Source organism: Thamnophis elegans, chromosome 1, assembly GCF_009769535.1.
Source record: "Thamnophis elegans isolate rThaEle1 chromosome 1, rThaEle1.pri, whole genome shotgun sequence".
In the NCBI taxonomy this organism is placed as follows: Eukaryota; Metazoa; Chordata; class Lepidosauria; order Squamata; family Colubridae; genus Thamnophis; species Thamnophis elegans.
This window is the reverse complement of record NC_045541.1, coordinates 133,984,956-134,129,134: the sequence shown is the minus strand read 5'-3', so window position 1 is coordinate 134,129,134 and position 144,179 is coordinate 133,984,956. Positions and strand designations below refer to the sequence as shown.

Sequence of the window (144,179 nt, the reverse complement as noted above, 5' to 3'; positions counted from 1 at the left end):
TTGTCCTGTTTTTCTTTTCAGTGTTTGTTCAACTATTCAATAGCTATGTATACAAATACATTGGTCTACAGTATATGATTCAAAGATGGTTGAAGAATGTCACCTTTACTCTTGTTCATTTGAAAGCAGGCTACTTACAAATATCCCCTTTATCCTTATAAATGATTTGTCTTCCTCAGCATGTAGTTCTGTAGACAATATCAACCTTTCCTGCATTGATCTCTTAGCTCTTGAATGATAAATTCAAAATCCAAAGCTATTGACAAGGCAGCATTCAAATTCTCATAACTAATCTCTTTGATTATTTTCAGTCATGATAATTAATCTGGCACCTTCAGTCTTTACATTAAAATGTCATCTCCTATGATATGAGACCTAAAAACAAACACTTATAAATGGCTTTTCCATGATGTATCTATAGCCACATGAGTATTATGTATAGTATTGTTTCTTTTAAACAATCCACTAATTAATTAATCAAGATATTTTAAATGGGAATAACTGCTGTGAGGTTTTATCCTCATAATCTTCCTCTTTCTTTCTCTTCTCTCCCCTTTCCTCCCCTCTCCTTCTCTTCATCTATCTGGCCATCCATCCACCCATACTTACCAAACAGCTAAGCTTGGAAATACTTTTCCTCATGTCTTTGTCAAAACTGAATAAAAACCTAACATAATTTAAAAGTTCACAGCAATCTGTGTACTTGTATCAGCAATCCACTGTTGCAAGTTGGATTTCCAATAATATTTTAACCATTACTTTGGTCATGCATGAGAGAGACATAATTATTGATGTTTTGATTTATTCCCAATGCTGGGGATATAATCTGAAGTCATATTAAATAAATCACCCAGCTAGTTAACATGCCTATGGAAAAAATAGAATCTGTTCCCTCCATTCCTACTCCACTACTGTAACAATTATAGCATGCTGGTTCTCTAGAATGATCTTCCAGTGATTCATAAAAATATTCAAATTATTATTTCAAAGATCACATAAGTGTACATTAACATTAAGTGCAATAGAACACTATTTTCACCATTCTCTGAATATAAAGTATGCTGAGTGATTCATTTACCATGAATATTACTTGGGATTCTTATTCACTGAATCAGGTACATTGTTGTAGTACATACTTCCACATATGTAATTGACCATGGTTTTCCATTTGTTCCCTGTTCATGCCACTCTGCCACTTCACAGGAAACTTCAATGTGTACGTCCCAAGGAATTTGTAAACAATATGAGTTAAACCAACATTCCCCAACCCAAGGATGCTCCAATATGTAAAATTTATAGATCTCTTTATTCAGCATGAGAAAATTTGTATTTTACATACCTGGAAGTCACCCAAGTCAGAGAAGTCTACTCTAAACCATCTCTACATCAGAAGTACAGGTATGGGTGTCTATAATCATACAGAGAGATGATGTTACACAATTTGCTCCAAAGTGTTCTTATTGGAAACCTATTTTTCATTGCCAGCTTCTTTCATGGTAAAATATCATTTCAAATTTTACTTCCTGTCACTGGAAATCCCAGATGAGAAGCTGTATAGTTTTCATGTTATAATTTCCATATATTTATATTCCCTCTCTGTGACTATCAAATTGTGTTTCATGCTGGAACTATTTTGGATCAGCTTGACCAACCTGATGTCTCTAAGATAGGTTGGCTTTCTAAACTAATAACATCAAATCAGCACAGCAATTATTCATGCTAGTTAGCAATTATAGAGACTTAAATCCAACATGTCTCAAGGCACTATGTCAGGGAATACTATTATTCATTCTATACTATAGACCAGTGATGGTTCACCTTTTTTGGTGCTGAGTGCCCAGATAGTGCGTGTGTAGGTGTGAATGCACGAGTGCCCAAAGTGTGTTTGTGTGCGTAACCCCAAAATGCAATGTGAGTGCTCTCTGCACATGCACCCCCTTCAGCACATACACCCCATCCTCTGTGCATGTGCCTTACCCCCTCTCACCCATTTTTCGCTTTCAGGTTAGTGAAGTAGGCCTTCCAGGCCGAAAACAGGGTGTGGGGGATACGCACATGCACAAACTCCCAAAATGCAATCTGAGCGCCCACACACACATATGTCCCACCCCTATGCATGCACAGCAGAGACCAGCTGGCCAGCGGGGGGCACATGGGATGATGTGCCCGCAGAGAGGGCTCTGTGTACCACCTGTGGCAGGCGTGCCATAGGTTCACCATCATAGCTATAGACCAAAAAAGATCCTGTGTCATGAACTGTGTATACACACTATTTCTTTCCCACCATTCCTGCTCAATGACCACATTGATTGTGCATAGAGGCTACCAATTTTGAAAAGACTGCAGAGGAAGATGAAGTAAAGATTTAGCAGCCAACAACTCTTTGCGGCATTTCTACCCAGAGGGAGCAAAGAAGAAAAAATGACTCTTTGGGGATGGTTAGTAGGCCTTTATAGGCCTTTTAAACTGATAATGGATGAGCAGTATATCTAGAAGACTTAATTGTTGTACCATCCTGTTACTAATTTCTTGTTTTGAAAACGTGTTTAGTAGAAAGTACATTTCATTCCTGATAATTTGTGAAAATACAGTTTTTACAACCTGCACTTGATTTTGTGCTGTTAATGATAATTTGCAATTTGAACTGAAACAGTTTTCTTAGTTCCTTCTGTCCTAATTGTTTTGAAGAGGAAAAGGTCATATTCAGGTTTCTTATATGGCTAGATTGGTAATCAAAATACACTATGGAGTCATGCCAAACTGTTTGTCTCTGGTTCACACTTATTGTTATCACATCAAAATCAGTCTCTTTAGAATAAACATTGGCTCTCCTTTCTGATGATTTACATAAATTCTTTACATATCAATATCTACTTTTATTTTTAATTTGTGTTTTTATCCATTATTATGAGCCATCCGGTCACCATATGAGGGAGGCTCATATGCACACACAGGCAACACAAATGGACATCACTCATAAACTTTTGTGTATGTTTTGTTTCTTTCTTTGTTTTATTAGTTATTTATTTTTCTTTTATTACTAACTGTTTGGTGAAAAATTATGGTGATCTCAATAGACTATCATTATTCTTTTCTATTAGCAACTCACATAGAATCAATTACTGTGCAAACTTATTTGCAAACAGAAGCCAAAATCAACCAACCAAAAATGAGCAGTAATATTTCAGGTTTTTTTTAAATCTTCTCATCAAAACTTCTTGATTCAAATTTAGATGGATTATCATCATATGTTACTTAAAGACAATAAGGGAAAAGCAGCAGTGTAATAAAAAAACATGTACAAATAAATGTCATATGGATGATCCAAATATTGTTAATATAACTTGATAGAGACCAGACTGTTCCCTCACAGTGAAAAATGTTCTTTTTTCTGCTAGATTGTTAGTTATCTGCACCGAAGTATGGATGATTTGGGTCTGTGGCAGTAAGTATTTGAATGACCTCTGTTTAAAATACAAGGCATTACAAAGTAGCACATTTTTAAATCTTTAATTTTAGGCTTGGTAATGGGACTTATTTTGAATCCCGGCTTGTCTCCAAAATCTGTTCCCATTTCTAGTATCCAAATGCTTTGTTGAATAACCATAATCAGCTGCCAAATATCTGTGAGTTAGAGATATGGCTTAAGTGATTTTCAATTAAGCATGGCACATGAGGAATACCATCTATGGTTGCCAACTTGGTTTCTAGCAAGATTCCTCTCCCTATAATAATCTAGATTATATTAGGTGATTCACTATAATTAACAGTGATGGACTGGGAGGGTCCCAATTCTAGCCCACCCTGTACAATAAAGATCACTGGGTGAGTTTGGGTCAGTCATACTCTCTCAGCCCAACCATAACTGTTGTATGAATAAAAGAGGGAGAGAGTACTACATACCATAGAAGAGAATATATGTAGCTCTGGATTGCACTGTGGAATTCTTGGTGTTACTGTATACAAAGAGAGAGCAAATAACACTCCCTTGTAGCATTGAAGCTGTTACCTAGTCAGATAATAAAATATCTGCAAGCAAATAACCAAACTCAGAGAACACCAAGGACTCCACTATATACTTTACTTTGAGCTCCTGAATATAAGATATAATATAATAAACAAAGAAATCTAATAGTTAGACATGTAAAATCAGTCATTTTCCCAAAACCTCATCTGAGAAAAGAGTTAGTATTTTTACCAATTAGATAGCTTTGAATTATAAATCATTCCATATATGTACTAATTTTATTAACAATTAATAATTTATTAATTCGTGTTAATTTTAAAACATAAATTAATGTTTTAATTTAGCTTTTCCTGGATAGTATTTAAGCCTTACTTTTTGAAGTAAAGTAAATACTGTCAAATATATGTAATTTGTGGAATTCCTGACATTTTGCATTACATTCTCTGCCATTCTAAAGTAAACAAGGAATAAAAAGCAAAAAGCTGTTGCAAATGTATAAGAAATTAAATCTTAAAAGGAAGTCATGATAACATAGATGATGATAGTGGCACAAACAAGCTAAAACTGAAAAGATATAGTGAATTTCCCCCCTGATAAATGCAAAAAATAGAGCATCTAAAAATTTCTAATAAAATATACAGAAGATAGATTGGAAATAATTTATGATTGCAAAAATAGCAACATGACTACCACACTGGATGATTTTGCTGAAATGAAAACAATCAAACAGAAATAAAACAGATTTTGTGTGAAAGGATATTAATTATTTCCAATCAGTTCTGATACTCAAATCAGGTTATGTTCTAATCAGTTCTAATGTTACTATCTTTTCAACATTCTCAATTTTTTAGTTCTAGTAAATATACACATAAACACACACACACACACACACACACACAAAATATCTCATATAAGTTGCCAAAAAAGCAGTGCATCTACAATACTGCAGAGACATTAATATAATGATTTCCCTGTTCTGGAATTTGTTATGTAGCTATTTTTTTAAAGATGGTAATAGGATCTTCAAATTAGGAAGGAGAGATTACCGTAAAGAATGTCCTTATCTAAGAGTGAACTTATCTGTGCTACTTCTACTTCACATAAACCGAACAGAAAGTAAAACAGATTTAGAGTTGAACCAAATTGTTTTGCGTTATATTCAGGGATGAATTGCCAAGGTGCCGCACAATTGCATTTAGATCTCTGTTTTTACAAAACAAAATAAATATCAAAGAAGATATAATGAAATGCCATAAAAAAGAAATTATTATATTTTATCAACCCACAGTTTAATGTTAACAATTGGGCTGCACTATGTTTTGGATTTAATTACAAAAAAGTGTGATTGTTTTAATGACTTGTTAATATGTGATACATTTGTTCCTGCAGACTTTGAAAAAAGGGTATTTTAAAAAACAGAATCCAAAGCATTGCAATTAATATATTGCACCAAATAAAGCAGTTCAGATTGTTCATTGAATAGGTCTTCAAAGCAATTCTTGAAATATCAAACTCATCAAGCAGTTAAAATCCTCTTAATATCTAGGTATCTATTTCCAACCTGTTACCTATTGGTGTATTCAAAGAACAATGCTTCTAGACTAGTAAAAGCCCCCAAAACATGCCTTAAAATTGTTAAATGAGAATGTCTATTTGGTAACAATTATATCCTAGCAGTTATTAAAGTATTTAAAGCCAAAGTTCTGGTTTTGATGCTATATAGCATTTAGGTATATATTTGTAAAATATCTCCTAGTTTAAAAGTAATTGAATCAATTTTTGAAGGGAAAAAAAACAATCTTATTACAAGTTCCTAATTCAACTTCTAATGCTCTAAAATGATTGGAATTAGGCTGCTTTTCCCTTAGGGCTACATTAAGATTTTGCCATAGATTTTGTCTGAATCAACTCTATTGGAAAGCTTTCTTAATCCATCTCACCATGCTAGATAGGTTATCTTCAGTACTATGAAGACCAATTTGGCATACTATGGTCTTACTTACAGCAGATGTTTATTGTCATAGATAGATAGCAAACATGGCTCTGCAGTCATAATTTTATATAGTACTATAACTGAAGAAAATCACAACTCCAGCCACTAATACAGTGACGCAGGAAAATCATAAGCTTTCTGGTAAATTGCTGCTAGACTATTGATGTGCTTGGCAACTACTGCATTGTATGATTGATTAGGGTTGTCAGATGTACAATAGTCCTATTAAGGCCTGTGCAGAAAATGCCCATTGCCAGGGAAGGAAGGATGCCTGGGAGAGCCATGCCAAGCCTTGGCAGTTGATCAAATTATGTGGCAAGTGGTAGTAAGACAGTCCTTCATGAAAGGAGAAATAAAAGAAAAGCAAAATTATCAGATCTCTTGGGATGAGATGAAGCCAGAGACGTTTAATTATGGCTTCCTTCCTTCCTTCCTTCCTTCCTTCCTTCCTTCCTTCCTTCCTTCCTTCCTTCCTTCCTGCCTGCCTGCCTGCCTGCCTGCCTGCCTGCCTGCCTGCCTTCCTTCCTTCCCACAAAAGTCCCACTTTTAAAAAGAATCCTCATTAGTTTTTTTATGAATAATGGCATATTTATTTGAAAGTACTATTTGCACAGACTAATTAAAGAGAAAATTTTAGTAAGAAAGAACGATGCAGGAATTTGGACTATTTTATTGCAGCAATTAACCAGGGGTTAACAAAAATTCATTACTATGCTCTTTATTTTTAGCTCAGCATTGGTACTCCTTTGTGTCCAAGTCGTATGGAAATGCCTCTATTTAAGTGGGAAATTTTGCATTAGTAAGGTAATATGTCTACAATATGCACTATAGGTTTTTTTAAAAAACAATTTTCTTTAGTAAATGAAACTGTAATAGGAACTACTTATTAACTTCTGAGCTTCTATGGGAAAGTTGGCAGATATTTAATGATTCCCCGTCTATTTATTCACTACAGAAAAGCAGACATTTTACTTCAGGCAGCAAGAATATATCTATATAAAACTGCTTTCTATTAAATCTATTTAGTCATTCAATCATTCAATCAGTCAATCAGGATTCTAGATTTATATAAGAAAAGTTTGAATTACATTCATTAACATTTCCCTATCCATAAGTGTCTGTATGTCCAAAGTGGTATCTTAATGGTGTCAACAAACATGGATATAGGTTACATAAGACTATTATACAACTGTCATCTTACTTGAATGCAGAATTTGCTACAGTTAAGACAAAGGTTTGCAAGACTGAACCTGAGCACAACTATTCACAAGAAGCTATTTACCTCTACTTTATTTTATTAATGCTATTGATTCCAAAGGAGCAGAGGTTCTCTTGTCGTACTCAGCAGTTCTCTTTTAACTGAGATTGAAACCGTAATGCCCCCCCCCACCGCCAAAAGGATTTTATCTATAAAAGGGTTTTATAATCTATGTCACCTTCAAGATAGCTAAATTAAAATAGATCTATGAAGATATATTCTCAGGAGAGTTCTTCTTAAGGGTTTCCTTCCTCCTATAAGAAGAATTAGGTATGGTAGATTACGAAGCACCCTAGAAGGGGAGCCAGAAAGCAGAGTTAAAAGATAGAACATTAATACAATAACATCACAAAGTAAAATTGTGGGACAGAAGTTTGGGCTCTGCTCCATAAAATGAGCATGAGGCTTCAAGTTGGACAGGTATGTTTATCACACTTTGAAATCAATGAAGTCATACATTTTGGCATCCCTTTTCATGTGTTGCATAATGTTTCATTGGAGCATAATTAAATAGGGATGGGGCTTTTTAGGTGACAAGGATAGGAAACACAGAAGAGAAATAGTTTATTGGAACCAAAAGAAATCTGAATTTATAAAAGCCACTCCCCTTATGCTGTAGAAAACAGCCCTAGCATGCTAGGAAAGAACAACCATTAATCAGTCTCTAATACAACAGTGATACAGATGCTTACTAGTCAGCCCTAATCATAGAAACCATTTCAATTCTGGTTAGTTTAGGTCAAAAATCTAAAATTGCAGTAAATTATCACAGTAAAATTGGCTAATCTACATTTTAATGACCTGAGATTAAAACCAAATAATACAAACAAGCAAAACAACAACAACAACAACAACAACAACAACCCCACCTGGACAGCATTTGCATGAGAATTAGCTATTAAATATTCATTGTGAGCTCTTTTTTTATAGACTTATTCCCTCTTAGAGCTGTTCATTCTTTCGTCTCTACTGCGATAGAAGCATAAGATGAAAAAACGTTTACACTCCATGCCATTACAATTATCATTACAGCAATTAATTGCATTATGGCTCTGTATAATGAGCATGTTAAGTCCACAAATTGCAGTACATCTATTCAGTACAGCTACCATCTAGGATCTTGGGGAAGAAGCCTACAACCCTGCTTAGCAAAACCAAAGCAATAAGGCTGAATCCATGTATCTTGAAGTAAGAATATTACTATCTAAAGAAATAATATTGCCACTATCCAAAAATACAGAATTTAATAGTGTTTAATTTCACCATTGTACAATACAGCAAAACTAAGAACAAGTATTTTGTAATTTTGGCTCACGGTCCTTTTGATAGATGGGTGACTATATAAATTTGTTTAATAAGAACAATAACAACATTTCCTTTATATCCTATATGATTACCCGAATAGAAGGAAAACAAGACAGCTTCTTATTTTCTTTTGACCCACCGAAATAAGCATTTGGCCTTATTTTCGGAGAGGTCTTATTATCCTCATGGCTGCTGCTGTGTTGCAATATTTTAGGGGAGGACTTATTTTCGGGAAAGGATTTATTTTAGCACATGCGCTCAAAAGCCCAATTGGGCTTATTAACTGGAGAGGTCTTATTTTGGGGAAAACAAGGTAAGTACAATAGTGTTTACGTCCAGGTAAGTGCATACAGGATTTCAGCCTAGCACCACAGATTAGGGTAAAAATCAATAGGGACAACAGGATTTAAAAAAAAACAACAGGTTTCCATCAAATCACAATCAATTTAACACCATTTTTCCAAATCAGAAAAAAATGCATCTTGTGCTGTAGCTATCAGTCCACTTTTTGAAGTAGCAATGATATCACGGCTACAGACCCTCTCACATATTCTACAACTAATGGCCTGTCAGAAAGCCAAAAATAAGAAAGGTAATTTCAAAATTAATCTTACAATGTTCTATTCGCAGGGTATTTTCAACATTTGTAACTTGATTAAGAATGTAACAAATGATGATAATATTTAGAAGCTTATTATCTTTACTCCCAGTGAGTCAAAAGATGGAGTGGGGAACCAAATGTTTCCAGATAAAAGTACAGCATGTAAATCATCAAGCCGTCTACTTCACTTCTGATTCATTCTGGTTTCGGTTTGACATTTACACTTCCTTGAAACGGGTGTATTTATAGAAAAATCCTATCAAACACCAATTGGAGAGGGCATTATGTTTACAACAAACACCCGTGTGCTTTCATACAATTCTCATTCAGTCTCAGGCATACAGTTTTCACACATAAGGCCTTTCCAGGGGTTTGTGTCCCAGATTTCTCATGAGAAGAAAAAACTGTTTCATGCAAGCCTTTCAAATGCTGATAATTGGCTACGGTGCATTAACATGACTGATGCTATACCATCTTGTTTGGTTTTCTGGTGCATTTTATATAATGTAGCTTTATGGTCTATGTGCCACTCAGACAGTGTGTTTTTTGCTTTGTTTTTAAGTTTTATTTTATAAGCCTGGACTGAGCAAATTTGGAGCTATAAAGCATAATTGACAGACACTGAGTCTCTGTGGCAACATTACACAAAAGTCTCATTCTACCCATCAAAATATCAAGAAAAAATAAATTTATTTTGTTGTATTCTTTAAACTTCTCATGGCCTACAAACAGATCTCCAAATTTTATCTACAAGAATATTATATACCCTAAAAAGAAACAGGGATATTTTCTCTAATTTTATTAATGACAAAATGCTGCCAAATGCAGGATCATTTTAAGGATGAACATTGTGTAAATAGTGATTGCTTCCCAGATGAGTTCATCCTGAACATAGTTAGAGCTATACACACCATGCCAGATAAACAAATAAAAAGATGTTTATGAAGACAATAAAAAGCAGAAATAAAAGCTGAAATTCACAGCCTGCATAAATCTTCTTAGTTTGCATCATAAACTTCAATTTTGGTATTTGGGAATGTATCCCACTTAGATCAACTGTCAGCATTTGTGCAGTGTTTCCAGAGTTCAAAGTGTACATAATTTATTATCAAATTTTAATTATCATAACTTGAATTATTATCCTATATAATATATTCTCCACAATGCAGATAATCATCTATGGGACTGATCATGACAAAGTGCTCTCTTGGTGCTCTCTAAGCTTGGTTGTTGGCTTGCAGACATTTCATTACCCAACTAGGTAATATCATCAGATATATGTCTTAGTACTTTCTGATTTATAGGCAGCCTCTTTCCAATTATGCTTTATTTCAGAATCATGAAGAGACATTTATTGCAGCTTCATTTTTAAATACATATTTGTAACTTTTTTTAAAAAAATAAAAGAGCACTAGGAGTCTCAAGTACATGAATTCTAGATCTAGTAATCTATTGAACGTGTTTCTCTCATTAGCAGAATAAGGAACCAAGTAATCATTTAAATAATCAAATATTCTACTACTGTGCCAGTAAGAACCTGATTTTGCAAAGCATTTTTTTCATGTTTCATCAAAATTGAATGAATATGAAGTGTGAATCTCATTTATCACTCTTTTTCTTCCCCCCACCCCCTTTTAATTTAGCCTAATCCCAAATTACCGATTGTTAAAGCTCCAAATTACAAAACTTTTCAAGACTTTCAATAATAATAAAATGATGACAGCCGAGGTGGCGCAGTGGTTAAATGCAGCACTGCAGGCTACTGCTAGATCAGCAGTTCAGCGGTTCAAATCTCACCGGCTCAGGGTTGACTCAGCCTTCCATCCTTCCGAGGTGGGTAAAATGAGGACCCGGATTGTTGGGGGCAATATGCTGACTCTCTGTAAACCGCTTAGAGAGGGCTGAAAGCCCTATGAAGCGGTATATAAGTCTACTGCTATTGCTATTGCTATTTTTCAATTTTAATAAAATATAATTCAACAGTAGAGAAATTGATTTCATCACAACATCTAAGCTACAACCAGGTATTCTATGGTCCTCAAAAGTTCATTTGAAAATTTATATTTCACTGTGCTCAACTATTTAATTTATTATTATTCTCCTAAATTGGAAATGCCCAGTTATTATCAATCTCTTCCCTCTACCCACTTTGTTCCTGATGGGTTTCCAAACATCTTCCAGCTTTCCTTTGATTACTGCCTTGCCAAACTACATAGGTTAATCTCTTTCTTTGTCTCTTCAGGCTTCCAAAAATCTTTTTTTTTTCAAATTACATCTCCATAGAATTCCGTGTCTAATATCGGAGGCTTAGCTTTTCCTTCTTCTCTGTATTATTGGTTCACTGATGTGGAAGTTAAACTTAAATTAATTAAGCATTAATGCTTCAAAAAGTCAATGTCTCAATTTCTTATTATATCATTATGACACTCATTGAATTATTAAGATCAACAATTTCAAGAATCTATTGCTTGGCATATAGCAGCAATTTTAAAGCACTTATCCATCCTTCACCTTAGAAGGTATTATTGTGCCATTCAACAATGTCCAGTATGCACAAGTAGGCAGGCAGACAAGTAAAGAGGCTACTTGAGAGAAAATGTATTTTGTTCCCATTTTAAAGTAAATTATAAAAGCCCAGTTTCAAATGCAAAGTTACTTCAATTTTTCTTTCCAATTTTGTACTTGAACAACAAAATATTTACGGGAGAGAAATCTCTACTTTTCTACATTAAGTGAAGCTGTCTGCAGTTCAAATTAATGGGCACCAAAACACATCTTCAGTAACAGAAACTGTTTATGGAAATGCATATACAATATTACAAGAAAAGAGCACACAGCACAACAATAGTGCAATAGTAAGAGAAATTATTCAGAAAAAAATGTGTATCTTAGTATTACATGCAAAATGTATATTATTAGGGAAAGCTATTTTAATATAGTGCAGTTTTTTTTAAAAAAAATGCAAAATAAAAAAAAGAATTAGAAATATGTAAAATTGGAAACTGAATTTGATGGATGAGTTGGTTACTAAACACACATCAATTGCTACTGAGATTTATTGGGCTTTCAACATAGATGACAAAAATTGGGGGGGGAAGGATGCAGGGAAGCTTTTGATGCCACAAGGACATCACTACACAAACAACACATGTTCATGGACATCTGTAAGCAGAGGGACAAATTAAAAATTGTGTGTGTTACCTGTGTGATTATGTCATTTTGGTGTCTCTTAATAAATGGAATCTCCCGTCTCCCATTCAACCACAATAGAGTTAACTGGGAATTGTACATCATGGGCGTTACCTTTCTATGGAAAAGTCATCTTTCAATGTCAATGTCTCCCTCTCTCATGTTCTTTTTGGAAATAGATAAAAAAACAAGTTTTTTAGAAGGTTTTTGAAAACTGACTTTGAAAACTGACATTTTGTATTGTTTGAAATCATTGTTTTAACAACAACTGAAAACCATTTAGATCATCTTGGACTGTGGTGGTAAATAAATCACACACACAAAAAAATTAGCAAATAAATGCAGCTTAATTAGAGCAATTTTTAAATCTGCAGTTATCATTTTTACACCGTATGCAAACACTACCTTTTAAAAATCTGGATTTAAGTATAGGCATTTAGAAAATGTTCTTGTTCAGGAAATTTTGCCATTCAAATAACTTCTGACTGAACAAAACCTCACTGAAGAAAAAATGTAAATTTATTTAAAGAATTTCTAGCCCAGCTAATAGTAAAATTTCTTAGGCACTTATAATATAAACAAAAGTAATATAAAATTTATTATGATAAAAGAATAAGAAGTGTAGACAAATAATTAATCATGATGGAGGAAACACTTAAGTATTAAGACAGTGATTCTCTAACGTTGTGGTGCCATGTTCCCTTAAAACATATATTTGCATTATTTTCTTTGGTATTCCCACAGAAATAAATCTCAGTCACCCTGACAGATAATTTTCCTGGTCTACTGGACAAGTTGGCTGTTTACCTCCTCCTCAGACCAAGACTACAAGGCAGCAGCAGTCTGTATGTGCTAGCTGAGGCCAACTCCACGCAAGATAATCTTATCTAGCTTCATGTTCCCTCTCTTCCAAGGGTAGCTTTTTCTAGGCAAATGCCTTGAGGCTTCACTCTGGATCCTGCAGGCCCACTATAGGCAGCCAACTGTGCTGCCCTTATGATAGCAGGAATACCATGGAAAAAGAAGAGCTGTTATACTGGGTCAAGGGTATCAAATTTGATTTCATTGAGGGCCGCATCAGGGTTGTGTTTTACCTTGAAGGAGAGGGGGGTGTTGTCAGTATGTGTGTGGCCAGGGTGTTTTCAGGGTGTGCATGGTCAGCTCAACATCACTCATGTTGGGGAGCACCTGTGGTGGCCCGGGCACTCTGCGAACAAAAATAGGCTCCCGAGCTCCGTTTTTGGCTGCGACAGCCTCCTATAACGCTCTGCTAGTGAAAACAGAACTTTGGATGTCTGGGCCTCCTGAGCTCCATTTTTCACTGGCAGAGGCACCGCTGGTCAGTCCTTCACTGTTTTCAGGGTTGCTCCATGGACCAGATTAAAGTACCCTAAGGGCCAATTCCAATCCGCGGGTCTTAAGTTTGACACCCCTGCACTAGGAAAACAGGAACTCAGTACCAAGTCCCTGTGTGATGCTCTACATGAAGCAGCACATCTGGACAGAGAGGGTTCACTATCCTCTCAAAGTGTAGTATTGTTTGAACCCTCCTCTCTTAAAATACAGAAACAGGAGATAAACTGTCCCACACTAAAATAATTAGAAACAAAACACTTGTAGGACTCAAAGAGTTTAACTCTGCTCTTGCGGTTGGGTATACAATAGAAGGGAAAGGAAGGACACATAATCAAAAATTAATTGATCTTTCTTCACTTTTTAATTCAGTAGCAGGCTTTTTTGTATTATTTGGCTTTTATTCTTCTTTTGTATTTCAGTATTTCCTTTTTTCTACTTGTTTGCAATCCAGGTTTTTCTACTTTTTTTCATTTCAATATTTTTTGCATTACAATTTTTCTTTTTTTTTGCATTTCAGTATTTTAACAATAGATGTATAGGTTTTTTTTAAAAAAAAGTAATAAACAATACTAAATAAATATTACCTAGCTAAGCAATGTTAGAAGCCCAACAGTCCAACAGTTTGGGAAAAAGTGTATGTGAAGTAAAGTAAGAGAGTTATGACCCTAGTCTCTTCCTGTCACTCACCATGCTCCACTTAGTAGAAGAATGATCACAGAAGGTAGTAATGAAAATTCATTTGATAGTGTGTGGTGAGATTTTTTTAATACCAGACCACATGATGTTGTCTCGGAAAGAAAATGTTACTTTTTGACCAATCCTATTCTCCCCACTCCATCCCAACTTCTCTCGTGATAATAGATTTGCATAACTTTCAATAGATAATGTTAAAAAGACACAATTCGTTTATATCCAACTTTTCAACACTGCTTTTCCTTTAAATAATAGGAACGTACTTGACATAATAAATAAAATCTTTATAAATATAAATAAGCTATGCAATTAAACAGCAAGAACTTTGACTTGTCTAGCAGATTCGCAGCATTGTGGCCATAAACCTTTTTTTTTTTGCCCACAGAAAATGAATTCTTAATACCATATTGAGTTTTATGTGCACTAAATTTCACCGGAGGAGAATAAACAATTTGTCTGCTCTCCATCTTTTCATTCCAGTTTTATGCCTCTAGGTCTTTGTTTGTTAGACTCTAGGGAATGGAAAAATATTCTGTACCGTTTTACCTGGATAAACATGCTATAAATTTACAAATGCTATTTACTGACCTCACAGGAATGATACACTTGAAGTACCAGAAAAAATAACTTTTAGGCAGACCAACAGATACAGTTAATAAATAGATTATCTAACAATACGTATCCATATCTATGCACTGTGGCCTCTTCTTAGTTCTCTTTTCCAAACACGACTTTAATTAACTTGTCTGCCATTTGAAATTTTTCTGGGATACAATGCAGGCGGGATCATTAAACCCAATCATATTTTCTGTCTTGCCTGATATTTCACCGGCGCTATTCAAATCAATTTACCCAACAGAGACATTTGTCCCTGGCCTGTCACCATGGCCCATACAGAGCGTCCTACACTTCTTTATCTTTTGGCAAGGCCATCATAAGCAAGTGACAGAAAGGGTGATGCATGGGATCTCAAATAAGTTATAAATCCTCCATCCCTTCATCATCTGTCAAACACAGAGAATTTACTCCAACTGGCCTTGGCAAAAACTGCCTCGCTGTGCTTAGAAAAAGTCAGTTTTAAGAAGACACACACTTGGAGGTAAAGAAGCTCTCTGCATTTCAAATCCAAATGGATGATTTTGGAAAGAAGAAAAGCAGCTTACTCCAGAGCATATGAAATGACACTTGTCTCTCTGGACTCTTGGGCAGGATAAACGAGATGGTACAAATATCAAGGCAAAAAGGGTATTCAAACAATCCTTTTGCTTCATCAGCTTATACCTATTTAACAATACAATGCAACTTTATCAAAAAAATGTCTGATCTCTCAACCCACTGCAGCACAACAAACACCATCTATAAACAGGATAACACTACCATACATCTAAAACATCTCAGAAACAGCTAACAGACCAATAAAGCCACACAGTATCACCAGAGCACACAGACTAAAGCCTCCTAAACATTTTAAATTTTTTTAAAAAAAACAACAGTAGCCCAAGAAGAAGAAAAAACTGGAATTATCAATAATATACAGTATATACATGGTTATACCACTATGTAGGACAGACAAGCAGAAGATACTGTACTATGAAAATTGTTTACAGCAGGTGAACAGAGTTTTAACCCGATCCATGGTTTTAACTGGGAAATTATAAGCATCCTAAACCAAGCTCAATCCAAAAGCACTAAGGAATTCCTAGAAGCTTGGAACTTAGACAAATCAGTCATCAACAGACAGATAGAAATAAACAACATTCACCCACTATTCAAAAGAGAGAATAGAAAGGTTAAAAAGAAAACAAAAAGACAGAACACCTCCTCACCAGCAATCAACTCCCAGACAAGCAGAAATTAACATAAAGATTAACACTAGACAAATTATCAAGCCGTAAACAATACCCTAATCAAGAAATCACCAACTCAGACAAACAATCCAGCAATAAACAACAGCCTAAACGAAGAATTATCAACAAGAAAACAACATTCATACCAAAAGTGATAGGACAAATTAGTATATAAACAGACAGGATAGATGGATAGATGGATAGATGGATGGATGGATGGATGGATGGATGGATGGATGGATGGATGGATAGATAGATAGATAGATAGATAGATAGATAGATAGATAGAACTGTAGTAGTCTTAAGATAGCCATTAAGCACTGTAGTTCATTCTGCTTGCATACATCAACACGTTACACCAAAACTACTTCAAGAATTCAGTTTATAAATTCCGTCTTGGTTATTTCCTAAAAATATACACTATGCAATGTCTAGTCTAAGGTGTCAACTCTCTTTGTACATGCTATCAAACCCTGATCTAGTAAGAAGCATTCCATTCAATAAAGTATTAGATTGTGTAATACAAAAGAGACAGTAATGTCCCTGACAAATAAAGGGACTAGAATTCAGATAAGAAAGACCTGACACTCCACCTTGAACATCATGGGAGAAGGGATATAAAGATATACTTTAAGTCAAACTTAAAAGTTCTGCATTTTAAGAGTATATGTGATAGTCTTATAATAACTAATACAATGCTATTAATATACACCAGTCACTGTTATATATCGAAAGATAAATGCTTTTGACAATACATAGCTCATTTAATTATTTACAACAATAGTTGCTCAGCAGTAGAATCACTATTTTATTCCGAAAGACAATTTGCCTTGTCATTTTTCATGGATTAAAAATTGAGTGATTTTTCTTCTATAAACCACTTCTTGGTTTTTGTATCCCATTCCTTTTAAAACAGGCCTGTAGCCCTTTCAGAAGATATAAAATAAAAGCTTTAGCAAATTATCACTGTAATCTAACAATGCTTATGTATTCTTGCATCACATCATTTGGAACCGTTGGTGGCCCTCAAAAGTGCCTAAAGACTCTGTAAAGTCACAAGGGATTATGAAGCTATATGTCATTTTACCAACCAGAAAAGAAATTGTTGCAATCTTATATTCCTCCCTGATTTTAGCCCCCCTCCCTCCTACAGATGCATTCCAAAGCTTTCTGCAGGCTAAGAGAGGTTTGTGGAGGAATATGGTAGGGAGGGGAAGTCCTGCTTTTTTCCCCCTGGTCTCATAGCTGAAATAAAGTATTTTCTCTCTCTGGGAAAGCCTGCAGAAGTTTTGTTTTTTTTTAAATGAAAAATGTGTGATCATTATCAAACTGATGATAATATATTTTAGAAAGCAATCAGACTCTGAAAAATCTGAAGAGCTTTCTTCCTCATACTGAAAATTACTAATATCTCCATGCAGAAATAATCATTTTTGTTTGGGGAGCACTGGTGCTCATTTTCCATTGTTTTTGCAAGGACCATGATTTAGCAGTTTGGTCCTACACCTAAAATTTCTTAAGAACAAAAAAACAACAATAACAACCTCATCCTTGAAGGAAAGGCAACTTTGCAATCAATATTAAAAGTATATCTTTGTTAAGATATTGCTTTCATAATAACTGCTAAATGGATAATAGAAAACAAAACAAAACACACACACACACACACACACACACACACACCCATTCTAGTGCACAGGGAATTATGTTCATATATCAAATTCAGCTTTAATAGCTGGGTTCACACATCATGCCGAGATGGATTTTTTTTTGGTGAAAAAAAACTGTAGTGGTTTAATTCAACCTAAATTACATTAAAAAGTAAAGGCATATGGGAGTTGTATAAGAACATACTGAAACAGTTACTTTGACAAAAACCAAATTATTTGGCTTTCTTTCAGGATTTCTTTACTGACAATCATGGATTTTACACAGAAGATCTAATTACTAAGCATGGTTACTCCATTTAGACCAGGGGTGTCAAACTCGTATCTTCACGGTATCATCACATGACATATTGCTTCTTCCCCCCACCCTTTCACTAAACCAGGTATGGGCATGGCCAGCGTGTGATGCATCCAGACGATAGGCCATGAGCTTGACAGCCCTGATTTAGACTATCATCAACAAGGAACTGCCTCCAACCTGGATGGATCACTCATGGCTTTTTCCAATCCACTTTCCATATAATTGTACTACCAATGAGGAAAACTTCCCCTGCCTCTAGTAGAAGTATAACAAGACGATCATGGATGGATGGAAAGAAGGAAAGAAGGAAAGAAGGAAGGAAGGAAGGAAGGAAGGAAGGAAGGAAGGAAGGAAGAAGGAGCTATAGCTTCGGTCCTTTCGCTATCTTATATTTAAATAGAACCGTTTCAATTAGCAATAAGATCATGACAACCATTCAGTTAAACACTATTTACATGCATTTTTTTAAAAAAAATATTGTTTTGTAATTATTATCTTTATCATTCTTAAAACTTCTTGAGCAGTTTCTTTATGTGAGCTTAATTTAAGCAGAACAAGGAGAAGGGATTTAACTGAGGCTATCCATTTCTCCTTCCGAGTAGCACTTTACTTCAGGGAAAATCATTGGAATTCAAGCATGTTCCACTCCTCCTGGTCCACCTACTCATCCGTTGCTCACCACCCCCTCCCCATAGTGTTGCTTTTCCTCATCTGTCATTACCTAATACCAGCCATTTATAGTCCAGCAAACAGTACATTAGTTCCCAGACAGTTCTCAATCCGTCATTCCTTTTATTAGGATCCACTCTATCTATTCAATAAATGAGGACACTGAAAGTGCCTCCCCTTCTCCTAATGAAGTTGCAGTTATATTATCTTCTGTTTGCCAAACCTTTGGAATGGCACAGAAACACACAAGATTCGCCTCATTCAGCTTCCTGTCTGCTTCAGCTCTCTGCCTCTCCAGATCAACCTCCTTTAATGTCCAGGCAAGTTAGAACTGATGTTCCTGGAGAATGACATGCTCCAACAGCACGAATTTACCAATTGTTCTGCCAATGAAATGTACTTCTCTTTAGTATGTGGCCCAAACAAATAACTGATTTCTCTGATTTACTGTAGAATTATGGTCAAAAAAAGAGGATTAATTGTAAACAAAATAAGATTATAATCCCAAATGGTGTTGGATGAAAACAAATACATGGACATTTCTGTGTTTACAGGGACTCTCTGACATATGACTGTTCCTTTAACAACAATCTAAAGTAATGATAACATGGGAAAAAGTGACTTACAACCCATTTCTGAAGTTACAACTGTACATCACTCATATTTATGGGAGGCTTGGCAACTGACTCACATTTATGATGATTGCCGCATCTTGCTCATGATTTGCAACCTCCCAAGCTGATTTCCAACAAGCAAAGTCATTGGGAAGCTTAATGATCACGAGTCGCTTAATGTCTGTGATTTGCTTAATGATTATGGTGAAAATTATCATAAAATTGTTTAATGACCCTATGGCTTAGTGACTAAATTTCTGGTCCCAATTATGATCATAAGTTGAAGACTACTTGCAGTTTCCTTTGATGAAGAAACATGAGCATTCCTTTGATGAAAAAAAAAATATACAAGCAAATGAAAGAAATGTGTATTCCTTCAAGTCTGATTCAAAAATACACAAGGAAGGAATTTCGGGATTGACTTCCTTCATGTCAGATTCAAAAATAAACAAGCAAATGAAAGAAAATGTGTAATCTTCCAAGTCAGATTCTTAGACCACCCTCAAATTTTAGTTAAAACCAGCTATAGTCAAAACTGCTGGTTTTTAGTTCACACACACACACACACACACACAGCTGGGAGAGTGAATTCTTTTTGCAAGATACATGGCAATACCACGGTAAGTCCCAACTGTCAACACTATAATGGTTGAAAGTTTCCTTCTGAAACACCAGCTCATTATTTGATTGCTCTCCAAATTGACTAACAAATTAGTTTCATGTGTCCTTAAAAGCACAGTGTTAAGTGACAAAAGGAAAGGCAACAGTGCTAAAGAGACACGGAGACGCAGATCATTTTTAATGCGGTCAATCCCTAACTTCCTTGATGAATCCAAAGGATGACTTTCCATTGGGTGCTATCTAATTGGCCTCCCTCTACTAATGAAATGTTATTTAGGGGTGACTAGATTCCTCACATTTCATATTTTTCTAAGGACCACCAAGCAGTTTGACTGGAGGGAGGAGACTAGACCAAACAGTGTTTGTGTCTGTGTGTGTGAAAAAGGAATAGGAGTTGGATAAACTCTTTTGTAACTGAGCATGTATAGTCATGGGTCCTGGATTCTGATGCATTCTGTAACTTAGCCCATTTGAGGTACGTTGATTCAAAATTGTTGGCCTACAATGCCAACAAAAGTTACAAATAATCAAACAGATATGAGGGTCTTAGCGGAATATAGATAATTGAAGTCCTTCTACTACTCTTTTGGAATGTGCACTTTTTCGATGGCCATTTTTTTCATTTTCTATATTTGAACAGACATGAAAGAGAATAAAAATTAAACTAAAGAGGAGAATAGTGTAAGAAAAGTAACTTATCCTAATAGTCACAATCCCCCACTCTTAAACATAAAATTGCATTTGATGAGCATTCACTTTATTTTTAGCCTCTTACATTATGCAGGAGAAGAGCCATTGTGAAATCTTGGGATTAACTTCTAGAACACCTCTTTGTTGCTAATCAAAGTAATCAAAAGCCTGTTAATTCTCACACCTTAGTCACTTTTCCAACATCACTGCACCTAATTGTTCCTGAGAACAAGCTCCTTGATCACTCTTCCTGTGTCCTTTTTTTCTTTTTGAACTAAGGGAAATTTATTTGCAGATTAGTACTTCTTTTTCTTTACTGGCAAGACTTCATATGTCAGTGTTGTGCATGTGCACATATGTATATTTGCATATATAGATGTTGAATACAAACACATAATGCACACATGCACGCACATACACACATTTATCCCATGGTAATATTTGTGTTTTGTGTGTGAGTGTGTATGTATGTTTACAGTGTCTACAGACATAGGCACAGGAATAGGCACATATTCTCTCTCTCTCTCTCTCTCTCTCTCTCTCTCTCTCTCTCTCTCTCTCTCTCCTTCCCTCCCGCCCCGCCCTCCCCCCCTCTCTCTTAGTTTATTTTAGTCTTCCGCTGGACAAAGCCGAGGGTGCTACCAGTGACAATTCTTTTCGTGCTGGCCTTTTCTTTGATTATCTGAAATCATTTTGTTCTTCACGAAACAGTCACTAAACATAAGTTAAAAGCATAGAGGAACAGCTTTATTAGGTTTGTTGGCATCTATGCTTCCATTCTACACCCATTGCTACCAATAAACTTCCTGGGAAAAAGGTCCACATAGACTTCTATGTACTGAAGAATCATCAGTTTTTCAAAGAATAAAATAGAATATCAGAGTTGGAAGGGACTTGGAGGTCTTCTAGTCCAAACCCTGCTTAGGCAGGAAGCCCTACACCACTTCAGACAAATGATTATCCAATCTCTTCTTTAAAACTCCCAGTGTTGGAGCATTTACAACTTCTGGAAGCAAGTTGTTCCACTGATTAATTGCTCTAACTGTCAGGAAATTTCTCCTTACTTCTAAGTCGTTTCTTTCCATGATTAGTTTCCACCCATTGCTTCTTGTTCTACCCTCAGGTGCCTTGGAGAATAGTTTGACTCCCTCTTCTTTGTGGCAACCCCTGAGATATTGGAACACTGCTATCATGTCTCCCCTAGTGCTTCTTTTCATTAAACTAGACATATCCAGTTCCTGCAACCATTCTTCATATGTTTTAGTCTCCAGTCCCCTAATCATCTTTGTTGCTCTTCTCTGCACTCTTTCTAGAGTCTCCACATCTTTTCTACATCATGGCGACCAAAACTGAATGCAGTATTCCAAGTGTGGCCTTACCAAGGCATTATAAAGTAGTATTAACACTTCACATGATCTTGATTCTATCCCTCTGTTTATGCAGCCTAGAACTGTGTTGGCTTTTTTGGCAGATGCTGCACACTGCTGGCTCATATTTAAGTGGTTGTCCGCTAGGACTCCAAAATCCCTCTCACAGTTACTACTATTGAGCAAGGTATCACCTATACTGTACCTGTGCATTTTGTTTTTCTTGCCTAAATGTAGAACCTTATTTTTTTTCACCATTGAAATTCATTTTGTTAGATAATGACCAATGTTCAAGTCTGTCAAGATCCTTCTGCATCTTAAATCTATCTTCCGGAGTGTTGGATATTCCTGCTAGCTTGATGTCATCTGCAAATTTGATGAGTTCCCCATCTATCCCCTAGTCCAAATCATTGATGAATATGTTGAAGAGTACTGGGCCTAAAACTGAGCTCTGGCTACCCCACTGCATACCACCTTCCATGTAGATGCAGTTCCATTGAGGATTACATGTTGAGTGTGGTGGTCAGCCTGTAACCCACATTTTTCTATTTTATCAAGTAATAGATTATGGTCTACTTTGCCTTACTGAAGACCAAGTAAATTATATTGACACCATTCCCCTGGTCCACTAGTCCCCTAAGAGGATTCAAGAGAGCTTTTGAATCCTCCAATACAGAGGTTTTTAACTTTTTTATTGTATACAGAATCAACAAACTATCTCTAAACCCTCTATTTTCTCCATGTCTATGTATTCTGGGGAAAACAAGATATTTTCCATTGTACATCTGACAACTCGGTTTCACTTTTTCTTTTCAAAAATAGTGTAAACCCATGCACAAAGCCATGATAGTTCTGAGGTAGAAACTATACATCAGTTATAATAAAGAGAATTCCTGTAACTCATAGTTTAACTGTTGAGTTCTTGGTGATCTCCATACGTGGTTGTTTGTTTGCAGATGTTTCCTAACCCAAGTAGGCTTGCATTTGATGATGTTACCTAGTTTTACCTAATTAGGTAATGAAACACCTGGAAGCAAACAGCCAAGGTCAGAGTTATAGTCACAGTGGCAAGATGTGTTGCAAATTGAATAGGGCCATATCACGCACATAGACAGAATCAGGACAGAGGGGCATCAGGTTGTGAAAAATAGCTATTAAGTTTCTGACTTAGTCAAGGACAGAATCTGAGAGCACCTAGCATTTATACTGCTTCCATTTCTTCCCAGACTGAATAAGTGGCTGACCCCAAAACAGATAAAAACATGTCTGAGGCTTAAATCTGTTCAAACTGTCCCTTTCCAAATGCTATGAAGAAAAAGATTTTCAAAAATCTGTGAGCAGGTATTATTTTACTTCAGCACTGCATAAAATGTGTTATCTATCAGGGCTCCAGTTCTCAGATTGAAAGATGAGGAAAATTACCTTTGTCACCCAAACCATAGATCTATAGAACAAGATTTCCCCACCTGATGTCCTACTCTACAGGTTAATACTGTAACTCCCATAATGCTCAGTCAGTATAACTTTTGGGAATTCAAGATGTTGCAGTTGCAAGATAGTTAGACAGTTGTAGATTGGATAAGGCTGTTATACATTATATATGGCCCATGCATAAGCCATATGTAGGTGTTTAAGGACTCATTGTCCTAGCCACTACCATTCCTGAATCATGGAATGATGCCCACTTGTCTCCATCAAATTGTACTGTGTATGAGCAGAACAATTATTAGATTGGAAATAGTTTGGTCACAATATTTATGGAATAAAAAGATGAATAATGCTGCAGCAATCTGGATAGTATTGTATTACACTGCACACCCAATTAAAGACCACTTGAGCTCAGAATGGTTTGGCCAATAGTATTATATTACCAAGACCTGGGTATACCTTGCTCTTGATCAAAACAGCCCCTCCCCTTCCTCATCATTCCCAACATCATCATTATTAATGACCTGTTACTCATTCTGAGGTAATGCAAGCTCAGATCAGGGCTAACAAAGACACAGAGGTGAAATCTTGCTTGTAGTGTACAATCCCATTAGAGAAGATTAATCACCTTTTAACTTGAAATTCTGTATTTGGCTTGAACATCAAGAAGGCATGGAGTGAAACATCCATCACCTTAAGCAAACAACATAGGAACTCGTTTTCAGTCGATAAAATATATGACCTGGGTACCAATTGAAAACTTTGTTTTTGAGGGGGGGGGCGAATCTAAAACCAAAATAATATCAGTAGGACTTTATGTTAGGTTACATTAAAGGCATTCTAGAAGCAATATATTCCTTCTACATGGATTATGCACATGTAGTTATCAGACAGTATCATCTGCAGGGTGGTTATTCACATGGGATTACAATTTTGCTATTGGCTTCTTTTGAGGACTGTTTGGCATTTAAAAATGTGGAAGACTTTGGGATTGTAAGAAAGAATGGAAACAATGTTTGTTAGGTGAAACAGCATATGGTCACTTTGTACTTCATAGCTATGTTCTGTCAATGTACTTTTTAATCTGAATCTCAACACCAGTTAAAGATGGCAACCTTCCTTGCTGAAGGTCAGACTCTTTGGTCCCTCTAGCCTGCCTATCCTTCCTTAAACTAATTATTTCCAGAATCCCAAGCAAGTGTGTCACCATCTCTGCCACTTGATCTTTTAACTGGCAAGGCTAAGAACTAGACATCCCACTGCTTGGTCTGCTGCTCAACTGTGATCATTCTTCTATTCTGCTATTTACTGCTACTTATTATTACATCAAAATCAGTCATTACCTACTGGAAGGTCCAAATTGTGCCTGACAGACTTTGTTCCCATGATCAGAAGAGATCTATGAGCTAGGTGATTAACTGAGTAACAACAGGTATCATCTCCTCCTACCCTGCCCCATCCTCCCCACCTGTAATTGGATTTTAATTATTAGTTTTAATGTATTTGAGGAGTGAGTAAGGGATATGATAGATAGATAGATAGATATTTTTTTACGATTGTAAACCGCCCAGAGTTACCTTGTAGTAAAATGGGCAACTCCTACATATATACATACATACCCTGTTTTCCCCAAAATAAGACCTCTCTGGATAATAAGTCCAATGAAGCTTTTGAGTGCATGCGCTAAAATAAGCTTTCCCCCCAAAATAAGCCCTCCCTTAAAATATTTAACCGCATGTGCAACCGGCCCCATCATTTTCAGGGGGAAGGGGGGAACATGCCCCACATACCCCATATGCACCTGCCATTCACGTGGAATGGTCTCATGGAGGCCACTCTCACAAACCCTAGCTACTATACCCTTTCTCTTAGTGGCGGCTGCAAAACTAGTGTCAAGCCCAGTGATGCTACAGCTGGCAAGAATGTGCCACAAACAGTGACAGAACTTCCAGCCCTCTCTGGATCATCTGATCTGCAGGCTGTGTTTAAGGGGCCTCCTGCACCTCAAAAATAATAAAACCTCCCCAAAAATAAGGCCAAGTGCTTATTTTGAAAAGAAAAAAGAAAATAAGACTGTGTCTCATTTTGGGGGAAACACAGTATATACATATATACATATATCTCAATTGTCAGCTCTTCCAATTGATTTACAATTGGAAATAATGGGTATCTCTTGTTTTATGATCTAACGTAAATAGGCCCTGAAAATGGCTCTTCCCAAGGACTTTGGACTACAATGTGTGCTGGGCAATAACTGTGGGAAAGACCTTGGGAGATAGGATGAAGAGATGCTGCCTATGAAATGATCAGTTAGGAGGCACTTATAGCCTGCAGCTGGATAGTGGGCAAGACTTCTCCAACTGTAAAAGTGACAGCAGGAGAATTATACTTTCAGACTTGCAAGTTTCTGTTCATGTAGCTTTATCATAAAGTACAATTAGCTTAACTGCTCATGTTATCTGTCTGATCACCTGTTAAGGCTGACAAGGGCCTTTCATGGGAATGTTGTGCATGTAGGTTTGTGTATTTATTGTGCTTTCTGGGCACTTATTACTGTTTACTATTTGCTATATTGTTCTGGAGTGTTTTAACTTTGTATGTCACTCAGTATCATTGAAAACCCAAGGGGCCTTGGACATGTGATAAAAAAAAGACCACAGGACCTTCTCGTGTTTTATCATTTAGTGCAATATTTTAGAGTGTTTAATCTTAGTTCTGCCTTCTTACACTCCTGTCAAGTGTATTTGTCATTTTTATTAGTCCTTTACACTGATGTTGTAACTCTCTATTGCTAGGGAACAGTTTTCACATCAGTTTCTCCAGAAAAGAACACCTGAATGAACATAGAAGTATAAAGTGTTCAATCTCATTTACTTTCCCATCTCAACACTTTTCCATTTATTCTACCCCATGTCTATGTACATGGCAATTATTTCTAAAAATCACATAAAAGTTATCACAGACTTTCATACACAGTTTATTCTAAAATACACCTTTGGGTATGCAGTGTTCCTAACGTGCATATTTATTTCCAGTAATTTTCCTAATATACTTGATATTTTCATATGCACTTGTTTTCATCAATTTTTGTTTCAAATATTGAATTTAGAAACTCTGAGAGAAAATCAGATATGAGAGGATGCTTTAGTTCTCAGAGGAAGTGTGAATAAAGCAACCTTTGTTAAAATATGAATGAAAAACAATCCTTTATCCCTACATGGAATTACTTAGTATTGTACAGTATTTAACAACATTCAGGCAGGTTTCAGTAATCCTATGAAAGTACCCAATATTCTATTGAGGTGCCAGACACCAAAGGAAGATTGGCAAACATGACCAAGCAGTCACTGGGGAAAGCTTTACACTCATAATCAATCAAAGGGGAACCCAATATTTATTTATGTATGCCCTTATTTAATAATATTTACTAGCCACACCAATACATTTAGACGTTGGACAGCAAACAGTAGTTCAAAATACAGTACAGCATTTTTACAGCACTTAACGATACAGCTATGATGATCACCTAAAGCGTCAGACCAAAGGGTGAGTGGAGCAGAAGTTGGCCAATAATTTTAGTATTCCTAGAGAACACAAGTATCCTTGTAAAGTAGAGATGCACAGATTAGTGGCCAAAGATCAGTGGTGGGTTACGACCGGTGCGCCCCTGTATGGGCGTACCGGTGCCTGTTGGGAGCGCCAGGTACTGTTCTGGTACAGTGCTCTGGAGGGCCCGCCCGTCCGCCCTCCTTACCTATATTTTACCCAACCAGGCCATTTGCGCATGCACACGGAGCATACAGTTCCTGCGCAATGCTCCGCTGAGCAGCTGGAGTGTTGCAAGTGGTGGGTGCACATGCACACACAGTGAGTGTGCATGTGGTAGACACCTGACCCCATCACAGTGCACCGGTTGCGACAGGATCCGGAAATGATCACTGCCAAAGATGTGTTGTGTAAAAGATCTGGAGGACACCATATTGCTACTGCTGCCATAAAAATAGCCTCTTTCCTTGCATTACTTGCTTCACTCCCTACTTGTCTTTTTTTCTTTAAAGGGTTTGAGAAATACTCTCTATTTGCTATTCCTGGTGTTGCAGTGGGAAAACCAATATTCTATCAGTATTCCATCAAGTTTTGACATCAATTCTATGAGGGTTTTCTCCATGCACATTCAGAGCAGTTCAACTTCATGCTAACAGATCTTCCAACATTATTTTCTATATTTTCCAGATGAGAAAAAATACTTGCACATGCACATTGCATACATCAGTACTACTACCTCCTCTACTAAAATGTTGCATGGTGAGACAGTGACAGCTCTGGTACTGAGTGACGGCAGACTAATGCCAAGTAATTGCTTCAAACTGACATTGTGAATTACAGTATAATTTCACTGCCTTTGTACAGAGTTGAACACCAGAAGGAACTAGTCTATTGAAGTTCTTTTTTAAAAAAAATAAAAGAAGTTCCAAACTTATAAGGTTTATTTTACAGACATTGCCATTATTTTTGATAGCAGATGATCCTTTTACTCTCTTTAGTGAAGAAAAATCCTTACATGTTTCCAAAAAGTTTTAGAATTTTTTTTTTTCTGAATGAGACATAAGATCTACTGCATCAATGGGACCTTGGTGCAAATAACAGAAATCAAAATTATAAGACTGAGGAATATATTCTAAATCCTAGATATCATAGTCTTTCTGTATAACAAATCTGGTTATCTAAAAAGGATGGTTGGTTTGTATCTTTTCAGCAGTGTAATTTAGAATTGAGGGTTTCATTTTTGCTCTTAACCATTAAACAAATGTGACTCAGTAATTCTTGTTCATCTACGGCATTGAGTGATCAAAATATAGATTCTAGGTAGCTTCTGCCCATTCGTGGTTGGCATCAGGATCAGGTAGTCTGCAGTTTATGGCTAGATGTAGCCTGTAATCTCAAAGGTCCTCAAGGTCATACATTCAAAATTGGGTGGCAAAAAATGGTAAATGCAATTTTTAGCTTAAAATGTGGGAATAAGTATAGGCGTAAGAATAGAAGATTTCTGGGTGATTCAACATTCCAACTTCTGTTAAACTCTTTCATAGTCCCCAAATAAGAGAAATAAGAGAAGAGAATTTTATCATATCATTGAAAAAGTTAAACTTGAGGATGGAATATGACAAAAATGTTTGAAAATGCTGGGATTTACAGAGGTGATCTGATAAAGATAAGTAAATACATGGAAAAAGTGAATGCATAAAAAATTTCTACCTCTCCTGGGAGGTAGAAGACTAGAAATTGGACTGAATTTGTTAAATTCACCCCAATTTTCATGAAAGGTACCTAGGTGACTTTGGACACTGACTCTCCCTGAGATCAACCCAGTTTACAGGTTGTGTTTTGGAGAAAATAGGAGGAGGAAGGTATGTTGGAGATGTTTGCTGACTTGAATTGTAAAAATAATAAAGGCGGAAATACAAATAAATAAATCTGTAATAGATTCAGTATGGGAAAATAAATATTTTTCATGATGCCTATTTATTTGTGGAATTCATTTCTCAACTATAGAATAGAATAAAATAGAATAGAATAGAATAGAATAGAATAAAATAACAGAATTGGAAGGGACCTTGGAGGTCTTCTAGTCCAACCCCTGCCTAGGCAGTTAACCCTACACCACTTCAGACAAATGGTTATCTAACATCTTCTTAAAAACTTCAAGTTTTGGAGCATTCACAACTTCTGAGGGCAAGTTGTTCCACTGATTAATTGTTCTAACTGTTAGGAAATTTTTCCTGTTCTAAGTTGCTTCTCTCCTTGATTAGTTTTCACCCATTGCTTCTTGTTCTGCCCTCAGGTGCTTTGGAGAATAGTTTGACTCCTTCTTCTTTGTGGCAGCCCCTGAGCTATTGGAATGCTGCCATCATGTCTCCCCTAGTCCTTCTTTTCATTAAACTAGCCATACCCAGTTCCAGAAACCATTCTTTATATGTTTTAGACTCCAGTCTCTTAATCATCTTTGTTGCTCTTCTCTGCACTCTTTCTAGAGTCTTCACATCTTTTTTTACATCATGGCAACCAAAACTGAATGCAGTATTCCAAGTGTGGCCTTACCAATTCCGTTGCATTTAAGTACAATGACAATAAAGATTATACTTACTGTATACCAAGGTATTGTAAAGTGGTATCAACACTTCATGTGATCTTGATTCTATCCCTCTGTGTATGCAGCCTAGAACTGTGTTGGCTTTTTTGGCAGCTGCTGCACACTGCTGGCTCATATTTAAATGGCTGTCCACTAGGATTTCACTATTGAATTTCATTTTGTTAAATAGTGCCCAATATTCAAGTTTGTCAAGATCCTTCTGCATCTTAAGCCTGTCTTCTGGAGTGTTGGCTATTCCTGCCAGCTTGGTGTCAACTGCAAATTTGATGAGTTCCCTATATGGCTATGGCTATATCAGAAATAATCTTAAAACATACATGACTGAGCATGTCTTGGTTAAAATTGATACAAAAACAATTCCTACAGAGAAAATCATGAAAAGAGTCCCATCTTTGTGCCTTTAAAAAGCCTTCTGGTATCTCTGTAAAATAGAAGTTTTGGGTTAGATAAACTCCCCTAGTGTAATTCAGCAGGGACCTTCCTACACTATTATGAAGAAAAATGAAAATAATTCACCGAACAACCAGTCATTTCTAGAAACAAAACTAAACAGAAAATGGGTCTAACAAAAGCATTTGTTAGAGCATTTTCTCCAGCCTGAAGTCTTCCAGAGGTTTTGGGTTGCAATTTGTAATGTCATTCTTAGTCACCATGACTTTCCAATGACCAATCTTTCCAAAGGGAGCTAAGACCAAATAAACAAGACCTCTTGTCTTATTCAGAGATGCATGTGACAATAAAATTGTTTTGTTTTAAATAATAGCCCCACACTGTTTGTCATCTTCTTCAACAAAGGACATAGACATTCTGATCAACCGACTCAGGGATGTCTCATAGATTCATTGGGCAAAGCAACCACACAAGTTGTGGAAAAGAAAAATATGGGACCTTTTCCTAGGGCAGTTCACAATATGAAAATCAAAGGGAGGAAGGGATTGGTTGCTTCTACCACTACTTCTTCTAAGTAGGAAGTCTTGGTTTGGTCTAATTCTCAGAATTTTGGGGCATGTTAAGGTAGCAAAAGAGTTTTGGGTTAGGGAACCCTTCCCTGGAAAATCCAATATCCAACAAAAGAGTCTTAATAATTGGAAGCAACCAATGCTGCAGTGAAAATTCTTACTTGTTTCTTCTGCTTTCATTGGGTGAATTGTGGTTTCCACTAGTGGAAAGGCATATTTTACAACAGTATCCCAAAGGCGCTTTTTCAGGTTTTTCTCTGAAGATATTTCACTTCTTGTCAAAGAAGCTTCTTCAGCTCTGACTGGATGGTGGGAATAGAAAGATTTATAGCTGGTCATTTGCATTCTTCTAGTGAGTCATTAAGGCCACCTAGAAGTTTACCTGTATCATCAGAGTTACCTGAATGGTGTAAATGGGTGTAGAGCCTTCTTGGAATTGTTGAAAGCACTGTGTTGTAGACTAGAGGTAGATGATATTGTGTCTCCTCTGTTGAGAGAGGGCTGTTTAATTTTAAGAAGGATAGCCTCTTTGACCCCTCCTTCAAACCTGTGGTCCTCTCTGTCCAAAAGGTGGACTTCAAAAAGTGGCCTTTGTCTTTTAAATTTAGATGGACTGCTGAACCTTGCCCTGATGGGATTGTTCTCCTATGCTGTGCAATGCATTTATGAAGTGGTTGTTTTATAACATCCTTCCATTTCCCATCATCCAGTCAGAGCTGAAGAAACCTCTTGGATGAGAAGCGAAACGTCTTCAAAGAAAAACCAGAAAGTCCAGTTGCCTCTTGAAAAAGCACCTTTGGGACAACCATGACCTGGATGACTGAGAATCTCCAGAGACATTTTACAGTAGTGTTTCAGAAAACATAAGGGTTATGTTTCCTTAATCATCTTAGTTGACAATATTATACAGAGAGAATACATCCATTCTGATACAATTCTCCATGGTATGCTTTTCAGTGAAACTTTTTTTTTCCAAAATTCATTGCATGGGGTAATTTTTAGAATGTCAGAGAGAGAAAAACAACCTGCCTATTCTGAGTAGAAAACTGGTGCTTTATAACATTGGTCCATGAACTTTTGAAGTTTGCTGAGAAAAGCCGATAAAGCTAAAGAAGAGTTTACTTTTATGTTCCCTTGTCAGACAATTAGTGTTGACTTCAAATAATTCACTAGTGTGACTCCGTGATGGAAAGCTCTCTTCCTGCCCTCGTGAAGATACATTACATGGCATTTACTGGAGTTATTTACTGCAAAGACTATTGTCTTAATGGCTGCCTAGTAGAAAAGTGCAGATTCAGGACTTTAGGTCCGAATGAGCCCTAAGCTAAGTGGGTAACCTTTTGCAACATCTATGAACAGCAAACTATTATTTAAAGCAGTGATGCCAATTTAGTTCAAGCTCTGAAATTTCTGGAACAGCCTATAAAGAAGTAACTTCTTAAACAAATACAAGTTTGCTTAATTGGTCCTGAATATCTCTTTTCTTAGCAGATCAAGATGTAAGCTTGCAAAAATATAGTAATAAGAAATGTACAGAAGGGTGTCTGGAGTAACAGTTACCAGCTTCAAAATGATGGCCAACATTGCTTGTTTTCAATCAGCCTGCAGTACACGTAATACATATGAACAAAGGTTGGGTCATCGATTGCATGGTTGCATCTATTGTTTTGAGCACAGTGGCCATCACTAAGGGTGACTACATTACAAATGTACATTACAAACAGGCAAAACGGACCTTGCCATAGAAAGACTGCATGTTAAATCAAAGAACATACAAGTGGTATAGGGTTGACTGGGAACATGTCAAGGTTTTATTCTAGTTCCATGTCAAGGTTTTATTCTAGTTACTCAAATAACTATACCACTCCTTAGCATGAAAGGTTTTTCCATGCATCAGAGCCTATGGCAAGGATTGAAGGATCAGGTTGGAAAGTCAAAATAATCTACCACATAGGAAGACCCTTACCTACCACCAAATATCCAGTTTATTTCTTCCTTATTGTAGTTTTGTCAACCACGAATGGAAGTCTTGAATCTCCAGAGTGGAACTTCGTTGGACAGCAAAATTTATTTAGGTTTTCTTAAGTAATTCAGCATATGATAGTGATTGCCTTTTTGATGCCCGTTATCACTATCAGGTTACAAAGCACTGTGGTTCTGAAATCGGGCAAATTCACACAGATTCAAAGTTACCTCTGTAGTAGGCCACAGAATTAGCAGGGTTTTTTACTAGGCCACACAACGAATGCTTTACCCGTGTAAAGTATGTTTTAGTGAGGTGATTTTATTCTTAGCAGATGTACAATGCTTGTTATTGTTTGGTTTTGTGAAATATTTGTTCAGTATACCTCTGTCCCCAACGTTTTTGGCCAGTTCAGTTCTGCCCTCAGCAGAATACATTTAACTAGACAAAAATTGGCTGTGTCAAATTCTATTTGCTTGAGGGAATATTTCCCATAAAATATATTAGATTGTAAACAATATTTTCCATTTTTAAACAATAATTATGTAATATATTAGAATGGTACTTCTGTAATTTACACTTATTTTCCTCAAATTATAGTGGTTTAGAAGGAAGCAACTGCTTATAGGTCATTTAGGTAAATTGGAAATGAAACACTGTAGTATCTTAGATTGGTAACTTCTTGGTGTGATTTTAAAAAAAAGGCATTATAAAATCTCAGTCTGTAAAGATGTGCCTCTTTTGCCAAGTTTATGTTTCCTGATTCATTATTAGATCATATTTTAAGTTTTTTTTCCCCTCCAAGTTATAGTGAATGTTAATTTCTCAAAACACTCCTTTTAATAGAATGGCAGGCTGTAAATGAAATAAATAAATAAAAATAAATATTCAGCCCAGCTTGTTAGTTTTAATGTTGTTGAGGAAGGATGCAACTATTTAATGAGTCCATTCCCCAAATGTACTTTCTTACACAGCCTATAGATGTTTTTAAAATAGTCCCAAGTGGTAGCAAATCTACAAGGTTTTGTAAAGGAGGAGGGACTGAAATCTGCCAAGGGCCAAAATAGAGGTAGTGATCATGGAAAATCTTTTTTTTTTTGGGGGGGGGGATTAATTCGGAAAGGAATTGGGAGAACGGATAGAAGCAGTGAGAATAAAACGGTTTTTTTCTAAATTTGTTTGTGGTTTCCCATTTGCAGCCACCGATCTGTTGGGTTGGTCTGATTGACTTGCAGAACCACATTGCCATCTAGTGGTAAGCAAAAGAGATAACAGGTGCTTTATTTTCCCATTTGAAATAGTGAGGCTCTTTAGACAGCTCCAGGTTTTCAAAGTGTTAAAAGAAATAACTCAATTACATCAACTGTTCTTATATCCTTCATCTATTTAAAAAAAAGTATTCATTTTAGTTCTTCCATAGTAGAGACAACAAACAATTCTTTATTTATAACTGCCTAAGCACTGTTAACTTAAACATTCTCTATTCAGAAATAGAGAAGAGTAGGCAGGGAACCATCTGCCCAGTATGTTGCCTGCCAACAATGCATTCTGGCTGCAGTAATTTCAATTAGGAAATCTTGTGTACATAAAGTGAGCTATAAATCACACCTGAAAATGAAGTGATTTAGCAAAGGTTGAAAAGAATAGGCACGGTCGCAATTGACTATGGTATCTACCTCCAATTGTATTTCTCATTATTTCGTAAGAATATTAGGATACAATAGGTATGTAAGCTTAGGAAGAATACTGACTGTTATCACTGAATACCAGTAACCAAGATAAAGCTTTAAAGGTAATTGTTGCTTGGTAATAAGAAAATGTTAGAAAGTAATTTCATAGTAACTCCCACAGATTTACATATATTAAATACATAGTTAATTATAATTGGTAAAGTCTCTCTCACATTTAAATCCACTTGCCTCAGAGGTGGGTCCCTACCTATTTGGTCTGGTTCAGCTGAATAGGTAGTAACTCCACTGGACAGGTTCTATCCTCCATCTTGGTTTTCTGTTCTACATATGCACAGAACAATCTTCATTGCTATCCTTAGGCTCAGGCTCAGGCTAAGCTAATCAATAGTGAAGCTCTAAGAATGCCAGATGATAAAGGGGCATGTTCTCAGTTTCAAAATGTCTGGCTTTTACTACAGAACCAGTAGTAAAATGTTTTGAAATCCACCACTGCCTTGCCTATGCATGTAGAAATAGTGAAAGGAACTGATTTAACTTCAAGATTTCACTACGTTTGTAGATCTCAGATTCAAATATTGTGATGGAAGCATAAAGCAAGGGCAGGACATACCTGTGCATAGAGGAGGTCTCCATACCTGGACTAAAAGGATCATGTAGAAGATGTTATAAAAACTTCTGTGAGGGTCCAAGCTAAGAGTCCACCTCATCCAATATTCTAGATCTTAGGAGATTTAAGTTGAAGTTGCTGTCCAAACTTAGGAAAGGTAGTGCAACTAGGCAGAAGTGCTTCCCACGCCATTTCATTCATTCATTCATTCATTCATTCATTCATTCATTCATTCTCTCACAGTTTGGTTCCAGATACTTATAATAACTGAGCCGCAGCCTGGCATTTTTAAGGATGTGCAGATGTCCACAGATAGCCTGACCCCACCCAGGCTCATAACTTACAAAAGCAAAAGCTAAGACAGAAAAGAGAGGGGTGTAAGAGCAAAGAAGAGACTGAATGGCATGCATATGAGGAAGTGGAAGCAATGCCTAGAGACTGGTAGTTGTTTCTGGCAAGCAAGTTAAGTGCCAGGACCACAGGCTACAGTGAACAGCATCTCCTGGTGGGAGCTCTACTTGGAACTTTGCTAAGAACTCAGTGGGAATTAGCAATAGCTAATTCCACTTCATAACCCTTTCTGAGTGGCTTACATGGTCAGCATATTGACTCCAACAATCTGGGCCTCATTTTACCAACTTCGGAAGGATAAAAGGTTGAGTCAACCTTGAGCCGCTCAGAATCGAACTTTTGGAGTGATCAGGAAGTTAGCCCTGCAGTACTGCATTCTAACTACTATGGCTCTTAAAACTAGAGAACGAAGAACCACAATGAAACAGCACCTCATCCTAACAAGCATAAGAACCTGTCAGAAGAAGGTGAAACCTGTATGCTTCTTATCGACTAATAGTCTTTTGCTTGAGCTAAGTCTTAAATGGCTGAGTATTACAGATAGAATTATGTGATAGAATCACCTTGAAAGTCCTAGAAGGGTGAAAAGCAAAATCTGTTGTTGGGGTAGGGATAAATAAAGCATTCTGTACAATAATGGAGCAATAAAGCATTTGTTCAGATTTGGTGCGTTCAGTCCCTGGAAAGCAAAGAACTCTCAAACCAAAGCCAACCAAATATGCTCTAAAAGCTGATAATCAGAAACTGGACAGTGACAAATGCTTTCACTGTTGCTCCCTGCAGTCAGAATTCATGTTATGTTGTTTGTGGTTTGGTTATAACTGCCAAAACTAGTAGATCCTGATAGATAAATCCCTCATGACTTTGTTCAGTTTCTTTTAAAGCCATATAATTTGGTGTCCACATCTGAAGATAGTAACATTTTTTCAGACACACGCAGTGACAAGATTGTGACCACTACTCTAAGGTAAAGGTACATACGTGCTAGTTGTTCCTGATTCTAGGGGGGGGGGTGTTGTTCATCTCCATTTCAAGCCGAAGAGCCAGCGCTGTCCAAAGACATATCCATGGTCATGTGGCCGGCATGACTAAATGCCGAAGGCACACAGAACAGCTACCACTTCTCTACATTCTCTTATTTTGATTGTATAAAACTAAGTAATCCATTAATTAACAATTCAAAACTGAAAAAAGGAGGAGAGACCAACTATCTAGAAATAAAAATCTTGGACTGTTTTTCAGCTTGAACTCCTGAAACCAGTTTTCCAGCAAAGAAAGGTCATCCTGCAAATGCAAGCAGATGAAAAAGGCTATTAAGGATGGGGAACCCATAGCTTGTTTATTTTGACTGGGAAGGAAGAAGATTCTCTGATCTGTTCAGCTATTTGCATTCTGTTTTGTTTTTTAACATTGGCTCCAGGCCCTCTGTAGTATTTGCAGTTCATTTAAGGAAAGATCTGTGTCAGATGAACTATAAAGGACACAGCTGCTTCCTAAAATCTTCTCAGCTATATGACTGATGGTCAGGGATGTTTACCATTCATCTTCATCACGCACCAAAGATCAGCAGGAGAAAGATGTAGCAGTTCGAAGGTCATTTAACACAATTTGGAGGCAAAAAGGAGCCATTATGACAAATAGTTATAAGAAATCAACAAACTTGACAGAACCTTGGGGCCAAGAGAGACAATTAAGTCAGAAAGTAGAAGCATCTAAAAGAATGAATAGGCCCCTGATCATATTGTTAAGGTGATAATGGCTCCGTCTTCATTTCAAAGGGACACTTAGTATTTGGCAGGTGCATTATTGATGCCAGTATGAAGCAACTTATTTTTGTTGTTGAACTGGTTCAGCACTTTGGAGAGCTCACCATATTTTTAAGCTTGATGCTTATTACTGTAGAGGTATTATTATTCAGATACATTCTGCCTTTTTTTTTATTGTCTTCTGCTTCAAATGGGAGACAGCCATTGCCGTGAACTAACATTCTGCATCCATAGTCCAAATATGTTGCTGCACCTGGAATTTGGAATGGTATCCTTTAAGAGAAGGAATGCCACACAGAGCAATCACATACTATATTTTCAAATCCCCTTCATAAAATTCACAGTTTAAAGTTTGTTTCAGAGGTTTCTAAATAATTTGCTGCACTGTCTTTCTTTTGGGGATAATAATCTAGATAGCTGAAATTAAAACTTGTGTCAAAATCCTCAATGTTTCACAGCTATTATATTAGCCCCTGGATACTAAACTTGAAATGTTGAGATATGTCTCCATGCACAGCTAAATTGCACTATAAATTATGTAGTAGTCATCTACTGAAAACCAATAATCAGCAGATTTTACGGATTGCATAACAAACAAATTGCTTCCAGATTTACCATATTTTACTTCATTTTGTTTGTTTTATAAGGCAACCCAGATCAAACAATGTGGCCAGGTGGTGTACAGTATGAAATAATAAAAAGAAAAGAAATTAGAAACTCCAACCCAAACCATATGTTAAAACACATACAATATTTAAAATATAAAATTTAAAACATGAAATATCTATTTCTGTTATAATTTCTTTTTCCTGTCCAAAAGCTTTCCTTTAAGGAAAACCTCTAGAGCAGGGGTGTCAAACTCACGACAATATGTTATTGTCATGTGACATATCACAACTTTTCCCCTGGTCACTAAACCAGGGGTGGGCATGGCCAGCATATGATGCATCCAGCCCAATGGCCATGAATTTGACACCTTACTCTAGAGCAGTGTTTCTCAACCTTGGTGACTTTAAGTCCTGTGGACTTCAACTCCCAGAATTCCCCAGCCAGCTATGCTGGGGGATTCTGGGAGTTGAAGTCCACAGGACTTAAAGTCACCAAGGTTGAGAAACACTGCTCTAGAGGGTTGACATAACATTGTTATGAAATCCAGGGTTCATATTGTCAATTTCCTGGATTTTAGAAAGTACTATGTCCTTATTTATAAGTTGCTACAATGATTTCCTCAAAGAAATAACATATTCAGAAGAATTTTCATTCAGTTTATTTCCTTCTATTCATATTTATGGCAGTAGGAGTCCACTAGAAGTCAGGCATGATATTGACATAAATAGAAGCTCCAACAAAGAACTACAGTCCTTATGACAAGGTCTATCAAATGTCTTAGTTTTGCTGACATGATTCTAATTAATCTACTTCCCTATTGCCAAGGTAACTAATGGGAAAGAAAGAGAGAAATAAAGCTACTGTATTGTTCCAAAAGAGATTCGGAAAGTCATGCGATGTAACAATTTTTACATGACTTTTGTTTTTCAGCCACATAGACTCTGATAAATAGGAAAATCTTGGAAAGAATAGTAGTTCGTTTTTTAAAATGTCTAATCACTTTACATTCCAATAAAGAACATGGCTCAGATATTGTCACTTAGATACTACTATAATGAGACATCTATGAAAGAACAGCAGGGACCCTTCAACTCGTTGGCTAAATTAATTCCCAATCAAATTTTATCCTTAACTTGGAGAATGACAACAGCTCCTCCCTTCTCTTCTGCCTATGAGTCTGCCTCCTCACTGTACATATATTAATTGTGCAAGAACCATAAAACTCAAATGCCAATGGAAGTCCAGGTGTTATTTATTCCCTTATGATAAACCTCAGACAGATAAACCTTTAACTAGAAAACTGCATGCCAGAATTTATCATGCAGAGAGGAAGAAATTAAGAGGAGCTTTAAGGACAACAGCCATTCTACTGAAGGAGAGGCCAATTTATTCCATTGCACATCCTTGTGCAAAAAATTCAGGCCTTGCAATTCTATAAATTTTCCAGATTATACACTATTAGGATAGCCACTATTCCTTTTGCTGCACTACAGGTAGCCCTTGAACTACAACCACAGTTGAGAACAGAATATCAGTCACTGAGCAAAGTGGTTATGAAGCAAGACATCACGTGACAGCTTCACCTAATGATTGCAACCCTGGCACTCCTGGTTGCAGTTATTAAATGATCTCATGGTCATTAAATGGACAGAATCTCAGGATGGCCCTGGGAGGCCCTGAGAAAACTGTGCATAAGTTGAAGAGGTTGCTGCAGTGCAACACAAAAGCACAGCCTGGCCCACCTGGCCCACCAGCACAAGTAAAGCAATTTGGAGAAAGAGGTTTCTGAAGCACTGCAAGAGCAGGCTGCGTTCTTCTTCTTCTGGTGCTTCAGAAGCAGCCTTCTCCAAATTGCATGATTTGGAGAAGGAGACTTCCAAAGTATCACAAGAATGGAGCCAACTTGGAGAATGGTGCATGGTAACCTCAGTAAGAAGGTTGTGCCTCACATAGCCAGCATCTGGAGAAAAACTGTATAGATTAATGGGGTGCTTTGTTTGTACTGGTGGCATGGATGAATAGTGAATTGTCCCGGACCTGAGCAGCTTCCCATGCACTGGTGGACCAGGTGAGTGGCTGAGATAGAGGGAAATAAGTGGGTACAAGCAGTTGCAGCATTCCAGGAGCTGTTATATTTTTTATCATGTGACCACAAAGGAGTTACAACAGCCATGACTTTGAGTACAGGTCTTAAGTCCTTTTGTTCTGCACCATCATAATTTTTAATGGTGGATAAATGTGTGGTCATAGATCGAGGATTACCTGTAAACATAGCAGGGGACTAGGTCAACCAAATTGTTGGGAAGGGCTGTTGGGACCCTATGGTGAAAGAGACCTAATAAACCTTGGAAATAAGCTATATTCTGATGTAATTTTTCATTCTTTTGAAAAGGCTGGTTTGTAATTTCTGCAGAATTAGCAACACAAGTGGACTTGCATCAGAACTGGTTGCTTCCAATCCACATTCTTTGCAGCTGTTGACAGTTACTACTATGTTTAGCCAGAGAGAAAGAAGGGCTATTTCTTGAGCTTCATTGATCTTATTATCAAAGTAAGGTTACCTCATCCTCCCCTCTAAAATAGTAGTAAAAATAATGAAAACCATCATGCTAGGATCCAAGGCTATCAAGAAAATTTAGGATGTAAGTTGAGACAATTTTATAGTGTGGTACTGGTACTGGTAAAAAGCTATTGTGCATTGAAAGTAGAAGGCATTTACATTACTTTTATACAGCGTTGATCCACATTTCATTCAAACTGAATTCCTGACTACCATTCTGATCTTGAAACAGCTTGCTGAGTAAATTCTAAATGGATAGGAATATACACTGTCTAGAATCTGAAGCAATGTCAATAATTCTGTACTAGACTGAATGCCTTCAGAAATATACATTAATTGCCATTTGTGCATTATATATTACAAGAGTTGTAAAGGAAATCATATTAAAAAGGGTCATCCGTCCTCAGTGTGAATGTCACAGGTCTGGAATGTCCATTTTGTTTAAGTCAATAAAAATGATAACTATACAAACAAAAAAAACCTCCTGAAACCATTCTATGAAGTTTTACTGAAAATAAATCATCCAGAAAGCAAGTTTAAAATGGCAACCTTGGACATAAGGAACACGACTGCCTTTGATTTAATGCAATCCTCTATCTCTCATGTACCCACATACACATACAACAAAACGATGGATGTTCTCTGAGTGTTTCTATTGTTTCAATGTTTCTTCATTTTTAGAAGTAATATAAAGTTCTTGAAAAATAATCAGACATATAATAGGCTTCCAAGTTATTCCGGTCTTGTACTAAAGTTTGGGTGTACATTTCACATTACTCTTATATGATTTGAAGAAAGCAACGCTGATAATAGAAAACAGAAATGAGAATGGCCCTTCTAACTTTGGGGCCTCTAAATACTGTATAGTTAAACTATGACTCCCAGCTAAAGCTATCCTACCCAGGAATTCTACAAATTATAACTCTATTTCATACAGAGAATGTTAGGTTAGAGATGGATGATGTAGGGTACAGATTTTTAACATACAATACAGGAATTCCTTAAATAACTTTGAGTAGAAATAGAAAAGTCTTCCAGATATGAATTCAATCAAAAATAAAAAAGTGAGCTTTTATATGTGAGAGAAGCGCATTATGCTTTTTATGGATGAATTAAAACTTGTTTTATAAAGACCAGTCAATACTGTGTTAACATCTACAATTTAAAGATTAATATGAATAGCAGTAATATAGAAATAAAATTAATGACCACCCATTTGCTATTCCATAACAACTATGTTGAAAAAAAGTTTTCACTCTATACTTGAGAGTCTCCAACAGCAACTGATCTATTGCAAGGAAAAAGCTCCTGAAGTTTTTACTTTAAATACTCCATTTTACTATAACACTTAACTAGCAGCAAGAGTAATTGCAGATAACACCGTGATTTAAGTTCAATTTCCAAGTAATTTTATTTAAATATATGTATATAATGTATTTGCATTCCTGAGGAAGATAGAATAAGTACTGCATCAACTATGCAATTTAATAAAATCATTCTTAAAATAAATATACACTTCAGTCCTTATCTAGGAAGCTACAAATCACTGTTTTGTATTGTTTTTCACTCTTAATTACTTATTAGGAAAAAAAGGCAGACTACATTAAAGCTATCTCATAATAATAATAAAGCATAAATAATAATAAAGCATAAATAATATATTATTTGGCTAATTTCTTAGGGATAATTTATATCCTGTTTTTTAGAAATTAGTTTTTTATTTATCATCTCACAAATGTTTATTTAAAGGAAGAGAAAGGTATACATCATAGTTACTTGTAGAATATTGGGAAAACTGGAGAAGGAGCCAAAATGTCTCATAGAAATGAATATTCTTTCTCTACAATCATTTGTCTATATTTCTACACAGAATGACATATATTAAAACTCCATAAAGTTGTACATGAAGTCTAATTTCAAATATACCTAGATCATATTATACAAATCCCTCTAAAGTCTGATAGCTCCAAATTGTTCAATAATCTTTATTACTGCATAGTCCATTATGGATACATAGAGACCTTAACAACACATAGTAACCTGGGTTGTAAATTAATATTTATGGGGTTATTTTCCTCATTCTTAGAAAGGGATCAGTATGGACATTCTTCTGAGCTCCAAGAATAGTTTGCGTAGTTCTCTTAGCCTTTGGGTCATAGTAGCCTCTGAACATTAATGGATGAATTTTATTTGTTCTCCAGAATATAATACAAAATGGAAAGGAATAAAATTTGCTCTTGCATACCCAACACATTATAAATATAAGTAACAGCACATACCTTTTTTTGATCTCAGCTGGATAGGTTCAGAGCAATCAGCTTGAACTTACCTGTTCTGATCCATGAGGAGGCAGTATCTCACAATAAACATTTCTGAATCAAAAGTATGAAGATCATAGCTGCACAACTAATGGCAGTTCACAGTTGCTTATAAACAACAAAAATGAGCAAGCCTTTCTTTAGATCCATCCACTTTCACAAAATCATCATAAGAAGAGGAAGGCTTTCGGAAGTTTCTCTTTCTAAACTTTATCTGTGTTTTCTTTCCCTTTAACTTATTTGCAAATCAATTTTCCTACATGTTTCTTGCATACACAGCACATGTTATTACAGATATTTTAAACAATATAAAGCGTCCTTTTAATTGGCTTTTAAATTTCAATTTACTCTCTGGATGTCATTTCTAGCCATTTATTCCTGAACTTTAAGGAAAATCTCACACTAGGCTCAGAGGCTGGCTTGCTGAAAACTTGAGGTTAATTTGATTTATAAGTGGCCACCTAAAATGGGCGAACTATTTTATTAACTGCAGGAAGAACGTAAAATATTTTATGTTGTTAAAAGCTCTCCAATGCAGATGACTTAAATGCAGCTTTATAAGTGTAGCTTTGTATTACGTATTTATACACTGGTTGTCTTATCATGTCTTTTAGAAAAAAATCATTAATAGACTATTATCACATAAAATAAATCATATATTAAGTGGGCTCTATTATATTAAAGAATTCTAAGGGGATATGATAGTGACAGGCAGAAAATGCATTAACTTAGTTAATAAATACCTACAGGCCAGATTCCCATTTTTACATTTATTTCTAACAGCAAAGTTACTTTTCCACCAACTTTTTCCACCTAGCTTTATCTAAAAGCTAAAATTTTCTTTGGCATTTTACAACATGAACATCTATATTCATATATAATAATTTTCATACTGAAACATTATGGAAATGTTTCCTTATTGTGATATTTAGATATACTTTAAGCTACTAATTTGAGTTATTGTAAAAACAGAAAATGTTTGTTTACTTTCCTTTAACACAAACCCTATCTTGCAAGCAGAACACACATGAAATGCTTGACCTTTTTCACACACATTTCTTTCTTCAGAGGAAAACAGGAAGGTAGAAAGGGATATTTAACCTTTCCCAAGTCCAATACATTTTACTTAGTAAACATCATCCTTGACAGTAACTTTTAAACCTCCAATGGATAATGGATGGATTATCTGAGAAACCAGTTCTTTATTGCAAATTTATATAGTCCTTAGTATCTATAGAAAATGTGCAGAAGCCAGTATTTATATCCAGGACCCAAGCCGTCTGTTGTGTGGTTCCTACTGCCTTTGCATTTAGAAAAATCTCAAAAAAATGTATCCTTTTCATATTATCCTTCTGATAATTATCCTTCTGATAATTATTTTTAATGTATGATTTTAAACTTCTTCAATTCCGTGTACCATACTCCCTTGATTACTAGAAATTAAGAGTAAAATATATAAAAGTGAGCTTACTTCTTTCCTTAAATTTGTAACAGTATCAGAGTATTTTCTGGGTAATTCAACAGCCTATTTTGGAAAACAATTTCCAAATTGTTATAATTAAAACAATTGTTATAAATTCAAAATATGGTGGTCCAAGCCCAAAAGATATTGAATATCTTTGGTGTTTTCTATAAACTCAGATCCCATCACTTGCTAACTGATCTTTCTATAAAGATGGTAAGGACTTAACCTAGGACCTTCTCTACTCTTAGACAGATTATCTGTTTGAGCTACAGAGCTTCTTCTATGCATGTTTTTTCCAACCTGAAAAATTATACAGGCTTGAAAGGTTATTCAGGTATAGTGTTCCATGTCAACTTGATACAACTTGATGATAAATATATGCTGTATATTAATGTTATATCAACATTATTAATGATGATAAATATATGTTGTATTATCATCCTACATTTCTAACAATAAAGAAATCTGTTCTCTCATTACATGTCCACGATGGACCATTTCCCAAGTTAAATTCTGATTTAATGCATCACTTTTTTGGGTAAATGTTTGCTTGAAAAACATATAGTGGGTAAGAATTTAGCTTTTAAAATGCAGACAATGTACTAATGCATATTGCAGAACCAATAAAGCTTCCAGATGTCTATTTAAAAACTTTAGAGTTTTGCATGCATTTAGCAAAGGCTACACATGAATAGGACGATTAGAAAAACTTTAAGAAGCAAATGTACTTCTTAGCAAAGCTCTTATTATTGTCTGGTACATACAGTTCCCACTGGTTGCTATAAAAAGAACATCAATGCCTTTTTTTAAAAAAAAGTCTTTAAACATGAAAACAGAATGCACTCATACACTTTCGTACTAACTGAGAGAAAATAAAAACTCTCCATTGCTCTTATGTAATCCAGTTTCATAAGCTAATTTCCCAGGAAGTTCACCAGACAACTCTAACATTAGAATCCATGCAAGTTTGCAGACCACACACTAAATGGTTCTTGGTTCCCTTGTAACCAATTCAGTTTATTGTAAAAAGTGGTACTCACGGTCATTGCACTGATTTCCAGAATATGATGTCATGGAACAATCGCAAGTGAAGCCTTCCCACTGCTGAATACAGATGCCTTGGTTGGCGCAGGAATCTTCTTGACAGGTGGTGCTTGGTCCTGAAATGGCATAGCAAGAAATGCATGAAAGAAAGTGTAGCTACTAAGAAAGAGACATTATAATGGATTATGAATACTTATCTTCATGCAGCCCCCTGTCCACCTTCCCCCCCAAAAAGAAACGGTATGCTTTTCCATTTCATGGAACATGCCACAGAAATTCAGGACACATAAAGACATGGAGAATTAAACACTCAGCAACAAACAGGTAACTTGTACACAGCAGAAGGAAGGTATGAAAAGTAGCATATTCCCTCCTTGGCAGGGTCAGGAAAAAAATGCTTATAATAAGTACTATTTCCTCCAAAAAGGCTTATCACATCCCTCCTATTCTCAGTTAAACAACTTGATTCATCAGGTTATCCATCTTCCTAAGTTTTTTTTATGTATATATAAATAATGGGATTGTTATTTACATGCTATTTTCTAGGGAATTTGGTAGAAACATGGGTTGACAATGCTGACACCTCTATGAGGTGGACATCATTGTGTGTGATTTGGGTAGCTAAATAAATCAGATTAATAAATCAAATTTGCCTACCAAAACTCCCTCATCCAAAAAAAATTCTGCTGATATTTGGGGAAAAAATTAATAGGATCTGGTGAAATGTCAGCTCTTTCTAATTTGTTCCTTTATTTGTTCCATTTTCTCCTTTGTATTATATTAAATGCCATCATAAATAAGAACTTTAGCTCTGTACCAATAATTCTGAACATCTCATAGAGGCTTTTAGAAAAATGTCTCTGACACATGTCTGTTTTGGTTATACTAAATTAATTATAGTTCTATCTGGACTTTGCAAGTAGTAACTACTAATTTTATGAGCATTTCACGTACTATTCCAGTGGATACTTCTATTCTATCCTCTTAAATACTGTAGCACAAAGACTGAGGATTTAAGATGAACAAGAAATAATTTTGACTTGCTCCATACCGGTGAAATATCTGGATATAATTAATTAGCAGTATCCTATGAGATTCATCTATCAAAATGGACCACTACCCATTGTGGCATGATTGAAAAAAAATAAAATAACAGTTTTGCTTCTTTAGCAATGTTGTCAAATCTACAAAGCAGAGATAAAATTTCTTTGACATAGGGATCAAGTGAATAATAAGTAGAAAGATGATACGGAAACATCAATATAGCTACTTTGTCATATTCCCTTCTATCCTGGAAGGAAATCATGCTAGTCTAAATCTTGCTGTCACCACAGCATGCTATCTTCATGCATCCACTCAATATTCTACGGTCATGGTTGTTTTCATGGAAATTTCAATACCAACCAACAGTTTTTAACCACATGACAAAATATCCTCCACTTTACATGCAAAATGCTCTATCTTATTCCCTGCAACCTCCCTCCCTCCCTTTCTTTTCCTGCCATAAACCAATTGGTTTTTTTTAACAAAAATTCTTGAAACTATGGGTCAATTAAACAACTCTTTTGTATCAACTGAAAAATCCCTAGATGCTACAAAGAATTTTTAAAACAATTTCTGACTGGCCAACTGGGCTGTAGATCCAAGTCACTTGACAGTAAGATGGGCGGCACATAAATTTAATAAATAAATAATAAATATTAGACAACATTTTTTTTCAATCCCAACTCCATGTTTTAAACCAGTGATAAGTGAGCCAATTTTGGATTGCACATTCTCTACACTGAAGAGTTGATGGTCAACTAATATATCTATAAATGAAGGGGAAAGTCGCTACAGAAGCCAGGGTTCTCATTCTCCCTCACAGCTAAAAATGTATTGAGGAAAGGGAGAACAGGTTAGGCAATGGAATAATCCTACAAGAAACTAGTAGAACCATTTGGAGCTACACATGTGTCAGCATTTTAGTCCAACTGCTCTAACCTTGAACTTAGAACTTAGAATAATTTTATTGTCAATTTGAATTTACACTAATCGTCATACATTAAAATGATTTTTTCTTCGAAACTCATTAAAATGATTTTTTGTTGCCTACAGTTCTCAAAGGGTCAGCACCTGATGACACATAGCATTTGGAAGTGAGGTAAGAATGCCTATTCTTATAAGAATGTAATAGAAGTGTGCAACAAAGGATTGCACAAGAAGTCTACAACAAAGAATGTTGTTGCTAAAGAGGTCTGCAACAAAGGGTGGACAAGGTCTAAAGCAGGACTCTTAAACTCCTAGTCCAGGGGCCGGATACATCATGCCCAGGCTCAGTTTAGCAAAGGGGGTGGAAAGTCATGATATGTCCTGTGACGATGCCATGACAATGTGAGTTTGACACCACTGATCTAAAGCAATATCCCAGTGATCTTTTTAAATCAATAGCTCAGTGATCTTCTGTTAGGAGGTGCTAAGTCATTTTCTCTCTTTTTGAAGTGATTTCTAAACAGATCCTCAGAATCTTTCACTGTCTTTCATTCTGATTTGTAAAATATGCTCCTCAACAGGCTCTGTGGTTGATATGGAAAGTGAACTACTGCATTCAGTATAGGTTATATACACACACATATTTTTAATCAGTGACAAGACACAGCTCCTTAAATGAATCTCCACCTGGGTCAATACTACCTAAGGCACTTCAAGAGAATCCTTATGCCTTTTATTCATGTTGAATTCTAAAATGAGAGCAGCATATACTGCTGTTATTTGGAATATATCATGGAAATTTTACAGTATATTACATGAAGTTAGTCAAGCTGAGAGTTACATTGGCTTATATTAATTCTGGTAGGAAAAATGACAAATTTCTGGAAGTTTAAATCTTCCCTTTTAAGCATCCCTCTACAAACTTTCACAAATCTCCAAAGTGCCATCCCATGTTTGCAACAAGGAAACTGAGAGCAGATAGTTTCCGTCATTAAGTCCTCTCTTCCATGTATAACTGGGTGGTAAATCTAAATAGGCCACTTGTTGGATTAGAGTCCTTCCTTTGACAGGCTGGAAGTTTGGAGAAACTAGCTAGATACCTTATACTACAAGACTGGGTGGAAATCTTGGTGTCTTTATTTCATGCTAGAATGAATCCACTTAAAGCAATTGATTGTCCTCTACTAACATGGGGATGTGGACCATTCACATGCCCTCTGCCTTTTAAATTGGCTGCTGTCCTTCCTGATTTTTCACGGCTTAATGGGGCTCTGTGCTTTGAGTTTCTCATGCTTAGTGTTAAGCAGTAAATGCTTAAGGACAGGATCGGCATTCCTGCTCTGAGAAACTCCAGTTTCCAATGCATCTCCAATTTAGTAAGAAAGGTCCACAGCATGTCATTAAAGTGAAGGTCCGAGCTACTGTGGTGCAATTAAAATGATACACATTAAAAAAAATAGAACTTCCATGGGCCTGATATAAATAACTTGAATTTTCAAAAAAGAAAAAAAAAACATTGCATGTGTCTCTCTGCACATATTTCATGCTTTTGGGGTTTATTCTTGTAAGATACCTGCTGGAGGTTTTGAAGGAACGCTCACATAATTTGATTGACTAAATCAGCTTGAAAGTACTTGCCAGTTAATTGCAGACTAATCACCTAATATAATTACAATTCACATGTTTCAAATACATTTATGAGAATCTTTTACAATGCATATCTGGGGGAAAAAGCCTTCTAAGGTGAGCAACCAATCAAGATTGTGTGTCTGAATCAGGACTTCACGTGGATTTAAAATCTCTGGGAAAAGGGGGAAATGAAGTGAAATTCTAGGATTCGTGGGAATGCTAAGAGTTCCAATTTTCAGTAGGGATATAACAGGAGTTAGCTTACCTTTCTTTATTGGTCATAAGTCAAATGTATAGATATTATTTTTGCTTTTCCTTGTTGGCACTCACCAAGCAACAGATCCTTCTTGCTAAGAGAACATCTACCACAGATGCTTCTTTTCTCTACTAGGGTCAAAACTCCCCTGCTTGTGACATTTGACTATCACAATAGACGTGCCACAAAAAGTAAGAGGTTAATCCCCCTCCCCCCACAAAAACAAAACACACTCTAAAGTAAAGAAAAGCTGCTTTATGATTGGCAGTTCATGACAGAAGCAAAAGGGAGCTGACTGATGTGCACTGAAGAGAAAAGGATTTAAATAATATATTTCTTCAAACTTTGTACAGGGTGTCAGAAATGCTGTTTTTATAAATGCTTTCTGGTTCTGCTTTCTTCACCTAATAAAACATTAAAGTCTTAATGCTACATTATGCAAAGAATGTCATATCTGATATAGATTTCAGAAGAGTCAATTTAGATGTCAAAATTTATGGAAACACTGTTTGCATTTAAAATCATCCAACTATGTGAATTTCTCTCAAACGCACTATTTAAAGAAATATCTTACAGAGTTTTAAAGAAAAAAAAATCACACAAGGAGCTGCCAGCAAATAAAAGTATAAAAAATGCAAAATTCCAAAATAGCCGCCATAATTTACTATCCAGGTCAAACATGGCTGTAAATAATATTAGATAACTCTAATATTATATAATAGAATTAAATAAACAAACATTAAACTCAAGATAGCTACCGAAGTTTTTTGATTCAGCACTGCAATTTGTCTAACATCGGATTTTGAAAATGCATTTACCAGAATGCTTAGAACTATTTTCATATTTTCCAGTGACATACAAAGTGGACATACAGAAACAAGAAATTGTAAATTATGTGGACTCATGTCCCTGTCTAGTTTAGCTATGGTTGTCTACAAGTGAAGTATTTGTTTTCCTTCTCTATCAGTATGACAACACAGGGCATTCTGAACCCAAAGTGATGCAATACAATCAGTATGAGAATCCTGATAGACTGGAATTGAGGATGAAACTGAATATGAGCCTATAGTGTGATGCAGTTGCAAAAAAAAAAAAAAAAGCAAATACAGTCATAAACTGCATAAAGAAGTAATCATGTTGGGTAATTCTTACAAGTGTTGTTTTCCATTGATTCATCCATTAGAATTTATTCTCATTGCTTATTTTCTTTTTTCTTATGGATACGATTTACTGATATTGAATTTAATGATGCTAGACAAAAGATAATTTTTTAAATTTCTCCTTCACAACTTTGAGGTGGCACTGGTCATCATCATCATCATCAAGCCCATTTCAATGTGCAGGCACCACAAACCAGAGGCATGTTTCTTGATAGATAGCATTGTTTCATCAAAAGGACCAGAATGTCCCAACTCTTTCAATCCATATTAGCTAAGCAGAAGCTATGGAGGATTCCTCAAAGAAACTGGTCCAATGCCAGGAAAGTCTTTAGAGGGGATAATAAGCACTTTAAATCATACCTAGAAGCATACTGGCAATCAGTGCAATTTGTACAACTGTATCAGCCACAACTGGAACTGGCCAGAAAAAAATGAAGAGTAGCACCATAAAGACAACTTCAATTCACAAATCAAACTCATATCATATCTCAACCTGCTGCCAGTTCAGAATGATACCATTATTGTCAGTATCAAATACACTGAGAGATTAAGAAGCAGAAAGATGGGTGCACCTCTGGCTCCATCAAATATCATCAATTACACAAAAAATGCTGTGCTATAGACCTTGAAGGATAAGGCAAAAAGTCATTACCAATCAGACAAGGAAACCTTGAGCCATCCAAGGAATTACTTGGTGAAAATGTCTCAGGTTCCTGTCTAGTTCACATTTTGATAAGGTGAGGGAAAGGGAAGCTCATTCAGACTTGGAAGAGTCTGTTACTATAAATATACATAATCCTGGTCTAAATTTGTTTCTTCATCTGCTTTAGCTAGTAGGACTCGCAGGACTGAGAGCTGTCTCTGTGTTTGAAGTCTGGGCTGAAATCTGACTGAAACAACTCTAAATAATCTACTTCCACCAGGATTATCTGCAAGTGCTGGTAAAAATATCTCAACCGGAAACAAAATGATAATTAGATGACCTTTTGATGAGCGTGCATACCACCAACTCCTTCAATGCTGATGGCATCAGCCTTTCTCTGAAAGAAATGAGCCCATCTACATTTACCTTCTGGGTCATCCCATAACTCAGGAAGCTCTAATAAATAGGCAGTCAAACCCACCATACAGAGAACCCTGTCCACTTTCTCAAGAGTCGTCAAATCAAACCTATCCCAGGTAGACCTGAGCTCTAGGCACTTCAGCTGGAACAGCCCAATCAGAATTTCATCAGTTTTTTTTTTTAATTATATAATGAGTACACATTTCCAAGTGAATGTGCAAAAATACTAAATGAGAGAAATAGAACAAAGAATCAGGGCTGGAAAAGTGCCTTAAAACAAGTTTGCACTGTTGTGCAATAGCTTTCCATCTCACCCCTAGCATAATATGAAGAAGTTAATTTATCCTTCTAATATTTGTGGTCAAGTATCCCTCTTTAAACCTTTTCCATCTCCCCCTCATATATGTTTCCAGATTGGATTTCATAATCATAATGAGATTGAGCAGAGAATTGGAAAAAGAATTTCTTGTATCATAGGATTGCCTTGTAAGTAATTACACTGTGCTAAAGTACTTATTCCACATCTTGATTTTAGGAATCAAGCATTCAGTGCTACTTTCATGTACTTTAAACTTTTTTGTTTAGAAAATCAAGCCATGCAGTTATAGATATTCTTAAGGTGAGATACAGTCAAACCTCTCAAGCTATCCCAAAAACCTTAGTGAACATTTCTCCCCCCTCCATATCCTCACCACCCCATTCTCCAACTTAGCAAGTTGAAGAAAATTCATATCCCTTTGCCTTAGAGATGTGACTGCATTGATAAGAAATATAGATACTGATATATAAAAGGTTACATTAAAAGGTAACTCAGTCAAACTGGCAAGGAAACAAAAGCCTTCTCTACCTTGCAGGTCAGCTTTGGTCAACTCAACTTTGTTAGCAAAAGAACGGAAAAAGCGAAAACAATAAATCAGAGTTAGTAAAATAGCAGATAAACCAGGGTAACGTCTACAAAAATAAATAAAAAGAAATAGGGATAACCAACACAACCCATATGCTCATTTCAGAGATATGGGTGACACCAGCAAGAGACATGAAATGACACCATCAAAGACAACAGACAGACATAGGTGGAGAGAGTTAGCTATTATGGCCTCAATCCATCATCAGCTCCACATCAAACCAAATAGCAAGCGACATAGCATGGAGTACTGGGAAGAGAAATAGAATGGACATACTTCATATACAAAGAGTAACACCAGAAGGAACATTCATGGCACAAGATTCACCAATATTTATAAATGAAGGAGCCAACAGTGAGATTAGTTTCCCATTGAGGAGCTTCCCATGCTCGTTTAAAATAAAAAATTGGGAAACCTATCTGCTTCCTTTGTGATGTGCAGATCCAGAGAAAAAATATATGGATAAATTTCTGCTTAATATCCACTTCTCATGTAAGCTTTTAAGAAGGTACAGTAAATGTTGGTGTTTTAAAATAAGATTAAGATAAAATAACTTTTTTTCTATTTCAGAAGAATAGACTCCGTAGTAATGAAAGGCACCTCTGATCCCGAGGGATTATATTCTAAATCTGAGCTGCAAAAATCTGGATTATAACTAGAAGACATCAGAAGTTTCTGCATCTGGTTATTGCTATCTAGCAGTTTCCTAGATCTCATAAACAACCTATCTGTTTGGGATGTCTTTGATGTAGCTTTCTTTGAAGATTTTAGATGATGGCTTCAATTTGCAATACAATCACTCAGCTTTGTCTACTATGAATTTTTCTTGTTCATATACAAGATAGATTTACCCAACATCAAGTCTGTGTCGATCATATCCCACCATATTCAAAAACATTCTCATTGGAATGTTCCTGAAATGGAACCTGCTCTTGTTCTGGTCCTTGACTTCATTCTACATCAGTGTATTTCTAAATGAAAGTACTAAACACATTTAAGCCCATAAATAGTTGAAAATTTAAAGGATGCCCAAGCCCACAAGATTCTAGCCATTTGTTTCAATCACTGAAGGGGCTTATTTTTCTATTATTTTCTAATGAATACATGACTTGGAAACTTTTCCCTATGTGGTAGTGATATTTGCCCTGCAATTTCTTTTAGAATGTCAGAATCTATAACTGATTTAGGAGGCCCTTCTCTTCAGTTGATGATCATCATTGTCATTATCATTATCATTATCATCATCATCATCATCATCATCATCATCATCTGTTTATATTTATGTTCTTATTTTATTTTGGTATACATATTTTTCCTTGAATTTGGATATTTGGGGTCATTTGCCAAAATATAACTGATAAATACATAAATAAACATCAGTTAATGATGCCATCGGGGATGTGTTTCTAGAGTTTATGGTCTGTCATTCTACTAATAAATCCGGAGTAGATTAGACTCCATGGAGTTAACTTATTCTGAGAATTCTAAATTCCAGAAATCTCCCGGAACACATGAGTTGAGGCCCATGGGCAAATACTTCAAATACTATATGAGCTGAGAAAAACTGGTAGCAGGAGATATTTCTATCTCTACAGGTAATGTAAAGAATGTTTATTATATGCTCTTGATGTTACTATAAAATTTAAGATTAGAATTTGGTTTTATTAAGTTTTCCACAAAGTAGGAAATATTTAGTCTTTTCTTTACAAGGTGTCCCATGTGCATTTGATGGAGGTCTAACAAAACAGTCACTTTTTTGGAGATCGGACTCTCCAATTAATCAGAATGCACTTATAAGAAAACCCAAGGAAGAATTGGAAACGTATTTCCTTTTGCTGAGTGCTCTAAAATTAGATATACACACTTAATGTATTTATGATAGAGGATAGATAATGATATAATGATTTGGGATGGAATATATAAGATAGATAGAGGTAATAAACCAATGAAAGGAGCAAAGGCAAGATTATCCTTCCATTAACTTGTTAAGTATCTACTGTCCTGTCAAAAAACTTATATTTTAGGAACAAGTTATTCCAATACATTACTCTGAAATCAATCTTTGACTTCAGAGTTTCTTACCCATATTGCAGAAATTGAAGGGAGGGATGACCAAGAAAATATCCCATAAACATTTGATGGAACTAAAAGACATTTATATCCAACACTCAGGAAAGAAAGAAATCTGGTAAAGAACTGACCCATTAGCTATGCTGGAGGATTTATTAGATATCTTGATTATTCACTTTTGGAATACATTATTGTTATGTATTTTATTTTATTTTTTTTAAAAAATCACCCCATGCAGTTTATAGATATTCTCACAGACCACCATCAACCAGGTCTAGTGCTAAAACTGCAAAGGAAGTTTCTGCTTTAGCTTTTAATACATTAGCATTTAAACCACAATCCTACGTCACTTGCCCGCTTGTAAGATCACTTGCAAACAGTGTGATTTATTTCTATGGAGTCACTGAACACAGTGTACCTCACAATGACTCATCATGAAGCTTCGTGTTTTATATATTTGCTTTCTTTTAAAAAAAATGTATTCATCATCCAACAGTCATTAAATCAATTTTACAGAGTTTCTTCTCCCTTGAAGGAATTCTTGTTCTACTTTTTGAGCATTAGCACTATGCAAAGTTATAGAAGTGGGATAATTGAGCCTTCAATCTACTTTACAGTTTCAAAAAAATTATAATTAGATGGGGAACCCATAAAGGAAGTGGGTAATTCTGTGATACCAGTACATTATATGTTTTTTTTAAAAAAAGTAAAGCGACTAGGCTACTTAGTATCTGGTAACCAAAATTATTTCTGGTAGGTATTTATGACAGTTGGTCTGTCTTGAGGTCATGTGATCAGCATTTATATTCTTCCCAGCTAGCTTCCAACTGGCAAAGTCAGTGGGGGAAATCAGATTCACTTAATAACTGCATGATTCACTTAACAAATGTGGCAAAAAGGTCAGAAAATGGGACACGAGTCACTTTATAACTGCCTTGCTCAGCAACAATAATCTGGGGCTTGATTGTAGTCATAAATCAAGGACTATTTTTATATGTGGTATAAGAGTTACAATTGTTTATTATTACATCCACTAAATCTCACCTATTGTGAAAGAATTTCTCTTGCTGGCTCCAATTGTATAGTTACCACAAGATATCCAGCCAGTAAAATCAGGTTTTGAGATATATAAAGTACATTTAATCTGATTAAATCAACTGAGACATATTGAACCTATTTTTATTGCTAGTTTTAAAGAGAAGAAAGATCTTTTTAAACATCTTGTTTAGAGGTACTATTATTCTTGTCAATGAAGTCCCTCAGCAATAAAACACTGAATAATTAATGGAAAATTCTCATTTTACTCCTTATGTCTAGCCGAAGAAAGTGATGGCAATAAAATGAGGTTTGAACTCTATGAACTCTGATATGATGTGCATTTCCCAAATAAACATCTATACCAGAGCACTAGGATTCTCTTTTTGCACTTCTGTAAATTTTGTGATTTATTTTGTTGATTTTGCATATATAAAATTGCATATAGTCTGAGAAACTATATTACACCACAACATGGACCAGATACTTTTAAAGAAAATGTGTACATAGGAAAATTATAATGTATGTGTATTGTGGAAAATTATGAACAAAAATATTTAGAGATTTCATATATACAGCATATTTAAATAGAAGATTCATAATTGGCTGCATAAATACAATACAATTATTTTTTAAAAAAAATATTAATCTTTTACAAATACATCCATATACTCCCTAAAAGATTATGGATATTTAATAGTGGTAATTAATAGTGGTATCACTTCATAGTGGTAATTGGAAGATGTTACTTTCTTAAATATTTATCTCATTCATTCTCTTCATCCTCATCTTTTAATAAACTATTTCAAATTAATAATTGAGGAATATGGGGGGGGTTCTTTTCTATTTGTTGACAAAATAAGTTACAGAAGAAGCTCAGAAAGGTTATATGGAGATGTGCAATATCAACTATATATCAGCCTGGTTTTTCATTTTATGACTGATTTTGAAATCATTTCAATTTAAAAAAAGATGCAAGTAGTTTTTTAAAAATAAAATCCCAATATCAATATAATTCTTCATATTGTCCCCTTATTTACTATTAAAATTGATTTCTGTAAGTTACGTGACTGTCCTTGTTTTGATGTAGCTGTTTTTATTTAAAGTAGTCAAGCCAGCATTGTGTACCTTTTCTGGTTAAGCAATCTCATTATATGAATGAAAGTACTCAGATTTATATATAACTAATGTTTAGAAAATATGATTTGATACAGTCTTTCTGGCTTAAATTCCACTCACACTGATTATGTCATTCCAAAGCTGAGGATCTGAAGGTTGTGTGATAAGCGCTAGCTAAGCCTAGGATTCTTCACAGCTGGAGTCAACAAAAACTCTTAGCTTTGCAAAAATGTCTTTGTGGGAGTGTGCTTTTTGGAAAGCAGTGATCAAGCCTGTAACAAGGAAAGGGAGCAGCAGCCCACAGCTCATGTTAGCCATTGCCAAAGATCACAAAAATAGTTCTTTCAAATCCCAATAAGCGTGCATCCAGCTCTATCATGATCTCAGCTATGGATTAATGTCCCAAATTTTCACTTAAGAGCTCAATCCCAGATATGTGTAACAAATTATCTCTTTCAGGGTATTATCTCTTATGAGCTGACACTACATATAGTTATTTGTCTCGTGTAACCATCCTGGTGGTTTGATGCTTGTTTGCATGTAGGATAAGTTATGCCTTTTCTTTTTTAACAATCAGAATTACCTCACTGAACGTGGTTGTAAAAGATACAAAGGGTCCAATTAGTTTATGCAAGTCTGTACTGATGCATAATAGTTTTCCAAGGTCAGAAGAGGTATGGAACCTCTTAGCTTTCCAAGGTCAGAAGAAAGAAAGGAAGGAAGGAAGGAAGGAAGGAAGAAAGGAAGGAAGGAAGGAAGGTAGGTAGGTAGGTAGGTAGGTAGGTAGGTAGGTAGGTAGGTAGGTAGGTAGGTATGGAACTCAACTGCAGATGTAAAGAGACTAAATCAGATATCTTATAAATGTAAACATGTGTTCCATTACTATGTTTCTGATTTTAGTGGAATGGGCAATTTGCTTTTTAAAATGAGTGTTTGTGCGTGTCTTTGAATCACTGTTAACTTTTGGAAATTGCCTGGACCAGTCCCTGCAGTTTTGTTAAAAGGATTTCAGAAGTGGTTTGCATTGTCTGCTTCCTAGGACTAAGAGAAAGTCACTGGCGGAAAGCTAATTATGGACCTAAGGTGGGACTAGAACTTATATTTCCCAATTTCTAGATCACTGCCTTAAGCAGTTACACCAAACTGTATTTTGTTTTGAAAAAGGATTGATATTAATTAAGAAGATAGTTGTGCAACTATAGGTAGTAGAAATTCTGAATCTAGCAAACTAAATAATCAGACATTTCTATTTTGAAATGTCCTACATAAGATATATTTCTCTGAAACACAGCTGTTTCTATGTAGTATATGTAGTATAGTAGTACTATGTAGTATAGTGCCTAAGAGGAATATATATATATATATATATATATATATATATATATATATGTGTGTGTGTGTGTGTGTGTGTGTGTGTGTGTGTGTGTGTGTGTGTAAATATATATAATATATAAATATAAATATACATTATAAATGTAACAAAAAGGCAACAGTAAAAATATTGGGTTTCTGCCTGGATGGTCTCTTGTGACGAGCCGAAAGACAGAGAATGGAAGTAGTGATCTTCCTCCCATATTTGGGCATACCGGGGGTTGTTAAAAAATCTTATATACATACATACATACATACATACATACATACATACGTACACACACACACACACACACACACATATACACATGTATGTATGTATGTATGTATATGTGTGTGTGTGTGTGTGTGTGTGTGTTTTCTGAGGTTTTCGCGGGTGTTAGTATGTAGGTCTCTACTTATTTGGTTTTCTCCCGCGTAAAATTGGAGATATCTTGGCGACGTTTCGACGAAGTCTCATTCGTTATCTTCAGGCTTGGTGCTTCCAGGAGCAATGTGAGATCTCGGCTGTTTCTTCCTTTTAACTGCCAGTGGGGGGGTTGAACTGATTGGGTGGGAGCTTGGCTGTGTCCTGATTGGGTGGAGGTGTGTCCTGATTGGGTGGAGGTGTGTTCTGATTGGTTGGGGGTTTGTGTTTCATGTAAGGATAGGAGGGGTTAAAGAGGCTAATGGTGCATTTGCAGTCTGGCTTCTGGTCCTTCGTCGTGCCTCCTCATCAGTGTGGGTTTTTGTCTGCTTTCTTTGTGGATGTTTGGTGGTGATATTCTGTGTGGCTCTTGTGAGTGTGGGCCTGGTGTCATTCATCATGTTAGGGACTCGTTTATCAATAAGGGCAGGCTTCCAAATGGCTGGCAGGCGGGAGGTATCGTCCCACCTGTTCATGCTGTGTGGGCATTTTTTTATCACCAGAACCAGAAGCCAGACTGCAAATGCACCATTAGCCTCTTTAAACCCCTCCTATCCTTACATGAAACACAAACCCCCAACCAATAAGAACACACCTCCACCCAATCAGGACACACCTCCACCCAATCAGGACACAGCCAAGCTCCCACCCAATCAGTTCAAACCCCCACTGGCAGTTAAAAGGAAGAAACAGCTGAGATCTCACATTGCTCCTGGAAGCACCAAGCCTGAAGATGACAAATGAGACTTCGTCGAAACGTCGAAACCAAGACATCTCCAATTTTACGCGGGAGGAAACCCGAATAACTAGAGATATATATGTATGTGTGTGTGTGTGTGTGTGTGTGTGTGTGTGTATGTATATGTATATGTATATGTATATGTATATGTATATGTATATGTATATGTATATGTATATGTATATGTATGAATGGCAGCAAAATAGTTTGTTCAAACTATTCAAATAACATTAAGCGTAAATTTAGGCTCAGAACCCTCCAGACATCTGACCAACACTTTGCTATATTTGAAATGATACACTGCAGCTAAGAAAGTAAAATAAGATATCATGTATATATATATAATCAATATAAGCTGCACAAGTTGGAGCAGAACCATTATTTTTCATGGCTCACATATTCATAATTTATTTTCTTCTTTGTAGAGATGTAGCTAAACTAACCAAGTGTCCCAAAAAGGAAAGAAAAGACCTTCTACTGTTAGGTATCCTAAATATTAATTTATAGCACAAATCCTGTGCTCAGGTATATCAAGTGAGTTATTTTCATAACTCATTAAATAACTGGCCATTCACAAGAGATGGAAAATAGAGGAAAGTGAAATGCAGAAAGTATTAGCAGTTATCTTATTAGAAATCTTTTCAGAAATCAGAAGCTGGATGATAACACAATCATAATTGCATTTGTAAGTTAATATATAAATTAAAATGACTAAAATAAAATAAAGTAAGAATCTTGTTCAAGTCACAAAAGATAATACTGGACTTCTTAATTAACTGTGGTACAGATGCTTTCTGTTGCAATCAACTCTAACATTTCCTTATTCAAGAATGTGTTTTGAAGTCATTGACAGAATGGCAAAAAATATTTATTTATTTACTTCTTTTTATAATCCCATTACTGAGGATTCTGTAATGAAGGATTGAGTCTAATATCATGGAAGAAAAATCCTTACTGTGTACCACAAGTTTCTGTTCTCTTACCCACATAACCAATATACCCTTAAAATCTGCTTCGTGGAGCAGATTTAAAAAAATGCAAGGAGCTATAGATAATACAGCCCCCTTGAATTATATATGTAAATACATCTACTTCTCACAACAGTTTCATTTTTAAATTCAGAGTAGTTAAACAGCTAACCCTAAAACGATTTGTGCCATCATCCAAAAGTTGCTTTGCAAATAGTTACTGTCAATAATGGAATTATCATCACTTGCATTATCTGCCTTTCATTTCCCTCTTCCTTCACTGTTTCTCCCACTGTGCATATCTCTCTAGTTCTCTTATCCTTTTGATAATGTGACTCTAGTAGGAAAAAAGCTTATCGTCTTTAATATTTGTTGCTTCCATTCATTTTTTTGCAGGTCAACAAAACTGTCATATTAATATTGTCAGATGACACCAGCCATTGATGGTTATTTTACAGAAAGAGATATTGTAAAATATTAAAGAGAAGGGGAAAAAATTCATATGTGACTATTTTCCTCTCAAATCACAGGTTTTCAAATACAAAGGCTGAGAGAGTCTTAGTAGCAGCCATTGTGGGAATGTTACATTAATCTAATTTGCCTTATTGATATGTCCTACCTACCTTCTTCCTAAATCCCTGATTCTTTCAAAAGTCTCATTATTCCAGAGGATTATTTCTTCATACTTCCGATCCAAAAGTAAAAATATGGTACAAAAGAAGATGCTTTTAAAGTAGATTGCTGTTTATTCCAAAGTCATATAAAATATAAAAGACTGATGGAGCCAACTAACCATGTAATTCATAGAACTCTTAGGTGACCAAATGGGAAGTTACTCATAACATAGTGTAGGCAGTGATGGGATTCAATTTTTTTTACTGCAGGTTCTGTAGGTGTGGCTTGGTAGGTGTGGGCGTGGCTTGGTGTGCGTGGCTTGGTGGGCATGGCAGGGGAAGGATACTGTAAAATCTCCATTCCCACACCACTCAAGGGGCAGGTTACTGCTAAATCCCCATTTCCTCCCAATCAGGTGGGACTCATGAGACAAAGAATAGATGGGGGAGGGGCCAGTCAGAGGTGGTTCTCCAAACTACTCAAAATTTCCACTACCAGTTCTCCAAAACTGGTCAGAATCTGCTGACTACTACCTCTGATTATAGGCCTGCTTTTCTTCCATTGTTTTTTCTCAGCCCACTAGAACCAGCAGAGAGGATATACAACACATCTCCTCTATCAAACTGTGTCAACTTGCTTGATCTAGCAGCCATGCCTTCTCTAGGACAGTGCCTACCTTGTGTAATAAAATCTCCCCAGAGATCTGGATGACTCCAACCCTACTGGCTTTTCATAAGGCTTCAGAAACCTGGCTGTTTTTCCAGGTATTCAGGCCAGGTGGTTAGATAAAAGGTTGGGCTAGCTTATTGTGGCTATGATTTTATAAGGTATCATTTCCCTTGAATGTCATAGGCTATTTTTTTTTTTAATTATTTGGTTTTAATCTTAATACGCTACAGAGAATCACTGTTGTGAGAGTGGTGGCCATATAAATTATTTAAATAAATAAAATATTACACCATCCTAATAAAAATATTATTATGCATAGATTTATCATTTGAATGTGATTAATTATAATTTGAATTCATAAAATACTAAGTGAAACTGGGATATATGTAATAACTCATGAAGACCACTGTGCATTGTTTTAGGAGCACGGATACTTTTACAGAATCCTGTTTGTGGAAAATGACTCAACTGGAAAAAAATAATGTTAACATATTTGTTGTGTTTCTTATAATCACTGTCTGATTATGAATAAACATCTCCAGTTGTTTCTTATATACATAATTACTGCCAGTTGATGGGTAAGAATGTTTTTAATAGAAATCAGCCTAAAGCTTTCATTGTAGAATACAACTGAATAGCAAATATTATGCCTTAATAATTAGCAAGAGCTTGCAGGATAGGAAATTGAGATCTTATATTAGGAATCAAATCAATCAAAGACATTTCATCATTATGTAAGGTCTCAATTTTATTTGGGGATTAAATATCCAGATCGTTTATATATTGGCAAATCTTTAATCATTATATTACTTCTATAGTCTTCAGCTATTTATTTGATGTTTTTGGATAAAATCTGTAATCATTACTGTTCTTGTTCCTGATTTAAGGTGATTAGAATTATAAACATAACCTAAGCGAGCCAAGTGATATGTTTGTTATATATATAATGTATTTTGTGATAGGGATATAATACATCAAACAAGAAAGCGACAGAACCATCTCTCGTTCCTTTCACATGTTGCACATCCAAGATGATTACAAATACGGAACATGTATATGGATAGCATGGGGAGATGTTACAATGAGGATAGATCAGTAAGAGCCTTTATGAACGAAATGAATGGCAATGCATAGAATAGCAAGGAGGGAGGGAGGACTGAACAAAAAGAAATTGCATTTTAACTGAACTATACCTTCACATCCCCGCTCAATCTGTCCGCTGCGGTGCAGAGCATCATTAATGAGATCTGGTAGACGTCCATTCAAGTCCACTGATGCTAGGCAGCCCTGAAATCCATCTCTGGATGCTACCAGCTTTGGGAGATTGCTATACATTCCTTGAGCCAGTCCAGCAATGTACAGGTCGCCTAAAGGAAAACAGACAGGAGACAAGGGAAGTCCAAGGAAATCAGTGAGCAGTGCTATTATATTATGATCAGCATCTTAAAATGCCTTATTGCTAATGATAAGTTAGGTAATGCCAATAGGAGAGAACTTTGCAATATAAACAACTGTGTGATATAGAAATAAGCAGCTGCAATTATACATTGCATCAATAATATTATAGTTCCCAAATTACGAACAGTAACAATTTCATTACATTCTATATGAATCAGACCCCAAGTCTTATAGTCAGTTCTAAGCACCATACTTTAGAAGGAAGATCATAGAACTAGCAACTGATCCAGGGAATTAGGAATATTAGGTTAATATCGGGAGGATAGAACTAAGGAGCGTATATTTGTCACTCAGACAAATTCTATGTTCTATTCTCTATCATTCCGGAGCATGTGTCACATACCAATAGTTTAACTTACAAGTAAACAGATTCTGAATGAATATGAGGAAAAATAATAATAATAAAAGTTGTTTTATAATTGAATCAGTTACAGGCTGCGTACTGGACTCCCCTTCACTTGTTTATGATCTGTTGAGGAAGTTTAATCTAGACTCCTGCTCTAGGGATTGGATTTGAAGATGTAATTTCAACCCTATGATGCCATATATAAAGTTCTTAAGAAATAAGTTCAGCTATCCAGTGCAATACCTTTTTAAATCTTACTGCTTTCTACAGAGTGCAGTTCCCAAAAGCATGATCCCTTTATAATCTTTATAACTAAAAATACCAGGTATTTATAATCATTATACTGTATGGTTCACCATGTCAATATTTCCCACACCCAGCTTTCAGATTTTTCAATGGATATGGTATTAGGAATAATTATTATCATGCATGGATGAATCAGTTCAAAATTGATCCAATTACTTACCCTTAAGGTCAAGGTTTTTGGCACCATTGATGACCTGAGTAACAACCCTGGTATCCACTTTTAGGCTATGGGTGTTGCTGTTGTCTCTGGTGATAACTACATTGTGCCACTGGTTGTCATTCAATGGGCGATCACTATTGCCCTTGATAACATTAGGTCCATTTCCAAGGTCAAACACATAATGGATATACCTTCAAAAAATAAAAGTTCCGGCTTTGAAAAGGTTAAAAAAAAGATCATTCTAAATTTCAAATAATAAAGGTTTGTCTAGGGAAATGAAACAGAAGCAGCTTTGTCAGAGAAAATATGCTATAGCTATGAAGTCATTAAAGTTATAATTTCAAAAAATAAAAGAATCAGTAATTAAAATTAGGTTTTAAACATGTATGGAAGACCTCTATTAACGAATCCATTGCCAGAGCCAACCGAAGATCTTACCCCTTGACCAGCTCAACTGCAATGAAATCATTTCCATCCCCACTGTTGAAAAGGATGAAACCATCGGCAGACGTTGTCTTGAACTGGAAGAAGAGATGCATGGAGGTATAGGCCTGCAAGGTTGCTAGGCTCAGATAGCTGCTCTTGGTCTTGAAGGTAACAGGATCAGCAATGATGTTACGGAGCCCAAATCGGGCTTTCAATTCACAATAGTCAATGTCTCCATTCTTGCATAAGTCAATGTAGAGAAGGCCATTGAACATGAGGCTCTGAAGGTGGCCAATGAAGCTGGAAGGAATGACAGAGATGTAACGCTTCTCTGTCATTATCCCAGTCTCAATGTTGTGGAACTCCAAGCGAGTGTGGTCACCAACCATTGTACCTGAAGATCAAAGCACAAAACAACTAAAAAAAATTCTGCAGTAACGTGTAATAGAAGAAAGCCTACTCAAAATTATTTCCATCTTTTTAGGAATAAATAATGACATTTATTGCTAAACTACAATTTCCAGTATTTTTAACCATTACCATTTTTTCTAGGAATGTTGGGAATTGCAGGCCACCAAAAGGTGGGGTGCTAAATAGTTCCTGAACCTTTTTTCTATTAATACTAATGCTGTTTCTTTAAGTCAACCTATCATAACTTGATACATTAAATCTGTGCATCTTCCATACCAAGGAATTGCAGCTATTGTGGTCTTTAGTACTCATGGGTGACAATTTTAAAACTACATTCCAACCCATGTGGGGAACACAATGATAAATAAGAATGCCTTAAAGCTCCACCACCTTGTCCAGAAGATGCAAGGTAAACCACTGAAAGAAATGCATTAGCAGATTTCATGCTTGTAAGACTTGACATTCCTCTTTCTTCTTTAGATTAGCTTTTGAGAAAACAATTTTGTAAAGATGTGATCACTGATAAAGTTGGTTGAATAGGCAAAGTTATTAGGGAGCTTGTTGTATTAAGCTCTGAGTGCAATTGAAATGAAAATGGAGTGAACAGAGACACAATTTTAAAATCAACCAATATCAGCAATTCATATATTATCTGTCCTTGTGGATAGTAGTATCAGGACCAAGTATGTTCAGTTTTGAATTTTAAAAGATAAAATTGCACACTAAAGTGTGACTTCTGATAATAAATTTCCACTGTATAATGTACAGATAATCAACATTTATATCAGCCTGTACAAGTCATTGTAATAATCATCTTTATCTCTTTTCCATTTCTATATATCTTTAACAATTCCTGAGAATCTTTTTTGTTTCATGTAGATTTTATTGTCACAATCCTTTATTGCTGATCAAATATGATTCAATAACACTACATTCTGCAGAATGCTATCACACTTTTAAAAACAGCACCAATTAGAAATGTATGAGAATGATACATATAATTAAAAAAATGCAATATGATATTTTTCTCACAAACTTTTAATTATGTTAACTGATACTGTTCTCATTCTCCTGTTTTTATTTGTAATCCTATGACTGCATTGAACAATTATGACTGGCAGAATTATTTCAAAACACATTATATATTTAATACTACAAAATTGTTGGCTGTTCTTGGATATACATTTAAACTAGGTTTTAGAATTTATGAGAGTGCAACTATAGGTTTTTCTCGGGTTTTATACTGCTTTCCAATTGGAAACACCCCCACCCCCAAAAAAAGTCTCAACCTTCTGCTTCTACTTAGATTAACTACATTTTAGTGTAGTATCTCAACCCTAAACAATCATAGATCTTAATTATAATTAACAAAAATAACCGCTTTGAAATTAGCTGTTTGTACTAAACATATACTTGAACTTAATGTTGAATCTTAACATAGTTAGGGTTTGGACAATATGACAAGAAGTTACTAAATTCACGTAGAATCAAAAGGTTTCTGTTATGTCTATGATAGGAAATGAAAGCATAGTGAACAAGCAGAAGTGTAGTCTTGGGTCTTTCTTCTAGCACTAAGCTGGAGGTTCAGCTTTAAATTTTCACCAATCCCTCCAGTGTTTTTCATTTCTGTGGCAGCACCTGTCTTACAGAACAGGATCCCACCCCCTGCCTGAGGTCTGGATGGCTCCAACTCTGTTAGCCATTTGTAAGGTTCTGAAGATGTAGCTGTTTCCCTTGATGTTTGCATTAGGAATTTAGATAGTGTCTGCTCCTGGCTTTTGTGATTAGGGTCATTCTTTTATTCTTTAGGCCAAGGATTGTATATGTTGTGGTTCATGTTTTAATCCTTGTACAACAAAATCACTGTTATGATTGATGGCTATACAAATTATTTGATCAAGTGAATAAAATGAATAAATCTCTACTTACAGATCAGCAATCTTGTCAATTTTAATACAATTTTTGATTGATTGATGCTGGATTGATTATGTGCATCAAGTCAGTATCGACTCTTAGCAAGCACCTAGATTTTCTCCATGATGATTCGTCTCTAATCTGGTCCTTCACTTCTTCCAACAGTGCCCCTATTGCTACTGTAACATGATGCTGGTTATCCTTTATTTCCCCACCTTTCTTACCATTAGAGCCTTCTTGGAGAATTAAGTCTTTGTATAATGGGTCTGAAGTAGGATAATTTGAGCTTGGCCATTTTTGCCTCAAGTGAGAACTTTGGGTTGATTTGATCACTAATCAATTCATTTGTTTGTTTTTGTGGCTATCCATCATTTTCTCTCCAACACCATTGTTCTAGTCCGTTATCTTGCTTCTTTAAAGTTATACTTTTGCTTCTACTGGCCTTCCATTTTTCTGATCTTTCTTAGCACAGATAGATGTTACCCTTCGAATATCTTTTGATGGCCTTCATAGCTGCTCTATCAAATGCTAATTGTGATGTACTGTGTTTCTTTATATATTATTTATATTTTTTGAAAGTTTTAACAGAAATAATAAAAACAACTACAAAGTAAAATAGAACAGAGAAAACAAAAAGGAAAGCAAAATAAAAGGAAAGGCTAAAGTGCAATAAGAAAAAAATAGAAGAAAGTAAAAAAGAGACTAAGACTTATATAAAGGTATAAAGAAGTGATTTTCAGTGTTCGTAACAGCAGTTAAGTACAATTATATTTTAATCTCTCTCTCTAGTTACACTGTGACACTCTTATTTCTGTAATCTAGCCTGCCTAATCATCAAAACTACAAATCACAATTTCATTTTTTCCACTTTTATGCAAAAAATCTGTTATGGATGTTTGTGACGTATTTCTTGACTGCTTGTTCCGTTACTGTTGTTGGTTGATCCTAAAGGTCAGAAACTATATTCCACTTTGATATCTTCATTGTCAATACCAAGCCTGGTTATTGTACCTCTTGTCTTTGATCTTCATTATATTTAGTTCCATTTTTTATTATGTTTTTTTTTTACTTTTATTACTAGACTCTGCAGATTCTTTGCATTTTCATCTATTAACTAATTAGATAAATGTCATCAGCAAAATGTAGGTTATACATACATACATACATACATACATACATACATACATACACATACACACACATACATACATATATATATACACACATACATATATACATATATACATACATACATACATACATACATACATACATACATACATATATATATATACATATATATATATATATATATATATATATATATATATATATATTCCAATTTTAAAACAACAGTCAACTTCTTTCAACCCAGCTTCCCACAGAATAACCTGTTCTTCCTACTGGTTAAATAAATAAGAGAGAAGTATATAAGGCATGTCTTGTTTCATGAGGAACTCTTGGTGCTCTCTGAGCTTGTTTGTTTTCTTGCAGACATTTCACTTCTTTGCCAAACTGCAGCCAATCCGTTTCATTATGTTCAGTCTGTCTGTGGCTACCTGAACTGTGTATAGGTTTCTACTAAGGGCAATGAGCTGTTCTGAGATTTCCATTTGCCTCAGTACATTCCACAGCTGGATGTGATCAACACAAGTGAATGAGACACATACTGAGTTCTTTTTGGTATTCATTGGCTTTCTCAGTCATCCAGTGTGCATCAGCAATAATATTTTGTATTCCTCAGCCTTTTCTGAAGGATTGAACATCTGGCATCATTATTCTATGAAGGGCGGTAATCTGTGCTAGTTTATTTTACCAGCATTGGAATTAAGGATATTGTATCGTAGTTTGCACACTTTATGAAACCTCCTTTTTTTTTTTTTTTTTTTTTTTTTTTACTGGAAGGTAGATTGGCCTCTTATTATTTTTGGCCACTATGTCAGTCTCCAGATTTGTTGGCATAGTATGGTTAGAAAAACATTCCCCAAAATGATTTCCAAATAGTGTTTAAAACGATGTTTGGAAATTCTCAGCATTCCTCAAATAGCATCAATCTATCTGATATCTGCTTAGCTCAAAGATGAACTTGAGCTAAGGAGGTACAAGTTTAAAACCAATAGCATTAACCAGATAATCTTGTTTTAGTTACCATCTCTTAGTCTGAGCAATCTTTCAGATTACTTATGGTGCTAATACTGTAGAGAGTTCACTCCTCTAAGAACACTTCCATATGGCCAGCTCTCAAAAATCATCACTCAAAGTCTCTGAGCTGATATTTGCAAAGTATTAATGATAACTATTGAAGAGCCAGAGCCAATCTGCACTTTTTTCAACTAACCAAAAAAATATGGATTTTAGTGCCAGGCTGGGTCCTAACTCTTTGCCTTGTTTCATTAGTTTGTTCTGAAGAAGAAAAGGAAATCAGTCAGTCAGCTGCAAAACACTACAGAGTCCACAATGGAAAAGTCATGTGGTAGGTTATCAAACTGATCAAAATGTTTCCAGTCCCTAAATTATAGAGAACCTTCTCAAATTACAAAATAGTGGCTGGATTGCCCAAAGACAATGTCAGCTTAGGAAAAAGGACTTTACACCACTCTAGCCAAAATCAAATGGTAAGATATCTATTTAAAAAAAAAAAAAAAATTCTCGAAAATGATTTCTTCCAATATTAAAGCATAGTTTGGGTTGTTGAATGGAGGTTATTTCTCCATTAAGAGCTAAATTGTTGTATTAATTGAATTGGATTTTCCATGTACAAGCAATTCCAAAATACTTTGGAATACTTGTTTCCCACTTTGGGGATTGTCCATTAAATTGTCAAAAGCAAGGGTAGCAGAAGAAGAAGGAAAAGAAAAACGAGGACAAAGTCATAAAAATGATAATGTGGTCATCCTGCTGTTTTTCACAGGAAAAAAAAATAGTTTTACTCTACTGTCTGAAGTTAGTTTGGTTATCATTTGCTCAACAATGTGGCAGGGGGTAAGGCTGAAGAAGAGGTAAGAACAGGCTCATTAACTTCAAGTAGTAAATTACCTTTCCATTTCACCATGGTGTGATTCTATACCGGTCATTAATTATTTGCTTCCAGAAAAAATATAATTAAATTATCTTTTTTTTCTTATTTACACAAATTACAAGCATATAGTTCCCATTGTTACTTGCAATACACAAAGCATTCAGCCATTCTTTTACGTGTGTATTAATCGGTAGGCATATAGATGATTGCCAGTGTTAAGCTGCATATGTGTTAATTTGTAACTCGGTGGGCATGATGCTATATTGTATGCTTTAATAAGTAAGAGTAATTAAAGTGGTTTAGAATTTCACATTTGGATTTATGAACTTAATGTTATCAAAACTGGGCTATGAATTACCTATCCTACTCTCCTTAAACACACACAATTTACTTCTGACAAGCTTTGTTGTATTAAAGCAACACATGCCATCATGTGGCTAAGCCCTAGAATTGCTTCTTTCTTAGTACTGATAAATTATTCATAGAAGCATAAAAAAATACTGTTTCAAAAATCTACAATGAGTATACTAAACAGCCATAAATATGAAAAATAGTCTGAGTTGTCATTAAAAGATTTTCCTTCTTAAAAAAGCAATGCATACATTTTTCATTTTCCCCTCAACTTTGCTTACTTTTTCTATTAAATTTACAGTCAGATCATTAATTAATTTTTCCAGGGAAAATGTATTTTTGACAGCCAGGTGACTTTGGGCTTTCTCTTAGCCAAACCCACCTCTCATGCTTGTTGTTTTAGGGAAAATAGGAATAAGAAAGAGTATTAGGTATGTTTGTTGCCTTGAATTATTTATAGAAATAGTAAAGGTTGGATAGAAAAAACAAACAAACAAACAAATAATAAAATGTGCTTGAATGCAAATACATATTTTAACAGCTCAAAATAGAATATGTTGAGCTTATAAGTTGACATCTTTATATTTCAGTGCATCTTGATATGTACATTTAAGACCATGAGCACATAGAACTACATGACTGTTTTCAACTTCTTCACCATAATACCAATTCTACCTTTATTGTATACATATTGTATATGTATTATATCATTGTATACAAAATGTGTATCAGCTTGAGGGCTATACTTGGCTTTTTAGCAGGGCCATAGTCTAAAAGTGGTGGGCTACTTTAAAAGAAAATTAGCTTTTATATTATCCATTTATATTACGGTATTGTGTCTAGTTATATTTTTATGGAGGAGGAGGAGGGAGAGAAGGAAGGAAGGAAGGAAGGAAGGAAGGAAGGAAGGAAGGAAGGAAGGAAGGAAGGAAGGATATGTGATTACCTGCAAGAGGTAATGCAGTGAACACAAAAAGAGAAAGTAGAGAAAAGATAGAAAAGCAAAAGGAAAGAAAGGGTAGCATTTAGGAAAGTGGTGCAGTATAGAATGAATAAGAATTGACTTGGACATGGCAAGAAAATGGTAGAACATGGGAACTACTAAGGGCCACATCCAACTCACTGCCAGCTTGCCTATAGACTGGTGTGAAGTATTTGCACTTCTGTCCTAGACTAGTTAAACAGAGGATTTTTGCAAACTTTTAATCAGTTTTTTTCTTAAATTCTTTCAAGATTCTAAAAAAAACCTACTATAGAATATGTTCCTGATTTCTTTCCTTGCACTGGGAATGTCCACAGAATTTCATAGGAGATGATTACAGATATGAAGTAGAAAAGAATGTAGAACTTAACATAGTAAGAAGCATTGTCAGCATTGATTGGTATTCATTTTTTACAGGAATAAAGCATGAATATAAACAAAATAGTCTAGAATCCTCTTATTCCCATCATCCTTTATACAGTGTTCCAGACTTGGGTCTGAGTCAAGTGCTTACTTGGCTAACCTTGTTCTTCATAGTGCTGAAATCAGTAGCTGAGATTGCATTTGTGCCACATAGTTTATTGTGTGATCCACTTTATTTATGTCCTTCATTCTTCAGGTATATCTCACAGAATTATGTCTTATATTATGGGACATAAGTTCAAATGCAAAGGACTCACATTTAGTAAATAGAGATGAACCCACTCACCTTCGGCAACATCATCATCAACTGTAAGTTTGAGGCTCTTTCCTCGGCGTACCACACGGACTGTGTGCCACTCATTATCATTGAGTTTTTGCCCAGCATAAAGGGTTTCTGGTCCTTTACCTGGAGACAGCAGCAAGTAGAAGCAAGTGTTAAAGTCACATCAAATGCATAGAAACATTTTGCTTGGTTGGAAAAAAAAAACCACCACTGAAATCACCTTGGTGTGAATACACAGAAGCTACTTAATTCAGAGATGGCAGAAAAATATGCACTTAGATATCTAATAAACTTGCACATTTGGTCTAATTAAAACTGAAGGAGGTTATTATTCTCTTACAATGACTGCTGTCCTTTTTCTGTATAGAAAGTATTTATGTGTTCTTCATGTTTTATCATATAGTAGATCGGTATCTTACCTTTCCTCTCAGAACTGAAGCTGGCTTTCGTAAGAATCTTCTTTCATTTTTGTGCCTACCCAAGTCTTGTGAGATAGGCTTGGTTGAGAAGAGGTGATTGGATAATGAACACTCACTGGCTAAGTGAGTTCCCATGGCTAATGATGAATTTGAATCTGGACCTTCTTGGGTCCAATCAAACACCTTAAACACTATTGCCATAAAGGCACTTTTATCATTCTTAGATTAAAGTTTATCACAGAAACTAACATGTCATTTCTTAATTTCATTATCAATGGATCTTCTATTACTCCTGATGATAACTTATACCAGATTGTTTTCAGCAAGCATGACTTCACATTAGGTCAAGCATAAACCACATCAAAACCACTGTATTCACTTTATGCCTTGCAACAGGTATTACAATCATTCCGGACTTCTTCCTCTGTTTTATTACTGAAGTATTTTTGCAGGCCTAATTTCCATGTAAACATTTTCTACAAATTATCTGGTAAACAATGCTCCTAAAGGCAAAATTGGATGCAACACTTTTTAGTTTTGTTTCCCAATAAATATACATTTAAAAATTCAGTGCCATTAGAGGAAAAAAAAAAACAATCTCATTTATGGTAAAAACAAAATCATGTATATTGTGGTGTGCATAAATGAGCTCCAACTACAAAAATAAAACTAAAAGCTCTTATGGTGTAGGAATATGCAAACAGCATTAACTGAAGTTTAAAGGCTTTCACTACAGCAGATTCTACTGAAATGGAACTTTGGGTAAACTGAACTTCAGTGATGTTTCTATGACCAGGCATGTACTACCATATGTGGTGGTCGTGCCAAAAAGCCAAAATATACTGGCAGAATATCCGAAAGTGGTTGATAGAGATAACCGAAGAGGAAATAGAATTCACACTGGAACTATTTCTCTTGGGAATTATAAACAAGAAATATAATAAGGGGGTAATCTTTTTAACAATACATATTATCACGGCAGCAAGAATGGCCTTTGCCCAAAATTGGAAAAACAGGGAAACTTCACATGAAGGGGAAATAATTAGGAAAATCTTGATCTGCACTGAAATGGATAAATTGATGTGGGAATTGAAGAATAAAGATGAATCAGAATATTATAAGATCTGGGATAATTTTTATCGATGGTTGGAATATAAAAGGGAAAGCCCAAAGTAGGCATGAGTCAAGATCCATGGAATGGAGACTAGAATTATGTATGTATGAAATGATAAATGCGAAAATGTACAAGATAAATACAAACTAATAAGGCTGGAAATAGGTTACTTTTTTCTTTTTTGTAAATACAATATGGATCAAATGTTTTTAAAAAACCAGGGTGGCTAAAATGTATAACTGAATATCTTAGCATGTATGGCATAGATTCTGCCAGGACAGTTTATACTGTGTCTAATTTATGTTTAATTAAAAATTTAATAAAATAAATATGTGGATTCTATGTAAGGCAACATTCTCATTCAACAAATGATTTGGATTTGGAGGATGAGAGTTGCATTATTGCCAACTAAATTCCAGAATGAATGGTTACCTGTTATAAGTCTGTATTCAGCTAATATATATTTTAATATTATAATTAGACATTCTACTATCTCCTTGCAAAATTTCAAAACAATCCATGTTGTTCCTGGAGCAAATGTCCTTGCCTTCAATGTGTATTAATTATTATGTTAGGATAATAATAAAGGACAATATAGTCTGTGATGAAACATATAATTATTCTAGTTATCAAAGTTGGTTGATCTGATTAAGTCATTTCAGAAAATGACTCAATTTCTGCTCCTCTATATAAGTGTTCTCTGTATAACTAGCCATTTCAACTGCAGAAATCCATGTCTAAGCAGTGAAAGTACAGCTTTTGGTATGAATGCAGACTGAAAATCCAAATGTAGATGTGCATTGTTTTATTCTATTATTATTTCTTCCCATAATTGTATGGACTTTAATAATTCTTCGTATATTTCTAGAGTTTCAAAATACAAACAAACTATTAGATATTTGAATAGAGTCAGTCGGGATACACTCAGTCTGAACAAATTATCCCAGAGTTGGTTGCCTTTATTATGAAGAATCATATAGCATAAATGTAATAAATATGACCAACAGATTATCGTATTTTTTCCTTGCTGATGTTCTGTAAAAAATGTACTAATTTTAAAGTACTTCATGGGTACATTCTATGAAAACATTTAACAACTAATTAATGTGACAAAATTTCAATCTTTCTGCTGTGTACAAGCATTTTGCTTTTTAGATCAGGCACAAAACCCAATAGGACTGACTAGTCTGATCCTATAATTATAATAGGCAAGCCAAATAAATGATAGTCAATAGCGATTTTTTTAATGTAGCCAAATAATTTCATATCTGTCTGTTTCGTGATGTCCACAGGACTCATACATTTGTTTTTAAGGATGGGAAACTTTTAGCCGGTTCTGTTAGATTAAAGGATTATGGTTTTCTCTAAATGATATATTGGGTGGAGTAAATACTGTATTGGTACTACTTTACTTTCTAGAGTGCAACTATATGTAAAACAAGTGACAATCAGAGATCAAAACTCTGAGTAGCTCAGAGGAGCTTGCAAGAGAAAGGATTATCCTATCTTCTAAGCCTTTTTAGCTATTCTTGGAATAAATTTGCAATGCAATTATTGAAAATCATTTTAAATTTATTTATCACCTCTTTCTTTTTTGTTATCTAGCTTTGTTGTTTTCTTTGAATGGCTTTTGTTTTTCTTATTTGGGAGACATCTGCAGTGAGAAAAGAACTGTTTGTCAGCCACAATTACCTCCTGTAAATTTCTGCTCAACATCACCTTTTTTCACAGTTATATCATCAAAGTTGCCACAGCAACAAAGTTTAATAATATAGGCAGCAGTGCAGGTGGTCTGTTAAAAAATAATTTCTAAAAATATTTTTCCTTATTCCATTTACAGATAGGGAATTGGCAATAAATGACCATAAAAGGGGGGAAAAGGGAGGGGGAGAGGGAGGGAAGGTGGAGAGACTGAAAGAAAGAACAGCAAATAGACTATTTCTATTTTCTGATGGCTTTTATGAAGGGGCAACAGGACACTAAGTATTTGTTGTTATTGTTCATTATAACAAAAATCCAAATAAGAAGCAAGAAGATTAGCATATGCTGTAATAAATGCAGAAGAAAAAAGTTATGCCTGAGTGAAAGATTAATTAGTAGGTTTTCATAATTTAGAACAGGAGATTGGACTAGAAGACCTCCAAGGTCCTTTCCAAGTTTGTTATACTGTTATTGTTATTATAACACTATCCTCATAGTAACAATGGCAGAAGTAGCAATACATTTTCTTGATTTGGAGACATGCTGTCAGCTTCTGCTTTGCTGTCGCTTCAGCTGCCATGAAACGGGGAGGGAGGGCATGGTATTTGGGAGGGGTTACTCATTGTGCTGGAGGAAAGTTCTGGAGTTCACCGACTGTTTGGACTGCGCATGCGTGGGTGTTTCCCGCCTGGACTAACGGCACCGACATTCCATCTTTGTGATGCCTTTTGAAGTTATCTCACACCTGACACTTGAAAGACTTATGATTGGGCTGGGACTGTGATGCCAAGGGGTGGGGAATGGGCTATTCTATATATCAACTGCTTTCGCGCCTAATTAACCAGACTTCGCTATGCATTGACTTTAACCATTTTTAATTAGTAAAAGTACATTTGATTTCTACGAATGGAGTCTCATGGTCTTTCTTTCCTAATTAATAAATGGAGAGGATCTGACACATGCATTCTCATAAACTCTCACTGTGAAGATGTCAATTTTGGAAGCCATTTTTCCTTTTTGCAGCTTCCTGACTGCCAAATATGTTAGCCTGGGAATTTGGGAGCCATAAAAACATTCTTTCTTCTTGGAATCAGGGACACTTGCCTACACCTGGATGGCAGTGGTTGAAGATTATCTTCAGTTGCATTGGAATATTGGATTGGACCATGTGATGAACTTGTGAGTGGAGCAAGTGTTGTGAACTTTCAACTGGGTGGGGGAATCCTGGAAACTTTCAGATTCGGGTTTTCCCAGGTGTGTCAACATGACATCTCTAATAAATTGGAACTTTGAGGAATTTCAGGCCTTGGAGTTTTATTTTGTTGTGGGTGTTTCTTAGAATCCTGACAGAGGAGTAATTATCTTTAAACTAATAACTGATTTCCTTGAGGAGCATTGTAACACAGAAACAAATGAACCACAATAAATTATAAATCCATTCACATTCACTCACACATTTATTCCTTATGCAAATACTAGTTTAAAACATTCCTTACCAGAAAAATTCTTGCAGCAAAAAAAGGATCACAGAATAGGCTTCAGACTTCTTAGCCTTGCTCTTACTTTTCTTACCTGTAAAGTCTCTTTCAGTCCATCTTTCCAGGTTGAGGGAGACCATTGCCACATTATAAAATAGCTAAGCTCAATGTACTATTATTGTTCTAGCCACAATGCTCACATCAAAATACCCACCCCACCCCCACATCTGATAAATTCAAAAGCTCAGTAAGTCAACTTCCTACATTTTCATTATGATCTGTATTACAAAAACCCCTACAAGATAAAAATACAAATAGTTTTATTATTTTTAAGGTATTTTTTCATCCAATTTGTATACCACCCAGTTGTATTCTATAAATCTGGGCAGTTTACCATAAAATCAAAAATTACAACACAGAGAGAATCCAAATACTGTTCATCCAAATTCTGTAACATATAGTCGAGTAATCTCTTAAACATCTACAAGATAAACTTTACCACTTTACAAAATGAAAGGGGGAAGGGCTCATAAATCCATAGGGCAAGTTTCATAATGGGAGACTGCCACTGAAACAGAGCACCTGTGGGTCCTTTATCTCTTTCCCTTAATGCAGGTTGAAGACCCTCAGGACAGTTTCTGGAATAGACAAGAGGACAGGCAAAGATGGTCTTGAAGGTATATGGAAGGTGAACCAGTAGGGCTTCAGAGGTTTAACCAGCATTTCAAATTCAATCCAAAAATATACAGGTAACACTTTTGCTATACTGCTAAACTTCCCCATTCCCATTGGCTAGTCAGGATATTGCATTTTGGTTCAGTTGCATATTCTGAATTAGTTCATGACCCAGGTCTCAAAATCTGAAGGAGCAAAGCTGTTCTAGCTGAACCAGTAGAATGTCAGGTTTTTTTATTGTTTTGTTTTTTTTTGGTTACATAACCAACACATGCCCCCAACATTGGGGGGGGGGAATCAAAACAAAAAAGAACAAAAAACAAGACAGAGAAAAAAAATGTCAGCTTTAAGTGACATCAAGGCAGCATCAGAACAGCTGGAGAAGTCAAGTGAAAAAGTACAGCCTCCAAATTCCTAGACTTAGTAAGTAGAATGGAAAGTAGGGAAAAGATGCTCAGTGAGGTTCCTTGCCATGCTTGCCTTAACTAAAAAAGAAAGAAAAGAGAAGCTGGCAGTTGTTCTATTTAAGAGGCACCTCTGACCCATATTTCATAGTCTGATGCAGTGTTTGGTATGCTGGTGCCTTCTGCCATGTGAGCAACATGACACTCTGACTCTTGTGAAGTCTGCAATCTGCTTTGGCAAGTTATCTTTCCAGAAACCCTGATTTATGCTGCTTTGCTTGTTGCTGTTTATCTATCCAGTCTCGAGTAAATTGCTTACTATTATCTAGCCAATGGGTTTATGTGAGATGCCTGTGGGGAAAAAGCCCCATTGATTCTGCTTGTTAAAAGATTGCAAAAAATGATCACATGACTATGGACACTGCAATGGTCATAATTATGAGTCAATTGCCAAGTATCTGAATTTTGATCACGTGAAAAGGGGAATGCTACAAAGTGTGAAAAGCGATCACAAGTTGCTTTTTTTCAGTACCTTTATCACTTTGAACTGGTTGAACTATGTAAGTTGATGAATACCTGTAGTTCAATTTCAAAATGATGAGGGTATGAGTCATTGTCACAAGCCTCCCAGGTCCAGAAAGACCTGGAATTCCAGATAAAATTGAGCAAAAGCCTCTTCAGCACAACTGAGCTATCTCACACTGCTCAGGCAATATCCATGACTGGCCATCCAATTCTACCAATTCTATCTACATTTCTTATCAGCCACTGCGGAAATTAAATTAGATATAAAAATTTAGAATATCCACAGGCACAGATAATATTTCAAATATATATCATCAATTAATTCAGTTGGCTAATAAAATAATATGCCAATATCAGTGGTGGGTTACGACCGGTATGACCCGGTACGGGCGTACTGGTGCCTGCTGGGAGCACTGGGTACCATTCCGGTACAGTGCTCCAGAGGGCCCACCCACGCTCCTTACCGGAATTTGAGATTTTCAGGGCCTCCACGCACGGAGCGTACGGCGGTTGCACGATGCTCTGCTGAACAGCTGGAGCATCGCGGAGGTGTCACGAGTGTCGTGGGAAGTACGCATATGCCCACTGCACATATTCATGTGGTGGACACCTGGCCCCTTGCACTATACCAGTTGCAATGGGATCCGGAACCCACTACTGGACAATATGCTATCTCTTCAATGATCTCTTATATTATATTACCATGCCAACCTCTTAAGATGTTTTACAAAAACCTAAAATTCAATAAAAATGATATGACAACTTGTTGATCTAGTGTGTATCTTAATATTTGCAGCATGCACTTTGTCACAAATTCTCCAGTTTAGAAAACAACTCGGTGTCATTTTTAGCTACTTGACTTTCACATGTCACAGGGCTTTTCTACTGACAAACTTTCCACAGTAAACTGCGAACACTGGAATTCAGATATAATCCATAAATGACATAATATTTACAAACATGTTTGGACTATTCTATTGGCAATTACAGAATAAGACATTCATTTTAGCTGAATTGAAGTAAGTGCAACAGTGTTAAGGAGGCTAGGCCCCCCCAAAATTTTTTTTAATGATGTCTATTCCATTTCTGGCATTGCATTATTTTTCAAAGAGAACATTGTCTCAATAAAAAGGGGCACTTGTCTTAATAGAAAGTAGAGATATAGCCTCTAAAAAAACTTCTCCAAACAGTCTGCAGAACTCATATACAAACTATTTTGAACTTAAGATTCTCTGGTTTCAAATAAAAAATGTACAAATTTTCAAATGCAAAAAGAATTCTAACCATTCTGGAGGTGAATTTCTGAGCAAAAAATAAAAAATTTCCAGGATAATCAGAGCTAACCCATTTTGAACTTGAAATAACTATTGTGAACTCAACAAGGAATATTTGAAGACTGAAATGTTTTTAATTTGAAATGTTTTGCATGCCCAATTCTGCAGCTCTTATGTTTCAGGAAAACCAGAAAGTGTTGGTGTTTGTCACCAGAAAAAAAATGTCTAAAATGCTTAAAGATACTACATATTTATATTGGAAATATGAACAAGAGGGCATGCTTTTATCATGCTTGATGGACAGGTTAAAAAAAAGACAAAAATCATGATCAAATGGAAATTGGCAGCCTTCCTAGATATTTCTGTAAATCAGTCTAGGAAGGAGAAAACATTCCCTCATTAAGCCAACCCATTATTAAATCAGAACACGGTAGTTAATACAGAGGGCAGCGCAACAGAACACTCTCAATTGCTCCATCCGAACAAGGCCACAGATGGCAGAACATTGCATCTAGTGAAGGAAAATGCTTTCCTATGCAAGATGAAGAGAGTGTTGGCAAAGTAATTAGGAGGCTGTGGTTTCAATAAGAAAGGGCTCTTATTCTGTCTTTCTATAAATTCCAGTCAGGATTTACTGCTTTGTCTCCAAAGGAGCTCTCTCAGGCTCTAATATCCTCCTAAAGGACTGGGTTGAGATTGAAATGTCACAGGATCTTAGATCTCAGTGTCAGGGTTCCAACGGATGCCCTAATTAAATCATAAGCCTTTCTGTCCAGGAAGAAACAAAGTTATCAGTAAGAATTCAGTGGGTCAAGGTTTAATACCAGTAATTTATTTGGTAGATTCTGAAGAAGTTGTGAGAGTTTCCTGTTTCAACTATACTATATTTTGTAAGAAATACAAAATATATGTCACTTTTCAAGTTAGATTGGAAAGCCCATGTGGCCTTATAGATCCAGAGCAGCTCCATAAAACAGAAATCTTAATGACTTTGCCCTAAATACATGTACTTACATACGGGCAAAAGTTTTTCCCCCTGCAACCTGCTGTGGTGGCACAATGCCAGCATTTCAGTTGTGACTAGCTCAAGGTGACTCAGGCTTCCATCCTTCTGAGGTCAGTGAAATGAGGACCCAAACTCTTGGGGACAATATGCTGACTCTGTAAAGTGCTTAGGAAGGGCTGTAAAGCATTGTGAAGCAGAATATACTGTAAGTCTAAGTGCTATTGCTATTTGCTATTGCTTCTTGAAGGAAACTACAGATTCTACTTCAGGTTATTTATCTGTCTCTGGCTTGTTCTGACTATCTTCTTTAAATGTGAAATGCATTTGTATGTGTAAAATGTAACTGTTTAAACATATTTTTAATAATTTTACTAAATATTAATAATATAATACTTATATTCAGATAATATAATTTTATATCCCATTTTATTTCATATAACAACATTTCATTTTGCAATACAGTTTCCAACTTACCATTACAACGTTCTGATCCCTTGGTTCAACAAAGATTGTGCAACCTGCTACCCAATTTAATTTTTAGCAATCTGTGAAATTATGTCTGCATTATCAACTTTTTCACAGATGAACCTTGCAGGGAATATTTTTGGAATCTAACTTGGTCATGAATTACATTACAGACTTGTATTACTTGTTACTGGAATACATTCAAATTTTAATCACACAAAATCAGTATGCCAAATATTTAACAGTCATGTTCCATATCAACATTGTATATATGTATGCATATTATGTTAAACCAGGCTACATTCATATTTATCAGATAGTAACTATGTAGGTGTGGGGAAAAGTTGTTCTTATGTGGATGGAGGAATATATCATTTGTTTGGAAGTATTCTGGTAGCTAATGATATAAATCACAGTTTCCTTCCATTTGAATAAAGGTGTAATGATAGTTTAGGCTAATATTTCTCATTCTCAACAGTTTTCAGATGTATGGACTTTAATTTACAGCATTTCCCTGTCAGAATAGCATTCATGCATTCAATGTCAGTCAGTAATCACATGTCTACACCAACAGATTCTGACCAGTTCTGGAGAACTGGTAGCGGAGATTTTGAGTAGTTTGGAGAACCAGTAAATACCACCTCTGACTAGCCTTGCCCCAACCTATTCTCTGCCTCCCGACTCCCAGCTGATCAGGAGGAAATGGGGATTTTGCAGCAACATTCCCTGGAGTGGGGAGAGAATGGAGATTTTACAGTATCCTTCCCCTGCCATGCCCACCAAGCCATGCCCACAGAACCGGTAGTAAAAAAAAAGAAGAATTATATTCTGATGTTCAGACAAAGGAATTATTTTCCGTAAATCCATTCTTGAACAAGATAATAAAATATTCACAATTATCAAATTGCATTTGGTGGAACAGTGTCAAGATTCTAATAAAAGATCAAACGAGGAAGGGAAAGATATTTGTGGCATGTGCTACTTCTCTAACGTATAGAAACATGTACTGCCAAGATCACATTATACTTTCAGTCTGAAAACAGTTCCCTCTCTTCTTTCCCTAAACTTGGAGCCACAATCTATAACCTTAATACATGACAATAATTTCCCCTAGGAAAATATTAACCTAGCATATCACTCTGTCACATACTTTAAGTAACATAAAGTTTATGGCTTTGTTTGACAGGAAAAAAGCCCTACACCAATAAAATATAGGAACATCTTAAAATGTTCCAAAACCACTTCTGAGTATCAAGAGAACAATAGCACACTATCCACATATAAAAAAAAGGTAAGAAAATTAAATTGGAGGCCACTAAGTGAGAAAATTGGCCTCAAACAATGCAGAGATCTTGGAATCCAGATACCTTTGATTGAACTGATCGCCGTTGATCCAAATGGGGAACTAGGCTGAGGAGAAATGCTCCATATTTTACCCCCAGCACAAATTTATGCAACTGAACTGTGAAAAGTTAAACACCTGTTTAAATTGTCCTCTGTCGGAGAAATGGTTGTGTGAGTAATATATTGGAAAATGAGCATTTGGCAACCTTCAGCAAAGAGAGTAGTGGCTCAGATAGTTGGTTGGTAAGAAACTATTTTTCATTCACAATGTCCTTTCCTCTGGCTTGGAAAGCATCCCCAGGGGGCTCACTCTCACTTAAATAATGATACATTATGACACATTTTCACACTGCCAACAACAGCCTTGGACACTGGATTATATACAATACCTACCAATATTGCCTTTCTGGCTGTACTATATACAACACTGATTTCCCCATGGAATCAAGTTTATAAGACACATTAAAAGTATTCCATGTTATTATAAATCAGGTGACTATCAAAATATTCACATCCTCAAGCTACTATGGAACAAAAGCACAATTAAAACTACAAACAGACACATAACTATAGGACAAACATAAGATAATTTGATTTTGCTTCCCACAATGGTCTTGCAAAACTTACCAGTTCCAAAAATGCTAGGCCAACTAGCAATTCTGGAAATTGCATTTCCAAAGCATCCCCGCCCCTCCATTACTTCTGCTTTTTAAAAGAATCCCTGCGTATTGCAGGTGTTCCTCATATTTTGAAAGTATGAGTACAATATCAGTGACCATGCAGTGTTACCATGATCCAGGTGGAAACCGTTCTCATCGATATTCCCTCAGTTTTCTGACTTGCTGTGTGTGGCAGGGCATTACTCTCACCAGAGCATCATTAACTTATTCTGGAGCTCTTTTTTATCATATTTAGATCACAATCCAAATGGTGACTTCAGCCATTGCCTATCACAATTAAGACAATGACTCTTAACATGAAATAACCACAGCCTTTAAGACAATTATTTTTAACATGAAATAATCACAGCGTCATACAAATAACCAAGCAGACCTGTTAGTTTTATCACGTTTTGGCTTGGTGTGATATTGTAAACCACACTGCTATACTTTCTTCAATAACTATGATTAGACAAATCAAGGCTTAGTATGAATTGTGATGCCATTGAAAGTGTATGGGTATGTATTAAGAACAAATGTTGCCCCAATAACACAAAGAATCGCAGCTCATTTACCTTTTATAAAAGGGCTTCACATTGCACTTCAAGCACAAAAATATAAGTGGGTTCACAGGATATATTTTTAAGAAGACTATAAACTCCCAAACATATTTGTTATGTTCTAACATCTTATCCTGCCGTTCTCCCTGGCTAATCCCTTCTTAATTTCTATTTCTACTTCTCCTTTAATAGGTTTGATCTATAAATAAATAAAGGACACATTTTTATATTTTTTTAATGAAATCTGATACTCAATTACTAAACAAATAAGGTTTTTTTTCTGTATTTGATGAACAGCTTACAAATAAAAACCATATCTGGCAACATAGAAGCGGGATTTGCTTACATTGCTTATAGCACAATGTAAGCTAAATGGATAGGTCAATGCTCTCATCTGGCAGCTGCCTCTCCTCATTAGCATTATAACAGATCAAAGCCTCTGACCATTTATACTAATTTGCTTTTTAAAGTCAATATGTACTGTCTGAAGCAAAAAAAATTTCTAATGCTTATCATGTAATTTTGCGTTTATATTGAAAAAGATAATAGACCCCACACTCAGATCCAGTTTGGCCCAGATTCGGCAAACTGGTAGTGGCAGGGGCGGGAGGCTCTGCCTACCCACCTGTACGCTTCTGCGCATGCATGCGCATGAACGAACCGATAGTAAAAAAAAATGGAAACCCACCATGGTCCACACTGTATGGTGTTAAAAACATACATTATTTATTTGCATTTTTATTATTTATTTGCAGTTTTAGAGATGTGAGATTTTTAAGAGGCAAAGTAATATCTTAAGCCCTGAAGTTGGTTAAACCATCATATTCTTAAAATGCTACTCCAAAATGGAGTCAACTCCAGCTATTTTCAGAGTGCGCTCTCCAATGTATCCTATAAAATTGGATGTGGCCTTGTGCACCCCTTCTTCAAGATTTCACAACACTGAACTTAGCTGTCCATTCCAATTTTTCTAAGAAAGGACTGGCTCACGGCATACATTTATGAATTACATTAAAGGACTGTCAGCTTTCCAGCTGAGAAGCTGGAAAGCATCTTAGGCACTGAGTCATTGTGCTGCTCATGAATTACATCATATGTATCTTTTGACATTTTTATTTTCTTAACAAACAATTGAAATTGGGTTTTTTATATTATGGATGCCTTCTACAAGGAATTTTTAACTAAATATATACATATGTGTGTGTGTGTGTATGCTGCGTCCTAGATTTCAGTCTGCAAACCTATGAATGCATTCTTGGAGATAAACATTGTTAGTTTTGGTAGGTCATATTTCTTAGGAAATATTTATACAATCATATTTCATGACTGGTATCAAAACAAAGCTCTTTGGAATTTCTCTCTAGTCAAGAGCAAGTTGTGATTTGGAGACAGACTTCTGTCAAACTAATTCAAAACATTCTCCAAAACAGAAGAAAAGCCATAGATTCATTGATTGGGTATCAGGGCTGTTCTCTCTCCTGTGTTTTGAAAATAAAAGAAAAATTCTTAGTAGCACACTTGTTTCCTTGAGGTGGAAAAGTTGGTAGGATAATAATTTTTAGTGAGATGAAATTAAATATATTGTGGCAGCTGGGAATCAGTAGGTTTTTTTTCTATTACATATTTAATCTGTGGTTCACTACATCACTTAATCTTTCTAAAGGTTACTAGTAAGTGCTCAATTCTGATGTGGTTACACAGAATAATATGAAATGAATTAAGAACTTTCCTGGCAGGTTCGTTTAAAAATATTTTTTATCACGGCAGCATAAATACTACATGGCATTAGTCATCAAACAATTTCCCCTTATTACTTTTGGTGTCTAGGGCTCGAAAGAAGTCTTAATTTAATTTAATTTAATCGTACCTTAAGTTCTTCATCAGTCTAGCCATTCTTTGCTTCTGTACTTTGTGTTTTCAATAAAACTGTCAGTTGGAAAAGATGCTACTTTTAATTTTAATTATTATTTTTGGACAGTCTAACATCGATATTTGGTTTAAGAAAAAAAACCAACTTCCTTTAATATTTTTAACCCAGGGGCAAAATATTATTTGCCAAATAAGTGTTTCAACTTTATTCTGATTCTGTATTACTTGTACTTATGGAAGTACTATTGTTCAAAATGCCCCCTACATGCTCCTCCCTAGGCATCTGAATTTCTTTTCTTTAAGAAATGTTAATGTATCTAGCCAGTCTAACCTTTATAAGCTATATTTTCCATATACAGGACATGACTAATTCTTCATGACACGTATCTTTCCAGAAATGTAATTTTCTTACATCAATGAATAGCGCTTGATTCATAAACTCTCTGTTTTCATAAACATAGTAGCTTCTCATAGATACTTTTAATGGGTGTGTTTAGAACACCCCCACTCAAAGCGAGATCCAGGGTCAGATTAACAATCAGTTCAATTAACATTTCACAAATGTGTATACTGCATTATAATTTTGTTGCTGTTCTCTGATCAAACAAGTGTATTGCTTGTTTCATTATTAGTGCCATTTCTTCAAATTATTTTTTTTTAAATTGAAAATTTTTAAAAAGCTTTTACAAATATTTACCTCCCCTCCCCCACCTGAACCCAACCACCCCCAACCTCCCCCCCCCCGACTTCCCAGAACAAATACAGGGTATAAATCTTTAACAAACATATTCTAAAATAAACTTAAAGAAAGTTAGTATCAACTTTCATTTGAGCTTTAACTCCTCTTTTGTTAGGCTAACTCTAAACAGATTATATCCATTTCTTCAAATTCTGTCATTATAAACCCTTGGATCTTTCTTATTTATGTAACATAGGATTTCAGCCCAGAGGAACAAATTACACATTTTTTTTTAAAAAGAATAAGAAATTACCAACATTTGTAAATCCTTCTCCAAATCGGATGGGATGATACAAGACATATTGGTTCGTCTTTGCTATGATAGGTCGATGGCGAACCTATGGCACACGTGCCACAGGTGGAATGCCGAGCTCTCTCTGCGAGCACATGAGCAATCATCCCAGCTCAGTTCCACCACACATATGTATGTGCCTCCCACCAGCCAACTGGTTTTTGGGTCTCTGCCGTGCATGCGCTGGGGCAGGACACATGCAGGAGATGTGGGAGGGTCACATGTGCAGGGTGAGTGTGCATGTGGGAGCAGGGGGGCATGTGTGGGGGGAGGGTGTTGCATAGGGGTCACATGTGCATGCATGGGGGTGGGGGAAGCACGAGGGTCACATACACATGCATGGGGGTGGTGCACAGTGGGGTCATGCGTGCATTGCATTATGAATGCAGCCCACGATGACAAAAAGTTAGCCATCACTGGCCTTTAATGTCATCGTTGTATCTCTTCTTTAAACCTAGCCAGGCAATGTTTAAAACACAACGATCTGCCATCTACAGAACATGCTGTGGACCCAACTCTGCATCCTGAAACATCTTCATCTAATCAGCAGGAGTCAAAGAACGTGTGATGAAATAAAATTGATGGGAGAGACTCCATGGCAACATTTTTAAACAACTCAGTCACAGCAATTGGCAGGATTCAGACAAGAGTGGGCACATGGCCATTACTTTTCCACTTCAACTGAATACATTTCAGATAGCAATAGCAATAGCAATAGCAGTAGACTTATATACAGCTTCATAGGGCTTTCAGCCCTCTCTAAGCGGTTTACAGAGAGTCAGCATATTGCCCCCAACAATCTGGGTCCTCATTTTACCCACCTCGGAAGGATGGAAGGCTGAGTCAACCCTGAGCCGGTGAGATTTGAACCGCTGAACTGCTGATCTAGCAGTAGCCTGCAGTGCTGCATTTAACCACTGCGCCACCTTGGCTCTAAAGATATGATCCCTAAAGATATGTCATCTAGTCATCAATAGATAACATTTTTTCAGTAATGTTTCAGCAATGTTATGATGCCTTCATTTCAAAAGACAAGGTCACGCTGCAGAAGAACTGTCTGTGATCCATCTACTACAGCAAAGACAGAGCTACCAGTGCCTAACATTTTAACAGTCTTTCTAATAGGTCAGATTAAATCTACCATGCTCCCTATTTTGTTATCTCAATTACAGATGCTGGAGAAAAGGCAGAATCTGAAAACATAATAAAGGAAATGTAGTGGTAGAGGACAGGAAGGCCTGGAGGAACGTTGTACATGGACTTGCGATGGGTCAGACACAACTCTGCAACTAACAACAATAATGAGATGTGGGAAAGACTTTTGGAGATGAAGCAAAGAGATGCTGCCAAGGGAATAGACAGATAAAAGAAGGCATAGTCCACAGCTGCATTGTGGATGGAGCAAAAGGCTCAGAAGGGGCACTCTCTTATGTCTTATGCTGCAAACGAAATGGCAGAAGAATTATATTTTCAGACCTGCAAGATTCTGTTAGCTTATGTAGTCATTTTTCCTGTCTGATGTATTGGTAAGACTGACAGAAACAGGATAAATAAACAATGTTATTTAAAGTACTTAAGTGCCATTATTGTTCATACAAAGACTGGATGCCCATCTATCAATTAGGCATGCTGTATTAGTAGATTCCCATATTGGATAAGGGGTCAGAATAGATGATCTCCAATGATTTATCCAGCCCTTAAATTCTTTGTTTCTGTTTCTTTCCAACAGTTCTATTCAAATCATTATTGTGATGATGGTGGTGGTGGTGGTGGTGGTGGTGATGGTGGTGGTGGTGGTGGTGGTGGTGATGGTGGTGGTGGTGGTGGTGGTGGTGGTGGAGGAGGAGGAGGAGGAGGAGGAGGAGGAGGAGGAGGAGAATCATGATGGACACTAGTAGTAGTCACCTCTTACACTAACACTAATGTGGTTTTCTTTGGACTTGTCTTCATGTAATATGAGAATTCAGTCCATGCCATTTACAAAACTGTTTTTATGGCTTCGGTTCAATAAAACACTGTGATTTGTTCAGCCAGTTATAGTTAAAAAAATGCCATAATATGTGAATCAAACCACTGAGCAAGTTTAAAATAATATTAAAGTTTTAAACTATGATTTGCCGAAAAAACATAATATACTGGTTCACACATTATGCTAAGATTTAAAACAAACTGCATTATAATATAGTGCAATATGTACACCTAATCATCTTGGTTTTTTTGCCTATGGCCTTCTATACAAACCAAATTTAAGATCAAAATCCCCTGCCCCATTTATTTTTCCAACACAGGTCTTTCAGTGTGTTAAAATACTACTTCTAATCCATGTTGTCTACAAATGGATTTTTTTCAGAGTTTCATCAAAGGAAATTTCCTGTTCTACCAGAAGATACCATATTGTTTCTGAGATCATTTTCATTATGCATAAAATATGGCTGATGATGGCATACTGAATGTGAAGTACCTGAAACACCAAAAGAGACTGCAAGTCAAGATAGCAAATTGACCATGAGGTGGCCACGATATAGAAAAGATGTGGAGACTGTAGAAAGAATGCAGAGAAGAGCAACAAGGATGATTAGGGAATTGGAGGCTAAAACATATGAAGAACCGTTTCTGGAACTGGGTATATCTAGTTTAATGAAAAGACGGAGTACGGGAGACATGATAGCAGTGTTCCAATATCTCAGGGGTTGCCACAAAGAAGAGGGAGTCAAACTATTCTCCAAAGTACCTAAGAGTAGAACAAGAAGCAATGTGTGGAAACTAATCAAGGAAAGAAGCAACTTAGAAATAAGGGGAAATGTCCTGACAGTTAGAACAATCAATCAGTGGAACAATTTGCCTCCAGAAGTTGTGAATGTGCCAACACTGGAAGTTTTTAAGAAGATGTTGGATAACCGTTTGTCTGAAGTGGTGTAGGGTTTCCTGCCTAAGCAGGGGGTTGGAGACCTCTAAGGTCCTTCCAACTCTGTTATTCTATTCTATCTCTGAAGAATTACAGAAGAAAGCAGATAACTAGATGAAGCAATTGGTATTGAGAGCTGAAAAAGGCTGGATAAAAACAGGGAGGTTATTCAGTACCGTGAACCATTTAAGAGAGATGGTAGAAATTGTTCCATTAATCTGATGAGTCTTAATGAACTCATTTATCAATGCAGTAATACTCTTTAACATCCCAGCTCAGAAAGTTCATTAACAGTCCCCCCTGCTGGAAAATTGTTGCTTTACATACTGTAAGACAATATTTTCCATCATGTCATCAATAGGTCACCTGGCTATTTGTGATAATAATACAGATAGTCCCAAGTATTTGTTTGTTTGTTTATTATATTTATATGCCGCCCTTTTCCCCTGAAGGGGATTCAGGGCGGCTCACAACTCAAACCAGGGAAGGGGGATACAGACAAAAATTAAAAAACGACACATAACAATGCATAATTTAAAACACACGACAGTCATACCATTCGAGACGGGGGCAACAGCTCTTTAGCCCCAGGCCTGTCGGAAAAGCCAGGTTTTAAGGGCTATTCGGAAGGCCTGGAGGGTGGTGAGGGTTCGAATCTCCACGGGGAGTTCGTTCCAGAGGGTCGGAGCAGCCACAGAGAAGGCTCTCCTCCGGGTAGTCGCCAGTCGACACTGGCCGGCGGATGGAATTCGGACGAGGCCTAATCTATGGGATCTAATCGGTCTAGTGGAGGTAATTGGCAGCAGGCGGTCTCTCAAGTACCCAGGTCCAATACCATGAAGGGCTTTATAAGTGACGACTAGCGCCTTGAAGCGTATCCGGTATGGGTAAACTAGTTAGAAAAAGTATAATAAACACATCTCACTTGCCCAAACTAATACTAAGAATAGAATGGAAAGTAATTTGAATGTTCATTGCCTGATTTCAAGTTGCTGTAGTTCTTCAAGGCCATATATTTGGTCTTGATATGTTCTCCTAAGCAGGAAAAAAAAACAAGCTAACTAAAAGAAGAGCAATAAAGACATTCAAACAATAAGGCCCAGTTGACGGAAACCACTTCTATTACATCAGGGGTGTCAAACTCAATTTCATTGAGGACCTCATCAGGGTTGTGTTTGACCTTGGAGACCTGGGGGATCATGGCCAAGATGGGCATGGCTAGCTCGATGTCACTCATGTCAGAGGTACCTGTGAAGGCTCGAGCACTCTGCCAGTGAAAACAGGTTCCCAAGCTCCATTTTTGGCTGCAACTGCCTCCTGCAACCCTCTGCCAGAGGCCCTCCCAAGCTCAGTTTTTGCTGGCAGAGGCTTTGCAGACCTATCCTTTTTCCAAGGCTGCCCAAAGGGCCAGATCTAAGCATCCTGTGGGCTGGATTTTGCCCCCAGGCCTTGAGTTTGACACCCCTGTGTCACATCAACAGAAGGAAAGCACATCAGGCATACATCTGTTTGGAAAAAGCAGCAGCATTGAGACACATTGCATTTTCTGTACTCCCTGCCTGCCCCAATTCTTTCTACAGCTCAGAGAAAACAATGCTTTTCATACCTCAAGTCTCTTAAATCCATGATCTTAACTACTTGAGCTAGCATTGGTTATTGCTATGAAAGTCACAGCAATTCCAAGAGAAATATTATTAGAGTCTTCCTTAAACACAGAGGGTGTCAAAAATTTCAAGAAAATATAACTGATTTTTTTTCTTAAGTCAGGTCTTTTCAATATGTTTTTTCTTCATGGAACTTCTCTAAATACCCAACAGGTGTTTGGGTTAGTGCAATGTATGAATCTAGGATTTATAGCTATAAATCGAAAGGAATTCTGAGATTTGAAGTTCTATTATAGGTTAGTCATTCCTATTCCCAGGTCACACTTCATTGAAGAGAACTGCTGGCAGTTTCAATGACTACTTCCTGAACATTACTTTATAAACAATATACAATGAAATGGAGTGTCAATTGCCTGGTCCAGATATTAGATAAACCCGCAAATACACACTGTAACAATTTCTTCATCTACAGAAGAAACATAGAATGTGAACTGATTCATCCGCAGTTGAATGAATCTTTTTCCAACAGAGATGCAGAAAAAAAATTGTTTTGAGTAATATGACTAAATTTGCTTGTTTTTTCAGCGATATGAATATCTCTTTTAAAAAATTATAATGTATGTATGTATGTGTGTGTATATATATATATATATATATATATATATATATATATATATATATATATATGTGTGTGTGTGTGTGTGTGTGTGTGTGTGTGTGTGTGTGTGTGTGTCAATATATTTATGCTGCTGAATATTTATGTGCTAAAATTAAAATTATGCAAAAATGGATTTAAATCTGCATTTACCTGAAAAGATTGATAATCTCCTCCCTGTCCCAATAACTCCCAATAAAACAGGAACAATATGTTTGTTTAACTGAAAATCTAATAATAATAGCAGATAATATTTTTCTGTTTTACTATCTTTTTCTTGAGAAATCATCTTAAAGTGAAACTAATCTTTCTTTCAAATACATATAGTCCTTAGATCATTTGTACTTTAATACTATTATGTTGTTATTATTGATTTTGTTTAAGACAGTAAAAATGAAATCAAATCTTGTAGAAAGGAACCATCTTGGTTTGACCAAAAAAAAAAAAAAAGACATTTAGTCCAGAAAGAATTCACCATTATAATAAGCTATGAATACAGAAAGTCATTTCACACTCCTCTGTGCAATGGCCCATGTAGCCCAATTGGGAAATAATGGCTTTCTGGACCAGTGTTTCTTAACCCTAGCAACCAGAAGTGGTATTCAGCTGGTTCCTTCTGGTTTGGGCAAACTGGTAGCAGTGGCTGCAGGAGGCTCTGCCCACCCACCCTGATGTCATGCATGAGCACTGTGCATGTGCAGAAGGCGGTGCACATGTGCATATGTGGTGCGTGCAAGCGAAGCAAGCACAAATACACAAATGCTTGCATTTATGAATCGATAGGGAAGGTAAGTGAATCCCATGGCTGCTGACAACACATATGTAATTCGGCTTTCATTATTCTGCAGCATGATGCTACCTGGGAAATTCTGGAAGTTGGAGTCTACATGTTTTAAAATTGCTAGGGTTGAGAAATACTTGACCTAGATCAGTCTTCCCTAACTCTGGCCTTTGTGGGAATGTTTGAACCAAAACTTACTACTTCCTTTGGCCACAAACGTTTAGGGATGGCAGTTGTCAGATATTGGGAAAGTGGTAAACTAGGGTAAACTAAGGGACGTGGTGGTTCAGGGGCTAAGATACTGAGCTTGTTGATAGGAAAGGTCGGCAGTTCGATGATTTGAATCCCTAGTGCCGTGTAACGGAGTAAGCTCCCATTACTTATCCCAGCTACTGCCAACCTAGAAATTCAAAAGCATGTAAAATGCAAGTAGAAAAATAGGAACCACCTTTGGTGGGAAGGTAACAACGTCCTGTGTGGCTTCGGCATTTGGACAGTTCTTCAGCTTTGAAATAGAGATGAGCACCACCCCCTAGAGTCAAAAACAACTAGCACATATGTGCGAGGGGAACCTTTACCTTTAAACTAGGGGACCCTGCTGTAAAGTTCTGTCAAGTCTTATTACTAGTTTTCATTTAAATGCAGACACCCTACAGTGAAATTGGGGACTTTCAGCAGGCAAATTTTATGCACTGCCACTGAATAATGAATCTTTTCATGTGAAGATATTTCAAATTAGTTCCTCATTATCTTGAACCCTGATTCAATATGCAAAAAACAAAATGCTAATGACACATTTCACATTGCTACCATGGAAAGGATTTGGGAGATCTGTTTTTTTTTTAAACTTTACTACACACAAAAGTCCAGTATGAATTAAGTTATTCAGTTCTAGAAGTAATAAGGAACATAGAAATTGTAATGTTTATACATCCTTTGAGTAGTCTCAGATTCTGCTGACAAGCCAGCAGCAGTAATGAATACGCACTCCCCCCCTCCACCACAGAGTACTGTTATATTTAGATCGTTTATTTTGGGAAACGTATCTACAGAATTAAATAAATAAACTCACTGAATGCCTCATGGTACAAAAGGTGACATTTATGGCCGATATCATTAGAAAGTCCCAGGTGGCAGGAAATTGGGGGGAAATAATTGCATGCTAAACTCACAAAGTGCTGATTCAACCTCTAGCATCAAGGCCCAAAATTGCTCGCTGGTTCAGAAATGCACCCCCTTTAAATGCATTGCTTGTACAAGCAATTTCCATGGCCATTTAAGGACAGTCTCACTGAAACTTGGAAGAATTTGTGCCAAAAGGAAATAAAATGCCCCTACCATTCTGTACTGCCTTAATTTGTAGATTGAGCTTTGTGACTTTTTTACCATCCTCCCATTTAATCCAGGAAGCTTTTTTTTTATTATTTCATTGTTCTCACTTTTAAGGACATCTTTCTGTGTTATTTTATATGCCCAAAGCCTTCCTCATGGCAGAAAGTGCATTGAGGCTAGGCCAGGGGTCAGCAAATTGTGGCTCTGAAGCCGCATGTGGCTCTTTCCTCCCTCTGCTGTGGCTCCATCACGGGGCGGCGCCACAATTTTGAGAGGAGCTTTCGGTGGGGGGAGAGAAGCACAGTGCACCAGGAGAAGACTCTATGGCAAGGGGAGGGTTTTTGAGTTGTCTACACAATTGATAGGGCTTTCGGTTACGGTAGGTAGAGTAAAAAGTATGCTGCGCTAGGAGGAGACTCTATGGTGGGGGAAGTGAACTTCCAGTCAGCTCCAGAATTGAACAGGGGGCTTCTGGTTAGGACCTTTGTGGCTCCCAGTGATTTCTTTTCTGTGGTATAAGGGGTCAAATGGTTCTTTGAGTGTTTAAGTTTGCCGACCCCCTGGGCTAGGCAAAGGCAGTACATCTTCTCTATATTTTGAATTATGAGTCTTCTGTTCCATTTTTGTATGCCTTGCTGGTGAGGATTTATGATCCGACAGACCTGTTGTAGTAGTCCATTTCCCATGTGAATTGGCAGGATTTTTTTTTAATTTTATTTATTTATTTCATCAAGCATGTATTAGATAGCATATATAAGTATAAACATGATTTTGGATACATGAAATGGATACAAATAAAAAGAAACATTAGGCCGGGGACGGTAGGCACGTTGGTGTGCTTATGCAGCCCTTACAGACCTCTTAGGAATGAATATATCAGACGTTCCCTTTGTTTGCACATCAACACGGAAGATAAGGAGTGAAAGACAAAGAGTATTATGGCAAGTCCTTATTAGCTGCTTACAATCTAAAATTAGGTGCTAATTTTTTTTTAACACATTTCCAACATGTTTCTAATTTCAGCGGAACATTGTGTGAAACACACTGCCCTAAGAATTGCTTTATAAATGAGGTTTAAGGAAGTCATCAAAATAATGGCCTTGCTCACAATCATCCAAGCTTTAATCACCTTCCATTTGGATTACTGAAATGTGCTCTATATGGGGCTGTCCTTGAAAAAACATTAGGCAGTTCCGACTGGTCCAGAAAGCTGCACCAGGTACAGTTTGAATGTCTTTTACTTCAGCAAAGTAAGTTGCACTGTCCTCCAGTCACTTGCTGTGAACAATTCAAGGTGCCAATTATTACCTTTAAAGCCTTATATGGCAGAGACCCTGATTATATGTGGGATTGCGTCTTCCTGAGAATGTCTGTTAGGTTAGATAGGTGGGCGTCCTCCAGAGCCCTCCCTTTAAGGTTGCCAACCTCAGAGATATGCCTTTCAGTGGCTTCCCTGGCCTTTGAAACAACCTCTTATCTGAGATACATGGCTTCCAAAAAGCCATATAGAAATCTGGCTCTTTTCCCAAGCATTAGGCTAACCCATGGGTGTCAAACTCGCGGCATCTCATTGCTGTCTTGTGAGTTTTGCAATGTTTTTTTCCCCTTCATGGAGCTGGAGTGGGTGTGGCCTGCATGTGGCGTATCAGGCCTGTGGGCTGCCAGTTTGACATCTGGGCTAGGGATTCAGCTGGGAGACTGTTTGGTCTGGCACCCGAAGGGGAAAGTACATTTGTTCTTAGCTGCATTTCTATGGATTATTGTGAGGCACCCAGAACTATCATAAACAGCCTGTAAATAAATAAATACTTCCTTACAAGAATATCATTACTTTTGTAATTTTATAGCTTGTCATACCATTTCCAACCCCGCCCCCCAAAAAACCCAATAGGTTTTTCTAATGCATTAAACCATGCTTCAATTTATTGACTTTAGTCTTAGATATGTTTTCATTTACTAGTCTTGATACCAATATTACCATATTTTTTGGAGTATAAGATGCACCTTCCCCCCCCCCCCAAAGAGCATGGAAATGTTGGTGAATCTTATACACCGATTACAGTCATTTTTGGCCTGCTGAAGCCCTGCTCCCGCATCCCATTTTTTGCAAAAAATGGGCCATTTTTCACAAAAACTGAGGCATTTTCCCCTTCGTCCAGCCCCCAGAAGCACTCTTCAGCAGGGCTGGGGAAAGAGGAAAATGTCCCCATTTTTGGATAAACGGCACATTTTCTGCCCATTTTTTGCAAAAATGGGGGCATTTTTGTCTCCCCGCCAGCCCTGCTGAAGCCTGCAGAGTGCTCCTGGGGGCAGGGAGGCAAAAACGTTTTTTTCTTACCACTTTGAAATCTTGGTGTGTCTTATACACCGGTGCATCTTATAGTCTGAAAAATATGGTAAGTCCTTAAAGAATAGGCTTTTCCAACTAAGCTTTTAAAAATAATATTTATACTAAAATGTGACATACCATTGGTGCTATGTTTCTTACAACTAATTTAACAATACATACACATTGTACTCTCTAATTTTTCTTTGGTCCTATTAACACTTTTCCCACAAATTTAAGAATATGTAACATTTTTAAAAAGTAAATAAATGATTATTTTTCTGCTATTAACCTATAAGAAATGTTTGTGGTACTTCTGAAGGAAGAAAGAATAATAACTAATTAGTAGAAAAAATAATGAATTTCTATAATAAACAACAGTAATAATGAGTACCTGCTTTTAGTTAACCTATTTTTTCCTATCATTTAAAAATAAATGTGTTATGAAATAAGCAGGTAGTAGCATCAATCAGAGTATCTAAGAACATTTTTTTTTTACTTTATCAGAGTGGCTGAGAGTCCTGGTCTGCTGATACTGTCAGAGGAAAATAACACAATTGTTATAGATGGATAGAAAAAAATAATTTACATTATCGTATTTTTCGGAGTATAAGACGCACCGGAGCATAAGACACACCAAGGTTTTAAAAAGGCAAATTTTAAAAAAAAGATTTTGCACTCTGCAAACCTCCCAAAAACGGCCCATTTTTTGCAAAAACAGAGAGGGTTTTTTTCCCCCGAAAAAAAGGCATGAATAGCCTTTAGGGGGCTTGCAGAGTGCAACTAGGGGCCCTCAAAACAAGCAAAAACAGCCCATTTTCCACAAAAATGGGCCCGTTTTTTGTAAAAAAAAAAAAAAAGAAGAAGAAGAAAAAAAAGGGCATGATAGCTTCTAGGAAACTTATAGAGTGCTCCTGGGGGCTTGGGGGGAGGGTAAAATTGAGAAAACAATGTGCCGTTTTTGCTCCTTTCTGCCCTCCCCAGTCCCTAGGAGCTCTCTAAAAGCTTTCTAGAGGCTATCCACGGCCATTTTGGTGAAGAGGGCGGGGTTTCAGGAGGCAAAAAATGCTGCATTCAGATTTTCAGCCTCTTTTTTGAGGGAAAAAGATGCATCTTATACTCTGAAAAATACGGTATATATTTCACCCTGTCAGTTTTGATATTTGTATGTTTATCCTGCCCATTTTTGGAGAACAATAGCCATATATAGTTGTTTTAAAATATCCTCCATGCATAGTAGCAAAATATTAGATGAGGGGGCAAAGGGATAATAGTTGGGCCCAATGAACTCGTATTATGAAAAATTACTAACTATATCACTCAGCACCAAGTGCCAAAATGGGAGCATGCACACGCATGCCCCAGAAACCAAAAAAGCAGCTGCCCGGTGTGCATGCACATGCCAGAAAGATGATCTTCTGGTTTCCAGCGCATTCATGCGCACCAGCCAGCTAGTCTTCATGCACATATATGCACCAGAAACTGAAGACCAGGTGGCCGGTGCACATGCACGGAAACTGGAAGATCATCTTCCCGGTGCACGCGTGAAGCACCCGTGCACGTGAAGACCAGCTGGCCAGTGTGCCAGAACCCAGGCGGCAAAGGGCAATGGCTCATGTGCCTAGAGAGATGGCTTTGTGTGCCACTTCCGGCATGTGTGCCATAGGTTCACCTTCATGGAACTATAGGATTGAAGGATTTTAGTAACCTCTCCCTCCTTCCCTCGCACTCTCTCTCTCTCCCTATTAAATAAAAACAGCAGTGAATACAATTGCTAAAGTGAAGATGAGACAACTTGCAACTTTACTTTAATTTTAAGTTTCCTGCTTTATTTTGTCTAGCAGCTTGATGAGCTCGTTCATGAAGCTGCTGTAACAAAAACTCATGTTGCACTTTTTTCTACACTTTTGATGATCAAGAAATACCTTTCAGGTTTCTTTATCAACTATAGGGCATGTGCCCCAGTATCTCCTGGTGTCTTTTTCTATCTTACTGAGCAGCCTGGATTTTCTTGGCAATAATAGGAAAAACGTAGCATTCTGATTAGCTTCAGGAAGAACCACCTCTTAATTTTTTTCACAATCCTGGTGAAGTGGCATTGTGTTAAGGCTCTGAGAAAATCAAAGATGATTCCCAAGTCTCATGGTATGTGGATAGACTTTAACCTGGGTGCTATTTTGCTGTTAATATTTCTGTGAGAGGTAACAATATCAGGCCTAATAACAAAGATACACTTTGACAATGAACATCTAGCACCCTCTTGAACTGTTTCAAAATAGTGTTTCATTGTTTATCATGATTCTAAAAGTGCCATGTTTCAGTTCCTTATATTTAATCTGTGTTTGATAAAGAGATTATCTTTGTCACATAGTATATGAGAAAAAAAATCCTCTATTGTGCCACATTGATAATTTACCTGCACTAGAATAACTGAAGCAAATAATTTAAGATGTCTACTACAATAGATTAAACACTTCCTGGATCACTTTCAGCACCAAATAAGATGTGTAACATATTGATACTGTGGTGCCCTCTAGTGGTTAGTAGAAAACAGTTTCATTCAAGAACTTTCCTTCAATATGTTATTTCAGACACTTGCAGAGATTTTTCAGTATATAAATAAATCACACATATGTTTTAAACGCAAGACACTCATTAGCTCAAAAGTAGAAAAAAATAAAGAAAGGCAGAGGGGAAGATACACTGATACACTTTTAATAAACGGGGTTTTGGACCTGAAATTGTTTGAAAACTCCTGACTATTGTGTTTGTGTTGGCCCTTTAATAATATCCACTTGGATGCTCTTAAACCCTTCATCACAATGATATATGTCAAACTGGCATAGTTAGGCATGTTTTCTTCATCTATCCATGTAGGATGGAATGTTTTGGACATATATATTAGTGCTTGGGGAGATATTTTCTCCAACAACAGACATGATTAGATAAGAGAGAAAGATACATAGTCTCTAAATCACCCTTAAGAAGCAAAGAAAGGAAAGGTTCTGTTTGTTCAATGGAGCAATCTAGGGACCACTTCTCTGTCAGCTATGGATGAAGATGAAAAGTACTTTGCTATTTAAGAGATGTGCCAATCTCACCTTATCCTAGTGCTTGGGGAAAAGCCAAGTCTTAAGTGCTTTTCCGGAAGTAAAAGGATAAAGGCCTACCTGATCTCAGGAGGAAGGGTATTACATAGGGCATGAGCTGCTATGGATAAAGCATGCTTAGTAGCTCCCGAAAGATTGCAGCTTTAAAGGGAGGGAACTAGGGATTTGCCTACCCTATCTCACATCTGGTGGACAGATGCCTCGTGTCCTGTAGAGCATTAAAGATAATAACTAGCACTTGGAAATGCACCTAGAAGGAAACTGGCAACCAGTGCACTAGACCCAGCCTCAGAGCGAAGAACCATTGCAAAAGACGGTCTCTTATCCCCAATTCTCAAAGTCAGCCCAGGAGGATAGCATGATTGATATGGAGAGACCCAGAAAGGCCCCTATTCCAAGCTCTCCAAATGTCATCTGCAAGTGCAACCAATGCCACTCCTCAACATGAAAGGGGATAATCAGCTTCACCCAGGACCCTCTGTAGCTGATCACCAACCCTCATTTCAACATCTAATAAAGGAAGGTTAGAGATTGGATGAAAGCTGTCTAACACTGTTGGGTCCATTGCAGAGGTAGTATTTAGCTAGTTCTGACCTGTTCTGTCAAATTTTTGAGTAGTTCGAAGAACCGGCAAATACCACTTCTATTTGGCTCTGCCCCAATCTATTTGCTGCCTCCCGAGTCCCAGGTGATCGGCATCCCAGCTGATCGACTAGGTATTCTGCTGTTGCCTTACACAGGAGAATGGAGCTGGAAAGCGGGTTAGTGGGGTGGGAGTGGAATGGGGAGTTTACAGTATACTTCCCCTGGAGTGGGGTGGAAATGGAGATTTTGCAATATCCTTCCCCTGCCATGCCCACCTAGCCACACCCACCAAGCAATGCCCACCAAGCCACGCCACACCCACAGAACCGGCAGGAAAATTTTTGAATCCCAACATTGCATTGGCTCCTTCAAGGCAGGCAGGACTACTCCCTCCCATAAATAGGCAGTAATCACTCTTTGATCCCTATCACATGATACTTCTGAGTGGCTTTGCCTTTAACCATCCAGGCAAGGAGATGGGCAGCTGATTTCATAGCCACAAGAACCACATCCAATTCCTCAGGTTCAATAGGATGAAATTCATCCCACTTAACAGGACTACCTATGTCTCAGCCACTTCCAAGCCTACCCAGCCTTTAATCCAGCTCCGAGCAAAGCTGAGCAATTTTATGTAAGAGATGCTGTAATGAACCTCACAGTAGCTTGCCAGAGCTGCCATGACTTATTCAGAATGGATCTGGAATTTAGACCATTTTAGACAGTCACTTGTCTGAAATGGTATAGGATCTCCTGCTTGAGCAGGGAGCTAGACTAGAAGACCTCCAAGGTCTAATCCAGCTCTATTCTGATTCTGGTCACCCAAATCAGGGCCATTACATAGCTGTTTGCAGATATTATACATTTGGTGAAGTAAGCACACTTCACCACCCTTATTGCCATAAATCCTAATAAGGAAGCTTACCTGTGCTCCATCAACTTCCTTTTTCATCTTCTTCCAGTGGTGCTCTAGGCATCTCTTGTACCACTTCATCACTTGGAACTCCTCAGTAAACCATGGCATGCTAAGAGATGTGCATCCACAGAGATTTGATCCCCATCACCTGTTCATTCCAAGCCATTTCTGAGGAACTGTGTGCCAGAACTTTAAAAAAAACAACTCATGTCTGATTCTGAAGGCAGCTGATAACTGGCATACAGCTCTGGACCCCTCTCTGCCTCCTACACAGAGCCCTCATCAGACCCTTCCCCAGATTCCAGGACTGGTCCATGTTCCTCCCCAACCTCCTCACTCTACGAATCTCCTGCCAGCTCCGGTGACCGCTGGCGGACCACAACAATAGTTTTCTCAAATTCCTTGTTAAAAAAAAAAACATGCACCCTAAAATAATATATGCCTATTGACGATAGGGCATGTACTACATAAGCATTTCTCCCCCATCTATACAACAAAGATACAATTACTACTAGAAATGTTTGTTTAATATCACACAACTCCGGGCAACATATTGCTAGTTTCAGTTGCAGCATCTTTTCAGCAGTGAGTGGGGAATGCTGGTACAACAATGTGTAAACTAAGAGGGGAAACTCAATTTGTACTTAAAATAAAAATATGGACATTAAAGGAAGCAAAGCTAAATGATTCAGAGAGAAATTATTGTGTTATTTTATTTTCATTACATTCCTTCTTGACACATTGGTGCATCTGCCTCCACGTCCCACACAGATGTCATCCCACATCTGTGTATGATCTGCTTGTGAAATTAAACGTGGAAAATTTCCATGAATTCTATAGGGTTTCACATATCTAAATTAAGCTCCATAATTAAGCTTCATTATGGAATTATGGCTCGTCTATTGCTTCCAAATGTCTGAACAGTTTATGAAAGCTATGAGCTCAGTTCCTTGCAACACAGATCAACTGACCAGCAACATTTGAAATATGGCAGCCAAAGCACCTGCTTTCTTCCTCGTGTTCAAAACATTTTAAAAAATTGAATATTTCTTACTTCTAAAAATATTGGATAATTGATTATTATCCGTATACGGCAACATGGTTCTCAGCTACAAGAACAATATGTGCAACAAATTAATTAGAGAAAGATGCATGAGTAAATTGGGGGAAGATATATACAAAACCAAAAGTGATTTCAAAATGAAACGTAGCAATGGGAGACAGGTTTGTGAAAATGATACAAGCCAGATGTAGACGGATTTGAAGTGAGTGATACAGTCATTTGAAAGGTGAACCTATTTCTGCTTTCTTTCCTTCTCCATGATTTCATGTATCACTGAAACTGTTTTCAAATAACTCCCATATGAAAATAAGAATACCTCTTGCATCCTCAGACATTATTTGAGTTATGAGTTATGAAAGTTTATTTATATGCCGCCCTTTTCCCTGGGGGGACTCAGGGCGGCTTACAACTCAAGGGGGGAGGGGAAACAAACAATAACACGTGAGAACAATACAGGGCGGGGCATAACCTTTTCCTAGGGGGTCACAGCAAGATCGACAGCAGTTTACAACTTCCGCGACACCTCATTTTAAAGCCCATAAAAAACTGAATTGAATGAGCTATTAAATGTTAAATTTGCTTTAAGAATGGCTGGAAAATTCGATTCGGAAGAACAAAGGATCATTGACAGAATAAAATGCATTGCCTTTCGAGAGGCTCGCGATGCTGGAGCGACGTTTATCAATCGAAAATGGATTGCAAACAAATTGAAACGTCATCCGGATTGGGTTACTGATAATTGGAACAAAACAGCCCAAGAATGTTTCACAAAATTTGGAGAAGGGCGTCCTCTGCAACTGTCCCAAGAAAGCAAAGCCATCATTGCAACTGGCAGTCGCAAACAACGAAAAGGAAACCGAAAAGTGGCCCAAGAAATCCTTCAAATTCGTGGAAAACGAGTTGATCAAAGGACAATCGGCCGATATCGAGAACGAGAAGGTTTGAAGCCATTCCACGTCATTTGCAAACCATTGAAAACTCAAACACACGTTCAAGATCGGCTTTGGTTGTGCGATTGGTTGTCTGAATGGACCGAGGAAGATTTTCTTCATTTGGCGCCATCTGACGAATTCTTCGTTTATGCCATTCGAAAACCGAATTTCCAGAATGATCGAATTTGGGCTAAAGACGTCGACGACATCGCCAAACATGAACGATATCGACAAATCGTTCGCAATCCGACTTGCATCGGGATTTTCGTCATTTTCACAGCCAAGAAACTGCATTGGGTTTTGAAGGATAAAGGGGAATCCTGGGATGGCAGTTATTTCCGTGAGAAAATTTTATTGGAGAATGTCATTCCATTTCTCAGTGATCCAGACAATGTCTTGGTGGTTGGTGAGGCTGTCTTTCTTCATGACAAAGCTCCTTGCATGCGTGCAAATGCGACTCAGCAATTGTTAAAGGAAAACAATGTCGAATTTTGGGGCAATGACGTCTGGCCGGGAAATTCGCCAGATCTCAATCCGGCAGAGAACATTGGGGCCATAATTAAGGATGAAGTAGAAGCTCTGATGATTCAGGAGCAAGGTCAAAATCGATATTCGGTTGAAACTTTGAGAATGAATTTGGAAACTGTGTTGAAAAATCTGGAAAATCGAACGGAACTGTTTGAAGATTTGTTGTGTTCTTATCCACCTCGTTTGAATGCTGTTCGAAGGGCTAATGGTGGTCATACTTTCTATTAAATCGTGTCAATAAACTCAGTTTTTGATGGGCTTTCGAATGGTGTATGAATTATTTGTGTTGTTATTACAAGTGTTGCTGTGACCCCCTAGGAAAAGGTTATGCCCCGCCCTGTACATAATTAAAAAACACAACATTCATACCATTCGGGTGGGTTACAATCTTTAGCCCCAGGCCTGACGGGATAGCCAGATTTTAAGGGCTGTGCGGAAGGTCTGGAGGGTGGTGAGGGTACGAATCTCCACGGGGAGATCCTTCCAAAGGGTCGGAGCTACTACCGAGTATAATATTACTGGTATAATATTTATTTCTAATGAGGACTCAGTAGGAATTTATTCCAAAGCAGAGTTTCTCAACCTCTACTCACCATTAGATGAAATAGATGGCATACAAATCTAATAAATAAATTTAAATTCCCAGAATCCCCCACTCTGCACAAATTAAAGTTACTGATGTTGATAAATACTGTTCTAAAGACAGAAAATACACTGCAAAAATGCCTCTTCTTTTGGTGAACAATTGGGAGGAAGGATCCAAAAATTTTCATGTATGCACTGTTCCTTTGATTTTGACCAGGAGAAATTATTACCAATAATTTTCAATGAACTCTCTTGAGCCAAAACCTCTGTCTCTGTCTCTGTCTCTGTCTCTGTCTCTGTCTCTCTGTCTCTCTCTCTCTCTCTCTCTCTCTCTCTCTCTCTCTCTCTCTCTCTCTCTATCTCTATCTCTATCTCTCTCTCTCTCTCTATTTCTATCTATCTCTATGTCTGTCTGTCTGTCTGTCTGTCTGTCTGTCTGTATGTATGTATGTATGTATGTATATGCTTGCAGATATATTTCAAATGGCAACTTCAGGATAATCTGGCCTAGAAGTAAGCACAGAAAATTAAAACAGGAGTTCTACAGCAGGCATCACAGGCCTTATAGAACTCTTCTAAATCCTGGGCCGTGGCCCATTCATAACTAGACTACATTAGGGGTGGGTGAGTATAGATGCACACACAATTTTGTTCATGCAAGTAATGGGTGTCAGCACTTGCAGCCCCACTCGTGCAAATGAAGCTGCATGTGGGCCTGCCCTTCGCACAAAATCATTCCCTCTCTTCCCTGCACCCGACTGCCAACCCAGAAAGATTGGGGAATGCTGATGTAATGGATCATAGGGTGATACACTCCTGCCTTCTTAAATTGCAAATGAACAAGTCAAAGATTGCTGTATCTGATTATCTTATATCTGTTCTTCCTAATTCTCCCAATATTAGTTTTCTGAAATGGAAGGCATGGATAACTTAGAGGAAAGGGGAGAGGAGATGCTGCTTAAGAAATCATTAGACAAGAGAACTAGAAACCCACAATAGTTTAATCATCAAAAAAAAAAGAAGAAAGAAACTTAGGAAGGACCCAACCTAATGGATTTAGAACTTAGTACTTTCAGACTTGCAAGATTCTGTTAATGTAATCTTACAAAAAAGTAGCTGGGTCACCTAGGCCACCAAAGAATGGCTAGAACAGTGATGGCGAAGAGAGCCGAGGTGGCCCAGTGGTTAGAGTGCAGTACTGCATGCCATTCCAGCTGACTGCTATCTGCAGTTCAACAGTTCAAATCGCACCGGCTCAAGGTTGACTCAGCCTTCCATCCTTCTGAAGTGGGTGAAATGAGGACCCAGACTGTGGGTGCGATATGCTGACTCTGTAAACCGCTTAGAGAGGGTTGAAAGCCCTATGAAGCGGTATATAAGTCTAACTGCTATTGCTATTGCTATTTTGGCCCTGAATGCCCAAACTGGAACGTGTGCCAGAGCACCATAAACCCAAAGACCAGCTGGCCAGCACGCACATGCCTGTTTTTTGGGCATTATTGGCTGTTTTTCAGGCCATTTTTCACGCCGGTTTTTGTCCCTTTTTTGGGTAGTGCTCAGGCCATTTTCCAACACTCTGGCTCCGTTGAAGACCAGCTGGCCAGCGCGCATGTGCATGCTAGAAACCAGAAAAGTAGTTGGCGATGGTGCGTGTACCCACAGAGATGGCTCTGCGTGCCACCTCTAGTACGCATGCCATAGGTTCGCCATCACAGCCCTAGAATAAAAACCACTTTGTCTTTTGGGACACAGAACCAGTGAACTTAGTATCTTTTAAAAAAATAATAACACCAGGCTAGGCCAAATTGCCTGCAGCCCATGGCTGAATACTACAGAGATCTGGTTTAGAAGCTCTTTATTTTTTTTAAAAAAAATTGGAGAATAAGAAAAAAGAAGAAACAGGTAATTGATTTCTGTAAAGCATGAGAACAATCACAAAGCATGATTAATTTCTGTAAAGCATGATAACATGCTAACAAACTGAAAACAAACTATAGAGGTTCAGTGTAATCTCCACCTAGCTATGTGGTATGCCATTTCAACCCAGTCCCTAAAAGATAAGGAATATCTTCTGTAGAGGTTTTCACTTGATATGTCTATTTTGGACAACTATTACCCTGTCTCTGATCTTTCCTTTTTAGAGAAATTGAAAAGGTGGTGAAACAGAGTACCTAGAATTCCCCAGCATGAAGTTGGAAGTCTGAGAGCTGAAGTGTATATATCTTAAATTTGTCAAGGTTGAAAAACACTGGTCTAGAGGAAGCAATTAATTGGATGCTTTTCAGTTGACATCTGGACATAAGAAAGAAAAAGCATTAATTACTAGTAAATTACATTTGTCTGGACTTGGATGGAAAGACTGCAACTGTTCTAGTAATATCAATCATGGTACTGTTCCGAACAGCAAAGTATAAGGGTCATGAAATGCTTCCACTCAGAAGTTCCACTCAGTTATTCAAGTAGATAGTTCCAGCATTTTAAAACCCTTTCCAAAACAACACCTACACAGTTTGAAAGTCCAATTTTCTATGTTTTAAAAAGTCTTTAGCTTTTCTCCCCTTCGTTCCTTTCTTTCAGATTTAGGATTTTTCTCTGTATAATGGTTCACCACTTTAACAAACAGTTCTAAGAGTCTCTTTTCCTGGATTTTCTCTTTTTTCCCTTTTAAAGTTAGGGTCTAATTAAAAAAGAAATCTTCTCACCCAGCTCCAGTCACTGTCCATCTACACCGCTTTGTTGCCACAGCTGTCCCAGCTTCATGGCATCCATGATGGCTGCCTCTTCTCCTCATTGTGAATGAGAGGGAAGAAACTCTGAGTCAAGTGGAAGAGTTGCGGCTCTCCACAAGTTACAGGGCACCCATCTTTTCTTCACTGCCCCTACAGGGTGGCTTTTGCTCCTTTTAGAGCTCTCCAATAGAGAGAACTTGGCGCAGGAGCATGGAGACCCGCTACTCACTTCCGATCTCACCGTGATGTCATTCGGAGGTCCCTTCTTATTTATACCTTTAATATGTGTATATCACATCCTAACACAGAAGTGAATATAAAGATAAAATCAGAAACTTTTATTTTGGGTTTAGTGGAAGAAGTCTTGGGGGAAAATTGATACTTTGATGTCATTTATGTTGACGGCAGCAAGATTACTTTATGCATAAAAATGAAAGTACACTTTGATTTCCACAATGGATGAATGGCTGTAAAAATTGATGGAGTTAATAGAGATGGCTAAAATGACTGCTTTTATTAAAGAAAACAACACAAATACTTTTGTTTCTACTTGGACATCACTTCTGGACTTTGTGCTTGAAGTGGAAAAATGAGTTTTGATTTGCATTTTACCAATTAGATAGGTTTGTTGTTATAGAAATAGCATTTAGTACCATATTTCCTCAAAAATAAGCTCTAATGTGCCTTTTGGAGCAAAAATTAATATAAGACTTTCAAGGAAACACAGTACATTTCTGTCCTGTGTAAGAGCCAAGGTGGCGCAGTGGTTAAATGCAGCACTGCAGGCTACTTCAGCTGACTGCAGTTCTGCAGTTCGGCTGTTCAAATCTCACCGGCTCAGGGTTGACTCAGCCTTCCATCCTTCCAAGGTGGGTAAAATGAGGACCCGGATTGTTGTGGGGGGCAATATGCTGACTCTGTAAACTGCTTAGAGAGGGCTGAAAGCCCTATGATGCGGTATATAAGTCTAACTGCTATTGCTATTGCTATAAAATAAAATAAAAGAATATATTATCCAACTGTGATTCTAGAAGTTCACTATGGATTTTTTTTTCTTGCTAGAGAGATTTGATGAGTCATTAAACAGCAGAATCATTATGCATTTATGGTCTGTGTCAATTTTGCATGTGGTTATTCATTCCTGTTTCTACATCAGTATTTATTTATTATGTATCCACTATTCATTAAATTTCATCCCAAACAGCAGTGCAATAAGACAAAACAATAATGTCAAATCACTCAACTGTTATAAATATAAAAAATTATTAAATACATGAAGAGTGTGGCATCTGGGTATCATTAATTTTGATACATAATGATAGTGGTAATATCGATAATATTAGTTATATTCATAATACTCACATAATTATAATATTATAAATATTAGAATTGAAATTATTAACAAGTTATTATTTTCTCTATGTATATAATCCTTCATAATTTAATAATTCAATATTTTAATACACAATACGAATAACAATAGCAATATTATTTGAGTATACGGAGTAAAATCATTTTTGAACTTCTAATCTTTACATCTACATAGTAATTTTAAAATATTGTATAGGAATATGCATAATAATATTTTACCCCTTTCTAGTTTCTACCTCTATTCTAATTCTTAATAGAACAAATCTTATAATAAGAAGTATTCTATTTCTATCCATTGTCTCTTGCCCGTTTCAGTATTTCAATTCTTGTTGATTTTTTGGCATGTCTCCCATACTCCTCCCTTGGGATTTTGTATTTCCACATATCTCTTTAGCATCTACTGAATTTCCTCTCTCTATGGTACCACCTGATGGAGAAAGAAAGCCTTGTATGTCTTTTTTCTATGTTGTCATATCAGTCAGAATATATTTTTCCAATTTTTTTGAACTTTTATGTGACCAGCTTCTGTGCAGGGCCTATTGATTCACTAAGCTTAGGAAAAAGAATGTTAAAAATGCTTCCCAATGCTGTGAAGATAGTGAAGAAGTTTTGCTTCCAGTATCTTTCTCAGGGAGAGTGAGAATGGCAGGTACAGCCATTAACTAAAGAAACCTTAGGATTCAATTGTTCAAATCATCCATCTAAGCATGCTGATCTTTTCAATTACATAGCTTCCTCTTACTTATCACCAGAAAAACTGCACTTATGATCCACCATGGAAAATTCAGTAAAACAACAAGAATTTCAATAAAATGAAATAAAAAGCTGATGTGTCAATGCCTGAATCATTTCTCCAATCATGTTTCCTCTTGGGCTGACCATTTGCTTCAATCAAAATCAAGTAATCTCTGCTCTTACTTAATAGTCCTTATTTGAATCTTTCCATCTGATTGATATTGATATCACTGTACCAGGCCAGAGTCAAAGAAAAAGAATTGGAAAAAATCACAAAATATTGTGACCTGACCATCGAAACTACGTGGTTATGAATGAAACATGTAACAGTGATACCAATTTTCATTAGGGCACTTGGTACCATGTCCAAGAATTTTACAAAACACATCAAGAAGTTGCAGCTTCCTGCAATAACACCAGTGGCACTGCAAAAAACTACGCTACTCGGAACATCATATATTTTAAGAAGATAATTGGCTGATATCTAAAACACTGGCAGCAACTCGTATCAACCAGCAGCAGTTAATGGTATTTGTGACACATTTTTAAATGTTTAGTTGACTGAGTTTCATGTTAATAAATAAAAGAGATAATAATAATAAAAGCATATTGGAAAGCTGGTCAAAAAGCTACTTAATTATCATGTGGATTAGCTTTCCAATTGTACCATTTACAGCAATGTAAATAACTTCTGTTGTTTTCTGAACATAATAGTTGGCAGCAAAACTACTGTTTTCCTTGCATCACAACTACGTACAGGATCATTTGGACAGTTTTTTGCTGTTGTTCTTTACTTAAGAAAAGGAACCGAGGTGGCGCAGTGGTTAAATGCAGCACTGCAGGCTACTTCAGCTGACTGCAGTTCTGCAGTTCGGCTGTTCAAATCTCACCGGCTCAGGGTTGACTCAGCCTTCCATCCTTCCGAGGTGGGTAAAATGAGAACCCAGATTGTTGTTGGGGGCAATATGCTGACTCTGTAAACCGCTTAGAGAGGGCTGAAAGCCCTATGAAGCGGTATATAAGTCTAACTGCTATTGCTATATTACAAGGATCTCTGGCATGGTTATTTTGAACTGTAACAATCATCCCCCAACAAACCTCTTGGAAAAATTTTCATTAGGTCTTGGAAGGCCATGAAAGTATAGTTAACTTTGCCTGAGAGGGGAGGTGCCACTGAGAATACTTAACATCTACCTGCATGGCCTCCTGGTAGATGGAGAACTTTAACAGGTGCTCTCAGACCATCTAGATCAGAAGCCATGTAGCATGGGAAAGGCAGCCTTTAGAGAACCTGCATCACGGGCCATACAGAGTTTTGAGGATAGTGACTGGCACACTGTAATACTCACCGCAGCTCCTATAACAATGGAGCAGCATGGCATTACTATGACTTGCTAGTGAGCATACAGGCTGTATTGTGACTTTTTTCATGGAAACTTCCCACCACCACCACCTTTGGATACCACTGATTCCTTTCTGTATTTGAGCAGCTTCTGTATTCAATCAATGCTCACTCAGACTATTCATTCTTAAATCAATGTCATCTAACCCTTTACCATTGCATTCAACTTATTGTTGTTTCTCCTGAAATACTCATATACATTCTTTCGGGCAATCCTTTTTGCTTCTTACAACAAGCATTCCGTCCTTTAAATCATGTACCGTTCATTGTGTGTGTGTGTGTGTGTGTGTGTGTGTGTGTGTGTGTGTGTGTGTTTGTGTTTGTGTGTGTGTGTTTGTGTTTGTGTGTGTTGTGTGTATGTATAAAAGCATTTAAACAACATAAAATCATCATTTTTTTCCTCTTTTAAAAAGCATTCTACAAAGGTACATATATCGATCTATTGATTTATTTCATCTAATTCTGTCTAAGGAATTGTTTTAGTTATGTATATCTAATTAAATAATTATTAATTATATGTAATTTATGAAATTAAATTCTATATCTTTATCTTTTTTTCCATTTTTAGAAGAGATGGGAGAAGCTGACACACCTATACCATCAAATAAAAGTGTTAAAAGGCCCAATTCAAACTACCTATGTTGGATGGACATTAATTGGCTCATTTCTTCTACAGATCCAAAAAGATGGACATTCAGTACAATCCTTTTCACTGGAATTGTGTAAGAGGATTATTGGAACAAGGAAAACTAAGACAATTCCCCAAGAAAGAATGTTGTGATATAACAGTCAATATTTTAAACAGCACAGAATAAGACAAATAGATAAATATGTGGATTTAGAGAAGAAAATGAATAATAGAAGAACACATTACAGGAGTCCAAAAAAGAAGGAGGAAGGGCCGTTGAGCTACCACCAAAAAGTTGTCCAACATCTCAAAAAGTAGTTATGATGTGATAGTTAAAACTGAAAAGAAGAGAAGAAAGCATGAATTGTTACTTTCCTCTGCACAAAGCCAAGAAAGAACACCAAACTGTCTTTGTGCTGAAATTGGTATTTAACCATGAAACCTTGCTTTGCTTCAAAACAGAATAATTCTCATGGGACTGAACAACAAAGAAAGCAATTCTGAGTGCAATTCCAGACACCAGCAAATGGCCCTCCAAAAAGGGCCACTGAAAATTGTTCTCAGATGCACTGACTCTCCTCAGAAATATGTCATGTGCATAGAAATAAAAAAAGCCAAACTTTATTCAGAGGATTAAAATCATGTTACATACAAGGGAACAGTAGCCAAGGAATGGTTGAGTTTTTACAATATTCTTAATGGCAAGAAAGTGGAGGGGGTAAGCGAGAGGTGTGGGAGAGAGAGAGAGAGAAAGAACATCTGCACATGGAATAAGCTTATGTCCATGTTAATTTGAAATGTTGCTGAGTTAGAATATACACAAATATACATATTAAGCAAAGACCAACAAAATAAAAAAGGCACATGAAATATGCACATCTGCTTCGGTGAATTACATTTTCTCCCATCCTTCCCCTACACATTTTGTTCTAATGGACAAAAAGAAAAAAAGGAAAAGAAAAGGATAAATTCAAAGATGAGAGTTACTTTGAATGATATTCAAATATGTTGTTAACAGAGTAGCAATATTAAGATTCAGTATATTCTGCAGAAATTCAGGTGCTTTCTTTTTTTATTACAAGGGCAGTTAAGAATCCATTAAGAAGAAAGCAAGTTTGACAATGGTAAATTTAATTTTCTTCACAATTATGTTATCAAATAAACATATTCCAAGGTTTGTTCTTGCTTCACCAGGCCTCTAGCTTCTAAGTACAAGCACATTCTTGTACAAAATAATACAAACTGAAGGAATAGTGCATTCTAACTGCTCAAAAGATAAAAGGTAAAGTTTCCCCTCGCACATATGTGCTAGTCATTCCTGACTCTAGGGGGCAGTGCTCATCTCCATTTCAAAGCTCAAGAGCCAGCACTGTCTGAAGACATCTCCGTGGTCATGTGGTCAGCATGACTAAACGCTGAAGGCTGTTACCTTCCCATCAAAGGTGGTCCATATTTTTCTACTTGCATTTTTACATACTTTCGAACTGCTAGGTTGGCAGAAGCTGGGACAAGTAACGGGAACTTACTCCATTACGCGGCACTAGGGATTCGAACCGCTGAACTGCCTTTCTGATTGACAAGCTCAGACAAGTCTTAGCCACTGAGCCACTACGTCCCTTTCAAAAGGTAGGTGTTAGTAATTTATTTTCTTTTTACCTAGACGGACGTCCCAACTATGCTTTTTTTCAAGAGGCAACTAGACTTCCAGGTTTTTCTTTGAAGACATTTTGTTTCTCATCCAAGAAGCTTCTTCAGCTGTGACTGGATGGTGGGGAATGGAATCATCCAGTCAGAGCTGAAGAAGTTTATTGGATGAAAAGCAAAATGACTTCAAAGAAAAACCTGAAAGTCCGGTTGCCGCTTGAAAAAAAAGCACTTTTGGGATAACCATGATCTGGATGACTGAGAATCTCCATAGATATTTAGCAATACCCAGATGGAAGTTTTTTATTATTATTATTATTATTATTATTATTATTATTATTATTATTATTATTATTATTATTATTCCAAGTTCAAGAAGTTCCTAGATCTGAACTCTCCTTCTAATTACCTGGAGGGAATATGTCTACCATTCTCTGCCTATTTTCAACGTTCTGAGGTTGACATATTATTGAAATTTAGTTTGAAATTGGATTAGGTATGTTTGAAAATGGAAAAGGCTGTGGCATATAAAAGTGCTGATATTGTCTTTGGCACATATGGCAACTTCTTGTAACTGTAGAGCAGGCTAGGATTATAACTCCCCACTGAAGACACACTGAAAAGAAAAGTATTTATGTCCCTTTTGTTCTGCCAATACTCACACACACAGAAGCCAACACACACAGTTGGCTGGCCTCCAACTAAATAAAGTTGGAGGCCAGCCTGATTGGCGGTCTCAGTTGTAGGGCCAATGTGGAGACTATTTGGAACTAGGCTGATGGACTGCAAGTAGAGAGGTTTGGGGCTGGATCCACACTGACTGCTCTGGATGTTCTTCCTGATACCAGTTGCAGTTTGGAGGACTAGGCATGGCCCCCAACTGCTGACAGCAGAGGTGAGTTGTTCCCAGTTCAGCCCGGTTCAACTGAACTGGTAATGGCAGTGGCGGGGGGCTCCACCCACCACCCAGATGCTTCTGTGCATGCACAGAAGCATTAAACGCATACACAAACATGAGCGAACCAGTAGTAAACCGGTTAGCAACTCACCACTGGCTGACAGGTCTGGTAGGACCATCTACAATCCAAAGGTTTTTTCCTCCAACATTTAGTTGTTTAGTTAGTTAGTTGATTTATATCCTGCCTCCGTTATTTTTATAAGTACATGACAGCCTTCATCCTCTTCAGACTGAGAAGAGAACTTTGGGCTTCAACTTGTACCTTCTTAGTCCCCTATGGTGATTTTGACCTGGGTGAGAAAAAATTATTGCAGACCTGGAGAAATTCTGATTTGGGTCAAGAGTGCTGCATGCTGCTTTTGAAACCAGAAGATATATGCTCTCCTGATGCTCTTGAACTTTAGAGAACATAAGAAATAACCTTGAAGGACAGAAGAAAAAGCCACTACCAAGGCAATAGTCAAAAAAGTGGTTTCTGAAATTTCCAAGAAACTAACTTGGGAAAATATCTTAGTAAGACACATACACACTTTAGTTCATACCAAAATAAAGTGAGGGAGGGGAATAATCACATTCATACTTGCAAGATAGTAATACTATATATTACAATAAAAGTATATATGGCATTAGTTTCTTAATTTGAAAATTATTGCTCTGAAAATCCACTGTCAAATCCCTGTACTTCATAACTTTTGCAAAATCAGCCATATAGGGCTGATATGGACACAGGGATTGAGACCTTAACCCCCTATATCTGGTTTTCCTTTTCGGCATGTTTGGAGAGAGTGGGATAGGAATTTACCATGATGGCTTAATTTCTGTCTTTGAATTGCTGGGTGCCTGAGGACAGGTGCAACATGAGACGGAGCCAGGATATTGCTCTAAGGGCCTGGGTACACTGGGTACAATCGGTTGCCCTGTGATTCCTGCTCTCCCAGATTCATCCTGCATTCTCCTTGCAGGCTTGGAGTGGTGGCGGGGCCTGGAGTGGCATGGAATTTGGCGCTCCATTGCTGCCTCTCTCTTCTTCTGCCGGCTCTAGTGGTGACGTCATCAGCAAAGCGCTGTGGAGGGCTGCAGCAACCCTGTAGCAGATCACCTGGATCACCTATTCTTGCTGCAGATTGCCTGGATGGGCTCTGCCCTTCTCTGCTCTGCTTAAATGGCAATACCCCTCTGCCATTTGTGGGCAGGGTGGCTGGTCTTTGCGCGGACACTCTCTGAGTGGGTGGGGGTAATAGGTGTCTGTGTCATTACTGGGGAACAGGGAGGGGTGTAGTGTATGTTTGTCTTCTGATATTGCACCCCCTCCCCTGTGATTGTAAACTGCCCTGAGTCCCCTCAGGGAAAAGGGCGGCCTATAAATCTTAATAAAATGTCAAAAAATAAAATGTCAAAAATGTATGGGTAATTATGAGTGGGGTCAACAGTATATATTACAATGGTGTGGTTAACCAGGTTAGAGGTGATTTTGCTTATTTGCCTTTGTGCTATTCATCATCTAGTGCCAGTTATCACAAGTTTTGCAACAATACAGATAAAGCATTTACAACACCTTGCTTCTCTGTTTGTGTCATTGATGAACATCGGAACGTGACAGTGAGTGTGGTAAATGGATGCCTTGCACTAGGATAGTGAATGGTGGCAATAGGATTGGAAGATGAGAAGGCAGTCCAGAATATGATCACTGTGATGGACAGAAGGAGATATGGGGAAGTTCGGGGGGGCGCAGGCTGCTCTTTGGAACAGTGGGATTACCATTGAAAAATGCCATTCCCCCCTCCCCCCCCCCCCCAAGATTCATGCAGCTCCTATGCTTCTGACATTTTGGAAATTGGCATAATTTTATAAATGTTTATAACTAATATATTAATAATAATAAACAATTAAAAGTTTTGAAATGGAATGGTTGCATCCAACTTCCCCTTTCACTACATTTGCTATGTTTGGCAAAAGGTTTTGTGTTTGTTTTTTTGGTTGGCCAGAGTTGTTTTTATTTGTATCCTATATGTTGTTTTTGTTTCTAATATAAACCTGTTATTAAGGACTCAAGTGGACTTTACATTTGGATAAATAACTACATCTAGTTGCAAGGAAGGTTTCATTTGCCCCAATATTCCTTGCACACAGTTTATCTGGCTATGTCATGCCATCTCTAAATTATTAATATTTCGTTCTTATTTTTGTTGCCATTATAGGTAAGTAGACCATTTCATTTTTATGAATTTCATATTTTTCCTTCCAATGAACTACAACAATATTGGGTGACATTTCCATTTTGCTGATTAATTCTTTTAATAATGTCATTAATTATTTTAACAAAAACAAAGGTAGAAATCCAATTAATGTTAAAAGAGTTGTGTATTCTGTTTTTCTAGGATCATAGTAGTCCCTCCTTAGGGATATGAAAAGGAAAAATGTAAATAAGAATAAGATAAAATATGTAAGGAAAAGGATTTTCATTAAAAAAACATAATAGTGCAATCCAACATATTTATAAGCAGAAGTACACACAATATTAAAATAAAAAATGTATGAAATATAGTTACAAACTAATGTATTTTATTATAATAATAGTCAGGCAATGATTAATTCTAAATATAAAATATTGGTAATAGAATTATTCCATAGATATATAACTAGGAAAGGGAAAAATATCTACTATCAATATTTATAGCTTATTATTTATTAGTCCTCATTGTCATGTAAAAAATCCACACTTACAAATTGTGACAAATAGTTTAATCATTTTTTTTAATCTAAAGATTAAACACCACAAATTAAGTTTCTTAACTGTGCAGATTTATTACTCAAAAAAATGAGTCCTAACGAAAGAGACTTCTAGTGCCAATAGCATTTCACTGTACACCATACTAATTTCTTTGGACCGCTATGCTCTGCAGGGAGGCAACAACATACAGTATATATGACAATGGTGTACATTCAAACCAGTTGTCTGCATATTATGTATGTATGTATGTATGTATGTATGTATGTATGTATGTATGTATGTATGATCAGGAATGAGAAAGAAAGACGTTTGGGTTAACTGCAGACAACTGGTTTGAATGTACACTATTGTCATATACACTATGTTCAGTATATTAAATTATATTTAACTGTGCTATAATTATACTAATAATTATATATAATAATTATAATTATTACTTGCTTGTGTATACAGTAGAAAATGCAGCCATGTTAAAAAGTAAACTGAAGATCATATATATATATATATATATATATATATATATATATATATATATATATATATCTATCTATCTATCTATCTATCTATCTATCTATCTATCTATCTATCTATCTATCTAGGTAGGTAGGTAGGTAGGTAGGTAGGTAGAGATATAGATATAGATATAGATATAGATACACACCCACATATACATATGTTTCAGTTTACTTCAGTTTACTTTTTAAAATGGCTGCATTTTCTATTGTATACACAAGCAAGTAATAATTATAATTATAGCAAAATAAAATATAATTTAATATACTGAGCATAGTGTAATGAGCATATTTAATATAAGTAGCTGGACCAATTTTATGAACACTGAAATTTACTTTGCAGTAAAACATCAAGTGTTTTGCACTCCCTAGTTCCTATGGCACAGAGGTGGCATGCTGAGCCCTCTCTGTTGGCACATGCACCATCTCCAGCTGGTCTCCTGGTTTCCAGAATGCACATGTGACCGGCCAGCTGGTCTTTGTGGGTGCCAGAGTGCCAGAAAATGCCCTGAAAACGTCCCCAAAATGCCCTGAAAATGGCCCCCAAAATGTCCAAAAACGCCCAAAAAACAGGCATGTTTGTGTTAGCCACCTGGTCTTCGGGTTTCCGGCTCTCCAGCACACACACATTCATGCACATGCACGTGTGCTCCAATTTTCAGAAAACAGGGGCATTTTTCCCTTCCCTCAGCCCTGCTGAATCCTGCAGAGTGCTTCTAGAGGCTGGGGAAAAGGAAAAAACACCTCAATTTTTGCAAAAAAAAATGGCCCACTTCTGGGACCTCTCTGGGATTGGCATGTGCACACCACTAAAAAGGTGAAAATGTTTTTTAATGAAGATTGTTATGCACATGTGCAGAACAGAAAATAAAGATGGTGGTGCCAAGGATAGAACTAGTACAGTTACATGTCTGGCTGAGTTACTACCTATTCGCCCAAACCGAGCCGAACCAGTAGGAACCCACCTCTGGACTATCTCCTGATTTGTTTCCCATCTTGTCAGATATCAGCAACTACAATTGAAACATTCTAATGTTTAGTTATTTTCAAACATTGAAACTGATTTTGGAACCAATGGAACTAAATGTCATGCCTAACCTAATCCTACTTTATTAACTGCAGCAATTTCTTTTGACCACACTTAACCCTTTTAAGAAGATCCAATGCATCTCCAAACATAGTTTCTGTAATCAGCTATTAATTCTGACATAACTAAGGAATGTCCTATTGGCATTTGGAAAGAAAATGTACATCCTAAAGTGTTCAACGTTGCAACGTCCTTTGCTGTTCACAATCATTTTTTCCCCCTTTGTCATATCAACTTCATGCTGAGAATTAAGGCATTCGAAATCTTTGTTTAGTTGTTTATTCCTACCATTACTTGTCCCTTAATTCATGTTTTCTAGGTGACCAAGTGTTTTCCTTCGGCCCCTTCCCTCTAACTAAACTATTATCACTTACTTCTTCCAATTATTCTCTGGATTCTTGCCAAATTATCCCATTTCCTGAACATTGTCTAAATAGATGGACAGTAGATACCTTGACTGAAAAATATTATCTGCCACAGTACTGCTATGATATTTATTAGTGGGAAAATCAATATCTCTGTCAGTCTCAGGAAATTACAGTTCTTGACCATTTCTTGCTGCCAATTTCAACATTCAGGATTTAGAATATGTGTGAACATTCCATGACATCACTACAACTCATACTTACTGCATTATGTATACCAATTAGTACATAGATATTGAAGCAATGCTCTCATATAAAGCATCTAAATATATGGCTTCAAAGAACATTCAGAAATCTAGAACTTGGTTTTTCATAACACAGCTGTGTTTGGTTTTCCAACCCACAATTGTCAAGAAAAAAGATGACAAATATGTGCAATTACAACAATTTTGCACTTCCAAAGAACAATTAGTAAGATTTGAACATTTACTACTGTGGCTACTTCCTAAATAGAATGACAGTGTAAGGAGAAATTTTGAAGGCTAGAAGATCTAAGAGAAGGGAGCATTCCATTATAAGGAAGGACTGAAGGAGCAGAATATGGTCAATGACATAATGTGCTAGGGCACAATGTAGTCACAGTTCATTGAGAAAACATAATTAGCTAGGATCATACTTCAACTGAACACATAAATCATACCTGACAAACATTATCTCTAAGCCAAAAAAAAGTCATATTGTATCTTAATACAATGATTCAACCTCAACATAGGAAAATCCTGAAAAGCATGGGTAATTTTTTAAGAAAATCAAATGGAATACATATTATCATTTTTAAAAAAAAAATCTATACTTCAAAATGATTCAGAAGTTTTCAGATCTTGCATGAATATAAACATTGCACTTCACTGTTATTAAAGCAGCCCCCCCTTTTTCAGGCTTCTGTGCAAGCCTGAAAAAAATGTGCAGAGTGTCCATGATGATGTCTGGGCAGGTGAGCGGAGCCTCCTGCCGCCACCATTACTGGTTCACCTGATCCAGGGCAAACTGGCAGAATACCACCTCAGATGTGGATAATGCCCAAAATGGCACCGCCAACCTTAAGATTCAATGGAACTGTAAAAGTTATGGAATGTAACTTTTATCAACCATTTCAATGTGCTGAAACTTTTTCTCTTTAAAATCTCTAACTAATATCACATTCCAATATTTGAAGAAACATAACACAACATCTAGATAAGAGTTTTCTACTTTCCACTGGTTATTTAAAAAAGGAGTAATCTGGCATACAAAATTAGCAACATAAATTTGAAAAATAAATAAATATTTGTCCCACAACCAACCCCAAAGATTAGGGCAGCCTTTAAGAGCATTTCTCAATCCACTGATACACTGTGTGTGTGTGTGTGTGTCTGTGTGTGTGTGTGAATTCTGTATACAGATTTGCACCATATGTCCCTTGCTACTTTATAAGATATAGATGGAAACTTTGAAATCATTACAATAATTAGAAATATAGTGCATCTCAACATAACAGAACAGAAAAACACTGTTACTGACTAATTTGCATGCTCGCTTAGTCAGCTTTCTGACTACTGATTCTCTCTCTGGCAACCTTTCAAATAGAGGATTAGCCTCTATAAGGACCAAGAATTTGTGGTTCAGAGAACCCTTTATAGACGATACCATATATGAAATCACACTTTTACATGCAAAAATGTGCTCTGTTTTTGAGATAACACAAAGCTCCAGGATGAAGATTTCACATAAAACACTCTCTTATCAATACTGGCAGAGAAGGGGAATACAGCTAGAGACAACAAAGCAGGCAACTGGAAAGCAGTTTCATATTCATGAAAGTGGAAAGATAAGACTTCTAATTAGCCTATGACAAATGCACATTCCCAGAACGTAGATGGGACTGCATTCCATGAAGTTCATATTGTCAAATAAGTGTATGTATTTGATAAAGTTTAACTATAGATTGCCTTTGAAAGATTAGTGTGGTCAATCAAATGCACACTTTAATCATATGCACACTTACTAGAAAGTATTTTACAGTTTAACACTTATAATAATTAAGGTTCAAGACAAGGACAATTAAACAGCAATGGGATACTGAGGGAAAAAGCACTACTGTGTAGTTTGCTGCTTTTCCACATTCTAATCACTTCAATCCTGGCTGGTCACCTGTTCTTACTGTTGTCCAATTTAGCCACCATCCATGGTCATGGCTTCTAAGAATTTTCAGCTTTTTGTCATTTTTTTAATCAAGAATTTAAGTTTGCATTTCTGCAAACCTTGGGAATCATACATGCCTACCCAGAAACAAAACAAAATCATATTCCTTCTTGTACATGCATAAATAGAAGGGGCCGGGGTATCCAAGCAGTAATACTCATATAAGCCCAGTGGTGGGTGTAGGCGGTACGCCCCGATACAGGCATACGGGAGTCTGCCTGGAGCACTGGGTACCATTCTGGTATGGTGCTCCAGAGGGCCCACTCACCCACCTTTGCGCCTTACCTGTCTTTAAAGTCTTTGGGGCTTCTGCTCATGCACATGGTGCATACAGTGCCTGCGCGACACTCCTCTGAGAAGCCGGAGCATCATGGAGGCTTGCGGAGGCATCGCTGGACAGTAAGATGCATACGCACACTACACGTGTGTGTGCACACTATGCATGTTCATGTGGACGATGCCAGGCCCGTTCCAACCGTACCAGTTTGAACGGATCTGGAACCCACCACTGTATAAGCCTAACAACAGATAATAACCATATTGTAAGTGAGGTATATGGAATCAGTTACTCCTAAACTCATTACCAGTAGACTAAGTTGATTTCTAAATTCAAAGATTTAACACAGTTAAATATAAGACAATTAGAATAACATGAATGCAGAATCAAAACTATTTTCTTAGAATGACTGGGTACTCATCCCAATAGAAATCTGTAATTGTTCCAACATTTAATCTGTCCTTTTAAATTCCATGAGGAATTCTGGATTGCAGAATGTTGGCAACTACCGTACATACATCTGACTTGAAATTTCTCAGAATAATTTTAAATGATGTTTTAATTAAAAGGAGAGGTATATTCATAAAATAAAATATTATTTCTTCTTGTAAGAACATTCTGTGCATGTTTATAGAGGTGTGCATGAGTTATTACTCCAGAAAACAATAGTAATTTACTACTTCACTGTGTACCAAAGAGTATCCAAGATACTTTATCTGCCTATTTTTTCATTACAACCAGGTACAATGGCATCCATATGAGTGTCTGCTTTGGAATGTCAGACATAATGAATTAATATAAGTACTAGAAATTGGGAGAATTCTAGTTTTATCCTTAGACACAAAGTCAGCTGGGTGACCTTGGGCCAGTTACTTTTCCTCAGCCCCAGGAAGGAGGCAATGGCAAATCACTTCTGAAAAACCTTACTGAGGATACTGCTAGACTTGCCCAGAAAAACTACCAGAATTGAACACACTGAACAAAATAAAAACGAAAGTACCAGTTATGGGGATATACATATTACACATATTTTTCCCTGCTATACTTATAAATAAAATGTCACTATTGTATATTCTCAATTCCACTCTAGAAGCGTATCTGAACGCCATGTTATATCATTCTTTAATATGTTTTGCCTAATAAACAAGAGTACTACTTCCTTTTGCCTGCTGTTATATGACCAGAAAACTTTGGTTTTAATTAAGCATATTTTATTGCGCAATCTGACTCAACAATCTGTGTTTAATATTAACCATAGTTGCATCAATTATGTCAAGATCAAAGCAGGTTTCCAAAGCTAATTAGCGTAGACTAGAATTTCAGTACCAGAGAATATCACAAATAGTTAATCAACAGAAGAAGCTTCCAAATTCCCAGTTATATAGGAAGGAAAATGAGGAGATTATGTTTGAAATTTGTTGTGGATCACATACAGTGTGTTAATATGGCACAGAAGATGCAATGCATGATAACTCAGAATCACTCGGTAAACATAATTAGTATTTTTTCAATTATATTATAATGGCATAAAAACTTGATAATCGAAGCCCAAAAGGAACAACAACTACACTCATATTTAATTTTTGAACTCTATAATTTCATTATGGAATAAGGAAAAATAAAGCTGTGTCGAAATCTGCTAAGGTAAAAAAAAAAAGTCAGAAGAATAACCTGAAAAGAAGGTGCATAGAGAACAATAACCCTGTGAGATAAAGAAAAGTGGCTAAATGATGAAACAAAGTTGTGTTAAACAATTTTGAAGCAAACACAACCTATGACAACAATTGAGCCCAAAATTTATGTTGCTAAGAGAGGCTGTTGTTAATTGAATTTTTCTTCATTTTATTATCTTTCTTGCTACAGTTGTTAAGCGAATCACTGTAGTGGTTAAGTTAGTAACACAATGGTTAAGTGAATCCGGCTTCCCCGTGAGTTTGCTTGTCAGAAGGGTACCAACAGGTGATTACATTATCCCAGGACACTATGACTGTCATAAATATGAACCAGTTATCAAGCATCCAAATTTTGATACACATGATCATGGGTATGCTGTACTGGTTATTAAGTGTGAAAAAATGGTCATAAGTCACTTTTTTTTCCAGTGTCATAACTTTGAACTATCACTAAATGAACTGTTGTAAGTCAAAGAAGACCACCTGTATCTGGCCAAATTGATATTGATCTGACTCACCAATGAACCTCCAAAAAGCAAGGCGTCAGTTCTGACCTCTGCCTGCTAGAGGAAAATCAGATTGAGACCAGGTCAGTTCCAACTAAGTCAGTTATAATTGGTCTCAGCAGGGAGCTAAAAGAAACAATGTACTTTTAGGAGCAGCCAAACAAAGGTTCCCTTTGCCCGAACCCAACAGATGACAAACCCATCTCCTTTCATCCTGAGGCAAGCGCCTGCAGACTGGTTTCAAGGGCGTCTCACATTTGGAGTGTTTTATAATTCCCAACACTCCCCTTGGCAGTGATTGTTTGCTATGCCAATTATTCGCACTCCCGTTATATTGCTCAATCAAGCTTTTATCAATTGGTTCCCAGGTCATCAATTCCCTATAAGAATATTTTTGTAAAAAAAAAAATATCGGCATTCAGATTACTGTTCTTTTTTTCCATTTACACTAAACATATCAGTGTCTTTACTCTTTAGCAACATTTTTTCATATATTTACACATTATTTTTTTAAAAAAAATTGCAGCTGGTATGGAAAATTGCTTGCAATGTTCAAAGCACACAAATCTTTGTCCTCAAGCATAAATGTTATCCTTGGTAACAAAGATTATCAGTGAATGCCACATTATTTCATTGCCCTATCTCCCCCAGCTGGTGTATACAAATCTACCATGTCTCTTTAGAGTATAATTCTACCACCTGAAAGGGACAATTCCACAATGATTTCTGCTGTTAAACAGTTCTCATTAGTATGCGGCAAAAATTGTTTAGCAATAAAGTGTTTTAGTTCTTTAAGCAAACCCAGCTGGGTTTCATACAACAAAATATGTATTCAAAATGTACATTATATCTATTCTCTGGTTTTTCTTCACTTCGTCACTATCTCAAAGTGTGGATACAAAAAAACAACAAACCCTAATTTGTATTCCCATAGATCCGTAGTAAAAGCCTAAGGCACTACAGATGTTAACCAACTTTTTAGGTCCCTACGGAATCCATTCTGTTTGGATTTTCAGAAATAGCATACACACATTTGCAGGCTATTCACATGTTGCTCAATTTTTTTGTTTGCCTGATCCAGTTCATTTGGATCTGATGTTTTAAATCTAATGCCCTGTGCAGAATTGATTCTGCAATCTGCCTTTGTTTGGTTTAAACAGACGTTCAAATATATTCATTCTTAAAAAAATCCTTTGTATTAACTACTGTGGCTATTTAATGCTAGTTAACTTATTTATAATTTTAGTTTATTTGAGTTATATAAATATAGGGACACCTCAGTATTCGACTGCTTTCAAAACTCATTGAATTTGGCACATTTTGATGTAAAAGTGTCCTGGTACTCATAGTTTCTTTGGTACTCAGCATGCTGCAAAAGGAAGAAGGGAATGGCCACAGAGGATGGACAAGACACTGGCCATGCTGGGAAGGTCACTGACATAGAAAAGGACAGACAGAAAGTTTTTCCAGGCCAAAACAAAGGTGATGTGGTAAGTCATCTGATTTGTTTTGGTGCTTGTAGTTTTTAGTACTGCATCTTGCTCCCAGAACTAATTAACGTGGGAGGACTGAGATAGTACTATACCCATATTATATCTTCGTGCCCAACAAATACATTTTGGTAAGATTTAAGAAGAATATTTCAGCTGGATAATTCATCCGCATTCTTATTCCATAGCTTAGAAGTGACTACTCTCGAGGAGGCCTATAAACAACTAACTATCCATTCTGTATCCATCCCCAGTGGCCAACAGACGATTTCAGGAAATGTCTAAGATAAATATCTTTTCCTACTGGTTCCTTCCTATCACATAGAATTGAAAACATAATTCCTGTAAGTGAGAAAGTAACTAAAATAATAAGACAGGAATCCATATTGGCCTGATTTGTATGCATTTGCCCGATTCTTGTTAATGCCGCTTTAATTGCTAGCCATAAACATATTTGTTGGCAGCAAATTCTACAGCTTATCTACATATTGTACAGATAAGTATGTCCTTTTGATGATCTGGAATCTTCTAGCACTTTGTTTTAAGGGCTGAATCCAAATATACTGTAAATGATGAAAAGATTCTCCTTGTTCTTCACTATGCCTGTTTTTATATACTTCCATTGTATCTCTCCTTTTTTACCCTTGCACAGGTTAAAAAGTTTCAAGCACAGGGGGAAAATACTCTTAGACCTTGAACCATTTTGATGAAAGGACGTTTTCCAGTTTCTACATATTCCTTTTCAGATATATTGATAAAAGGTTTTCCAAGTATTTCAAGTCCAATACCACATAAAATATGAACATAATATTATAATAGTAATGATTTTCAGTTTGTCATCAGGCACTTGCCATCTTCTTTTTTTATTTTTATTTTTTTATTTTAACAGCACCCACATATGGTGGACCACTATGAGCCATTGCTAGCTCAGATATTATCATTACATAAAAATATATTTGGGTGGTCACCTGGGATACCTTTAAATTTAACAAATAAAATGCGCTGGATTTTGTTATTTATGTGCCACTGTGCCTTACTTTCAACTTGCTTATATTAAATATTAGTACTCACACTCCATGCACAGCCGCACCACCACCATCACCCAAATAGTGATAAGGGAGAAATTCATGTAATTAGCATTCTAATGTGAAATTGCACCAACTGTGGGACTGTGCAGACCTTCCAAAAGGTACTTCATTGTTGATCATTCAATCAAGCACTCTTTTGAAGCGGCTTCCTATGCAGGTAGTGGAGGAGAATAATAATATGAGGCTGTAAGGTAACATAAAGCTTGATCAAAATAATCTCATTATTTCTTCACCTCAAGCTGCCATGAAGTGAAGTGAAACAAAGGCACCTCAGCCAGGCCGCCTAATTTGCTCTTTTAAATCCACGTTATTCCATATGCAAAAGAACACTAAAATCCTCACTGTTTTCAAATTCTGTAATGATAGACAGACAGACTGACAGACAGACTGACAGACAGACTGACAGACAGACAGACAGGCAGACAGATAGACAGACAGACAGATATTTGAAAGGTAGAGGAACTTCATATGCAAATAAAATGGTGTGGTTTTTTTTTTCATAGAAAGTATTGCGCTGAAAAGGACTTTGGAAGCCTTCTGGACTTCTGGCTAAGGCAGGAGACCATTATAACATCCCAGACAAATGGTTTGTGTCTTGAAAACCTCCAGCAATGGAGAACCCACAACTTTGAGAAACAGAAATTGTTCTCGTTGTCAGGAAATTTCTCCGCGTTACAGATTGAATATCTCTTTGACAAGCTTTAACAAGCTTTAACAATCTAACTATTCCTTTTTGTCCTACCCTTGGGAGCTTTGGAGACTAAACTAACCCACTCTTCTCTGTGGCAGCCCCTCAAGTACTGGAATACAGCTGTCATGTCTCCCCTAATATTTCTATTTGTTAGCTTAGACATATCTAGTTCCTTAACCATTCATCATACTACTAGCCGTCAGACTCTGTATCTTATTTGCTGCTCTTCTCCACACTACTTCTAGGGCTTCAGCATCTTTTTTTTTGATGACAGAATTGGATGTAATTCTGTATTCCAAGTGTGGCCTCACTAGTGCAGTATAAAGTAGTACTGTCACTTCTCGTGAACTTGATGCATCCTTCTGTTGATGCCAACTAAGATTGTGTTGGCTGCAGCATGCATCACATACTTAAAAGGTAGTCCACTAAGACATCTAGATCCCTGTCACAGTTACTACTGTTGAGCCAGGTACTGCCTATTCCGTAGCAGTGCATTTGCCTTTTTCTACCCAAGTGCAAAATCTAACTTTTCTCCTTTTACTTTTTTAACAACGTTTTTTAGTTTACTAAAATTTTAGTTTCATTCTGTTGGAGAAAACATTTTAAGAAAAAAAATGCATATTTAAGGCCATGACATTTTAGACAAATCTAAATGTTTTGTGCAGGTTCTTTAAAAATCTTTGCAAATGGAAATGTTAAACCAATTGAAAAGATAATAAAAAGCAAAACTATATGTGACAAATCTCCCATTCTTATACCAACTAGGACTTTCAGAGAAGAAAAATGATGTGATGTGAGACTCTTGCTGAGCTAGTAACTGCAATCAATCACTTATTCTAGCTTATTCATAAATTTTCATGAATGTAGCTGTCACTATAACAAGGATTGCAATCCCACCCCCACCTCCAGTCTTTCCAAAATAAAAGCAGCAGAAGCTGGAATGATCTTCATTTTTCATTTGTTTTTCAAAATACACAACAGGAGAAAGGGATAGGAGAGAAAGTTGTGCTGTAACTGAACAGGAAGAGGATATGAAAAGAAAAATAAATAAATAAATAAATAAAAATAAATAAATAATAAATAAATAAATAATAAATAAATAAATAAATAAATAAGGGAATCCAGGAAAAAGGCTCATAGAAACAGTTGCAGTTGTGCTATCCATAAATCTTAAAATGAGGTGGCAATGAAGAGTTGATGTTGCAGTGGGTAAGAACCTGAGTTTCTAGTTCAAATTTCTTCATGTAGTGAAGGCACCCTATAATCAATCCAACACCTGCATTAATAAATAATATTGTGCATTATATTATAGCTCTCTTAAGAATTCTAATTTATGTAAACATGGGAGCATTGAGCTAGTCTTTAACAAATCACTGCATGTTGGCCATATTGGCTGCAGGTTATTAAATTCATTTGCCTGCAGAGGAAGCAACCAGGGAAATAGATTTGGGTAAGATATTCGGAAAACTTTCTTGATAGTACCTGCTATCAATTATTGGGATGATTCATAAAGCAGTATGTCCAAACACAATTTAGATGGCAAACTCTTCAAAATATTTTAACAGATCCTTCATTAACCTGGAGATTTGACTTGATGACCTCTCAGTTCACTTCTAATTGCATTATTTTATGAACTATTAGAAAAGAGTATCTATCCAGAAGAGCCACTGCATAAGCTAAGTGCCATTGCTATTGTCAGGCAAATAGATATAATACTAGTATGTAATTAATCACAAGTTTCTTGAGGACAATGTTGTCACTTAAAGAAAGTAGTTTTAGGGATTATGTAAGTGAATGTGAATGTTTTTGCAAACATCCAAAGAGAAAGGCTGCTAATTATAGAAAATATTTATAAATGCTGCCACTTCTTTTCAGACTGCTTATGCTTTTTTTTTTAAAGATGTTATGAGTAATCTTTGACTACACATACTATAAGATAGCACCTGTATTTTCCCTCATATTTCTGATAAAACCCTAATTATGTCTGAGAATATGCCTTAGGACAGTCATATTGCTGGCTTCTTAACTGTGATAACAGAAACAATTACACCCAAGGTATCTGAACTTTTCCAAAGTTAGTCTTTATGCTTTGGAAACAATTAGAATAGCTCATTTCTCTAAATAGAAGTGATTTTAGGGGTAAATGTATAATGTTTTTCACTGTTATTAAGAGATCATATTTCTTTCTCCAAATACTGGTAAATTAAATTTAAGCACAGAACCTTGTTTAAAACTGGTCACTTAAAACCATTCCAAGTTATGGCAGAGCCTTCAAAAGCTACTTACTATTACTGGAGTCTGGGGTGGGGTGTTGGTGGGGGGGTGGTGTGGATGGCTTCACAACACCTCCGTGGTCATATGACTCCATTTCAGGCATTGGCATCAGCATTCAACTTTACAGCTGTTTGCAGCATTCCACTGTCATGTGATTGCAATTTATGACTTTTTTTTTTTGCCAATCCTGGCCATAGCAGCTGGTTTCCAACCAAAATAATGCCAATAGGAATACATGGATTTGCTTAACAGCCACAGGGTTCATTTAACAACTGCTGCTTAAAAACTTCCATTCATAAAATCAGATTCAGATATGTGGCTTCCTCGGTTTATGACTTTCATGGATTATGGCAGAAACACTAGGCCCCATTGAGGACTATCTCTATGTACTTTATACTTTTTTATATAATGTAATATAACCATAGGGAACATTTTAAATTGGCAAGAAGGATTTCATATAGCTAGTACAAAAAGCTACAATGTATTGCTATAGATATTTGTAGAACTGAAGAATAAAGAGGCAAAATTAGGGCAAGATTGCAGTTGGCACTTTCAGAGGCCACTTCTGTTCATGTTAGAAATAGGCCTTAAACTTAAACTACCCTCCTACAGATAACACTTACTTGCAAACTGTCTGTATTACACACACACACACACACACACACACGTACATTTGTGTGTGTGTGTTGTGTGTGTGTGTGTGTGTGTGTATTTTCATAGATTTTCACGGTGTAGATATGCTGGACTTGTTGTATTCGGGTCTATTTTGTTTGCAGAATTGGCAAAGAATAATTACAGATTTATATCGAGTGGGGAAAACAGAGATTAAGATTTAAACTTTTGAAATATGCAAGAGAGGCAGATTAATATTTTAACTTAAGTGGGGATCTTCATCCAGTGCTCTTGTACTGGTTGTATACATTTAAAATATTTTATCTAATTGCACGCTAGTTGCACCCTTTCCTGAATCAGAATAACTTGGCAATGGTGTGTCATGTACAAATCACTTTCAGACTGGCTCATTGAAAAGAATTATACATACAGTTTTCCAAAACTATGCTCCAGAAGCTTCAACTCAGTGTAGACTTCGACAGGAGGAGGTGGTAAGCATTTGTCCAAGCAGTCATCATGAATTGGACCCAACTCAAGATTACTTCATTAATTCTGAGTGCTTTAAGTAGAATAGTACACCACTACTGATAACTATATTGTCATGTTATCTGTATCTGAGTTCAGTTCAAGAAGTTGCTGGTTTTTTTTAATGTAAAGACCTTTCTTTAATTGTCTTTTAAGAATACCATTCTCTATGGGATATTCATATTGAATTTACACTGCTTCTTTATAGTGTTAAATCAGATGCTTATTATAGCTGTTTGGAAGATGTTACACTTCTACCGTTTTCCTTAATCAGGTACAACATCTTGATTTGTTTCATACAAGTAAGTGCTAACGTTCATGCCTGAGAGAAAGAGTGTATACAAACTCAGATATTATCTAGTATTTAGATGATTGGGAAGGCTGCATTTTTTTATCTGTTAACTACTCAAAGCAATCATGTTCTAAAAAGGGACAGTCATCCTAGATGCTGTTACTTTTTTTCTCGTTTGTTCTAAGTAAAGAGTAAGTAATAAAATTTATCTACAGACCTATAGCTAGATCTTAGGTATGGTGAATTGTTTCTTTTTAATACATGCAAAATGATAAGACATATTATTGTCTCTTTATCAAATGTGAACCATCTGGGCTGATCTGCTGGTTTCATTTGGTTCCTAGAATATGGAAACATTAAGATAAGTATCTCCAAATCTCCTAAGAATGTATGGAAATCCAGAAGCAAAGTTGGAGGAGGGGAGATGTTTAACAGTGCCAGAAAACTTGGTTATTAGAAATTAAATGATATAAAAATGGTACCATACCTAATGATTAACAAGTTAATACTAATTGCTAAAAATTAATGATATTGTATTAAGCTGTAAAAAGAAGATCCAGTCCCAGTTCCATGGCATTTAACCAGTGGTGGGATTCAAAAGAAATTACTACCAGTTATGTGGGTGTGACTTGGTGGGCATAGCATGGCTTGATGGGCATGGCAGGGGAAGGATACTGTAAAATATCCATTCCCACCCCACTCCATTTTTTTTAATACCGGTTCTGTGGGCGTGGCTTGGTAGACGTGGCTTGGTGGGCAAGGCAGGAGAAGGTTAATGCAAAATCCTCATTTCCTCCCGATCAGCTGGGACTCGGGAGGCAGAGAATAGATGGGGGAGGGACTAGTCAGAGGTGGTATTTACTAGTTCTCCGAACTATTCAAAATTTCCACTACCAGTATTCCAGAACTGGTAAGAACCTGCTGAATATCACATTTGCATTCAACCATTAGAAAATACAGGAATTGAAAAGTCCAATGTGCATGAAATTAATATATGCAGTTTTTACTGAGTCAGGCCACTATTCTCTCAATAGGCTTCTTCGATGGACAGCAATAACTGTTCAACAAACATCATTCTATCCCTTCGACTCACCTTAAGGACTGATTGGAAATGTAACTATGCGTGCACCACAAACTATGTGAGAAATTGACTCTTCATTCTATTCAGAAGCTGGCAGCAGTCTATACATACAGCTTACAGTAGTCGGTTCCATCCTGCATAAATTTGTTAGCTATTGATTCCCTATAGTATGTCTTTCTTTCATTCTCCATACACTGCTTACCCAATCACAATGAATGCGTAATGCAGTACATTAAAAACAGATCACCAAACATGCCAGGTTGGAATGCCAGGTTCTTCAGAAAATGCTGTTTAAAAGTGCAATCTTAAATAAAGGAAACAAAATAAACTATACTCTACTGAAATAACTAATAACTTCCCATTGGCAATTAATCAGAGCTGACATTTTCTTCTGGAGAAGTGTCACCTTGATGCCTTACTTATTTAGAAATAAGCAGCTGAACATCAGCCAAACCTATTTGCTGCAAGTGGATCAGGCTGTCATCTGTAAAGATTAAGCAAGTAAATACATCACTAGATGGAGCTCATTATCTGCCAAATGATTCAGTAAACATTAGAAAAATACTAAAAGCATGATTTGCATAACCCATGTAAATCAACTAGATTTATAGTCACAATCATTTGAGTTGCTTCATTTCCCCTTTTTAAAAGTAGTGTCATGTGTTCCTGAAATAGGCATTTATAATGACTTTTCTTTAAAAGACACAGTTGTAGAAAACTGTGCATGGGTCTAAAGTCATTGGGATCAACATCATGATTTGCTTTGTGTGTGTGTGTGTGTGTGTGTGTGTGTGTGTTTGTGTGTGTGTGTGTGTGTGTGTGTGTGTGTGTGTATGTATGTATAATCATAAAGCAAAGAAAAGAACAAAGAGAGACAGGTAATATCTATATACCAAATGATTGACCCATTGGGATCTCCATATCATATGTGCAGCCAGAACCCAAAAATAACAATTAACACAGCACAGTACTTAAACAAAATGGTTCAGTTGAGATCTGCATACATGGGACTGATTGGGGTATACTGCAAGGGTGACACCAAAATATAATTTTATGTAATTTTATTCTATTTATGTATTAAATTATATTGTATCTTATCCTATAACTATTGTATTTTACCGTATTCTTATTTTTTTTTTGTATAGGATTTTATTGGTGATATGTGTTTGAACCTTGTGCTTTGATATGGCCTATAGGCTAATCAATAAAGCTATAATAATAAAGAAAAGAAAGAAAAGAAAAATAGACTCCCTTGGGTGTTCAAAGGCCACATTTAAGATTGGTTTTTTGGAGAAAAGAGTAAGAAATTGCTGGACTTCAGCAAGACTGGAAAACTTCCTGGAATTTAATCTGAAAAGGAAAACGCAAACAAAAAGTAAAATGCTGGTTCAAAAGACATCTCTTCTAGCAGGTGACATTCACTGCACTCAGAAAAGATCAGGAATTATGTTGTTACCAGCAATTTAACAAAAGTTCACTAGTTTGACTACCAGTCAAATATACAAAAACTATAATATACAAAAGAAAGACAAGAAACTCTGCTGAATGAAATTTCTCTTCTTTCTCTTCATTGAAAGTGTAACATTAAAGAATCCAAAACATAGTATGCTTCATCTTAAAACTCAAGATCACACAACTGATCCTTCTACAATCTGTTGCTCTTCAGATATTGTGGGTGTCAGTTCCTAGAACTTACAACCAACACGTGATTGGCTCAGAATACTGGAAAATTCACATAACATTTTTTAAAGGGGATCAGTTAGCTGATGACATGGAAAAAAAAATTCTCAGACATAATCTTACCAGTTCTCTGAGGCTGATAAAAGAGATGTCAGTTCAAATGCATCATCAGAGCCCTTGTCCATTCAGACATTCTCCCATTTTTATAGCATTCCCCTTATCCGTATATAACAGGGTAAATTGTGATTTGGACAGTACTTCAAAGCATAACGAGTTTGGGTAGAAGCCAATAAAGATAATGATTTAATCATATGTAGTATATAGTTCAAAAAGGAACGTTTAAAAATATATACCATCTATGGCTTCTTTGATCTTCTTCTAGGGTAGCTAACATTCCTACCAAGTATTTAATGTTTTAAATAAATGCATATTGAGGACCTCCAGGATAATTCAATTGCAGCACTGCAAATACCATGGAGGAATGGCGGTATCCTTAATGATATCCACAAAATAAAGTATAGATGAAATGAAAAGGCTGGACATTGTCCAAAAAACAGACCAAGCAAGGAAATTGTGTATGGCCATTTGTACATCACACTAAATAGCTGTTGCTATCTGTAAATCATCATCAGAACATTTTTCCACTGACCCACTGCTCATGATGCTGTCTAACTAACTGCACTATGACAGTATGCACTGTGAAACCAGCTTTTGTTCATTTGAGCACGTCTGATAAACTCTGTATTGCAAATGCATCTCAAGGTAAAGCACCAGCCTTTCCTGACACTTGCCTCAAGGCAAAAGCATGGAAGAGAGAGCAGTACATCTTGCAAAGAAAACCTTAACAGAGAATGATCCACTTTATTATTCCTTTCAAATTAAATGGCAACAATTTATATTTATTTATTACATTCCTATGCCATCACAATCCTTAGCGGCTCATGACATGAAAGCAACTAAAATTAAATTGATTTTCCGCTATAGGATATAATCCAGCAGGACTGCTAACCAAAAATTATATTGGGACACTTCTTCCAATCCTAGAGAAAATATTAATTCCAAACTAGCCTGGTCAGGAAATAGTGCATTTTCAAATACAAAAGTGAAAATAGTTATGGACATTTATATAATTGGCAAAACAATATGAAAATCCTTATATTCTAATCAGGGCAGGTTTGATTGATTGATTGTCACACTTGATGATGAGAAGACATGGCAGACTAAAATGATTTTGCTAAAGGGAAAAAATAAAAAAGAATGATTGCATTATTCTTGGAGACAAAAAAAAAGTAAGACATTCAAAGTAGCAGGGTATCTTTATGCCTGAGAAGTATCAGTAACCAAATGCAGAAATAATCTGTGACAAGTCACGTTCACCTTTAAAAGATGGTCAGTGATATGCAATGCCTGCAATGTCTTTACTTGTATATATACAGAGCTCTTTGAGATGACAGAGTAATTACTGATGTGTCACAACAAATATGTTCAAGATGATGGCCTGATATACAACTGAAGAAATTGAACCTGAACTATCTACTACCAAGTATTCTGAAGAGAGTCCACTTTGATTCTGGAGTGTGCAGATGCAGAGCAACAATTAAGGGTAACATAGCCCTGTACATCCCACTTCTAGCACTGGAGATTCAAAGATGACTGCGACTTTTAAAGAGTTATTTTTAAATAACACCTTCAGTAAGGCATTTGATAAAGTAGACCACAATCTACTACTTGGTAAGATAGAAAAATGTATGTTTGATAGCATCACTACCAGATGGATTTGTAACTGCTGACTAATCATACTAAGCATGTAGTCCTAATGGAACTACATCTACATAGAAGGAAGTAAGGTACATGTAGAAGTACCTTAAAGTTCTGTCTTAGACCAATACTCTTCAATGTCTTCATAAATTTAGATGAGAGGTTAGAAGGGGAACACATCAAATTTGCAGACAACACAAGATGGTAAGAATCTTGACAGATTTAACTGGGTCCTATCTAATAAAATGAAATAAAATGGAAAGAAAAATGAGATTTTACACTTAGTCAAGAAAAAACAAATGTACAGGTATAGAATAGGTAGAATTAATTGTGAGAGGGATCTAGGAATCATAGTGGACAATCACTTCAATATGAGCCAGCAGTGTGCAGCAGCTGCCAAAAAAGCCAGCACAGTCCTGGGCTGCATTAACAGAGGGACAGAATCAAGGTCACATGAAGTGTTACTACTACTTTATAATGCCTTTGTAAGACCACACTTGGAATACTGCATTCAGTTTTGCTCATCACAATATAGAAAAGATGTTGAGCCTCTAAAAATAGTGCAGAGAAGAGCAACAAAGATGATTAAGGGACTGGAGGCTAAAACATATGAAGAACACTTACAATAACTGGGTATGTCTAGTCTAATGAAAAGAAAGACTAGGGGTGGCATGACAGCAGTCTTCCCATATCTAAGGGACTACCACAAAGTAAGAGGTGGTCAGCCTATTTTCCAAAGCACCAGACAACAAGCAAAGATGGAAACTAATCAAAAGGAGATCTAATCTAGATCCCAATTTCCTGACATATAGAACAATTAATGATGGAATGGTTTGCCTTCAGAAGTTTTGGGTCCATCACTGGAAGGTTTTAAGAAGAGAATAGACAGCCATTTGTCTGAAATGATACAGGTTCCACTCAGTGGTGAGTTCCACCAGGCACTACTGATGGTTCACTCATGTGCACGCTGTATGCATGCGCGCTTGATGTGCAATGCAATAAAAATTGTTCTGTACATGTGCAGATGTAAAAACAAAGATGGCGGCACCCAAAACCAGTTCAAGGCCATGGCAGCCCCGGTTCCAGTGACCCAGGCTGCCAAACCACTACCGGTTTGGCCAAACCAGTCTGAACCAGTAGGAACCCTCCACTGGGTCCACTGCTGGAGCGTGGAGTTAGACTAGAAGACCCCCAACTCTATTATTCTATTATTTATTACAGAACATGATAAAATTTACATTAATACTACCATATTTCACATTTCTAACTTGACTTGAGTTTGTGCAAAGGAAAGATGTTTGTGCATAACACCCTCTCTCTCTCTCTCTCTCTCTCTCTCTCTCTCTCTCTCTCTCTCTCTCTCTCCACACACACACACACACACACACACACACACACACACGTAGTGGCATCGAACTCTTTTATGTTTTTGGTAGGAAATCTGGCTTATTTAGGCCATTAAGTTCAACCTACTACTCAGTGCAAGAATCCAAATTATAGCATTTCCAACAGAGGGCTGTACAACCACCATTGAATACACTATATTCATTGAAGGGAAATTAACTGCTTCTTTCAGTAATTGGTTCCATTTTCCAACTGACTTTTATCTTTGGGAAATTATTCTCTAGCATTTAACCAGGAACTGCTTTACTTAACATTACTCCACAGATTATTAACATTCTGCTACTGAAACACCTTCAGAAATACTACTAGTTTGGGTCAAGTCTCAGTCCTAAATTTCTGCTCTTCAAAAAGATGTTAAAAAATAAGGAAGGACGAAATTCATATCAAATTTAGAAATGATACATGGTTGGTTTCAATAGCTAATAATCTAAGGAAGGAAGGATCACTAATTGAGGGCAGAAGTGAGGAACATGGGAAGAGTTACCAGATATCTGAGCACACAAAGGACACAGACAATTGGAAAGAAGGACAAATGGAGGGGAGAAGGAGAATACTTTGTTTAACTTTCAGAAAAAACAAAAAGGTATTCAGCCTACATGAAAATGAAATCACTTTTTCCAGTAGAAAAAAGATTATTTTTTTCAAAGATGATATTTTTCTATCGTTCATTTTGAAGACCATATGCTCATGATAATTTTTTATGTATTTATTTATCATATTTCTGTAGACACCCATCTGACATGAAATGACTGGGCGATATACAGTAAATAAACAATAAATATACAAAACAATCACAATTAGAAATAACTATTAAAAAGGCACACAAACCTGATATTAACCATTGAGATCCGGACCCTTACTACCCTTCCGGCCTTCTGCAAAGCGACCAAGACCTGGCTGTTCCAGCAGGCCTGGGGCTGGTGATTTTATCCAGCCCCATCCTAAGTTATGAATGTTGTGGAATTTTTAATGTTGTTTCTTTTTTAACTTTTAGGTTCCCCCTTCCCTTTTTATCTGTAAGCCGCCCTGAGTCTTCTGAGAGTGGGAGGCATACAAAATAAATAATAAATAATAAATAATAAATAAATAAATAAATAAATAAATAAATAAATAAATAAATAAACTATTGTAAGGATGATATTAACTATGGTAAAGAGCTATCACAAAACTGTCCTAGCCTGATAACATAGCTGGGCCTTGAGGATTTTGTGAAATGTTGACAGGATAGGAGCTAATCTTACCTTCAAGTGGAACAGATTTCAAAAGATGGGTGGCTTGGCAGAGATCTGCTCCTGGAACCCACCAAATGTTTGGCAGACAATGACTGAGGCAGGGGCAGGCAGATGTAATAGGGAACAGGAAATCCCTCAGATAACCAGATAATGCTGTGAATAATTTTAAAGAACAGCATCTTTAATTGGATCCAGAAGCAAACCAGCAACTGGTGCAGCTCGCAGAACAGAGATGTAGTATACCACTCTGGGGAAACACATAACTGTCCACACTGCTGCATTTTGCACCAGTTAAAGCTTCTGAATATTCTTCCAGAACAGCTCCATTTAGAGCACTTTATAGAAATCCAAATGGGAGGTGACTAGGGCATGAGTAACAATGAGCAGAACACCCTATCTAAGGACAAGTGCAACTGGCACAACACCAAGCTACCCAAAGGCCCTTCCAGCCACAGCTGCCACTTGCTATTTAAGCAGATACCATGGGTCCAAAATGACCCCCTATTGACAGGGTCAATCTGGGCAGTGCCAGGGCTGATTGACAGGGTCAATCTGGACAGTGCCATCCCATCTACCACCAAAGATAGTGTAGTCCTGGAACCAGAAGATCCCAAAACACAAAGACCCTCAATCTTGCCAGGGTTCACCTGAAGCCTGATGTCACAATCTCTATGTACCAAGTCATATTTATTAGTTATTCTGCTATTTCTTTTAAATATTAAATGTATATGCTACCATCTCATTGTCAAGTGAATCTGAGTGACTTAACATTATAAAAGAATGTGTTAGTCATTCCTGACTCTAAGGGACAGCGCTCATCTCTGTTTCAAAGCCGAAGCTAGCACTGTCCAAAGACATCTCCGGGGTCATGTGGCCGGCATGGCTAAACACCAAAAGTGCATAGAACGCTGTTACCTTCCACCAAATGTGATCCCTATTTTTCTACTTGTGTTTCTTTGTTTTTGAATTGCTAGGTTGGCAGAAGCTGGGACAAGTAACGGGAGCTCACTCTGTTACGTGGCGCTAGGGATTTGAACCGCCTAACTGCCAACCTTTCTAATCAACAAGCTCAATATCTTAGCCACTGAATTACCACATCCCTTAAAAAGAAAAAGTACAAAACATTAAAAATTAAAATTGACAGAGATTAATAGCTTAAAAGCCAGACTACAATGAATCTTCTTCCTAATTTACTAACCACCTCCAGCATGGAATACTCCCATCTGGGACCTAGGCCCAATGGCAGAGCCAGGTTTTGAGGCATTTCAAAAGGTTAAGAGGTTGGAGCAGCTCTCATCTTAAGGGGTATGATGTTCCAGAGAGCAAAAGCCATGCCAGAAAAGGCCCTTCTGGATTCTACAACATGGGATTCCTTGGCCAAAAGGGTCTGCAGCATGTTCCTTCTGTCAGTATGAGTGGGGTAGGCAAATCCTATTGGGGTCAGACAGTTTCTCAGGTATCCTGAATCTCTCACATAAAGAGCTTTAAAGGTCTTAACAACACCTCGAATAGGATCCAAAAGCAAACTGGCATTTGCCACCCTATGAGCCTCTAAAACTGTTCTGTGTTGCTACAGTCTATGCCAGTTGTACCTTCCAAATACTTCTCAAGGGTAGCCACTTATATAGGATATTGCAGTGGTCTAAATGCAAGATGATTAGACCATGAATAACCTTCACAGCACTGCGTAATTAGCCAGGGTCACATTATAATTGGTTATCATCTGATATACCAATGATACCTAACCTTATGGTGACAGATGAGCTCATCCAGGTGCCTCATGTAGCTGTTAAATAGAAGGGGGGAACATACTAATCCTTCAGCACCCCCCCCCATAGTAGGAGCCAAGGATGGGATTTCCCCCCTCCATTGACTGAAATTGGCCCTAGACGATATTAGTGAACAAGAATAATACTCTGCCATCTACCCTACCCCAATTCTCTGAGCCAGGATACCATGGTCAATTGTATAGAAAACCTCAGAGAAGTAGAGAAGGATGAATGCATAATTCTCTTCCCACTCACATAACCAATTCTGTTTCCATCCCATACCCAGGTCTGGAGCTTTATTTAAAGGAATCCAGATTCTTCCAGTGCAGTTGCTGCACAATTATCTTCCCAATCACCTTCCTTCAAAAGAAAGGTTAGATACTGGATGAAAATTATTCAGTATAGTGGTATCCAGAAATGGATTATTGAGGAGGGTATAAATTAATTCTTCTGTAAGCGGTGAACCCCCTCATTTAGGAAAGGATTAACCATTATTAGAACACACTCACATGACATCCCCAAGGCTACTTTAGACCCAGGATGGGTGGAGATCTAAAGTGCAGGTGACTATGCTCACTATCCTAAGGACCTTGTACACTTCTTCAGGTACAACAGATTCAAACCTTTCCCAAATAAAAAGGCAAGATACCTCCCTAGGCACCTTTGCTGGACCTGCAGTAAACCAGCATCCAGCTGACAACAAGTATAGAAATGCCAGTGACACGCTTTCCAAATGTCACCATAAAAATGTATGACAAGCCATGTGATCTCCAGACTACAGCAACCATAGATTTGAAGTGGCTATATTGAACCTGATTGCTGGAATCAGGAAATAAATTAAATAATACCATAAATCTAGGTTGTTGAATCTGTTGATGGAGAAAGACAATTCACAAGTCACAATACACTAAAAATTGAATAATTATTGCTATGGATATGATCCCCAAACCCCAAGATGTTCAAAAAGTCAGACAGTATTTGATTTTAAGGCTTTGACTGCTGAATGGGGCACATGAGGACAAAAAGGAGGGTGTGCCCTCTTTTGCTGGACATCTGCTAATCCAAAACAGGTGCCCTGGTGGCACAGTGGTTAGAATGCAGTATTGTGGGCAAATTCTGCCTGCAGCCTAGAGTTCAATTCTGATAGGGCTCAAGGTTGACTCAGCCTTCCAAGGTTGGTAAAAAGAGGATCCAGTTTGTTGGGAGCAAGTTGTAAATTGCTCAAAGAGTCCTGTAAAACACTATAAGGTAGTATATAAGTAAATTACTATTGATATAATCTGCTGATGTTAACATGCAACTCTTCTAGCTAAGTAATTCCCATTAATTCAACAACAGTTGAAAGAGGCACATATTTCTAAACCAGGATATAAATAGCAAAATGAATGAGAAACAGGATGTGCTGGATTAGCCAAGTATTTCACTGATACTTTAAGTAATAAACAATAACCATGGAAGTAGTGTCTATAGTTCTCAGGACAGCCCACAAATAATCTGAGTCCTAAAACAACAAAGGTTCAATTAATGTTCACTGAAGCTTCATCTACTTTCCGATGACATAACAGTAAATGGTCAAATGCAGAAATATGGTCAACTGTAAAGATTTTCACTAGATTGATTTTTAGCATTTTTTATTTTATTTTGCAAAACTATAGGTTGAAGCACATTTCATTTCTAGGACATATTTTTTCATTTGCATTCATGACAGCATATATGGCAATCTATTTTTTCTTCCATTTAATTGAGTCCAAACCCCAGATTATTAGGAACTCTTTCCCTCTCTCTTTATCCTACCATAAAGAAGATTAAAAAATTACATGCTATAAATTTGTTCTTCTGTAGCCTGCTTTGAAGAAAAAAACAGTTAATAAATTGGCTTATTGAATTAATAACAAGCATATTATTCTATTAAACATTTTGTATCGCCCATGTACTGCTAGTACCCACATCAAAAGCAGAGTAATAAATATACATATTTATAACCAAACTATTAGCTGGAGACTTGAAATGGCCCCTCTCCAACATCTTCCTCTTCTGCTTAAAAAACCAGCCTAGGTTTTCTACAGAATATTAAAAGAAATAAATATATATATATTAGTTTTTGCAAGAGATGTTCTTCCCTCAAGAGGAATAAGGGTCACAGAATAAATATCTTTTAATTTCTTTATATAAATAATAACCTTTGTCTCCATTCCAATGGTATTAGCCTGTTCTAACGTTAGCCTGTTCTAACATCAAATTGTTAAACAGAGACAAACTGAGGAAGAGATATTTTATAATGTTGCTTGTTTGTTGACAAGATATTTAGACTTCCCTATTTTAATCATGTTAGAAAAGAATCCTGTGTATATTGTGAACAGTCAATAAAGTAAGATGGTGCATCATTGAACAAATCAATCCAGAGTTCTCACTTAATGGAAGGGAGGGGAGGGGATGAAGAGTAAGGTGGATGGACAGCTGCAATGCTGATTACTGCACAGTGGGAGACTTGAAAGAACAAATTAAAGATAGATTGTCTTGGAGAAAATCTTATCTATGTGTTCACTAGGACTTGAACCTGGTTTGGTGATACATAATCAGTTCTAATCATAAACTAGTTCAAGATGGCTCTATCAAAGACTACATGAAGGAGTTAGCATTACTATAATGAAAGGCAAGTGTATTGAAATGATATTGTTATCTGTATTGCTCCTCTGATTTGAAGGGAGAAGACCCCACAAGTGCAGATCCTCCCCAGCAATTGTAGAAGGGGGGGAGGAGGAAGATTCCTCTCATTTACATTAAATACTTTGTTGTTCTTGACGTTGATGAAGGTGATTATATATATATATTTAAAGTCACAACCCCTGGTATGCCCAAATATGGGAGGAAGTTCACTGCTTCCATTCTCTGTCCATCGGCTCATCATAAGAGACCATCCAGACAGAAACCCAATATTTTTACTGTTGCCTTTGTTACATTTGTTGTATTTATTTATTTATCAGCACAAATACTATCTATCTATCTATCTATCTATCTATCTATCTATCTATCTATATATATATATATAATATATATATAATATATATAGTATTTCTGATGACATAACTTTGATGGTCATATATTACCTCTGAAAATGGTGATTCTGATTATATGTATCTTTCCTGTCAGTTGTATATCTATATATTCTGGAACTGTCATAGTCTTTCTTCCAAGTAGCATGTATCTCTTTATTGCCTACAGTCATGCCTACAGTCACCACCATTTGAGTATTTTTTTTTTTAGCATGGAAAGATAAAACATTTTTCCCATTTACTCCAGCTGTTTGCATGGCCAGCATTGCCCATTGACATAAACTTTTTTTTTTAAAAAAAAGATCTAAGTGATCCATAAGATCTTTTTTATTATTATTAATATACAACAACACATTGAAATTTCTGTCTTCTATTGAGAGAGCACTGTGAAAGAGAGGAAGAATCTAAATTTGAATAAATATTCTTCAAAAACTATTCTTTCTGCTAATCCCTTCAAGGCAGTACAATCATTTCATTCATAGCTTGTTAGTGGGCATCAAAAAAATCAAGAAAGTTATGAGATTGCCTCTGCTTGAACAGTTTCTTTTCAGTTCAGAAATTCCTTGTAAACTATTAAAATATCCAAGAATATATTTCACGACTATTTGCTATAGTTAGATATGAGAAGGCCAGAGGTGGGCTGCTGCCAGTTCGCACCAGTTCGGGAGTACCAATTGTTAAAATTCTGTGCAGTTCAGCGAACCGGAAAATGCCACCACTGGCTGGCCCTGCCCACCCCACTTGCCCCGCCCTTCCTAGACACGTCTTATATCGCCTTGCCTGCCTCGGCCGGTGCTTATAGTCACACCCAAGGCATAGCTGCTGCTGCTCTCTGGGTCCCTCGCTTGCCCCGACCACATGGCCAAGCTGATCTCTGTCTGTTGAGTCTTCCTTCACTTTTTGCCCAGCTTGCTTGCCTGCCTTCTCTGAGGCCTTCCACACAGCCCAACTACCTGCCTGTCTGGTGAGCCTTCCTTTGCCTGTTTGACGGTGCGAACAGCCTATTACAGGGCATTCCTAGGGCTCCCCCAGACTGTTACAGGTCAAAATGGAGGGTCCCTGGCCCTGATCTGCCCTCTCGGGCCCCATCTGTGCCTTCTTAGGCTCCTCTGGCCTCTTACAGGCAAAATGGAGGTCCCTGGCCCTGATCTGCCCTACCCACCCCATTTCCCATGGCTTTACTGTATTTACTTTTTGAAGAGCTGCAGAAGAGGCTAAGCCAAAGTCTTTTATTCAGAAGCCAATGAGAATCTGAGATGTAAAGAAAAAGTTGTCCCCATCTGAATAAAAGACTTCAGCTTGTCTGTCATGAGGGCCTGAAGGCTAGTTTTTACCCAGGCTTAGTTTGGGCCCAGTCTGCTTGCTGCTGACTGGCTAGTTCAAATGAGCTACTTCAGGGATTGTGGCATGGCAGCCAATCAACAAGAGCAGTTCATCCCGATTGGACAAATGAAACTACCTCCCCTTTCATTGGTTGCTGCTGCCTCAATCCCTAAAGTAGGAGATGGTGTGGCCCAGTCCAGGCCTAGGCCTGCTGGTCACACATCCCTAGTCAAAGTCTTTTACTTGGAAGCTGGTGAAAATGTTTTCATTAGATTTCACATTCACCATCATCTGAATAAAACAGTTTGGCTTCTCTGCTAGTGGGTCAGCCTCTTCTGGACCTCTGGAGATCTTCAAAAAGTAAGATCTTCAAAAAGCAAGTAATAAAATAAATGGCATGATTAACATTTCCATTATTTCAGTGGGAAGTAAAGGAGTTAACATGAATGTAACCTATTAAGATTATGTTTAAAAATATAAAGAACATACGTTAAAAAATGTCCCTGATTTGCAATTAAATCATTTATGTTCGTCTTTTGATTTTTGTAGCAAATTGTACATTTTTGTTTTGATAAAAAGTGAATACTCATTGAGGATAAATCTTTTTTTTTCAGAGTAGTTCCTCTCTCTCCATCCTCTAAAGCTCTACTCTTTAGCTGATTTTTTAAAATAATTTGTCTATTTAGAACAATATAAAGGAAGCAAAAAAAAAGGCAACAGAATTCCTAGCAGAACAAAATCCCAACAGCTATGTAGAAACCCTACAGTGGTCTCTAAAGTGCCCTTATTACCACAGTAAAAGCTAGTGCCATGACTTTAAAATACAGCTATTACTGTTTCCAAAATATATATGGTACTTGCTAAAAATTTTAGAAAGTACCTATGTTAACAGCTGCTTCCATTAGCAGAAGAATACCTTCCAATAGGGGGGTAATAATCACAAATCTAGCAAGTTTTTATATTTGCTTGAGTCTGTGAGAAACCTTTTGCTAATGTTAGAATGAGACTTCACTGACACTAATGTAGTTTTGTCTTGTAGTTCTTGAAATCCATGTCACAGAATTCAATGTTTCAAAGGTATTCATATCATTTTAGCCATTTTTGACATAAGATTGCCAGATTTAAAAATTCTGAGTGTTTAACACATTTCATGGAAGAATCTTTTTATAATGCTACTATCAAGCATTGTACATTAGGCAGGTATGGCGGAACTTCAGGGCTAGCCATTACCGGGGAAGGAGGGTCCACTACGTCACAGCAATCCCTCCTTCCGGCCCTGTTAGTTCCACTCCAAGGCCAGATGGCAAGAGTGGTCAGGCCCTGGTCTCAGGCTGTTGTTGCTAAATGCCAGGTCTGTGGTTCACAGGCTCCCCTTGTCCGGGACCTAATATTAGATGAGGGGGCAGACCTGGCATGTATTACTGAAACCTGGCTGGGCCCGGAAGGAGGAGTCCCCCTCACTGAAATGTGGCCAGAAGGTTTTCAGGTGCTTCATCAGCCGCGACCCAGAAAAGGGGTGGGAGTGGCTATCATCATACAAGGGTCATTAGTTCATCGTAGGATCCCTGCTCCGGAGCTTGTCGGTGTGAGTCCTTTTTGTGAAGATGGACCTTGAGGGTCAAGTGGGCCTGATGCTAATGTACCTTCCCCCAACAGCGTTGTAACAGCCCTCCCCTCGCTCCTCGAGTCAGTAAGCCGAGCTGGTGGTAGAGTTCTCCAGGCTTGGTCCTGGGGGACTTCAACCTGCCTTCGCTCAGTGGACACCTCTGATGGAGCGCAGGAGTTCATGGCTTCCATGACAGCCATGGACTTGACCCCAAGTAATCCGGGTCTGACTCACCGGCGGGAACCACTCGACCTCGTATTCCTCTCGGAGCAGTGAGATGTGATCTAGATTTGTGGGCATTAAGACCTTGCCCTTGTCATAGTCTGATCACTTCCTACTGAGCTTGACTTTCGGAGACCATCCCCCGCTGTAGGGAGGAGGAACCGATTAGGTGGTTTCCGCCCCAGGAGCCTGATGGACCCTATGGATTTCAAGAGGGCGCTTGGAGAAATACCTGACACTCTCGTCCACAATCTGGTAGAGTCCTTAGTTGC

The 144,179-nt window shown here is 36.8% G+C and overlaps 1 protein-coding gene across 1 annotated transcript; it reads right to left on the bottom strand.

Annotated features, from left to right (window-relative positions):
- Window positions 1–45,023: 45,023 nt before the first annotated feature.
- LOC116506140 (neurexin-3-like) lies at window positions 45,024–71,725 on the bottom strand. The gene is made up of 6 exons (XM_032213799.1): window positions 71,641–71,725; window positions 71,109–71,228; window positions 63,735–64,116; window positions 63,297–63,487; window positions 62,220–62,393; window positions 45,024–45,166 (listed from the first exon to the last, which is right to left on the bottom strand). The coding sequence occupies exons 1-6, from the start codon at window positions 71,723–71,725 to the stop codon at window positions 45,024–45,026; spliced, it is 1,095 nt and encodes a 364-aa protein (XP_032069690.1).
- Window positions 71,726–144,179: the final 72,454 nt, after the last annotated feature.

Bases quoted from the DNA above. Each gene is read 5' to 3' on its own strand.
- LOC116506140 (XM_032213799.1), bottom strand. From the start codon at position 71,725: ATGGCAATAGTGTTTAAGGTGTTTGATTGGACCCAAGAAGGTCCAGAT. The intron at 63,488-63,734 runs GTAAGATCTTCG...TATTTTTTGAAG, and splicing joins GCAGTTGAGCTGGTCAAGGG to GTATATCCATTATGTGTTTG. The intron at 62,394-63,296 runs GTAAGTAATTGG...GTTTTCCTTTAG, and splicing joins CAAAAACCTTGACCTTAAGG to GCGACCTGTACATTGCTGGA.